The 127,218-nt window shown below is 51.1% G+C and overlaps 5 protein-coding genes across 12 annotated transcripts; 2 read left to right on the top strand and 3 right to left on the bottom strand.

The window, feature by feature from the left end:
• Positions 1 to 45,884: 45,884 nt before the first annotated feature.
• SNAI1 (snail family transcriptional repressor 1) lies at positions 45,885 to 49,718 on the bottom strand. Its single transcript, XM_032704973.1, has 3 exons — positions 49,640 to 49,718; positions 48,457 to 48,960; positions 45,885 to 47,269 (listed from the first exon to the last, which is right to left on the bottom strand). Exons 1-3 carry the CDS (start codon positions 49,716 to 49,718, stop codon positions 47,088 to 47,090), a joined length of 765 nt encoding a protein of 254 aa, XP_032560864.1. The 3' UTR covers positions 45,885 to 47,087.
• A 4,140-nt stretch (positions 49,719 to 53,858) lies between these two features.
• Positions 53,859 to 59,933, bottom strand: RNF114 (ring finger protein 114). Its single transcript, XM_032705233.1, has 6 exons — positions 59,767 to 59,933; positions 58,808 to 58,958; positions 57,596 to 57,702; positions 56,951 to 57,065; positions 56,060 to 56,167; positions 53,859 to 55,850 (listed from the first exon to the last, which is right to left on the bottom strand). The coding sequence occupies exons 1-6, from the start codon at positions 59,883 to 59,885 to the stop codon at positions 55,785 to 55,787; spliced, it is 666 nt and encodes a 221-aa protein (XP_032561124.1). The 5' UTR covers positions 59,886 to 59,933; the 3' UTR covers positions 53,859 to 55,784.
• A 158-nt stretch (positions 59,934 to 60,091) lies between these two features.
• On the top strand, positions 60,092 to 68,868 carry SPATA2 (spermatogenesis associated 2). Of its 3 annotated transcripts, none has more exons than XM_032705207.1 (3): positions 60,092 to 60,404; positions 62,985 to 63,422; positions 65,074 to 68,868. In XM_032705207.1, exons 2-3 carry the CDS (start codon positions 63,105 to 63,107, stop codon positions 66,325 to 66,327), a joined length of 1,572 nt encoding a protein of 523 aa, XP_032561098.1. In that variant the 5' UTR covers positions 60,092 to 60,404; positions 62,985 to 63,104; the 3' UTR covers positions 66,328 to 68,868. The 3 variants fall into 3 exon arrangements, with proteins under 3 accessions (XP_032561098.1, XP_032561100.1, XP_032561099.1); XM_032705209.1 differs by having other exon boundaries at positions 62,997 to 63,422; positions 65,074 to 66,327; XM_032705208.1 differs by lacking the exon at positions 60,092 to 60,404 and adding an exon at positions 60,673 to 60,731 and having other exon boundaries at positions 65,074 to 66,327.
• Positions 68,869 to 69,447: 579 nt separating this feature from the next.
• On the top strand, positions 69,448 to 94,336 carry LOC116795385 (opsin-5-like). 5 transcript variants are annotated; one of them, XM_032705067.1, is made up of 9 exons: positions 69,448 to 69,483; positions 77,235 to 77,382; positions 77,971 to 78,069; positions 79,974 to 80,062; positions 87,533 to 87,620; positions 89,229 to 89,391; positions 89,948 to 90,075; positions 91,660 to 91,988; positions 92,796 to 94,336. In XM_032705067.1, exons 4-9 carry the CDS (start codon positions 80,033 to 80,035, stop codon positions 93,348 to 93,350), a joined length of 1,293 nt encoding a protein of 430 aa, XP_032560958.1. In that variant the 5' UTR covers positions 69,448 to 69,483; positions 77,235 to 77,382; positions 77,971 to 78,069; positions 79,974 to 80,032; the 3' UTR covers positions 93,351 to 94,336. The 5 variants fall into 5 exon arrangements, with proteins under 5 accessions (XP_032560958.1, XP_032560957.1, XP_032560960.1 ...); XM_032705066.1 differs by lacking the exon at positions 77,971 to 78,069; XM_032705065.1 differs by lacking the exons at positions 69,448 to 69,483; positions 77,971 to 78,069 and adding an exon at positions 83,262 to 83,720 and having other exon boundaries at positions 77,373 to 77,382.
• Positions 94,337 to 98,292: 3,956 nt separating this feature from the next.
• On the bottom strand, positions 98,293 to 120,753 carry SLC9A8 (solute carrier family 9 member A8). 2 transcript variants are annotated; one of them, XM_032705064.1, is made up of 16 exons: positions 120,674 to 120,753; positions 120,014 to 120,192; positions 118,162 to 118,242; positions 113,309 to 113,367; positions 111,240 to 111,323; positions 110,600 to 110,701; positions 109,727 to 109,761; positions 109,019 to 109,162; positions 107,999 to 108,137; positions 106,727 to 106,832; positions 105,915 to 106,031; positions 104,742 to 104,824; positions 102,916 to 103,027; positions 102,258 to 102,478; positions 101,024 to 101,170; positions 98,303 to 99,780 (listed from the first exon to the last, which is right to left on the bottom strand). In XM_032705064.1, exons 1-16 carry the CDS (start codon positions 120,679 to 120,681, stop codon positions 99,649 to 99,651), a joined length of 1,749 nt encoding a protein of 582 aa, XP_032560955.1. In that variant the 5' UTR covers positions 120,682 to 120,753; the 3' UTR covers positions 98,303 to 99,648. The 2 variants fall into 2 exon arrangements, with proteins under 2 accessions (XP_032560953.1, XP_032560955.1); XM_032705062.1 differs by lacking the exons at positions 120,014 to 120,192; positions 120,674 to 120,753 and adding an exon at positions 119,362 to 119,964 and having other exon boundaries at positions 98,293 to 99,780.
• Positions 120,754 to 127,218: the final 6,465 nt, after the last annotated feature.

Here is a 127,218-nt window from a genome sequence, read left to right as displayed (position 1 = left end):
TGGTGACTGGTGCTGCTCACACGTGGGCTGGGGCAGGGCAGGGGTGCTTGGTTTGGTGAGCTGGTAACGAGCTGCTGTGACTCCCCTCGAGACAGGGGGAGCACACACAGTCCCACACCTTCAGGAGTGTTCCTGGCCATTAGGAGCAGTGTCTAATTGCAGCTTTGTGCAGTCATTTCAGATGCTGTAAGTGGGATCAGGGTGTACATCAGCTGTATGTGTCATCCCAGAGCAGTGAGTGGGACTTGAGGAACAGCCGCAGCAGAACAGAGACCTCGGGAAGGATCTGCCAAACTTCTGTCCCTCCGAAGAGACCTCTTAAATCCCTGGGCTACCAGATTAGATGCTGTCCAAGGTTAGCGGCCAGATGTTTCTCAGCTGTTTGGACTGGTTTCCAGCTGAGACCGAGTGAGTGGCTGTCCAACATGTACGTATGAATATAAACATTTTAGAGGCCTTGCCTTGAGTGAGCCATTAAAAACTTCCCACGATCTGTGAGCGCTGCTGGCTTCCTTGGAGAGCACCAGCATTTTGTACATCGCACTTGAGTATCCCGCGCGGGTCAGGCTCAGGCTGCCACCTGCTCACGCAGCACTGGGGCCGGGCCTCCCCCTTGTTTTAGTGGCGCCAGAGCAGTGTGGTCCCTGGAATTTGATTATTTGTGTTAGCAGATAATTTAGGCCAGAAGGCTGAGAGTGTTCGTTTCCTTCCCTGGATGTCGTCATGCTTCCCAGCAAAGCACAGTCCTGGGGCCTGTGTCCCTTCCCCTCCCCTTGCCCCACAAGTGCAACAAAAACTCTTTCAGTGTCCCTTCTTGTGAAGGGTCACTGTCCACTCGTTTTAAGCTTGGTTTTGGCTTGTGCAGGCCTGCCAGAAGGGGAGGATTTCATTAACTCTACCATGTAGAACCATGGTTTTAATTAATACTTGTATTAAAAAAAAAACAGTGAGTTTTTGATGTGTGGTTCTTCTCCTGAAATGTGGCTAATGCCACCCATGAGCTTTGGCGTTCGAACATGAGTGACGAGAAATGACCCCCTCTGGTCTCTCACTGCTGTGAAACAAGATCCTTCTAATGCTTTCCATCATTTTCATCAGGTTTTAGTGCTTTGGTTCTCTCAGACCTGGCTGTTTTAGCCCCAAACTGATTGTGTTTTACAGCACAGCCAGGTCCTGCTGGAGGTGCGGGATGGTTATTTACAGAGGCAGATGCTGTTCCTTGGATTAGAGTGTCTTGGGGCCAGATTCCAGGAGCTGAGTTCACACCCCAGGGCTGGTGCCTGCAGTGAGAGCAGCAGGTGAGCTCAGCCTCCTTCCTTTAGAGTGGCTGTATTAAAACCTGAGGAGATGTCCTGGGGCTGTGGGTCTCCTGTTACCCGGGATCCCTGGAGAGCTGCTCGGAGTGAGATGCAGAGGGGGAGTTCACCTTATGGAGGAGTTTTTTAGTATGAAAGGTTTGAAAGCCACAGGTGTTAAGGGCATGAGTAAAAAGGGAGGATTTAACAAAATAATCCAGGTGTTTAGGCTGGATTTAACAAAATGAATTTTGACATTTAGGCTGAAGGGGTGTAAGGTGGTGTCTTCATCCAGCACCTGGCAGCCTTACTGGGCACAGTCAGCCCAGCCAAACACTCTCTGAAATAGTGAACTGCTAAACACAGAACTTATTTATAGCTCTCCTTGAAAAACCCAGAAATACCACCGTGGCAGATGTTTGCTGTATTGGGTGCTGAACAGGAGGTCCTGAAATTGGGGCCATCATTTCATTTACTGACAGCCAGAAAATCCAAACCTGAGAAGGCCAGGGCGGATTTGTCCAAATCACCCCTGCTGCGGAGCAGGGAGGGAAAAGGGCCCTTAATTAAGGAACAGTGTTCCTAGGGGAAGGCAGGGCTCCCAGTGGCTGCTCTGCTCCCTGCCATCTGCTCCTGCCCATGGAGGCAGGTCCTGCCTCTGCCTGCCAGGTTTTGGGGTGTTTTGCAAAGCCTATGAGTGACCTGCAGGTCAAATCCATCCATCTGATGCCTCATGGTGTTCGACCTGGGGTGTAGCATTACCTGTAAAAATAATAAGAAAAGAAGTTTAGGAAATCAGATTTTTAAACCAGCTTGGCAGAATGAGGTGTTTTACTGTCACTTCACCTGCTGTGCTTTAGATCAGTTATCTCTGTTTACAAGCAATGAAATTTTCTAAGGCAGAAATGTGCAGCTATAACCTGTAAATTTGCAGGGTTTGAGCTGGAATGACTTTTGCTAAAGCCCCACGTGTGACTTTTATTGTACAATCCCCATCGCGCTGCTCCAAGTGAATCCAAGACCAGAGATGTCTGTCTCTACCCTGCACTTTTCCTGTCCCATTCCTGTGTTGTTCCTGACCTGCCTCCAGCCATCTCCTTTGTGCCATGGGACAGTGTGGGACAGCCCTGAGGCAGCATCGGGGGGATGAGGCGCAGGGTCGGGCTGGCACGTGGCTGAGGAACGGGCTGAGGAGAGATTGGTCCCACTGGACCTGCCTCCCTTGGCTGAGGGTGTCCATGTGCCTTGTCCTTCAGTCTGTCTGCTGGCAGCACCTCAGAGCTGGGGACACCCTCTGTCTGTCCAGCAGTGGTTCACCTCAAACGGGGATGGCCGGCGTGAGCAGAGCCCAGCGGTGCCTGTCTGAGGGCAGGATGAGTGAGTGCATTCAGCATGGATGCAAAGACCATCCCTGTTTTCTCCATGGAGATCACCTGAAGGACACACAATTCAAATTTGAATTTGCAGCTGCTTTTGAAAAGCTCCTGCACTCTCTTGGCAGCAGTGGTGCTCAGCGGGCAGAGCTGTGGCCCGGGCACTCAGTGCCTGCTGCCCCGTGTGCCCCAGCACCGACTGGTCCTGCCCTGGCATCAGTGAAAGCCAAACGTGTTTGATGGGCCTGGCAGGGAACAGCGTGGGGCTGGTGTGGGGCTGGAGGCAGGAGAGCAGCTGCACAGTCTGTCCATAGAGGGTGAGGCGGCTGCACGAACTGCCCTGGGTGTGGAAGGGGAAAATCTCCAAGTGATGTTTTTAATGAGATTATCGGATCAGCTGGAGAAGCAGCCGTGCTGACATGTGCCTTGGCTCGTGCCATTTCTTGCCTCAGAGTCTCAGCCACCAGCAAAGCCCTGGGACTGGCACTGACTGGGATGTCTTCCCATGCCAGAGCTGAGAGATCTTGCTTTTGGAAACTGTTCTAACTTCTAATGCCACAAGCACTGCTGTTAGTGTTGTGTACAATAACACCTATGTTTTTGATGTGTCCTGGTGTAAACAAGAGCAGGATGCAGCTTCTCTGCTCATTTGTTAATGCTTTAAAAGGAGTGCTGTGATGAAGTAGCTTTTCCCAACCATTCAGCCCCCAGGTGTGCCCAGCTGGACCCTCCCACAGTTCAATTACAATCACAGATTTTTAGGGTTTTGTTCTTGAATGCTGTTCCTTCTGCATCCTCTGTAATCCTGCATCCCAGTGTTGATCCCCTCTGTGCATCCTGGCTCTGCCTCCCGCTGGGAGAAGAACAGCCAGCACCTCAGGACCTGCTCCCAGGCTGCTCTGCTGGGGGCACAGAGGCACCCCCAGAGCCCTTCAAAGGGGACAGTGGGTTTCTGCTGATGTTCTCACCCAGCGTTTCTGGCTCGGCCCAGCTGGAGCTGCGGAGCTTCACCCGGCTCTGAGGAGCCGCTGGGGTTTGCAGACACCCTTGTGGGCACACGGAATGTCCTGGTGTGTCCTTGGTGGCCAGTTTGCAGTGGGTGATGTGCCTTGAGATGCCACACTCACATCCCTTGGTGGGAGCAAACGTGTGCCAGCACCGATCCCGGTCAGAGTCCAGGAGCGGTTGGATCCAGGACTGGGAGTTGGATCTGTTCCTCTTTCCATTCCCCTCAGCTTGGCTTCCCCAGCTGGGAAAGGGATGCAGTTTGGTTGAAAAGAAAAATGAGAAGTTATTTTCCCGCTCTCCAGCACAGAGGCATTCCTGCGAGTGGGAACTGTCAGCCCTGGATGCTGGGATGGGTGTTTTCAATCATTTCATTTCCTTGTATTTTTTGCTCATTTTTTACCGTTTGGATTTATTTTTAATGGCCCTGACACCCTTGTTTATAATAATAAATAGCAAACGTGTGGACACAATGAGTCTGTTTCAGGTTCAAGTGTTTTTAATAACCTTGCAGCGAGAAATAGACCCGAGCCCAAATCTGGAGAAACCCGATGAAGACTCTCTGCTGCTGCAGTGAAATACGATTTCGGAGTGGCTGCTGTGCAAACAGCCCGGACTGCGACCGCCGCGCCGCTTTGACTCCCGGCCAGGCCTTTCAGACAAGACTCCCCTTTGTATCGCTCCAAACCCTGACTCCCAAGCAGTGTTTTTGTCTTCCAGACATGACCTGATTTAAGCAAAGGAAAGACAAGGGGGTAGGTAGAGATTTTTTTTTATTATTATTATTATTATTATTTATCAGTAGCTCTGCAGCCGCTCTCAGTGCACTCCCTGTCCGGAGCAGGGCCGGGTAATTCCCATCTGGGATGTCACAGCCGTGCGAGGCGAAGGGAAAAAGTGACGACCAGCATTGTGAGGCCTCGAGCCATTTAATTAAGTAAAACCTTATTAGCTATTTTCAATGGTTTAACAACTTGGAGGGAGTTGTTGTTTGCCAAGAAAAATACCCACGGGGGTCTGCCGGTGGGCTAAGCCTGCCTCCAGTGCCCGGCAAAAATCTGGGCATGGCTGCTGAAGAAGTGCTGCACTGGCTGGGAGGTGGGGATTGGCCTTTTGGGAAAACAAGGGTTTGATTTTGGAGGACACAGGATGGTAACACTACCCCTGGGGAGGGCCCAGCCCCCGTGGCAGAGCTCTGAGGGGGTGGTCATGGGCTCACTGGGCAGCAGAGGAACTGAGCTGGGGGTCAGGTCCTGGGGCTGAGGGTCACACCAGGAGCCCTGGGGAGCTTGGACAGGTTGGACAGGTGTGCCACAGCCCAACATGGGGGCAGGAAGGAAAGGGGTATCCATGGAACCGGTGGCCCTGCTGTGCCAGGGATCCACCTATAAGTTATCACAGTCCTCATTAGCAGAGATGGAGTCCATCCAAGCACCCCTGTGCTGGAGCAGATCCTGCCTCAAGCAGCAACAGGGCGGCACCAGGGAGCAGCCCCTCGTGCATGCACCAAGCTGTGCATGTCCTCAGCTGGAGCTGGGAGCTGGGAAATGCTCTCCCTGCCCCTCTGCAGCCCTGTTCCAAGGCTGAGCCGGGCCATGCTCAGCCCTTTGTCTTTACAGGGTCTTCTGCCCTATTTATCTTCCCCAAATGTCACCTCCCCTCCCCAGTCCATGCAACACCCCCCGAAAAATAATAAACGGCGGCAGGCTCTGTAAACAGAGCCTATCTCAGAGCTGTTTGAAATGTAGACAGGCTCAAGTGAATTAGTTCAGCGAGGACTTAATTGCTGTCCTGTCTGTCAGCGTGCAGCACTGAGGGTTAGCAGGGGAGGCCGTGGCAGGGAGATGGATGGGGTCCTGTGCTGGGGTCACTGCTCCAGAAACCACGTCCCGGCGTGACCCCCGCCCAGATAAGCGGCCTCTGCGCCGTCCCCACCACTAGCTCATCCCACTGCTCTGACCCTCCCTGGCCTCCCCCAGAATCCAGCCTGGAATGAGAGCGCTGGGAGAAGAGCCTGGGTTGGCAAAAATGACCTGTTGTCCCTTCCCCATCCCAGTCTTTTTGGGGCTCACTGCTGCTGGTCCCCACAGGATTATGAGGGGAACAGGGGAGTGGTGGCTGCTGGTGGCAGTGTCATGTGTGCCCAGAATATGAGGTACTGCAGGGATATCTCCATCGCAGGCAGGAAAAATTCCTTCAGTCGTATGTGAGAGGAGCAGGATATTCATTCCCTGTCCCCTCCTGAGAAGCAGCAGACCTGTATCCCTCCTGCCTTGCCGAACAATCCCGACAGCCCCAGGCAGATCCCAGCCCCGCCGGAGCCGGCTGCATCCCTTTCACACGCTGCTCGAGTCAGCACAAGCACAGCTGGTGGGCAAAGACTGGGAAAAACATCAAGGATAACCATCACTTGTCACAGCACGAGGGTTTTTGGGGCAGGGAGGCAGGAGGCGGCCCAGGGAGGTGGATGGAGGCTTGGTGGGTGATGGGGGTGGGGGCAGCACCCCCGGGGTACGGTGCAAATGGGGTGTCAGTGCAGGGAGCTGGGTCTGGGCCCGGGGTCCAGGGAAGGCAGCCGTCAGCAGGGCGTCTGGCCGGGCTCTTCCCCACCTCCCCGTTAATTAACCGGCAGCCTCTGATGCTTGTGGAAAAGGAAGGAGAGAAAGAAAAAAAGATCAGCAAACCCAAGCCCTTAGATTACTGTTTACCCCCTCGAGGAGCACAGAAGTATATTGTCCATTTAATAGAAGCCTATAAATCACTGAAAAACATTTATAAAATAATTGAACGTAATGGGAACCATTTGTTTAAATAACATCACGTTCATGCCCCAGAGGTGCAATAAAAGTTAGATTAATTGATAGGATTTTATATCTCACTGTGAAAAACCGAGTCACATTCTAGACACCAACAGTTTGGGAAAGTTGCAAATTCATCAGGCACCCAGCTACTATCAAAATAGTCTCTTCCATGTGAAGAGGCACATTTATATGACCCTGAAGGGTTTTGGGATGAGAACTATTTACTTAAACTGTGAAGTGAACTAGCCAGTGTGAGATCCTGACCCAGATTGGGGTTTTTTCCTTCCTCTTCTATCTGCTGTTGCATTTTTTTCCCATTATGATAAAAGCAAATAAATATCTCTAAACCAGAGGCTCATTCCTAATCCAGGGCTATAGTGTCCTGCATCCGGCCGTGCCCATGGGAATGGCACCTCGGAGGCACCAAGTGAGGAGGCTGGGGCTGGAGCAGGGATGCAGGGCTGGGGAAGCCCTGCTGTGCCAGGGCCAGTCACCCCATCCTGGGCTGCTCCCCCAAAGCTTGTCAGGTGTGTGCCAGCCCCAGTGCCAGGGCAGGGTTTGCCCTGCTCAGGCTCCTCTCTGCTGCCAGCCCGGGCCAGCAGCGAGCTGTTCTCAGGCTGGGAACCATCCACACCCTCCCCTTTTCCCTGTAACTGTGTTTTGTGGTTTATCTGGTTGAAGGGCAGAGAAGTGGAACAGAGCAGGGTTTCAGCAGAAGGGCAGCTGTCAGGGTGCTGGGAGCTGCGGGTGGGCAGGGACTCCCCAGCCCTGCCACTGCTCTGCCTTCCCGGGGCTCCCTCGCTGCCCACGCTCTGCTCTGGTTTCGCCCGGGTTTTCCCCCAGTTCCATTTTCACTTCTTTCCCCTCCTTCCAGCCACTCTCTCGTGTGTCCAAGAGCAAGGCCACGGCAAGCTTGGGTTCTGCCAGGCGAGACCGTGGCACTGTCACCCCCAGGTGACTGTCACCCCCAGGTGACAGTCCTGCAGTGGTTCCTGCTGCCGGCAGCAAGGACACTGTGCTGCTCAAAACCCTTCAGGGCTCATCTCTTCAACATCTCAATCAACCCCGAGTGTGGAGGTGCACCCACAGCACAGGTGTCCCCAAACGCAGCCCCTCAGGGTGGGTGGCACAGTGGGGACCCCCCCAGGAAGCCCATCCCTGGGGAAGGAGCAGCTCCCAGCCGCCCTCTCCAGCCCGCGCTGCCGAGCCCGGGCTTCGCATCGGCTTTTGATAAAGGCGCCCTGTCAAACAAGGGCTGAATAAATCATGATGTGTTACCAAGACGCATTACAGCTTTTAAAACAACCACCATGGCATTCTACCCCACGGACTGATGAGTCTGGGGATGCCAGATCCCTGGCGCTCCGCAGCCTTGCTGGAGCCAGCTCACATCTGGAGTGCAGTAAACGTACCCAGAAGCAAGAAAGCAGCTCTGTAAGGGTCAGGAGTACAGAGAGCGGCTGCTGACTCCAGGCGCCACCCCAAAACCCACATGCATTTCCTTGTGTAAACACATGTGGCCAAAAGGCAGCCATGGTCACCTTTCTCCAACGTGAGCCCTATAAAACCGCCAGCAAAGTGAGGAACAATGTCACTATTATTGTTTTAGAGGAATTCCTCCGAAGCAGAAAAGCATAGCCGGGCTGCCGACAAGGGTGTCTTTAAAAGCAGGGCTGACAATTGACTCCAGAGCCGAGGGGAGGAAAAAATCCCCCTGGGGTTGATCATTTGCAGTTGCTGGGGGCTTCCAGAGCCACCCGTTAACCTGCTGGGTCCTGCTGCTGCAGAGGCACAGCTGGGCACAGCTGGGTGTGCAGAGCCCTGACGCTCATCACCCCAGTGGGGCCGGTGCCGAGGGATGGGGTGCTTTGGGGCCAGCCCGGGGGGAGGGTGTTGGATTTGGATGCTGGAGAAAAGCATCCCTGGAGCCCTTTCTATCTTAGGAGTGCACAGTGAATCAACTCACCGAGAGCCAAGAAACCACTCCCAAAGCTGTCCTGGGTTTATTGCCCCTGGAAGAGGATTTCTCCCCCCACCCAGTATCAGCTGCATCTGCAACCCTGCTGATGCAATCAGAGGTGGCATCCTTCAGGCTGAGAGTTCCCTGTACCCAGAAAAGAATACCACGAGTGCCTGTGCAAGGGGGCTGACCAGGGCAAATATTTGGGGTCTGGACCTGCTTTCTCTTGGGGGGTCCATGGATGGAGACCTTATAGCTGCTTCTCCTTGGGGATTTATTGCCTGGCTGCAAAACCAGACCTGGGCTGCCAGAAGCAGCAGGAGAGATAACCTGGGGCCAGATCCTGCCCATAAATGAGGAATCACAGCCTGGAGCTGCCCTGGCTGCAGCCTGTGGCCACTGAGCATGGACCCACCTCACACTGGGAGATGGTAGCAGGCACAGGGTTCCTGCCAGTGGGGATTTAATCCTCTATCCAGAGCCTCAGCTGGACAAGACTCCAGCACCACTGGGACTGGTAGAGTCCCCACGGGAGGCTGGGGCAGGAGGGTTTTGGGGACAGGACAGAGAAAGGGCTGTGAATATGTAGGGAGGCTAGAGGCATGCAGATAGGGTGAGTCTCCAGGCTTAACACCTGATTTGGGTGACCTTGCTCCTGGATCAGGGCTGTCCTCCAGTGGCCATAGATGAACATTTGAATTTCAGTGATAAGCCCATCAAATAGTTAAGTGTGTTAGAGGCTGTACAAATGTGCTGCAGAAAGTTTCTCCAGTGAGTCAGGGTCCCAAAACCTTTCTTTGGGGAGCTTATCTTATCAGACAGGGATGCAGTGCTCCCAAGGAAACAGGGCCAGCTCAGCCTGAGTAATGGCGCTCTGAGCAAGAGCATTGCAAAACTAAAGGTGCTTTTTTAAAAAGTCCTGACATGGTAGACAGAGGGGTGAGGAGAGAGGAAGAGGAGGCTTAGTCACACTGGCCATAACCCAACACCCCGGTGCTTCTCCCAGGGCAAGGTCTTTAATGTCCTTCCTAGGACATCTGCCTTCCCCCCTTTCCCTGTGAGAGAACCTGGGGGCTGTTCCCAGCCAAATCCGCTCCTTAATTCCCTCCATCAGAGGCTGGGGCCAGCGAGAGGGATTCTGCCAGCATCATCCCGGGGAGCCAGGAAGCCCCGTTCCCGTGCTGAGCAAGGGGTGCCTGTGGAGCTGGGGTGCCTGTGGAGCTGGGGTGCCTGTGGGGCCGGGGTGCCTGTGGGGCTGGGGTCCCTCAGCCCCCGGCCACAGCAGCGCTGGGCTCCCTGGGGACGCCCCAGCTGGGGCACAGCCTGTGCCCTCCCAGAGGCGGCCGTGGGAGGATGAGCTGTCGGGAGCCACTGAGACAAGCAGCGAGTTTGATTCTGAGTGAAAACAAACCAGCTGGCCAGCGAGCTCCCTCCCTCCCGCCGGAGCTGAGCCCAAGCCTGAGCCGAGCCCGAAAAACCCCTGCGGTCCTTCGGGTCCCCTTACCACCCGGAGCCAGGCAGATGGGGAGCCAAAAGCTGGTGTAAATAACATGCAAATACTGGCTAAAGTTTTAAAACAGCTAGAATTCCTGGGAAAGAGGAATATCAGTGTCCAGGGAATAAATACCCAAAACCATCCCCAAAAGGAGGAATATTAGTGCAGAGGGGCAATGCCTTCCCTGCTCCGCCTTTCTCCCTGTGCTGATGGAGATCATGAATTTCCCCCTACTTGGGAAATTCTTCCCAGGGTAAGTGCCAGTATTAAATTAAAACCGCCTTGGAGCCTTCCCCTAAAAGCCAGCGTGTCCCAGCCGGCATCCAAGCATGGCCATGTGCGGAGGGGCGCCTTTGGGAATGCCTCGTGTATGGTCCCTATAAGTGCATGTTGGACAGAATTCCTGGGTCTGGCGGGATGGGAAGCCTCCAGGCTGTGGGAAGCCTTTGGTTTCTGCCTGCCGTCTGCATAAATCCTTGAACACCCACATTCTGGAGATGGTGTGGAACTGAGGGAACAGCTCTGCCACTGTCAGAGCAGAGTGAACACGCTCTGGTCTTGAGCTGGGTGACCAGGACAGACCAGTCATGACATGTCCCTGGCGCTGAGCGAGGGGCTGGTGTGGGGACCCTGGTGCTCTCTCCCCTCGTGGGCATACAAGGGTTGAGGCACATGCACCTCTGGAGGCTTCGCAGGACACGTGTGATTATTATTGTCATTCCTTTCATTTTTTGGATTTCAGAAAAGTAGCTGCCCTTAGGACAGGGATCTAGAGGAGGCTATGGTGGAGCTGGTGGCATTTGCTGCTGGGCACTGTGAAGGTGGAAGACAAGGAACTTTTTAATGTGGATTTTTCATAGTTAATAAAAAAAAATAAGATGTGTCTCTTTTGCCACGGCAGAAGGAAGTGTCACTAGTGATTAATGGCACCGTGAGCTCCTTGTTGAAATATGGTCAAAGCCATTGTGTGGGAAATGTTTGGAGCCAGTTCTGCCACCTGCCCACTGGTTGCTGGGGCCCAGGGCTTGCACAGGGCTGCTGGGAGGTCACAGCCTCATCCCCAGGTGTCCACCAAGATTCCTCCTGCTTTTGTCAGCTAAGCATGGCAGGTTTGGCAGTCTCCTCAAGCCATCCATGTCCTACAGGTCCTGTACAGCTGCTATCCCAGTGCTGGGAGAGCTTGAACTGGAGCACCCGGTGCTGAGACCCAAGTCATGGTCTGCCCTACATAGGTGCAATTTTGGGAAGGTCACAGAGAGCCTTGCCAAGGGCACTGCCTTGTGCAACAGCACATCTCCTCTTCAGCATCCTGGGGAGAGCCAGGCAGCCTCAGACCCTCACCACAGTGGAAGACAAGTGCAGGAGACCTGAGGGCCAGCTCTGGGGGACAGACACCCATCAGCTGTGCAGGTCCTGTCCCAGCACTGGCCTGTCCACACACCACCAGGATCCCAGCCCGCCTCTCTTTGTAGTGCTATTTTTAAAACACCAAAGGAGAACTCCCACCTCTGTCTGCTGGAAACGTGGCGTGTCCCCCCGCAGCCAAGAGCCCTGCTCATTTTCAAACCTGCCGGAGTCAGCCTTAGATATAAAACCAAACAAGCAAACTGAAAGGGGCTTGTTGTGTAAAAAAGTTCCTCCGAATTAGTTATATCTGGCTTGTGATCCCTTTTTGATTGAATAGTTAATAGCAGCCAGGTGCAGGCAATACGGGCCGCCCGCCCGCGCCTCTGGAAGCAGCCTGGGAACGCCGGGCGGTGGGGCAGCCCACGGGTGGCTCGGTGTGTGGGCTGCTCCTGCCCTTCCTCTGCCTCTCCGCTTATCCACAGGGATCCCAGCCTTTGTTTCCTCGCCTCGGCGCTGAGGCAGTGCAGGAGATGCGCGCAGCACGTCTGTGTGTGTGTGTGTATCTCCACAGACAAGGACTCTGCGGGTCGGGTGTGTGCAGGAGTGTGGGCACGGGCACGGGCTGTGACTGCACGTGGGCATGTACGGTGTGTGTAGCACACGTGTGTGCGTGTCCATGTGTGTGTGTGAACATGTTCTCCCGGGCAGCTGGCACACGGTGCCCTCCCGGCGTGCCCGAGGGTGCCGGAGCCCTCCCGGTGCTCCCGGCGCTCCCACAGCAGGACGTTCACGTGGCGCTCGGAGACATTTTTCCATCCTGGCACTTCCAAACGCGTCTGCTGGTGTTTAAGCCCGTTTCCATCCTCCAGTACGTATGTGTGCAGTTTCAGTGCATTAATTTTAGAAACATACCGCCTGCACAGACGATAATAAAAAGTGGATGCCAGGGAGAGAGTCTGTCCAGAACCTACCAAGTTAAAGACATTGCTTTTCTGGAGCATGACATATCTCTGGAAGCAGAGGGCTCAGTCAGGAGTGCTCTGGAAGGCAGGAATATTAGCAGGATGTGCCCAGTTCTAGAGCAGGTCACAGCAGTGCCGTGGTCTCAGTGCCCTTGGTCCCATTCCCTGTGCCACACCGTGGGAGCAGCACTGCCAGGCAGCTGAAGATGCCCAAGCTTCTCCTGGCTTGCTGTGGCCTTGGGGTCTGTTTCTATCCAATGTCCCTATTGGAAATGCACTTTTTTTTTCCTTCCCTCTCTGCCCCCCCATTTCTTCTTCCCAAGTGATGCAGTTTCCACCCAATGCTGTTCTAGAGAAAGATCTACAGCACGTCTCTTCTAACTGTAACTCCTGTAGCCTGCCTGGTTACTGGGGTTACTGAACTCCCAGATTCTCCAAAGACACCCAATGATTTTATACAAACAATTTCCTTACTCTCAGAGCCGTCCATTTCCTCCATCACTGAAATATAACCCCAGTTTTCCACCTGCAAATGGGGTTGATAACACCTTTAAGCCATGTGATAACATTCAAGGGGGAAAGGCGCCGTGCCAGAGCCAAGCCATTCCTTATTATCCTAAGGTTTCAGGTGTGTGCAAAGGGCTGCAGAGAAAAATCAGCTAAAGGTCTGTTCCTTCTCCTGGAGGGGAAATGTTTGTAGGATTGGGGCATATTTAGACGTGGCAGAAATGGGATTCCTAAACAAAGGGCTGGGGGAGGAGAGCCCCTGCGCCACTGCCACCACTCCCACCCTGCAGAGGGTTTCCAGATTCGCTGCCTACCTGCCTGTGGGAGTAAAACTGTCCAGACCCACTGCCCGGCGCTCCAAACTTCCATTTTAGGAGCTGGTGGAAATGGGGTGAGGCCTTTCTAATCCCCTGCTTTCTTGCCAGAGCAGATCAGGCGGGCTGGGAGCCTGTGCTGCTGCTGCTGCTGCTGCTGTGCTGCTGCCGTGCCGCCGGCTCCAGTGGGCAGGACTCATCCTGGTCCACACTGGGAGCACATCCAGTGCCACACATGGGAATGAACCCGGTGCTGATTTCTGCTGATCTGGAGGAGCCCCCCACCTCGAGCACCATCACGACAGCCACACTGGCCAAAAATGCAGCACGTGCCCAAGCTGCGTCCCCTGCCTGGCTGGGTTTGTGCTGGGGCCCTTTGCCTGCCAGTGCTTTGTGTTGGTCATGGATGGAGCCTCTTCTCCATTAATAACCATGGAATAAATTGGACTTAAATGCTGAATTGAAGCACAGCGGGCCGTTTATACAGATTTACTTTGGGATTGTCCAATTAGCAGAGGGGGACATGCAATCCTTGGAGTCGGTGTGTAGGAGCAAATTCCTTCCTATGGAAGGAATCAGAGCAGTCTGAAGAAAGGTGTCAGTGCCAGCTGTCGAGCAGGGATGGGGCTGGGCCAATTAAGCTTTGGCCTGAGTTTAGGAAATAAAGATGTGTGATGCCAGATTGATGCTATGGAGCGAGGAGGGGACGCTGACGAGGATTTTGGATGCTGGAGGTGGAGAGAGAGAGCTGCACCACGAGGACAGAGGGGATGGTGAACCACCTCCTCTTGGAAACCTCCCTCTGAGCAGGGCCCTTGGATATCTCCCTCTTCCTCCCCGTTGTTCCGTGTGTGCTCAGCTCAGTCCCCCGGCACACGCACGGACGCCGCACGCGTGGGGCGAGGGCTCACAGATGCAGGAGGTTCATGTGCTGGGCTTGGCTTGCGGCACTGCTGCACATGCAACTTTTTTATTTACGCCCACAATGAGTTTACAACCTCTGGCCAAAACTTCATCTCCTGTATGGGAAGGTTTGGCCTGCAGAGAGGCGTTAGCACGAAGGCGAGTGGGAAATATGAAAGGGCTCTCTATGTGAGAGCAATTCCATTCGTCGCCAGTGCACAACCGTGGTTTTTCCATCTCTCTGGGTTTGGGCTCGGAGATGTCTCCGTGCTGTGAGCTCTGCCTGGGCTGCCACGAGCACTCCCTGTGGCTGGGCAGCCGTGGCCAGGCTCCCACCGGGGCTCTGATCCCTCACTGGGGGTGATGGTGTGGGAGGGACAGAGGGCATTGGAGCCACAGCTGCCACGGCTGTGCTCCTGTGCAAAGGCAAAGCTGGGAGCTGTGCTGTTTGGTTTTTCAGCCCTGGGGCTCTGAGCATCCATTTGGAAGCACTGCCACGTTCCTCAGCTGGAGGGGATGGAGCTGGCCCTGCTCTGAGCAGTCCTGGTGGATTGGCACAGTGTCAGGAAAGCACCAGATCCAGCAGCCTCAGTTGGACCTTGGTCCCCCAGGAAGCACCTTGGGATGCAGGGCTCCCTCCTGGCCCTGCAAATGTGGGGTGCAGGCATGTGCCACAATGCCTGGTTGGCACTGAATTTCCTTGGGAGTTAATGGAAAAGATTAAAAAAAAAGAGTCTTCTTGTAAAACTCAGAAGAATAAAGGAGGATGGGGGAATGAAAGAGCCTGGTGTGCAATTGATCTGCTGACTCAGGCACCCTTCAGGAGGATGGAGGAAAATCCTTTGGCTACAGAACCGTGGAGCGCTTGGAACACCAGGGGTGGCTCTGCTGGGGGTGAGCAGGATCCAGCCCAGCCCTGGCCCTGGCACTGCCCTGGCTTCACGAGCTGAGGCAGATGCTGCTCTCACACATGCAGTGAAGGTGTGGGGCCTCAGCTCACAGCTCAGTGCTGCTCCCACCCCTGCCCCAGCAAAACTTAATTGTTTTCTGCAAAGAAGAAAATCATTTGGGGAATAGATGGAAAAAGGAGATAGCGTCAGGCAGTCATGGCCTGTTCTCCACCTGTTGTTATTTTGGTCTGGCCCAATCAACCTGCTAGCCAGGCTGGAGCCAGAGACCATCTGGAAAAACTGCCGTGTTTATAAAACTGACATGGAGCAGCACCCCAGGGCCCTGACCTCCCACACAAATCTGGAAATGATTAAAATGGCCCTGGCTGCCTTCTCAGTGCAGAGCTGCCTGCGGAGAGCAGCCCACCGCCTGCATTTGGAGTTCTCATCAGCGGGGCTGGGAACGTGCGCCCTCCTCCCGGCGCCCTGCCCAGAGTCCCCACAGGCAGGCAGCTCAGGGATGCTCCAGGGAAATGTGCCCATGCAGCTCATCCTACAGCACCTCTCCCCTCTCTGAGTTGCCTTGCTTGCCGTAGGCATCAATCCCTCTCTCTGCAGTGGTCCTCTATTTTTATGGCTCACTGAAATGAGAAAGTGCAGTAGTATTGGTGACTCTGATTTCAGCAGGATGAGATTCAGTGCCAAAGGCAGTGAGTGTGAAACCCAGTGAACTGGCTGTGAGCTTTGGTGAGCTCCTTCTGTGGGCAATGCACAACTGCACGGCTCCAAGTCACTGTTGCAGGACTGGTGCCATGTCCAACCCTTCCCCAGGAGCAGAAAGACTCTGGCAGGGCTTCAGGTTGGGCTCCAGGTTTGGAAAAACCCTCCCAAAGGGCTGCTGCCCTTCCCTCTGTGCTGTTCTCACACCTCCCGCCTCCAGGACATTGTTTATCAAAGCAGCTTTGTGTCCTCCATGTAGCAAAGGGTGCCCAAATTCAAGCCACATTGGACCTTGCTGACCCGCTCTGGCCAGGGGACATGTGGCTGGTCTCAGCCTTGCCTCGCCTGCTGGGCAGCAGCCTAATTAGAGAGGTGTGAATAATGAATTATCCGTGACTCCAAGCCATCCATGGAAAATTCAAATCAACCTGCTTTTCAGTTACAAGACGTCAGCAAACTATCTGCCAAGAGAGAGCAGGGGGAGAAGGAAAAGCCAGCCTGTGTCCTGGTGGGGATGAAGGGCAGGTGGAGGTGATGCTGGGTCCCGCAGCCCTGAGTCCGCTGGGCTCAGTGGGAAAGGAATGCTCTGCCCCTTGACTTGTGAGCCAGGGCTGGAGCTGCCAGGCTGTGTGATGGATGCTCCCTGCTCCTACCTCATTCCCTCACGCCTGCTGGGTGGGCATGGCAGTGAGTGCAGCCGTGGCCAGCACCTGGAGGGGTAGGCAAGTCCTTCTACATGGGGTCCCACACCTGGTGTCCCCCCCCAGCTCCCACAGGAGCAGGTGAAGCACTGGTCTTGGCACAGAGATAAAGCTGGGGGTCCTGATGGGGTGGGGGGCAGCTGGCAAAGCTGGCACTTGGGTACAGAAGGGGAGCAGGGGCAGAGAGAGACCCATCCACAGCCTCATGGCACGTGTAGAGTGGACACAACTCCTTCTTGCAAACAGGGCTGTCTGGATTGATAGCGAGGGCTTTGGTAAACACTTGCTTCACCCCAGCCTGAGGGGACCTAATCCCTGGAAGGGCCCTGCCCTTGGGCCTGGAGGAGTCCTTTTGGCTGTGTTTATCTTCATCCCTCCCCTGCTCAGCCACCCTAAGCCCTGGCCCCGAGTTTGCTGCCACCGCTATTGTTCCCTGTGTTATCTGGGGAGGAGGATGGGGACAGGGATAGGAGCAGGAGAGGCTGTCCAGGCTGCAGAGCAGGGCTGGGGACAGCCAGGACCTTGAACTTGCTGCAGCCGCTGCTGGGCACAGCTGGGCAGGATGTTCTGGGCAAGGCTTGTCCTTCCTTCCAGGTGCAGCCCTGACCTGGCTTGGAGGGTGGCAGCTCCTTCCGTCCTCTCCAACCCACTCCTGGAGCTGCTCATCCTGCTCAGGCAGGGATGCTGGGAAAGGCACAGTTCCCACTCCCACTCCCAAAGCAGGGGTTTTGATGGAAAAACGTGTAAAAATGTTCAGTCTGAATTTCAGAGGTTTAATCAGTTGCTGATAACGAGGGGGAGCCCTGTGCTGCTGCCGGGGATCAAGGCTTTGAAACAGGCAGAAAATAGACCTGTCACGTCTTTTGTCCAGGGCCGGCTCTGCCCATTGATCTCTCTATCAGATGAGTAAACCGATATATATTAACCCAGAGCCAAAGCAAACATATTCTGGGTGCTGAAGAAGCTCAGGTAAGTCCTTTTCTCCCTGCAGGAAGCTGGAGCTGAAGGCCTGGCTGGGGGGAACCCAGACCAGCTCCTGGCACAGGCTCGTACGTGGCTGTGTGTGCCTCAGTTCCCCTGCCCTGGGGAGGGGATGGGACCCTCCACAGTGGGTCCATCCCGGGTGGTCCAGCCCCCACCCCAGAGCCCATCTGTTGGCCTTGCTCACCTGCCCCAGGGACATGTGTCCTGGGAACACACCAGCCCTCCCAACTCAGCCCCTTCCACTTGGGGAGATCATTAAATCCCCCTATGTGCAGAAGGCTGGGCTGCTGGCTGATAGTCTGTGTGAAAGAAAGGTGATAACAGCAGGAGAGAAACCCCCCTGCCAGCCCCAGAAGTGGTCAGGGGTCCCACGGCAGCCCCCGCACACACCCACCTGCAGGGACCACAAGGGACTAACAGCCCCTACTTCACTCTAACCTCTTATAAAATTATGATTGAAACCTATTACACAAATAGATTGTGGAAGTAAATTGTGCTGCAGGGAAGTTCAATACTGGGAGACCTGGGGCTGATTCAATCACTGGCCAGGGATGATAAGTGACAGCAGTGGGACTGACCTGGGTTTCTTCTCCCTTGGTACTAAATAAGCATCACCTGGGCTTTAAGGGGCAATTCTGGGTGCTGGCACCCACCTACCTGGGCAGTCAGAAGTGAAACACTTCACCAGGACATGAGCATTTTGGTACTTTTTCCCTAGGGGAAGAGCTGAAATGACTCATGCAGATGGGGGTTTTGGTACAACGATTTTTGCGCCTGATCTTTTTAATGAGTTTCAAAGTTTCATTTCCACATGATTGTTTTGGTTCATTTTGCTTCAATTTTTATGCTAAGAACTGTGCTAGATACTTCTGCTTCAAATTTTCTATTAAATGCTGTGCTAAATACAATATATCAAATCCAATTTGATATAAATTGCAGTCTAGGAGTGAGAAGGAGGGAGCATCCCTGTGGTGCCACATGGAGACCTCATCCCCTCCACCATTCCCAGCGCTGGCCAGCCCTGGTCCTGCTTCCCCCATCCTGGAGGCCAAAGGTGAATGGAGATGGTGTTTGTGGTGCTTCACTAAGGACAGAGGGGGGAGGAGAAGGGAAGTGACTTGTCTCTGTCACCGCCAGGCTCTGTGTCACCGGGGAAGCCGGGAGGCCCCCGTGTCCGGCCCGGTGAGCGGCCGGCGCTGCTCGGCCTGTCCGGCTGAACCTGACCCGGCACTCTGTCCGTGTCAAGCGAGTCAAACCAAGACACCCACAAGAGGAATAAACAGATATGGCTACTGAGGGTGGGTGTGACGCTCCTGGGCTGGGGCCGGTGAGCAGGACCACCGCTGGTGCCGGGTTTGGGCTGCACCTTGCAAAGGCCGGGCGGGAGCCGGAGGAAGCCGCGGTGGCTGCCGGCCATGCCGGGGGCGGAAACCGGGGCAGCCCCAGCGCCACGACCTTTCCTCCCTCTGGGAATGTGCTGCCTCAGCAGGAAACGCGTGGGGCTCTCCAGACGGGGGGCTGCTGCTCCCCATGAGCTGCCAGCTGCAGGAGCCCAGGGGGTCCCGGGAAGAGGCTGAGAGAAGCCCTGGCCAGGAGCATCCTCTGCAGGGGCTTCAGAGAGCAGGGCTGGCTCTGCTGCACGGCGGCTCACACCGAGCAGCCACGGCAACCACACACCCAGTCACTTGATTTCTCAGGTGGGTAAGAGAAAAGGGACCTGGAGTGCACTTGGGTGCAGGACAGCCCACCCCAGCTCAGACTGCTCTCACATTCCACTGCGGGGATTTCTGCTGTCTGAGTCCCCGGAATGAGCATTTAGCCTTTTTTAAGCGGTAAAGAACTTTTTTTGAAAATTAAGGTGGGAAAGGATGGGAAAAGCTGACATTCAATCCTGGTTTCTCCTCTCTAGCCACACTGTGATATGATTCTGGGGAAAAGCAGCATCTCGCTGAGGCCGTGGAGCTGCTGGTCCCACTGCAAGCAGCTGGGCAGCCCATGGGGCTGCTCTGTGTGCCCCAGCCCTTGCTGCTCCTGAGTTAGCCGTGGACATGGATTACAGGTTGCCAAAAGGACAGAGAGCCTGGCTGGGCTGACAGAGCTCAATGTGGGCAGGAGGAGGTCCTGGACTCAAATGCTGCAGCCCCAGCTGTGGGGGCACAGTGACTAGCAGGGATGGGATCCACACCGTAAAACCTGTGTGCTCCCCTCCAAATAAAACCCAAAATGCTTGCTCAAGGAAAAGCATGTGCTTGCTCAAAACTCAGCCCAGGTGAGTCCCTAATGGCATCCAGGTTTCCACTGAGCATAGTTGAGGGGTTCAGGTTTGTGATGAAATCCCTCAGGTCTGGGGGCCCTTCACAGTGACCAAGCACAGGGACTCCACCACAGCTGCCACCTTCACTTGCCTTCAGCCAAGGCTTTTGGAAAGGGCTTTTGTTGGTGTGGTCCTGGTGCCAGAGGCAGTTCCATGGCAGCAGGGTCAGTCCCTGTAGGTGAAACACCCGGAGGAGCACCAGCACGCACCCTGCATAGGAAACAGGGGCCCGTTCCGGTAAGGAAATGGTGCGAATGCTATTTATTTGCAGAGGTTTGTTTTCATTAACTCCAGCATGAGTCAAACCCTTCCTGCCAGCATTCCGCCCGGCACGGTGCCTCCGGCTGGCACTGCAGGCTGGAGCTGCGGCGGGGCGGGCGCAGGAAGGTGACGATGTGGCCCCGGGGCAGGTGCTGGCCGGCCCGAGTGTCGCTGGCAACTGTGCCGCCCGCCCAGATGTGTCCCTGAGCTGGTCCTCGGGGCTTTCCAGGGAGGCTCCATGAGCTGTGTGCATGAATCACTGGGAAGAGAGGAGAAAAGCAGCGATGATGGGGGGGAGACTGGGAGGTCGGGGAGGGCTGCAGCAGACCCCGGGCGGAGCTGGGGCTGTTCTGGAAACAACTGCCTGCGGGATGCAGTGCTAATTTTAGGGAGGACACCCCAGAGCCAAGCTCCTCACGCCTTCACTGCCGCGGCCGGTGTGGTGCGCTGAGCCGGAGCCACCCAGCCCGTATCCTGTCTCCTGCAGCCAGCCGGGATGGAGGCGAGGGGCGAGGGTAAGAATAGCACAGCCGTCCTTCCCGGCGCCCGGCCCCATGGCCAGGGATTTCCTGAGCAGGGCGGTGCCCCCGTGGCTGACGGTGGACGCGGCGCCGCGGCCGTGCCTGCCCATGCACCGGCCGGCTCCTGGTGCTCACACCATTCCGTGCAGCTCAGCGTCAGGGAATTGCTTCTCCTTCTGTCCCATCCAAAAGCAAGGGCTGGTGGTGACCGGCTGCAGGTGTTTCAGGTGTCAATGCCAGCCATTTGTGGGGTAGCCAGGGAGCACAACAGGAAAAGGGGATCCAGACTGAGCTGCCATGGGACCATTCTGGCTCAGAGAAGGGCCCCTTCTGGGTAAAGAAACAGGGACATTTAAAACCAGACTGGTGACAACCATCAGAACCACCCTGGCAGGAACATGTGATGGTTTCCCAGTCTGTTCACTTTTCCCCAGAGATGCTCCAGCATGGGTGAAAGCAAACCAAAGTTGCAAACGGCTTTTACTTCTCCAGCTGAGAGATACAGCCCCCCACGCCCTCACCATGCCCTTCCCCTGCAAGCGCTGGGACACCACAGCAGATATTCCATCCGTAGCCCTCTGTCATGAGCACCCGGCAGAGAGGAACAGCCCCTGCAAACCACACAGCCCTGCAGAGCAAAGGTCTTTGTGTGAGAAGGAGCCGGTTCCCCACCGCTTCCTCCGCCCTGCTGCCTGTGACCCACCGCGTCCTCCGAGCCCAGAGCTGGCCCAGGCAGGAAACAGGTGGGATAAATATTTGTGCAAACCAGAGCGAAGTTTCCCTTGAAGGCTGTGCAATGTGTTTCCCTCGCCGCAGTTGTGAATGGGAAGGTAACGGCCGGCACAGCAGCAGGTGCTGCCAGGGTGGTGTGGGACCGGTGCTGCCGCCTTCCCGGGGAAAGTGAACCCGATACTCTTACTTCACCCAGAAGACGGGCTCGGGAAGCTGCTGGGGGCTGCAGGAAAAGCAATCCTGGAAAAACATAGGCATTAATTGCTGCAGCTTAAACCTGAGGCCCATGGAAGCCCTGCAGGGTAGAGACAACACACGAGGATAGCCACGTGGAATGAGCACACCAGTTCCCATGCTCCTGGGACAGGGCAAAAGCTGTTACAGCCTCAGCACAACATTTACAAAGAGCTATGCCTTCCATTTGCAAGGCTGGTGAAGAAAAACCACCAAATGCCACATCCCCTGCAGGGCTGCAGGCACAGACAGTGCCCACTGCAAGGCAGGAGCAGTGGGACGTGGTGGCAGCACACCAGGGCAGTCATCACACAGGAGGTGCTGGCAATCTGGGACCAGATGTTACCCAGTTCCTGATGTGGGATGTTCCCCTGGGGGTGTACCCTGCCTGCTGGGAGAGGGCTGGGGTGTGAGAGAAGGGGCCTGGTGTGGGTCTGGTGGCTTCTGCAACCAAAGTGTTGCTGGAAACAATGTGCTAGTGGGGCTGGAGCAGATCCAGAAGCTCTTGCTCTCCCCTTGGAGAATGGTGGTCAGGATCTGACCCACTGAGCCCATCAGCATCAATGTGAAGGATGGAAAAATGGATAGGAAAGCCTCTGTGGTGGGAGTCTGCAGCAGAGGCACCCACCTCCAGTGGTGCAAGGGTAGATTCAAAGGCTATCTTCAACCAGAAACAAAACTGAACAAGTCTGAGATCTCAAACGGCTTCATCTGGTTCATTTCAGAGTCAGAGAGTGGGAAAGGAGTGGGAATTTTCTATCTAAATAAGTGGGCGAGGGGAGCCCAGGCAGCACAGGATACAGGCGCCTCTGAGCTAACACGCACTCATTACAGCCCCAACATCTGCTCTCTGACCTCTTGAGCTCCAATTGCCGGCAAACCTGCTGCGGCTGCCTTCCCCCTCTTGGATTTCCTCCTCCTCCTCCTGTCTGCAGAGACCACGAGCTCCCAGGTTGAGGGGCAGGTGGGAGCCGTGGGCTCCTGCTTCCCCCCACAGCGCTCTGGTAGCTGAGCCCTGTGATTTGGGGGCTAGAGGGTGGGGACGGATTCTGCAAACCAACAAGGTTTCACAATAGTTTGCTTAAGGGCTTGTGACTTACAGCTCGTGCTCAGGTGCTCCAGGCAGGCCGGGAGCAGCCCTGTCCTGGCTGCCCACAGGAGCCCAGCCCACTCTGCCCTGGGGGGGCCACAGCCCTGCACTCCTCTGGGGCACAGCTGCTCCAGGGATGCTGCAGGAGGGCTCGGGGAGCCCCCGCTGCCCCCTTGGCACCAGCTACTCACACACATCGAACCTGCCAGATCCAGACACAGCAAAGAGGTGCTCAGCATCCTGCAGGGCAGCTGCTCACATCACGGGGAGTTTGAGATCCACCCAGCAGAAATCAGCACAGCCAACACGATCCTTTCTACTCCTCTAGCTCTCCCCCTTTTTTCCTCCCTCTCCTTCCCCTTCCCCCAAAAGCTCTTTGTCTCCAGGCTCTGTGGAGGAAGCAGACCTTCTGAAAATAAACTCTTTCTGCTTTGATCTGGTTTATGGGCACGCACTGTTTATAGCTCCGTGTGTACGACTTGACACCTTCCCACCTGCGGCCCCAGCAACTGCTTCTTATCACAGCCACTTTGGATATTAACAGGGCAGCAGGGAGGGTGATCTGGAGGTCCCCAAGGCCCCTGCCCCCCCCCACTCCCACCCCACTGCCCTCCCCAGCCACTGCTGCTGCTGCCCCTCCCCAGGCAGGAGGGAAACAGGGCTGGTGTCCCCCTGCATGTGCTAATTGCATCAACCCATGTTTATTGGGATGTTTATCTCGACCAGCGATAATGGGAGTGTCCTCCTAGGTTGGATCCATCCCTTCCCTGCAGGAATTAGCTCATTTTGACCTGTGCTTTCAGCATAGCTTGGGACAGCATTGGATTCCCATGCCTGCCTTCTGACCTGGCGGATACAGGCATGTGGGAAGCAGGGGCAGGAAAGGCCTGCAAAGCTCCAAATCTGCTGAAGTGTATATTGAAGCAGGTGTCATCCACCTGGTCTGGGAACTGGAGTCCATGAAGGCACCACAGCCTGGCTGAGGTCAGCACCAGAGCACCCAGATTCCCAAGGGGGCCATCACTGAGTGAAGGGGTGCTGGGGGGCACAAGCTCTGTACCAGGGCATGGAGGGGCTTCGCTCCAGTGTCAGTCCTGTATGGGGGGGCTTTGCTCCAGGCTTTGCTGTGCAGTGTCAGTCCTGCTGTTGTGCTGTGGCACAACAGTGACATCAGGAACAGCTGGGCCAGCCCAGTCCCTGCTTCTCCAGCACCAGAGGGAGGGCAGGCACCGCTGCCTGCTCCAGAGCCTGTTTCACCAAGGTTTCTGCTGTCCTGGAAAGGGCCTCGAGATGTTGCAATAAAACGAGTCTGTTAATAAACAAAGCCAAGTCTGGGTTGTGGTTATAATCATGTTTTATCCAGGCTGGCCCTCAAAACGTCTGCCAGGGGGGCATCTCTGCTGGTAACACATGAGTCAGTGGCACAGACTCAACAGCAGGTCCCGGCAAGTACCTGCAATGCCCTGCACGGCTCCACCACCTCACCTGCACCAGCAGGGACCAGGGCATTGCACCCGCACGGCCTGGGCATCCTACTGCCCCATGGGACCCCAACATCCCCCTGCCTCCCACCCCCAGCTCCTCCACTGGCCCCAGGCAGCCACTGCCCCAACCCCAGTGCTGCAGAGGCAGCCCCAAGTGCCACATCTTGGCTCTGACCATGACACACCAGTCCCTGTCCCTCCATCTCTGCGTCTCATGGGTCTCTGACTGTGCCCACTCTGCTCAGCCTGAGCAGAAGTGACAGGAAACACCCACTGTGGTGCCCAGGTCGACTGGATACACAGAAGATCTGTTGAGGGTTTGGAAATTTCTCCTTCAAAAGGTGGGGAAAAATGAAATTTCAAGGCTCGTTCCCAAGTCTTGGATTAGATCAGCTTTGGTCAGTTCTTCCACCCTCATTCAGAAACTTCTGAAATACTTTGTTTTCACTTTGAACATACAGAATGTTTTTAAGTGCATTTAATTAGCTTATATTTCATGGGGGAAAAAAGAAATCATTTGGATTCGGAAAAAATTAGATATTTTGCAGAGCTCCAATGGTGGGAGCATATTTTCAAGCAGAGAAATGAATCAAAATCCACTTTTTTCCCACCATATTGATTGCAGCTCATTGATAGTTTTCAGTGAACAGCATTTCTTTAAAACATTCCCGTTGGCTCTGATAGCACTGCTGACTCCCAAGCTCCCGCCCCACAAGAGGAGATGGCAACACTCAAAACTCGCGTTGAAAGCCAGTACAGGGGTGCGGTGGGGGAGGAGGGCTCCTCGCTACAAGGTATTTCTGAGGTCAAGAGCGGCTGAGCAGCGAGCACAGCCCCACCGATGCCAGAGGCAGGTGATGCTCCACGGGCCTGGGACCCCCGGGGCCGTGCTGTGCTCAGGGGAAGTGACTCCAAGCCCCAGCCCCGGGGGAGCAGGAGCCCTGCCTGCGGGGCACAGGCTGTGCCGGAGCACCTGCTCCAAGGTCCCGGGGTTACCCAATCTCCAGGCGGGCTAATGCAAGCGCTGTCTTGCACAAGTGCCTGTTTATCAGCATATTTTGGGGCTGAGTGGCGGCGCAGCGAGGGCTGGGATGGGGATTGCTCTTGGCTGTTGAGCACTCGGGGCTGCAGCCAGGCGCCAAGGAACAGCCTGGGCTGTGGCGCTTCGAGCCAGCAGCTCCAGCGTACGGAAACACGTGGAAAGCAGCCCAGAAATCCCAAGGCTTGGCCTGGTGCGGGGAATGACTCTCCCTTGGCATTCTCCCCCAGCACATCACCGCCTTCCCAGCAGTCTGCCAGGGCAGGGGATCCCACCACCCTGCAGACCAGGATCCCCCAGTGTGACAGGACCTGCACCTGGAGCTGCCAGCTGGATGTGGGAATTGCTGTGTGAAACACCCAGGGGAAGGTCTGATCTGCCACACACCACATCTCACACAGGCTCTGCTCTGTGCATTTCTCACCCCTTGCTTTCCACCCCTCCTGGCTGTGATCCAAGCCCCAGGTGAGGGTTTGGGCTGAGCAGGGGTCCCTGCCACCTCCCCAGGGAGCACATTAAACACACCCCTGTCCAACCCAAACCCTCCCCTCAGAGGGAAACCCAGTCATCCTTTTAGGCAGACACTTGCTGAGGCAGCATCCCATAGGAAGGGTCTGGTTGTGTTTCAAGTATTTGGGGACATCCTCAGGGGCTGCCCCAGGCACAGAGTCAGCCCAGCCTTGCTTCTCAAAAGTGGTCAAGGTAAAGGGGACCTGGCAATCAGTAAGGCAGGGGGTAGTTTCTGAGCATTACCTGTGAAGCTAAACAACTACAAGAGCAAAGGAAGGTGAAGCAGCTCTTGTTATGGAGCCTCCTGAGGACACACTATCACAAGTAATGTAGTACCTGTATCCAGGGTTTCAGTGTTTCTCCCAGGCTCTGGAGCACACAGAGCAGGGCTGAGCAGCGTGCCCACCCAGCTCCCACAAGGTGTGCAGCGAGGAGAAGTCAGCCAGGACCTCAACTTCTGTTCGGCACAGAGGCACCTCTCCCTTCTCCTCCCCAGCCCCTTGTTTGGGTGGCGAGGGCCTGAGGAGCATTTCAGTGGCCACATGCCCAGCTGTGCACGGGGCGAGCCAGTCTTGGCCGTGCCCCCAGAGCCTCCATCCCCTCGTGCTGCCAGCACTGGCATCTTCATGGCCAGAAGCGGCGATGCCCGGCCAGCAGCTCACCCCACGCTATCAATCACCGTCCAGCCACACAGGGCCTCCCACCCCGAGAGCTCCTTGAAAGAAACTCCTGATTTTCAACACCTACTTAAGGCACTTGAGGCTGCGTCGCTGCCGGCAGACGTGAGCTCATGCTGGGGCTCGCAGGCATGTGCCACCCTGCTCCAGGGCTGACGCCCACAGCCAAACATCTCCCCCAGCTTCTGGCTGCACGGGCAGGCGCCAGGCGAGCACCATCTGAGGAACAAAAGGGGGGTCACAGGTGGACCCCCCCATGGCCTGCGTGGCTCCCAAGGCCTCAAGGTTTTAAATAGGAAAGTTTCAGAAGGACCTGCCTCCTCCTTTGTGCTCACTCGAGGGTACCTTCATAGTTCACTTGAAGATGTGGGTATTAGTGAGTGTCCCCTAACCACGGAGGCACAGGAGAGACCCCCTGTTTGCATCCCCTGCTGATACAGGGGATATAGTCCTTCAATATTCCTGAGTCTGTGACTCACCAGCACAGGGTTTGGGAGGGGGTTTCATACAGCATCTAGAGGTCCTGCTGCCCTGGGGCACCTGTGCCACAGAGATGGAGCACAGTCCTTGGGATAGTGGTCTGGTCTGCCCTTGGGGCAGTCAAGACCTTCCCTCTCCAGGTGATGCCTGAGTGTGGCAGAGCCAGAGGAAGGTCCTGTCTCAGTGGGAAACTAAAAGGCAGATGGCTTTCAGCTGCTTCTGTGCCAGGGTGTGAGCAATCAAGCCCTAGAACTCCTGCCAAAGGGTCACTGTGCCAAAAGGTCACTGTCATCCCCCAGAGGAACCATCAACCACAGGCAGCGAGACACCTGGAGTGCCACTGAGGGGGGGCCCCTCCAGGCATTCAGAAATCGGGTGGGTGGGATCCAAGGGGAGGCTCGACCCTGTCCCTGTTCCTGAGCCCATGTGTAGGCTGGACTTGTGTCTCTGCGGGTGCCCCCCATGGCTGGGCAGTCCCCTGGGATGAGCATGGTCAGGATGGACAGCTCTCTTGGTTTCTCACCAGCCCTTGGCTACCACAAATGTTTTCTTCTGGCTAACCACAGCCCCGGCCACGTGTGAAGGTCCCAAGCCCCAGGAGAGGAAAGCCTTTGGTGATTTCCCTCTGCTTCATGCAAACCAGGCTCCTGTGAACACCACATGAAAGAACTGGGTGGGGGAAATGTCACAGGAAAGGTTCCCAAGAAGAAAAAACTTCATGCCCTGTAAATGGACCATGTTGACAAGGCAAAATAAGGCTGAGAGGCCAGGTTGTCCTAAACCACCTGGACAAGAGAAGCCCTGTGTGCAGGGCCACCAAGCAGCCTCCATGCACTGACTTCCAAGGCATTTATGGTGTGTGAAACAGAAGAGGTGTCTGACAGCAAACACACATCTGGGGTGAGGTTCCTCATGGGGTGGCACCCTACAGAGGCAGGGTGTGCCTTATAGGACAGGCAGGAGCTGGGGGGGCTGCTCAGCATCCCAGGGCAGACTGAGGGTAGGTGGGGATAAAGGGGTTAAAAATCCAGGAAAAAGCTGCAAATGGATTTCACAGATGGCCCTTTAGCCACAACTGCAACCTCCACAGGTTGCACTCTGGTTGTGTGGGTCCCTGTGGGTGCTGGGGTTGGGGGGAGGGAGGGCAGGCTGCCACTTGGAGACCGCCCTCCCCTCTGGCAGCCCCAGGAGACGGCGTGGGGCAGAGGCTGGGACACAGCAGCGTGGCCTTGGTTTCAGCAGGAGGCATGGAAAATAAGAAAGATGAGGTCACTGCAAAGCAGTCGTGTAGGATGTGATATAGGAGAGGAGTGGGGCGTAAGGAGGAACAAGGAGCTATTGTAACCTTGCAGAGCAGGGAAAAAACAGCTGTGGGGATGGCAGGTCACCTCCTGCTCACGCCAGGCATTTGGGATTTAGCTTGTCTGAGGTCACACAAAACGGGTGTAGGAGAGGAGTGGGTGAAAGGAGGTGGTGGAGGCCAGGTGGGATGCTGCGGTGGAGGCACGGACAAGGCTTTTCTCTCCATTGCACCAGCTCTGCTGGGGGAAAGTACAGCAGGTACTGGCACAGCTATTTCAGCTACAGAGAAACAGCTGGAAAACACCTGGCGCAGTGCTAGGAATGCTCTGTGCACAGATCTGCCCCGTGTTCAACCCCATCGTACTGGTCCCCAGGGCATTCCCTGGGGACAGGCCGCGCTTTGGGGGTGCTCAGAGCCTGTGGAGCATCTCTGGATGGTGGCAGGGGCTGGAGTGGGCTCTTGGGGACAAAATCAAAAGCTTTTCCCTCATCCTACCACCCTTGGAGCCTCCCACTTTTTTTAGCTGCGCCATGCTCTGCCCAGTTGGCAGAGGGTAGCTCCATACTCCCTGGCACGGGGGATGCCAACGGGAGGCACAGGAGGTGCCCATTGCCCCGTCTGGGGCCGTGCGCTCACCTGAGGCTCCAGCCCTGGAGCGGCTCCCTTCCCTCCCTCTCCGCGGCACCGCCGCAGCCCCCCAAGCCTTCCGTGTCCCTCTCCCAGCCCTGGCCGGCCCCGCGGTGGCCGGGCGGCCGCGGAGCTCCAGACTTTCTGTCTGCACGGGGACTTCCCGTCCCCGCTCGGCGCTGCCGCCGCGAAACCAAAGAGCGGCTTGTTCGGCTGCCGGAGCCGCCTCCGCGCTGACTGCCCTTCTCTGTTCCCGCTAGGAATAATATACCCAGGGCTCTGCGCATAAATTGAGTTTCCCAGAGCCAGGCTGGTGGGGAGACTTTAATGGGAAGGAAAATAAACTGTGTACTCGGCACGCGGGGAGGTGTGGTGCTGGCAGAGGGGCGCCGCGAAAAGGCTCCTCTTGGCTTCTTTTTTTCCCCGACTTGTTTGCTGAGGGAGCACACGTATGCACGCCCGCCTGTGCAATGTGTTTGCTTCCCGGGATGCCAAGGAAAAGAGAGGCATTCTAAAGTAGCTGCTTGAGAGCTCTGAGGCCTCTGAGCTGCCGAATTGCATCGGTGACAGCAACCCAGCCTGGCCCTCGGAGGTGGCGTCTGCCTCAGGAGAAGCTGCTGCTTTCCTCCCCAAATCGCTCCCCTCAGGGCTCCGGGGAGGCTGTGGTGCTGCGGGCACGCAGGAGGGATGTTGCCGTGCCGGGACGGTGCCAGCGTGTTTGTGATTTCTCAGCACAATGCTGCGATTCAAGGCCTGGGGAAGAGCATGAGTCACACTGTGAACTTCCCCGGCCAGTCACCGCTGGGAAACACGCTCACATCTGCTCAGCCACCCTCACAGTGCCTCCTGCTCAGGAATAATCCCACCGCTTCTCCCTTCCCGCCTGCTCCCGGTGCCGGCTGGAGCTGCTCCGAGAATATCAGCAGCCCAGGGACGAGAGTGCAGGGGAAACAGTGCGAGAATCCAAGAGGGGGGGAAACAGCACCGAATCTGGATGCAGAAGAAAAGTATCCAATTGCTTTGCTGTGCACGGTGGACACCAGCCAGGACAACGCAGGGTGCTTTTGGGGCAGCTGGGACTTGCAGCCCCCATACCCGCCGCCCCCCCCCCCCCCCGGCAGAGGAGGCTCTGTTGACTTAACTCTGAGGTTGCACCTATTCGTGTTTGCGAAGCCTTTGAAGCCCTCAGGGAGAAGCGCAGGGCCGTCGGATGTGCCTGTGACTCAGGAGAATCCGCCCCCTCTATGACCAATAATTACCCCGAGCGGGAGGAGGGAGGCCGGGGGGTCAGCGGGCATCCCCCCACCTGCGGGCAGCCCCGGGCGCAGGAGGGACAGGACGGGCTTCCCCGAGGCCAAGCTGGGGCTGGGAAAAGTCCACGGGTTTGGGAAGCAGTGTTTGCCTTTGAACACGCTCACTGTCAGCTTTCACAAACGTCAGAAATACAAATGGGAAGTGAAATCCCACTTTTATAAAAATATTTGCTTTAAGCTGAACGAGGGCTGTTAAGGGAAAGGGTGGGTTTGAGTTTTTTTCAGTGCGATGCTCCTCTCATCCTGCTCCCCGGGAAGGCAGCCTCCCCCTGCCCCGATGGTCCCCGAACCTGTGTCCCCTCGCTTCTGCAAAATCTGCCTGAGCCGGGGGGGGGTCCCAGGGAGCAACCCTGACACAGCTCAGGGCAAGCAGTCCCTCAGGGGACTGCTTTTCTGCCCTGAATGGTGCTTTTCTGCCCTGAAGCCCAGCCGGCAGCTCGGGGGCGCGGGAGGTGCCCCCCATCCCACGTCCAGCTTCCTGCGAGGAGAGCCATCCCACGGCGCGCCGGTGCCTCCGTCTGTGCCGCATCCTGCTGAGTAACACCGGTCCACATCCATACATGGGGAAGAGCCGGGCGAGAGCCCTTCTCCTCTGTCAGACCTCTCCCTCGCTCAGTAAATAACATTCCTGCTAATGCTGGTATGTAGGAAACTTTCCAGCTCACGTCAGCGTCGCGGCTCCATCGCCTGCCCCCAGCAGCAGGTCTGTGTGGGGCAAGGACAAACCCCGGCCAGACTGGGGTGCAGAGGGGGTCCCTCCTCACCCACTGCTTCTGGTTCCACCTGTACTGGCAGCATTTTGTTTTGGGGAAAATACAAATCTCTCAGACGATTTGTAGCACCCTTTGCCCTCTCGGGGGTTGACAAAGGGGTGCCTGTGAAATGATGAGTTCTCCAAGTGACTAAGGCACCAGTGAAAAGCCTCGTTTTGCATTAGCCCAAACATCCTGACAGACCCCCACTCCTCTGCTCCTGCTGCAGCAGCTCCCAGGGCTGGGCATGGGGTGAGAAAGAGCCAGAGAGAAGAGGCAGCGGCTGCAGGAAGGAACCCAAGTGCCAGCACAGCAAGACACTCATGTCCCTGGCCATCCCTGCTTTGGACAGCCTGTGGGTGACTCAGGAATCATTCCCTTCTCCTGCTCAGCCAGAGCTCGGGCTCATTCATGAATCATCTCCTTTGTGTTCAGGCAGAGGGGTACATTGGGGAAGGCACTGGGGGCTTCCTCACAGGTCCAACATCATTCTGGGTTCCCCCTCGATGCTCTTTGCACCAAGCTGTGACACTGGGCTGGTGCTGAGGTGTACCTTTGTTTGCAAGTTAAAGCAGTAGTCTCTACATGCTTACAAAAAGAGGGTTTAGGGTTGTCCAAGAATTGCTTGGGATGGTTTAGCAGTGTTAATTCAAAGAGTTCTCCCAGGCTGTCTTGAGGACCTGACAGGACCTTGCTCAAGTCTGGCAGGCAGGGGTGCTTGGGGTCCCTCACCCTCTGCATCAAGTAACCAGGGTGGTGGAAGCTCAAAACTGACCCCAGGCCTGTGGGGGTGGTAAAGATGGTCTTGGCAGGTGGACCTGGGCTACGAGATCCATGCAGATCCAAGAGCATATTCAAAGCTTTTGCTGTTTGGTTCCAGGTTTACCCCACTTGGGATGCAAACATGCACAAAAGCAAAGCTTTGGGCTGTCTCCAAATACCCAGAGCTGAGCATCTGGGCTGGGCTGATCCCTGGAAACAGGTGCCAGAGCTTCTCTCCCTGCTGCTGGCAGACATGGCCAAAGTCTTCCCCAGCACCTTCTTGAGCTGCTGCCACACACTGGGGCCACCCCTTGCAGCCACCTGTTGGCTGCAGACCCAGTGCCCTCTGCAATTTGGGAAAGGCCCAGCCACGGGCACGGTGCCTCCTGTAGCTCTGTCTCACTCTGTGTGCACCCACACAGTGCTGCTTCCCGGTGCTGCTTCTCTCAGCACCAGGCCTCTGGGACCCAGAAGGGGAATTTTTGCTCTTGTTCCTCAGCAGCCAGGCGTTCTCCTGCAATGGCCCAGTGTGCCAGACACCCCCCTCACTCACCCACACCCTCCAGGGAAATCACACCCTCATCCCAATCTGATGCAGTCAGGCTCCAGACTCATTTTATGGCCTTAGAGGGAACTCTGTGGCTCAGGGATGAGCCCACATGTGTGGCTGTGTATCACAGCCCTGCAGCCTTGGGAGAGGGGCCTCTCTGGTTATTCCCACTGCAGATCCAGGTGGACACAGTAAAAAGGGTGCTGGTAGTGCCAGGAAACTGATGTGTTTCATGCATCACTGCAGGTCAAAGTGTGGCTCCCTGGTAGAAAATAGGAGTAGGAGCCACAGCTCTGGGACTCAGCATGGAGACAGCCTGCCATCCACTTGAGCCCTTCCTGGCCTCAGCAGAGGAAATGTGTGCTAAGCGCTGCTGGGGACAGGCTGTTTCCTCCCGTGGGCTTTTCCTTCTCTTCTTTGCCCTATTTAGGTATATAAGGATCAGTGGAGGAAAGCTTGGCTGGCATGGGGTGTGCAGAGCTGTGGGTCATGATGTGGGGCTGGCAGGTCTGTGCATCCTCCCTGGGATGGGGTTACCCTGCCCATCTCCTTCACTCTCCCTTTGGCCAAGGATGCTGTGATAAATCCCTGCAGCGGGTCCAACCCCACACCAGCCCTGGGGCCATGAAGTATCCCTGGCTTTGCATTTCCCATGAAGAGGCCGGATCCTGGTGCAGCAGTCGCGCTGCGCTACCTCCTGATACGCCTGTGTGAAGCCAGCAGTGGGATTTGGCCCTCTCTGTGCATCCCTGACAACCTCTCCATGAGTAATGACACAAACGTGCTTCTCGCCCTGTCCCCACGCTGGGCTGCTCACCGGGGCGTCCGCGGGCTCCGCTCGCGCTTCCGCGGCTCTGCTTTACATCAGAGCAGCTCCCGTCCGTCTGTCTGTCTCCTCTTCTCCCCTCGACGCAGCTTCCAGACAGTGTTAAATGCCCAAAAGGAGAAGCAAGCCAGGCAGCAGGCTGTAGGCAGACCCCGGGGTCAGGAAGCCTCCCCAGCACCACGCCCGAAGTGCCAGCCTGGCCCCTCGTCCCCACCGAGGTGACAATAAGGACATTTGCTCATTGGCAAGTGCTGAGAGCTAATCATGCCCCCGAGTGCCAGGAAACCACCTGGAGACTTGCCGAGGGGGTGAAAACTATCAATGGGCTTCCCTGGATGTGGTGGTACTGAGAGGAACCAGAGCAGCCTCTGCCTCAGTGGCCCCTGCTGTCACTTCCACTGCTGTTGGGGATCGGCTGTGCCAGTGTCCTGCCCTGGCTCTGCTCAGCCATCCTGACAGCTCAGCCCCACCGCGGAGCTGGTGCTGTAATATTGCCTGAAACTGGATGGAGGAAGGAAAGACATGGATGACGAAAAAGTTTCTCCCGGAGGATGAGGCTGCAGGCGAGATCTCCATGTGCTCCCGCCCCGCTGCCGGACATTAGAGGACAGATGTTACATCTGTAACAAACTTTGCACTGGCAGCCTAATTGCTCATTTGCTGTGGAGCTCCGCAGTGATGTGTTTGTCTTAAAAGCAGCCCCCTGTGGCTGTGGAGTTGTTCTGAGACACACAAGTGGCTGTTCATGCGTGAGGTGAGAGAAGTGCTGGGTTCCCATTGCCTCCAGCAATGGAATAATCCAGGCAGAGCAGTGCAGCTGGTGAGGGGTGGCCATGGGTGCTGCTGGACCCTGTGGGTGCTGCCAGACCCTGTGGGTGCTGCCGGACCCTGTGGGTGCTGCAGCAGCACGTGGGTGCTGCCAGAACTGCTGTGGCACTGCCCACGTGGGATGGCCATGGCTGGGAAGTGGGTTTGTGCCGAGCTGTAGTTACGATGAAGGGAAATGAAAATAAAAGCACGGTGTTTCCAGCTGTCTCCTAACATGCCCCCAGATGTGGTGGGATGGCTGTCTCAGTGCTGCTGCAGCCCAGCGACTGGGATGGGGACTGGGGGAAGACGTGGCCAGGGCCTGGCTGCAGTCCCTGCAGGAACCCGGAATGCCAGTGAGATAATGAGAGGGGATGTTAAACATTACTGCAGTCACAGGGCTATTTATCTGACACGAACAGAGGCAGCCGGGAATCCTCCAGGGTGCACAGCTCAACTTAGACCCCATTAAAGTTCCTTTTATTCCCTGTGTTTTGGCTGACATTGAAACAGTGCCTGAATTGCTCCTGCGGGAGGCGGTTCCACGCCTGGCGTCAGGTCTGCTCCCGCTCCGGCTAGCGGCCGGGCTCCGGCTGCCTCTGCTCCTCCATCCCCCTGCACCCCCAGACACCCACATGCCAGCCTGGAGGGGGCTGAGCAGGGCAGGGACAGGCAGCTCCAAAGGGCAGGGCACTGCAGGTGTGGGCAGAGCCACAGGAGAGGAGCTGAGGGTCCCCTTTGATTCCAGCCATCCCAGGACTCGGAGGGCTCCCATCTCTGGCCAGGCTCTGCAGGATGGGGACAAGAGGGAGAAACCAAAGGGGCCATTTTCTCAGAAGCCAGGCTTGTGCTGCTTGCCTGCAGCCATACTCCCGGCGCTGCTGCTGCCAGGAACTTATCTCCCTCTGCTCTGAGAGTTTCCTGGGGATTTTTTTTTTTTTTTGTTCTGAATTAGGAAAAAACCTGAAAAACCTCACAGAGATTGTGCTGTACCTGGGCAGGAGTGCAGCGGGCTGAGCAGAGCCTCCCTTTAAAGAGCTGAGGTTTCCAAACCAAGTCTGCTGTGAATTAGAAACGTGTTTAGTTTTTTGGGAGGACACACCAAAATGAGACAATTCAGAAAGTTCCCAAACATTTTTTGGACCTCTGAATTCCCGCCCCCCACCTCCCCACTAGCCACTCCTGGATGTGGCTTTAGGGCTACCAAAGGACCATGGTCAGGGCAGTGGTGATATGGAGCTGCTTTTTCAAGCCAAGCTTTGTATGGCCAAGCCGGATGCCACAGCACCAAGCCGAGGGGATGCCCAGTGAGTGCAGGTGCCATCACACCATCACCCACCCTGCCTGGTGTCTGCAGAGGTGAGCAGGAGCCAGGTGCTGCTCCCCAAGGCAGGGCAAGGCAGGAGCAGAGCAGGGCAGCCAGAGGATGGGGAATTCGGATCCAGAAGCGGAACAGACAATTTCCAAGTCGTCGTGACGGTGCGCGGTGATGAGCCGGGGCTGCTTCAAAGGGAACCAGCTTTAACTGGATCAAACCCCGAGCCAAAAGCATAAACACTAGGAGGAAGTTTGGCTAAAGTTAAATCATGTTTTATTTAAAAATCTCCCTCTCCCTGTTGTAAGATGGAAACTCTCCATCTGAAAAGTGAAACTAAGATTGGAAACAGTCTGCAGTCATTAAGCCTATGCTACTTTTTTTTTTCTCTCCAGCTTCTCAAGTAAAATATCAACTGGCTCCACTGTCAGGGACAGGAAACATTAGTAATAAGTTCATAGATTTACATTTTCTCCAGGGAAATACAGGAATATCAGAGATCAAAAGTTGGAGAAAGGAGTTATTTTTATACAGTGATTTGCAACCAGCATTCATTGAGGGGAGTAAATAAATTACAGGCCCTTCACTTTGGGGTTGTTTAAGTTCTTTTTCTTTAATGCTGTCCTTTTTAACTACTGTAGAGAGTCTGTCAGGCCTTACACAGAGCAGGGAGACTTTCCTGCCTGCCAAAGGGGCTGTTCTCCAGCAAATGTAGTTGGCCACTGCAGTTGGTTGTCACGTGTGAACATACATAGGGGCCCGTGGGCAGGTGGGCATTGGGGTGGCTCAGGGTAGGATGTAGGACAGGCCAGCCTGATGTGGGGGGAAAATATGGGGAGATGGCTCTGCTGGCCAAAAAGGTGCATTTGGGGGCTGTTAAACCCAGCCAGGTACCCGTGTGAGGCAACACTACTGCTGGAGCTGGGCAGCACTGGGGCTGTTGGGGCCCCAACTCTGCCTCCACTGCTGGCTCAGCCTGAGCAAGGCAGTGTCTGTGGGCACCCCGCTGTCCAGGCAGGCAGGGGTGGCCCCATGGGCTTCACTGCCACCCAAGGTGTCCTCCCCCACAGCAGGGGGCTTGTGGCACCCCTGGCTCCCCGGGCAGTCTCTGCCTGAGCTCGTGTCCCAGTGCCCTGGTACACCCAGTGCCCTGTGCTGGGTCTGCTGCCACAGCCCCTGCTACCCCACACCACAGGGGACCACAGCTCCCAGGGTCGTGTCCCCCTCATCTCCAGGTCACCCTCAGGGGCTGAACCCCGCTGGCAGGGTCAGGGGTGGCAGGGAGCCAGTCCCAGCCATGGTGGAGACACTGGAAACTTTGTCCAGGAATTTTGTCTGGTGTCATCAATTAAAGGTGAGGGACTCGCTGGCTGGGCAGGATAATGAATGATGGTTTTAAGTACAACTGGAAAAACAATAAAATACTCTATTAGGGTGACACAGCTGTGAACAATGAACATTAAACAACTTCACACTCGCAGAGCTGCTGCAGCAACACTTAGCCCTGGCGCTTGATGGATTCCTGTTTGGAGTGCGCCTCGCAAAGCCACTCTCCGTCCACCCCGGGCTGGGAACTGCTCTCTCCTTCTCCTGCTTAAAAATACATCCACATAAAACGTGCTTTAAGAATCCCTTAAGGTTCATTAATGTCACAGGCAGGGGAGGAGAAAAGAGTTGGAAGGCCTTGAAGTACATGTCGGAAACACTCCAGAGAAAACTGTAAATGCTGCTGGGATGAACTGCAGGCTCTGGAGGATCAGTCATGCTGCAAGACTATTTATTTTCCAGTCTATTTTAAACACTGGACTGTTTCAGATAAGAGTTGCCTGTGGTGGCAGACAGGATCGTGGGACTGGTGTGCAGGAACTCATGCCAGATTCATTTCTGGGGAGTATTTCCTCCCTGCCTTGATAAATCTGCCTTGTCTGCTGTACCAGGTTACTTCCTTTGGAGTTCTCACTCCTTATTATTACTTATTAAAATTGCCTGCAAATAGCACTTGGGCTTCGTGCAACATCCTGTATGACAATTCATCCTTCTCGTTATCTCAAAGCTGACAATTCCCACCAGGGCCAGAGAGGGTGGGTGGAAAAATGCCTTGAGAAGAAACAGAAATGGCCATCCCTTCTTTCAAGGCTGGAGAAACCACACAGGGGAGGTTGGAGAGAGCAGGAGATAAGTGGGGACTTCCCCCCTTCCGGGACAAAACCAAGAAAGGGAAGAAAAGAATCAAAGCCAGCAACACCTACGAGCACCCTCCTTCACCCGCTGGTGCTGGGGTCCTGGGCTGGTGTTCAGAGGGGTCAGTGAACCCCCTGCGACCTGACCTTGCAAACTGCCCCCCCCTTGCCTAGATGTTATCTAGGAAATGGTGCTCAGGTTACACAGCTTGGTCGTGCAGGGCTTTTGGCTGCAGAGAGTGAACCTACGTCTTCCCTCTGCACCTCCAGACACGGCCGTGCGGAGAGGCCCGGGCAGGGTCACTGGCCTCTGGACTTTGGAACTCTGCTGCATCCCTTGCTGTGGGGAAGAGATACGACATTTTGGTGACTGGGGCTGTGTGGAGGGGCAGGTCTGGGGAGTTGAGCTGCTGGTGGAGCCGGATGCTTGTTCCTATAAGAGGGCTGCAGATGGCATTGGGTGCAGATGCTGTGCTGGAGCTGCTCTGGGGACGACTCTCCTCACCTTCCTGTCCTCCAGGGCTTCATCCCCAGCAGTGTGAACCAATGGGTTGAAGCTCCTGGCCCTCATCAGTCCTCTCAGCCTGATGGAGTCGAAAAGTCCACTTTGACTCCTGCAAGTGTGGGGCATTGCCACTGGGGAGCTGCATTGGTTTGAGACCGCTTCCACCCTGAGCATCCCTCGTGGAGGCACAGCAACAGCTTCTTTGGCTCCATCCTGCCAGCCTTTCCCAACCCTAACCACGCTCCATCCAACTCCTCTGCCAGCTCCCAGTCTGAGCCATTCCTGCCCAAAGCAGCCTTTTCCTGGGCACGTGCTCTCTATCTCTGGCCTGGGCACCATGGCCCTGCTCAGGGATGGTGCTGCCCTGCACATGTGGGCTTAATCACAGAGCATCTGCTTCCCATTGCAGCCTCCCAGGGCAGGTTTCCCTGGCAGTCTCCTGCAAGGGTGCTAATTTTATGTACACAGGCTGCTTCAGCGAGGTATCAGGAGAGCTGGGCAGCAGCAGGGGGACAGGGGGCTCTGCCCTGGTCAGGGGTAGCAGGGAAGAGGGGAACCAAGGCAGCGCAGAGGGAGAGACGCTCCACTTCCCACTGGGGCCGTAGGGAAGTTGGAAGCAAGTCTCAGAGACACTTGGCCCGGCACAGCAGCATGGAGGGATGCCAGGGACTATTTTGGGAAAGCTTGCTCATGGTAACATCCCAAGCCCGGGGTAGCACTGACATGGTGTCGCTGGCACAGCCCGACCCACCCCAAAGCCAGCGGGTTTGTGAGACGGCTCCTCGTGTGCGGTGATGGGCAGCCCCAGCGCCAGGCAGGAATCTTAACTATCACTTCCCGGCCACAGGTCCTAGAAATGGCAAATGCTGCTGGTGCCAGACGATGCATGACTCCTCCAGACATTTTGGAGAAGCCTCTGGAAAACTGTCTCTTCAAGGGAGCTCAATTTTGGCTTTCTAAATTGAGGCTTCCCAAATTACTTTTGGAAGCATTAGCCATTATTATTTTCCTTCTTTCTGTCTCATCGCAGTATTTTCCCTGACACTTGGCGATAACAGTGTCCAAGCACTTCATGCTCCCCAGGAGGGGTCCCACGCCATAATACCCCCAGCTCCCACACTGTGACAGTCCCCACGCCATAACAGCCCCAGCTCCCACACTGTGACAGTTCCCACTGCTGTGCTGGGTGCTGCCATCACCCCCGTCCCCAGGCAAACAGGGGTGATGCTGAGCAAGAAATTCTCAAGTCTTTCCTTGGCAATGGGCAGGGAGCACTGTAAACCCCGGCTGTGCTGCAAACCCACCCAGCAGAGATCAGTGCCAGGGGTTGCCAAGGGTACCCAAGTGCCAGGATGAGGGGCGAGAAGGTGGCTGTGGTGGGGTAGGGCGGGGATAATCCCGGCATCCCTGTGGCCGGGGCTGCTGACAGCAGCATATCACCCTCTGAGAGACCTTCAGCTGCACAAGGAAAACCTCAGAGCGCTTTGATCTGTGCCGGGTCTCCTTGATGGAAAGCAGGGACCGGTGGCGGTGGCTGCAGGATGAGCCCTTCAGCTGCTGACTCTCCTGACTGTCCCGGAGGGACAGGGCTGGCTGCCCCTGCAGCACTGAGCAGTGCTGGCCTCACCAGTGGGGACTGAGGGGGCACCCGAAATGCATGTACACAAGCAGGCTTTTGGCTTGTCTGCTGGGTACACCAGCTCCCTGCCACGGGGCTCAGAGACCTCCTTACAGCTGCCGCTGTGGTATGATATTCCTCACTGTGCATGGAAAAGAGTGCATGTGGAGGTGATGTGCCCTGACCAAGGGTGCAGAGTCAGTATTGGAATGTGATACCTGCACCCACCCAGCTCTGCCAACCTGCCCTTGCTCGGTGCCACATGGTGGCTTTGCAGGTGTCCCCCATCCAAGGCTCCAGATGCTGTGGGGAACAGCTCCAGCGCCCAGGAGTCCAAGCCCAACCTTGGCAGGGGCTCCCTGTCCTGGCTGCTCTCAGCACACCCTGCCACACTAGGGAGGATGCTCATGGGAGGATGCTCAGAGGGTGAGGAGAGGAAGGCTGGGGGTGCCCCATGTGCAAGTGGCTCCTTGGCACACATCTGTGCCACGGACCCTCTCTGCCCCTCTGCTTGCTGATGTTATCCTCCAGCCAGGAGCTGGAGCATGCCGGGAAAAGCTTCCTGCATCTGCACTCACAGCCTCCCCCACGCTCCCTCCCACCACCCTTTATTTATGGGACAGCTATTTCCTTTCAGAGAGAAGTAGCCAGCAGTATGAAATGGCAAAAGGGTTTGAATGAAAACAAGGTGTTTGCTTAAATTGCGGAAGATTTGAAGTTTCCGATGGGTGATGGTGTGTGACACCCCAGCCTTCCCTTCCACCCCTGCAGCTGGCAAGGACTGCAGTCCCTGCCCCTCAGGCACGTGCCAGTTGCTGTGTTGGCTCCTGTGATGCTCTGAAGACCATTTGAAAGAAACCATTTGCCATCCACCACAGTGTCTGCATTCAAAAACTGGCCTTCAGGTCCTCACCTGAGTCACAAGTACCGACAACTATGATTTTTTCCAGCAAATGTGGGCCCCGTGTTGCTGCCCTCCAGCTCTCTATAAGGGATGATGGAAAGCTAGTGCTGTAAAGTGAGGTTTAGGGGGCAAAATTTGGATAATATTGATCACAGACAGCAGCTGCCATAACCAGGGCAGTAAACTTTCCTACTCCAGTACTTCTTTTGACCTAAAATAACTTCTGTCGGGGAGGTTGAGACCCCAAACTATAGGGCCATATCTGAGGATGCTCTGACCATTGTGGTGGAGGTATCTGGGGGACCAGGTCCCTGCAGCTGCACACAGGCTTTGAAGCCAACTGGATGGGTAGGACACAGGGAACACTTCCCAGCACTGTGGTGTTACCCTGGCTGGGCACCTCTGCGCTGGCTGGGAGCTCCCTGCACCTCTGCGTTTGTTCTGTCACCACCTCGAATGGCAGCAGATACCTTTATAGACAGAGGAAGGGCTCTGTCTGTTCCTGCCCCTCTCCTCAGTGAGTCGCAGCTCCAGTGCCAGCCGCTCGTCCTGTGGTCCTGGGGTGACATCCTCTCCTGACACACATCGGTTTCCTGCGCGCGGCTCTCGCGCCACTTCCTACCCCGCTTCGGTTTCCACCAAGCACTGCGTGTCACAGAGTGTGTGGGGGGAGGAAAGAAAAAAAGAAATAAGACGAGTAGCTTTTCTTTCTGTGGACTGCACAGGCTGGGCAGGCAGTGCCCGTCCCCACGGCCTGGATGCTCAGGAGCATCCCAGCACCAGCTCACCCATCGTATCCGGCTGGGTGAGGAGAGGTCATGTCCTGTGATCACCGATGCTTTGACACCAAAACTCACTTGTTCCTTTATTAACAGCCTGATTTCTGAGGTTGGTGAGAAGGGCAGGTGCTCTGCCCCTCCCTGGCATACCTGAGCTGCCGGGGCTGGGTGCTGACACCCCTGTCTTGATTTTAGGGCAGTGGGGGGCTGCCCTGTCCATTGCTCCCTCCCCTGCCCGCTGCAGGGCCACTCTCCAAACCCACTTTCTGCCTCATCAGGAAAGCGGGAAAAGCGATCAATGGCTCCAGCTCTGGCTTTAGAAAGTGGATTAGGGCCAGTGAATAGGAACTGTCTCTCTAATGAAGTGCTATTACCAACAGGCTAATTGAGTAATGACATAATGCAGGCCCTTGAAGCTCTTTATAACGGGCCATGACTCCGTGCGGTGACACGCCGCCACTTCCTCGCCTTGCCCTGCTCTGCCTCCAGCACATCGAGGCAAAGGAGGCTCAATGTGCAGCACCATCCTCCCGGAGCAGCCACAGACAAAGTGTCGCCAGCATAACCCTGCGTGGAAAATGCGGAGGTGGAGGGGAACCCGGACTAATTAGCTCGGGAGCCGCCAATCTCCTCCATGTGAAACGTGAGCCTTTTTATTGGGAAAAGTAAAACAGGCCTCGCATTGCTTTTAGGGAGCCCAGTAAAACAGAAGGTGATCCATAAATATGTATGTTATGCTGGATTTAAAATACTTTCTGATGATTTTCTAGGCAGATATCCAATAAGTTACAGCACAGCATTGCTCTTGTAGAGCGGTCGGTGCAGGCTGGTGGGGAGGACACAGGTCACTCCTGTGCATGCACCGGTGTCCCTTGTGCCAAAGTGTCCATCCTCAGGTAAAGAAATCGATTATATCACCCTTATGGCAGGTCACTGATGCTCTGCTGGTGCAGCCCTGTGGTGGGCATCACCCCTTGTCCCACTGGTTTGGGGGCAGGCAGCGAGGCAATCGCTGGCAGCGTGACCGTGCCCAGAAAGGCGAGTACAGGCAGTGTAAGACCACAGTGATCCCTCAACCCAGACCACCTCCATCCACAGGGAGACATCACCTTTATTTTAATCCTCCAGCCTTGTGTCCCTTCCCCAGGCCTACCTGGCTCTCTCTCTCTCTGCATTTGCTGTGCTTTGTCTCCATGGGAAGACTCGCACCTCCCCAGCCTCACGCTATCAGTTCATCATCCGATTAAAGATTAATTTGAGATTATTGCTCATGTCAATAGCCCAGAGCCAGAAAAACAATGGCTACACCTGCAGCTTGTTTGTGAGCCCAGTTCCTTATGGCGAGCTGTTAATGGATGGGGGCTTTCACCAGGACTGCCTGTTGACAGGGGCTCTCTGAGCCCTGCACCAGCACCTGCTGCCCTTGTCCAGCCAGGAATAACCTCACACACCTTCCGAGGCCTCCCACATCCCAGCTAACTCAAGTGGGAAACCCATGTTTCCTCTGCTGATCACCCCACGAGCCATCCCTGCCACAAAGCTCCGATCATTCCCTTCCCCAAATCAGAAACAGCCACCCAGTGATTGGCTTTAATAAGGGGCCTTTCCCTGGATTTTGCCTGGTTTCTGTTTGTTTGTTCAGCTTTTTCTAGGTAAGGTAAGAACCAAAAGAAGAATTAGGCTGCTACACTTTGCAGGGGCTGAGCTTTGGCTGCCATCTCTGGGGACTGCATGCTTTAATGCTGGAAATGCTCCTCTGTAGGCTGTGGGGGATCCAGGAGATCACAGAATCACAAGGAGAACATTTCTGTCAGACAGGACAAGAAAGTGGAAATTTTTTTCCTTTCTACTGCCCTGGAGGTGGGAGGAGGCATTCTGGGGACCCCAAAGCTGCTCTTCACCCTCACAACACAAGGACCAGGTGCACCTCGTGCCTGTCCGTGAGAGACATGGGGACAGAAAGGGGTAAAACAGGCAATTTTGGGAACTGCAGCCTCCAAATCACTGAGGAGATGAAGCTTAGCCTTTGCAAAGGTGGCTGTAATCCTCCCGCTTCCCTTGTCATCCCCTCTGGGATACTCCAGATGCTAACAGAGGCAGGACAGGACAGTTTCAAACAGTGTTATGGAAGCCTTAAAGCCCCTTTTTAACCCGGTATCTCTGCTCCAAGGGGGTCCCACGGCAGGGTGGGTTTCCCAACACCCTTAATTCTGCGTAGGGTCAGGGAGGGGGGAAAAACACTAGTCGTCTGTGGGAAGAAAAGGCACTTTGTGGTTTCCCTGGAGCCTTTGAAAGGGCTCCAGGAGCTGAGGGGACGTGCGTGCTCATTTAAAGGTCCTGTGGAGGTCCGTGGAAATGAAAGAGCGGAGTTCAAACGCTCGACGCCGCGGCCGTGCCACCGCCCGGGGAGCGCGGCAGCGCGGAGCCGGCACCGCCCGCACCCCGGCACCGCGGCACGGCCAGCGGGGCCCCGCTACCTGCCGGGCGCTTGATTGAATCCCGGCTTTTACGAGCGCTGACACCGTAATCTGTTACAGATGGTCACACAAGGTGGTCACCAAATGGTTCCTCCGTTAATCGCCGACTGTGTGTCCCCCCCCCCCCCCCCCCCGTCTTCACGGCTCCCACCCCCCAAAATGCAGCCTGTGCTACCTGGCTGAGACAGCCGGGCTGCGGCAGCGCCTTGACGGTGCGTTTAGTCCCTGCGGCACTAAAACCGAGAGGGGCGAAAAAACTCATGCTGAGTTTTCACCATGAACCCTTCAGCCTTCGTTGTGCAGCACGGGTTGCCTGGACAAGCGCAGGGGACCAAGGGCAGGGGACCATGGCACCGCTGCCAGGGATGCTGCTCGGCAGGTTTCCTTCAGAAAAGGAAATGAAAAAGCAATTGCAATTCATCCTCAAGCCCAGTCCCGGGTGCATTTCTCCATCACAGAGCCCCCAAGGTGTACGGGGGCAGAGAAAGGCCAGAGGGGATCACCCTTGTCTGCAGCAGGCTTGAGCTGCACCCAAAGGTGTCCCGGCCGTGGTCCCCAGCCCTCTGCTCACCCCAACAGCCCTCAGGTGGAAATAGGAAATACTTTTGCAGTAAGAAAATGAGCAGCTGGTCATAAGAGCAGAGATTTGGGCCACATCAATCCCCCTGCGACGGGACAGCAGCTGGTCCAGACCTGGGCATCATCTGGGGAGGTCCAAGGCACTGCTGAAGGGGCGGGACATCACCTGAGCAGCCGTGTCCCCAGGGCACAGGGTGCTGGGCAGGGCAGGGAGCAGATGCAGCAGAAACCCAAGTGCCAGTGGGCTGAGCTTTTGTGATTCAGAACAGGCAGCATTTCTTTTTTCCAGTGTTTTAAGGCTGCATTTGTGTTTGAATGCCAGCGGGATTTGTCAGTCGAGCCTGGGCTGTTCACCACCCGGTTTATACCTTCCCTCTAAAAGCCTGGCGTCCCAGCCAGGCGCTGGACAAAGCCAGGAACACAACTGAGAGCAGCAAAGCTTGCTAAGGAGGAGGTTTCTCACAGCTCTCACTGCCGGCCTGACCAATATTAGTTGAAGCCCATTGAGAGGGAGCTGGCAGGAGTCCCCGGTGTGTGCCACTGCGGGGATGAAGCAACAGCCTGAATGACACGGGAAAGGGTCAGGGTCCCCATCTGGTGACAGCCATGGCACACGTGGGCGGGGGGAAGGCACAGCCGGTGCGGTGCAGGGCCCTGGTGGGGCTCTCACATGTCAGAGCTGCAAAGCCAACCCCGGCCGGGGGCTGCTGCTGCTCCCAGCGTACCCACTCCTCGATCCTCCTTTCCAGCTTCTGCAGGTGGTCCGTACTCAAAATTGGTCTTTTTTTTTTTTTTTTAACTATTTAGCTGCTTTTGCGGCTCCAGGATTTTATGGATGGAAAGCTGAAAGTAATTAGTGCCCCTCCCCCGCTTCCTGTTGGGAAAAGGAAGAAAAAAGCACACACAAGAGCAAACCCAAAACTTCCTGCCCTGCTTAATAATCGAGTAATGAGTCCAACTCGGCTGGGAAAGTCAGTTTATACCGGGTGAGCTCTTAATTAAAGAAGGGCCAAGCAGCAGCTCTGCTGACTTTTACAGCCACACACATCTTCCTGCTCCGAACAGCCCCTGTGAGAGGCACTGGGAGCCGGACGCCCACGGGCTGGAGGGGGATCAGAGCTGGAGGGTGCCTGCTTTTATTCCCTGGTTGGAAGCAATGTCCGGGAGATAGCACTAAGGAAGTGAGGGGGGGAGAAGGACAAAATTGCATCCCCTGGGGGAGGCAGGCAGCAAGCCTGGCTGCACTGTCCCTGAAGCACCCCAGATTTGTAGGAGGCTGGGAAGTTGCAAGGCAGGTGCTTTGGGGCATTGGGAGTTTCACTATGGAAATCCTGGAGGCAGGTATGGGTGGGGTACCCCGGAGGACCCACCCCTTGGTGCCCCCCAGGTATGGAGGCACAGGGACAGCCCCACCTGTGCTGGCTGAAGAGCTCTTCGGTGACAACAGGATGGACACACCTCTGCTGCCACACCACCCACATCGGGTCACCCACCAGGAGGCTCAGCTCCCTGAGGCATCTGGTGCTGGAGCCATCTCTGGGGAGGCTCAGGATCCTGCCAGAGGCAGTCCCATCATCCCAGCAGGGGCACAGACCTGCTCCCCATGCTCGGAGAGTGCTGAGGGACACGGACAGGCTACAGGTGCTCCAGCAGTTCCGTAGGGAAGCCAGCACCCACCTGGGCAGGCTGGGAAGGACAAGGCAAGCCATTGTGCTTTCCCCACACAGAGCCTGGGAGATCCACTGCACCCCCAGCCCACATCACTGCACAGCTGCCCCAGCCCTTTGACAGGAACTGACTCAGCCTGACTTTTCCTCTCCAGAGAAGCAACTGCTTCACAGATCCCTGCCTGCAAATGGCACTTGCCAGTCACCTGCAGCCAAAGGCCAGGAGCACCAGGTAGAAGAAGAGCTGAGCCCAGCCCCCTGGTCCCCAGAGCACTGCCCCCTCACAACTGCACATTCGACCCAGGCACCCACAAAACCCTATTATAAATTAACCATTTTATTGAATATCAATAAACTGTATATAATTATATAAAAAGTTTCATCATTACAAAATTGTGGCACAAAAATATAAATACCAGTGTACCTTTGAAATGTAAACATCCTCTTTGTAATGATTCCATGAAAACAATGTCCAAAGAAAGATGCATTCAGGAGGCACCTGTCAATACCCATAAATAGGGCTTTTGGCACACACCTGTCGATGGGCAGCCTTGGGACAGGCCACCATTGTATCAGCTGACAAGTGCCTGCTATTAGTCACAGTTCTCTTGAAAAGCAGTTGTTAAGAGTCATATTAACAGGTGCTTGAGTGCATAGCTGCTCTGTAAACAGGGCTGGGGTTTGAAATGGCTACCCCTGCCTTTCATGGACACTGTTAATCTCGCAGGCATTGCAAATTGTCATTGTGCTGGGGAGAAGCAGCTGCTTCACAACTACTGGGATACTGTATTATTGCATAGTTACACCTTCTACAGGCAGTGTATATACACTCGGGGTGGGGAGGGAGGCAACGTTTTGTCCTTCATTAAAAAAATATTGGTTTTTAGAAGTTACCAAGTGGTTACGATGTTAAAAAAAAAAAAAACAAGACAACAAAACAAACAAAACCAAAAACCACCAACAGAAAAACCCCACCCCCCCAAGCTACATGGTTGCAGTGTTCGGTACCAGCGTGGGGCCAGGGTGCAGGTCCAGCCCTGAAAGGTGCCTCTGGCAGAGGGGGCACCTGCCGAGGGGCTGTGGCAGCAGCAGGGCAGGCTCAGGGCTGTGCCCCCCGAGTTTCACACACTTGATTTGCCACCCACACTTGCCACTGAGTCCAGTCCTGCACCCCCAGACGCCAGGATGGGAGAAGTGGTCAAAGCACCAAGCCTGTCTGAGTTCAAGAAGCATTTGGACAATTCTCTCAGGCACATGGTGCGTGATTATTGGGGTGTCCTGCGTGGGGCCACGAGCTGGACTCGATGATCCTGATGGGTCCTTTCCAACTCAGGTTATTCTATGATCAGGCTCTTGCATTGCACTGGAGGCACCGAGCGAGGAGTGTGAGGGTCTCAAGGGCCAGAGGAGCTGCGTTCAGCCCGGTGCACACTGCAACGGCAATGGAGGAATCTAACTCCTACAGAAACTAGTTATAATATAGGTATTTGTGATGCGAGAGGCCGGAGGAGTGGAGTCCAGTCCTCAGCGAGAGCCGGAGCAGCCTGTCTCCTCATGCTTGTGGAGCAGCGACATGCGGGAGAAAGTCCGGGAGCAGGTTTTGCACTGGTACTTCTTTACATCTGAATGGGTCTGCAGGTGGGCGCGGAGATTAGAGCGGTCAGCAAAGGCCCGATTGCAGTGTGTACAGGAAAAGGGCTTTTCACCTATGGGACAAAGAGAAACGCTCCCAATTAACCAGTGCATCAACACATGAGGAATATCAAAGAAGGAGCCATTCATTAGCCAAAGTTTGTGCAGAGCACAGTGAAAAGAAGTGCTGGCTGTTATTGTTCGGAGGGAAAGACGGGTATGTACAGCATTGCTCGGGGAAGAACCGCCGGCTTGGGAATTGCCTACTCCCAGAAAAATCTCTCCTATGAACCACGGAAAATTAATGCTGGAAACATCTGCAAGCAGCAAGGCTGCTGCACGTACAAACGAAGACACGATACTCGTCTCCTGCCCGGAGCCAAGCAAGGAGTTTGCAGCGAGGCAGGAAAGCCAAGCGCTGTGTGTTAATTATATCATAGCAGGCAGCGGCTGCGAGGCGCCAGCCCAGGGTGAGTGGAGCTATTTCCTCCGCGCTCCCCCTTCTCCTGCCCAGCTCGCATTGAAAAGCCTGGCCAGGGCGAATTCCTCCCAGAAAGACTCTTTTGGAGGAAACAAATGTGTATGCTCAATTTGGAAAGCACAATCAAGTCTACCCGGCTTCCTTCAGCCATCATCTTTAGCACGTTAAGAGGGTGTGAAATCAGTGCCAAGTCACAATTACACTGTCCCGCAGCCCCACAAAGGATGCTCGGGAGATGCATTGTCGGGGCAGCGGGGTGGGCTGCAGCTGCGGCACCCAGAGCCGCGCCAACAGGTGCCTCCAGCACCTGCCCACAGGCCTCACCCCAGCCTTGCACATCTCGGCAGCGGACGTGCTTGGAGCCGGGCTCAGCGCTGCCAGCGGTGGGCAGCCGGGACCGGGGCTCTGCCCTGGCCGGGAGCACTAGGTGGTGTGGGCAGAGGGATGATTTCGGCATGGCAGTGCCCAGGAGGGAGGGCTCCAAGCAGTCTCACAACTCGTTTACGAAATCATGGTGAAGCGTGTGCTGTCGCACTGCGGCCAATGGGTCAGCTCCGGGGAGGCACTGCAGCTGCACAGGTTTACAGGCTGGGCCTTGACCCTGCGCTCGGTTTCAGCCAAGAGGATATTTAAAGGACATTTTAGAGAGATGTGCCAAGGGGGTCTGGGAAGCCCTTATCTTCCCAGATAACAGCCGGCCCGCCGATTCGCTGGGGGCAGCGGAGCAGGGAAGCGGGAGGCGATAAGAGAGGGAGGGAGAGGGAGAAGAGGGGACCTTACCGGTGTGTGTCCGGATGTGGCCCTGCAGCAGCCAGGGCCGGGAGAAGGCCTTCCCGCACATCTTGCAGACGCAGGGCAGCGTGTGGCTCCGGATGTGCATCTTGAGAGCCCCCAGGCTCACATACTCCTTCTCGCAGTATTTGCAGCTGAAAGATTTCCTGGCCTGGGCGTCGCAGTGCAATTGCTTGTGCTTGGAGAGCCCGGCGAAAGTGGAGTACGCTTTGGCACACTGGGCGCAGCGGAAGCGCTCGGCAGCAGCGGGGGCCGAGGCCGGGCTGGGGGGCCCCGAGCTCTTGCCTTCATCCTCCTCGCTGGAGAGCGCCGTCAGGTCCAGGGCGGGGGTCGCGCCTCCCGCCGCCTCGCTGCCCGGGCCGCCCGGGAACAGGCTGGAGAGCAGCCCCGCATCCCACACCACCGGCGGGTAGTAGGCGCCGGGGCCGAGCACCTCGGGCGGGGGGATGACGGGCAGAGGGCACGTCTCGTACAGCAGCGGGGCGGCCAGCACTGCGGGAGGCGGCGGCGGTCAGTGGGGCCCGCTGCTCCCGTAGGAACGGCAGCGAGGGGCCCCGACCCACCGCCTCGGGCTCCACGCCCAGGGGCGCAGGGTGCCCAGCCCACCCGTGGGAGGCTCAGTGGGACCCGATCCCAGCCCATCCGTGAGAGACCCGCGCCGCACCCCGGAGTCAGAGGAGCAAAGGGACCCCAGACCGCCCCATGGAAGCCCAGAGCCCCTAGCCCGCCCCGAGGCAAAGAGGACCGACCTCACATCACGAGGGCCCGCGCCCCTGCCCGCCCAGCCGCGAGGGATGGGGCGAAGGGGACCCCATGCCCCTGCTCATTCCCGGCACGGGAAGCTCCCCACGCACCCATGCCCAACCCTCGAGGGAGTCCCCGGTGCCTCCGCCCAACCCAGGGTACCAGGAAGCGGCTCAGCATCCCGGGACAGCAGGAAGCGGCTCAGCATCCCGGGACACGGAGGATCCCGCGCCCAACCCCACGCGACGTGCACAAAATTGAAAAAAAACCCACAACAACACCCACCCCCCAAAGTCCCACAGCTCTGCAACCCTGCGAAAAGTCGGTCAATCCCAGCCCGTTCCCGTGTGGAGCCTTAGGAAGATTCCGCACAGGAGCCCCCACCCCACCCCGCGGAGCGCCCCACGTGCACGGCCCGTCCACGCACCGGCCTGGCTCTCCAGCTCGCTGTAGTTGGGCTTCTTGCTGGCCGAGAAGTGCTTCTTCACTAGGAAGGAGCGCGGCATCTTGCAGCCCCGGAGCCGGCGCCGCGGGGCCGCCGCGCTGCCGCGCCCGCTGATATGTGCGCGGGGCCGGGGGGGCGGCGCGGGGCGGGGAGGGCGGTGCGGGGCCGCCCCCGGGGGCCGCAGCCAATGGCCCGGGCGGGACGGGGCGGGCACCGGGCAGGTGTTGGTCCTGCCGCCGCCGGGGGCCGAGCCGAGCCTTGGGGAAGGACCCGGGGGCTGCTCCCGGGGGGCGGGCGGGTCGCCCGCCCGGTGCCGGAGTACGAGCGCTGGTGCTGATCCAGATGCGACGGGCCGTTCCCGGCTTCTCTCCGAAGTGTTTCCCCGTGCCACGCTCCCCGTGGGTCCGGCCGGTGCTCCGGAGGGAAGCGGGCAAAGAGCCGTGCGGGTGATCCACGGCCCATGCCCGGTCCGGGCGGACCGGACGCGGCGGGGCTGAGGAAGGCGCTGTGCCCAGGGGGGATTCCCGGGCCCCCCACGTTTGCCTGTCCTTCCTATGCCCCACGGCTGGGGACTGCGGTGCAGGTTGGGACGAGCCTCCGCCCTGCCCCGCTGGGACACAGTCCGGCAGAGAGCAGGCTTCGCCACAGGTTAATAAAGGTTAATAATCATCCGGGAAGAGGCAATGACTTGCAGAGGAGCAGGATGGATCCCGCACGGCCCTCGGTGACTCCCTCCCTCTGGCAGGGGTCAGGAGCACCTGTCCAGACATGCAGGGAAGGTTTTGAGCAGCAACTGCCCAGCAAGCTGCCCTCTGTTCTCTTCCCTCCTGCCTTCACCTGACTCCTTCCCACGGGCAGTGTGGGTCAAACAGCCCTGTTGAGGCACGCGCTCTGTTTGGCTTCCCCCTTCCCAGGGAACGTGTGCCCACGGGAAGGTGTCCAGGCCTTGCTAGCGGGTGCTGGGGCAGTGGTGAGCAGAGCTATACCAGTCCCCCAAGCCTGGCAGTTAGAAAGCTCAGCCCAGGCTTCCAGCTTATCCCATCCCTCTGGCTCACGTGGGGGTTTCCCTGCTGGAAGGGCTCAGGGCACGGGTCCAGCCACCTGCTGCAGGAGCAGCACTCAGGTCCGGGCCAAGACAGCTGCTGGCGGCAAGGCTGCAGGAGGAGGAGGAACAGGTCCTGCTGGGAATGCCTCCTCTGGCCCTGCCACTCGGAAAAGCACCGTGTGCTGGGCCACTTGTGACTCAACCCCTGCTGACCACGCGTTACTCTTCAGCCTCAACCACATGAAATGCAGAAGCAGGAGCAAAGCTTTCCACTGGCACGGCTGCAGCACTGAGCTCACTGTCAGCTTTTCCTCAGGGCAGGAACAGCTTGGAAAGCCTGTCCTGCCAGCCATGCGCATCCTGCCCAGACCAGACGCATTTGCAAACTCTTACCCTGCAGCCACGTGTTCTGGAGCTGGATCATCCCTCCTTGGCTGCGGAATTGCTCGTGGCTTTCAGCAGGTGTTTATCTGCAAAACTCATCCCTGGATCAGTCTGAAGTTCAGGGGAAAATGTGCCCCTGAAGGCCTTGGGGGATGCAAATCGCAGAGGCGAGGTCCCCTCCTTTTCTCTCGGGGGTCCAGAAGTGCAGCAGCCCCTGGGGCAGGGGGCAGCAGCCCGGGTGCTGTGCAGGTGCCTCCCCCAGCCCCTCAGCAGTGCCCCCCCCCCCATCCTCCACCTGCCACGGATGTGGTTACACTGGGGACACTCATACAAGGAACACGGTGAGGTGGTTTTCTTTCAAGAAGCAAACCCTGCTCCTCTGTTCTTTCTGAAATGGTAATAATCTGTTCCAATCACTGCATGTGGAAAAAACTTGCCTGTGCTAGGGGAAAAACTGAGACCAAGTGACCTGACCTGCCTGTGAGCCAGGATGCTACAGGACAGAGAGCAGGACACAGAGGGGAGGGGAAGCTCTGCAACGGTTCATGGGCTGGAAGTGGCAGTGGTTTCTCAGCTGTCCCACCCTGCACTGAAGTACTGGGTTCTGGCAGCAGCTGAGCCTTAGGGCAGTCAGAGTAGACTGGCCACCACCCTGTGGCACAGCTCCAATCCCAGACCCACATGAACTGGCCCAAGCAGCTCACACGTACACTCCAACCACCTCCAGAGCAACAGATCTGCTACAAATTCTTCCTATTACTTTCTTTGGCCCCATGGCTCTGTGAAGCATCTCGAATATCTGGCTGCAGAGCAGAGCACCTGGCACCAAGGGAGGCTGTGGTGGGGCGAAGGGAAGCTCTGACCGTGAGCTGTGGGGATGGGGTGTGAAACCTCACTGCAAGGCTGGAGAAGCTCCCTGGAACCCACCGCAGCCCCTGAGCCCGGTGGAGGAGGCCGGGGCTGAGCACAGGGCCGGGAGGAGGGAGCCTCGCTCTCTCCAAGATGCAAGACCTCCCTCTGCTGTCAGCGCTCGCCGAGCGGCCACCGCTGCAGCGGGGCGGGGGAGCTCATCCCCTGCACGGGGACGGGGGACGGACCGTCACTCTCTGCATGGGGGACTAAAGCAGCTCCCAGAAGCTCCACTGAATTCTTTGTTTAAACCAAAACGTCTGAGTACCGGGTAAAGACAGAACAAATGTGAGAAGAACTAGAAGAGAGACCCAAGTCTGTAGCAATGACACTAATTTTTCACTAGGTGCTAAGTATTTTCTGGAGTTTTGGGGGAGGAGTAGGGAAGGAAAAGCAAGGTTTCATAGTGATTTAAACAGTTCTGTAGAATAATGGAATTTGCCCATGAAACAGTGAGTTGGTTTTGATGAAGCACAGACCAATGCAACTGTGACATGAAGCTCTGCATTAGGAAAACAAATAAAACCCCAGCCCCAAAAGAGATAAATGCCCCATTATAATTTTTAGTATATCTAAAAAGAAAAAAAAAAAAGCTTTAGGACTATGAGCACATCCCTCATTTGCTTTTCCATGACTTAACACAGCCTTGGTTGATTAATCCTTCCTGCATTGGTCTCACCAGTATCTGTCCAGGATAGCTGGCCAAGGGCCTCAAAGGAAATTTGCTATTCTCTTGTCAATCAGGTGACATGAGGACCTGGAATATACCACCAATGCTTTATTATGGATAGGATCCTTGACAAGATCTCATCCCCACAGCATAAGGAGACCATGGGGATTTACCACTGTAATTCCAGATGAAGCAATGCCTGTGCTTTAGGCAATTAATGCCGACGACAATTTGTCAGACCTATTAAGGCCAGTCGTTAGCTGGAGAAAGATGCACTTAATAAAATAGCTCAACTGCTAGCCTGTCTCCTCCCATCCTGTCTCTCTGTGCTAATTGTCCTATTTAGGCTGACTCCTTGTGCCAGACTTGGGGAATTTCACAGCTCCGAGCTGGCCCGATTGCATTATCACCCACAATGGGCGCTCAGGGTTTGCGGCTGCACGATCAGGTGCTGACGAGGCGAGAGCAGCTCTGGCAGAAACACTTCACTCTTCCGCAGGGACACTCCAAGGGTTTCGAAGCCCAGACCGGCTTGTTCTATACCAACGATTTTTTAATGACCCAAATGAGCTGAACGGCTTTACATCAACCCACAGGTATCATCAGTAAGACGTACCCCAGCGGGTGCAAACGTGTCTGTGTGTGTTGATGGAGTCAGCAGCGGGGAGACACAAGGCTCCTCAGCAGCTGGGCTCGGTGGAACTCCGTGTGTATCTCAGGGCAGCCCGATGGGTGCTCAGCAGACGGGAAGCAGTGCTGTCCACGCTGCTGTTGCTCACTCCTCGCTCCTGGAACCGAACCTCAAGCACAACTAGCATGCATTTTCCAGCCAGTACTCTGCTGTGGCAGCTGTAGTGGTCTCCACAGAAAAGCCCTGCTGGACTCTTCGAGAGGTTGTTTCCATGGATTACAGGAGGATCCCACCCAAGGCTGCACCTGCAGTGCTCTGGCCAGCTCTAGCACAATTTTATCCACGCTCAATCTGAACTGTTTTTCAAAACCTCCATGGTCTGCTCTTTGTAAGACTAAATAAAGTTCCAACTAATCAGTACAAAATATTTAATGGAAGCCAAAAGTTAAAGTTCCTGCATTTCTCAACATCTACTGTGCTCTCTGCAGAGTTATGCAGCTGGCAAGAAGAGTTTTTCGGGAGGTCTTCCACAAGGAAGAAATGACAAGGGGTGACACAAAGATAGGATTTTATAAATTAAATGGCCTTTATTTGTAACTTTGTCTTCAAAAGTCAAAAACATGACAAAGTAATTGCTCGGAAGCTCTAACTGCTCCTTAAACATTTTACCAGAATTGCATGGAAGTGCACTTAGAACAGTAGCAGGAATCTGGATTCCTGGCAATGGGCATCACCAAACTGCACTCTAGCCAGAACCAGAGATCCCCATCCAACCCCCAATAAATTGTCATCTCTTTGCAGGTCAAGCATTAAAATAACCACCTTCAAACACAGTTCCTTTCCCACAGAACCATGAGATCCCACAATTCCCACCCTCCAGGACTGAGCTTCCAGTCCCCATGCAGGTACTTAGTGATAAGTCTGTAACAGCCCATACCAAGGGGAAAACACACTAAACCCAAGTTCAGCTGATGCATGTTAGAGGTCTGGCTGGACACAAAGTTTGATCAGAGGTTTTCGGTGGGGTGGTTTCATTATTTTCAGGGTAAGGCTACACTGCAGTCTGAAGAGCATGATGAGTAAGGTTACTGCTCAAATAAATTAATTAGTGCTCAGTTCTGGGGTGGTGCAGGTCCACTGCTCCAATTGCAATGCTTACATTAGACATCTCAACACTAAAGTGATTTACAAGTTCTGGTCGGGTGTCTTAGACTGTTAATCTCAACAGCTTGTCTATGAAGTTACTAAAAACATCAAATTACAACTAAGGAATCTCTGTGCTAAAACTGTAGGCTTGAAAACAGAGTATCCATTGACCACAGACTGGAATTGTCATCCTGCTTTCAGGGTTATATTTTAACTTTTCTTGAAAGCTACACCTGACTCCACACACCTACTGCTAGATGGAAAACCATCCAAATACAGCTTCAGCTGCTGTGGGAACGTTTAGATGAAGAACAGGAATTCAAAATACCTGATTAAATTTGTGATGCAAAAAGAAAGTGCTATGAACTACTGCTAAGTTTTGCCACCAGCTTGCCTTGAGAGATGGAAAAACCAGGAATATATATGAAAGTTTTAGTTTAAATAGAAAGCAGAGGTATTGAAAAAAACCTTCTGAATTCCCCTGTCAGGATAAGGCTTAAAATCACTAGAAAACCAGTTTCAAAGCCACCAATTTAATCATAAAGCCAGCAATTATGATTAATATTTGCTAATATAGTTAAAAATTATGTGTTTTAACTAAGACCAACAATTAAGTTAATTTTACAGGCTAGAAATTATAGTAAGAGTAGGGAGGAAAGTAATCATCATGCATAGAACTGAAGTATTTTGGACTAGTTGATTACACAGTGCAAAGATTTGCTAAGAAAGTTTACAGTTTGAAGACTCATACTGAGGATATGTTTTCCATATAGTTGGGAGGCTGCCTGTAAGGACTGAAACACTGGGAAACATTATGGAATCACAGGTATCAGAGGTCACTTTAAATGAGAGCTGGTCTGACAGTTACAGTTAGCACCTGGAAGTCTCACTAAAGGGAAACAGAGCTACAAATACACCTCACATACTATCACTTGGGATATGTAAATGAGACTGGGAAGAGATATTTACTAACTAGTTCAGGCCACTCCATTTGGAATGTTTCTGGTTTTAGACAGTCAAAGGAACACAACTGCCAAAGAAATCAAGAAATGGGCTCAGGGAAAGGAAGAAGATTTGGTTCCCACATGGTGATCTACAATTGAGCTTTGTGTGAAGCAAGTAGAAAAATGAGGCTGATAGGGCTGAATGGCAAGAGACCATGATACCAAAAGACTTGAGTGGTACAGAAATATCAAACCAGGATTTGAAACTGAGATAGGATTAAAGTCTTCCATATTTCTGGACGCCTGAGTTAATCTTGGGATGTGCAGGGAGAAGTGCAAGGATGCTGGGCATTTCCCCCTTGTGGAAGCTTGGTTTTACAGTTAATCTTCTAGCTGGATCATTTATCCCTCAAAGAACGCATCAAAACCTGTTCCATCATATCATCTTCATCAGCATCATAATCCTGTGAACAAAAGGGGACAGAAATTCTTTATTGCAACAGCCACGCTGGTTAATCCAACAAATAACAGCAGCAAAAGCTGTCCTTCCCTTTGACTCTCCAGTTCCTCCCAGGACACCATGTGCAGGGTGGGGTTTCACAGCAGTGGCCGTGTCACACAGCCCAGGTTTATGAGCCCTCAGGCTGCATTCCAAGGGGGAGGATACACATACCACAAAGGTGTCATAGGAGAAGCGATGTCTCCTCTGCAGATGCTCCATGAAGTTAGCACTCCTGTAATTTGGATCTCCCCATGGCATTGAGGCACAAATCGGGCAAACCTTCAAGAAAAACCCAAAAAAAGCCAATTAGGCCCCAATGGTTAAATCCTTTTACACTGGCAGTAGGGAGGGCAGGGCAGGGCCAGTGTGGAGGGCTGAAGTTCAAGGTTTGTGCTGCCACTATTCTGTGTGCAAAGTGCTGCCCAATACCTTGCTGGGACATTTGATACAAAAGCCTCAGGCAATTTTAATTGATGTCTTAGATCCCTGAAATGGAACAGCTTACTCTTCTCCCACATTCAGAAAATCAGAACTGACTACTCTCCAGGAGAATAAAGGAACTTTTTTTCCTGACTAATCTGGAATTTCAAAAAACTTCCCAGAAAACCGAAAGTTTCAAATTCAGTTCCATGTTTTGCAATTCCTCTTACATAAGAGGAAGCATCACAGAAAGACTACTAGAATGGCATACTATTTTTTGCAAGCATTTTCCCCAAAGGCTTGTAGTATCTTCTTGCTGAAAACAGCACAGAGGAAAGTTAAATGTACGACTTTTTTTTAAATTATATTTTATTAATTTGCTGTGTCCAATTAACTTTGAGTGTCTGCCATTTTTCAAATATGAAAAGAGGACGTGGCCCAGCTGCAGTCAGAGTAGAGACCAGTCACCTCCAGAGAATGCACTGAAAGCCAGCAGCAGAATTATGTGAGAGTTAAAGGCATGACCAGCAGAGCCACACTGGACTTAACAGGAATAATTATATGCACTTAGTTCAATTCACTATTTCAAAGGGCTTTAAGACTAGACTTCGTTGCAATTCTTGCACCAAGACTCTTTATTACCACTTGTTTTGCATCCATGCTGTGCAATGCTTTGCAGTGTTCAACCAGCCCTTCCTGATCAAAGTTTTTCTCGCTGCAATACGGACAAGGAAAGGTGAAGCGATTCGGGAAGTTCCTGGTTGAGGGGGGGGAAAAAAAGAGGTTATTTACACATACGAATTATTCAAAGCAATAACCTTACTTATTCAATTAGGACAAGCTAATTTTAACAATCAGTTTGTAAACTCCTAACAATAGCTTAAGGAACTCAACATTGTCCATATTTAGACTGATCTACAGTTCTTCTACAAATGTTCCAACTGCCATTTCTCTTTAAATGCACAGGGTACCACACACATGAGTGCACTGCAACCAATTCCTACTTCCCCTCATCATAAGTGAGTACAACTAAGAGACAAAAAGATAGAAGCTTCTTTTAAAAACCCAGCTACATTGTACAGAATACCCTGATCTTAAAGATGTCCCGTGCATGGACTAAGCAGAAGCAGCACAGCTTGCCTGGGCACAGTCAGCTGCAGGATCAAGGCTCAGTTTTTAACTATATAAAAATTAACACCCAAACCGAGCGAGGAGGTAAAGTCTGCTCGTACTTTAAAATTCCTTTTTGTGACAAAAAAGCCAAGCGCTTCAGAGCAGAGCTGTTACCTGGTGTTGTGGAGGGGCTCTTTAGTCACAGCTTTCACACCTTCCATGATGTAATTCTGGTACTTGGAGCACGAGGCCGCGTGGCTGCGCATCTTGGAGAGGTACATCTGTGCAGGCAACAATGGCACAGCACTTTAGCTCAAACTACCTGCACTTCCTGCTACACTTCTGAGCAGAAGCAGCGAACATGTAACCCAGAGCAGCTTTCTGTACAAGTGTTAAAGCAGAAAATCCAAATACTTCAGCTGGTGAGGCGGAAAACTTTTGAGATTACAGATTCGTTAACCTGTAACTTTGCTGCCTGTACTATGTTACACACACCCCTGCTCAGGACAGCTCACTTCTCTTGACCTACACTACATACTATTTTATATACCATACTATAGTAGATAAACAAAAGCTTCCTATAAAGCCAGTTCACCTGCTCACTGAGGACAACAGAGTGTATGGGAAATAACTTGGCTTTTAGGGCAGCTCTTGGGTTGATTGCTGATTGTTCAATCCCATTAATGAAAACTCAGATTTACAACAAGGGAAGCTGTAACTCAAGACACTGCAGTTTTATCTCAGCTGGAATGGAGACAGAATTAAGAAATGACCCAGAAATAAACAGTGAAACTAACTGAACCCTTACCCTCACCTTAGTTTGTCTAATTATCCTTTTCCTGTTGCTCTGTCATGTGCTACGACATTTTCTTATACATTCACTTAATGTATAAGGGGCTAAGCAGCTCAACTTCACCAAGGGAAAGGTAAGCCCAGGAAGGATGTCACACAGGTGTGCAACATGCAGGACACAACAACCAGTAAGTCCATGGAATACACCAGCCATGCAAGACAACTCTGACTCGTGACTATTGCAAAACAAGCAAATAAATTTCTGTTAAGAAGCCAGAGCTCACTCTCTAACCCTCACAGGCACTGTTTCATTACACTGTTTCATTCACAAGGACATTGCCACAGCAGTAATGTTTTACTGTAATTTTAAAATCAGTCTCTTTCATCTGAAAATCACTTCCTGAACAACAAAAAAACTGTGGAAAGAATGCCAACGTTTGGGCGCTGCCTTTATCAAATACCTTTAGAACATATCAGAATGAACATTTTGACCTGATTCTGCCGAAAGCTGAGGAGCAAGCACTTTTTTTTCCCCCTAAGCAGCGTGGCTGAGCAGGCACACCTCAGGCACTTAATTTCCAACCACCTTCATACCTTTTTGTTGCAGCCATTGCAAGTGGTCTCTGTGGTTTCAATCTGCTTTTCCAGGTCCAGAGCTCTGCTCCCAGGGGACAGGGTGCTGCGGCACACACCACACACTGGCTTTTTGGGCTTGAGACACTCCTGCAGGCACGGCGTGCAGAACCTGAGGTGGAGAAACACGGGTGGGCGGTGAGACAGCCCACCCCGGGCACCAGCACCACACCCACTGCCCTCCCTGCCCCCTGCCCGCAGGGATAACCGAGTCCTGAGACACGAGATCGAGGAAAGCAGCGGCCCGTTGGCACTCGGGCACCAAGCGAGGAGCAGGAGGATCCCAGGCCGTCCTGCCCAGCGTTATTTGCTGTTGGACAAGGCTCTGCGCCCTCGGTTTCCGCTGAGAATCATAAAGTGGTTTGGTTGGAAACGACCTTAAAGCTCATCTCGTTCCAACCCCTGCCATGGGGCAGGGACACTTTGCACCAGCCCAGGTTGCTTCAAGCTCCGTCCAGCCTGGCCTTGGACACTTCCAGGGATCCAGGGGCAGCCACAGCTTCTCTGGGTAACCTGTGCCAGTGCCTCACCACCCTCACAGGGAAGGATTTCTTCCCCAAATCCCATCTAACCCTGCCCTCTAGCAGCGGGAAGCCATTCCCCCTTGCCCCGGCGCTCCGTGCCCGCATCCCTCAGCAAGGTGAGGAACCGAAAGTGGAAGAATAGCGGCTTTATTTCTGCTTCTGCTTTTCTTTAATTCTCCCTTTCACGGACGCTCCAGGTCACCCCTCAGCCGCTGCCGAGTCGCGGAGCAGCCCGCGGAGCCCCTGCCCTCAGCCCCTGCCCTCACACCGCCGCCCCCCCGAGCCGCCCCTGCCCCCAGCCCCCCCCGCGCTGCGGCTCCTCCGGAGGCCCCGCAGCCCCCGCGGGCCCAGCCCCGACACCTTCCCCCCCCGCCCCGTCCGCCGGCGGGCGCTCACACGTGTCCGCAGGGGACGCGCATGGGGCTCTCGAACACCTCGAGGCACACGGGGCAGGTGAGGCGGGACAGCGGGTCCTGCCGCCGCTCCGGGACCCGCGACGAGCCGCCCGCCGCCATCTTCCGCCGCGCCGCCAGGGGGCGCACTGCGCACGCGCGGCCCCGCCCCGCCCCGGGGCGGGACCGGGCGTTTGTGGGCGTGGCCATGCAAATGAACGCGTCATGGCTGGTGGGAGAGGTCACACACAGTGGGCGTGGTCTCTGCGATAGGCGTGGCCCTGCGCGGGGGCGTGGCCCCGTATCCCTATTCCCGTTCCCGGCGGCGGCCGCGGGGCCGCGCTCGGGTCCCCAGCGCGGCGCGAACCTCGCTCCCGGCACCGCGCGAGCCCCACGGCCGGTCCCGTCACTGCCCCGCAGACATTCCACGGCCGCTCCATCCCCCGCAGCCCCCGGGGGCGCGGCCTTGAGGGCTCCGCCCCGTGACGTCCCGCGGCGGAAGCGCCGTCGCTGCCGTTCAGTTCCGGGTCGCCGCCGCCGCGGCCCTGCCCGAGCCGAGAGGGCGGGCGCTCCCTGTTCCCTGCGGGGCAGCGCGCCGGGGGCCGCGCACGGGGCACCGGGCACCGCCGAGGCAGCGGAGCGGTGAGTTTTGGGGCAGGCTGCGGAGCCGGGGCTGTGCGGGCCGGGCGGGCGGGCGCAGCGCGGGCTGTGCGGGGCGGGCGGGGGCGGCGGCGGCTCCCGGAGCCGGGGCTCGGCGGGTGCTGGGGAGGCCCCGGCGGTGCCCGTGGGCTCCTCACCCCGGCGCTGCAACAGGTGACCGGGCACCAACCGGCCCCGAGCGGGCCCCCGCCCGCCCCTCCGCCGGCGGACCGCGCTCGGCGGGGCTCGGGGGCCGTTGGGAGCCGTTGTGTCCGGGAGCCTTGTCAGGTGTTCGGCGACAGTTTGGCGTTCCTGGTGCCCTCGGCCACGGTAGGAGCAGTGTGTGTGTACCTCGGGAGGAGGGTGCACCTCAGTGCCCGTCCCCTCCTGCTCCCCTGCTGCTGTCAAGGTTTTTGTGCAGCCCAGTGATCCAGCGTGGTCGGACAGTTGGTTCCCTCGGGTGAGATTTTGGCCCTGGAGATGGGTAGGAACGTTCTCTTGTCCCACCGGCAGACACTGGACTTTACTGTTCTTGCATCTCCAGGAAATCTTGGGGTTTTCAGGCAATAATTTGCAGCAGAAAACAGCCTCGTTCCTCGCTGTGCTCTGTCACCAGTGCGCTGTTAAGCCTATATTTATCCGTGCCTGCTGCACCGCGCGGCTCCCGAGCCTGTAACCATGGCTGTGCTGCCGGGGGCTGGGACGGAGCCCGGGGGGTTTGGTCTGTCCTCGTTTGCAGTTCGACCCTGTGAGCCCTGACCTGTGTGCAGTCCCCGGGGCAGAGGCAGGGCTGGCAGGGGCTGCCGTCTGCAAGGCCTTGGTGAAGGACTTTTTATCTGGGAACTCTCCTGACCCTGACATCTCTCACGTGTAACCGAGTGCTTTGTTTGGTGGGTAGTGGCAGTGGGGGTGGTGGAACTCTTATTCTGACTCCGGTTCCTTGTCAGCACGGGATCATTCAGTGTCCTGGGGGTGTTTCTCTGACGTGCCAGACAAAGATCTCTGCAAGTCTCCAGTGTAGAGAGGCACTGCTGTCTTTGTCCACGCATCCATCCTGCACAACTTGGGGGAGGAACGTGGAGAGAGGGGGAAGCGCTCCTGGCCCTTATGCTGAGATGTTAACTTAGCACTCCACATTTCCTGTGATTCACAGCCTGTCTTTTGACACCAGCACCGTGTGCCTGGGAGCAGAAACCGAACTGCTACTTAACTTTCCCCCCGCGGGGCTGGCGCTGAGCATAGCCTTTCATCAGGGAGTGTTAACTGCTAGGCTGGTGGTTTTGTTTGTTTGTTTTCTAGGCCTCTTGGTTGTTGGTATTTTGTGTTTTGGCTCCTTTTGTTCATTTAATTTTGCTCTTAGCAGTGATTTTCACTGTAACAGAAGTGGGGGGAATTGATCGCTGTTCTAGCAACTATTAATACTGGGTGAAAAGTCTTCTCTGAAGTGCAGTTTCAGACTGACTACAGTTGAAACACTGCACTGATTTCTCCCACCTCCCATCAGTTCAAGGGCTGGGTTGTCTTTTTAGGTGAAGAACAAAGCCTATGGTCTGCTTTTTGATCACAAGTTCCTCGGGCATTCGAGATGGAGTCGCTTGGCCTGTTAATTACCTCGGTTTTGGTAAAGCGGCGTTTGGGAGCTTCTTTTGTCACCAGCTGCTTCAGTGCAGTGTGTGAGCTCAGCGAGGTGAAAATGTAGATCGGTGTGCCCATAAAAGCAACTATTCCTGCCAACAAAAGCACATGCTGGAAACACAGAAATGGGTTTTGCTCGATTTCAATGAAGCAGTTGAAGGTGCAGGTGTAGCTTTTTTGCCTAAAAGATGTCAGTTGTGTTTGCAGCTGCTAGCATTCAGCTGAAAACTTGGGCTGTGGTTTGCAGGGGAGAGTACCCTCTGGAGACGGCTGCAGAGCTGCCCCAGCACGGGGCTGGACTGGGAGTGCCAGCACAGGGAATGTCAGTGGCCATCAAAAGCCTAGAAAATGCTAGAAATTGAAAGGCAAAGTATATAAACCCTCTCGGTTTAGGGGCAGTCCTGTGCCACAAGAGGGGAAAAAAGTAGATGCTTTACCAAGATGAGCAAAGTGAAACTTCTTCGTGGAATTTTTTTAAACTTTGTATCACTGTGCATGGAAAGAAAAAAGGGACAAAAAACCCCCAGGGACTGTTTAAAACAATGTTTGTATAAGTTTTGTGAACCGAAGAGGAAAAATAAAATGGTGAGAAGAGACTAAAAATTCATCCTTCTCCTTGCAATTTTTTGCCGTGAGTTACTTCTCCCTGGGTTCCCAGAGCCAGGGAAGCCTCAGTGTGGGCTGGAGCCTGCCCAGCTCTGCTGAACCGAGCTCTCGGTGTTGCCTGGTGGTGCTGACTTGGGCAGGGACCTGGGAGAGGAGCAGGGAATGACAGTGAGAAGCAGGACAGCAGCATGTCTATGGCTGCTCATGCTGTTCTGGAGTCCTAGAGAGGCTGTTGTGGGAGCTGCTGCTCTGTGAGAGCAGGATTACAGAGCCCCGTGGGGCAGGGAGATGCTGTGGGCATCTGAGGTGTGGGCATCTGGGGTGACTTGTCTTTGTTTTCAGTTTCTGTTCCAGGAGAGTTGTCACTGCTGAAGATTCTTGATGCCAGACACTCAACCTGCTGCCAAATAGCCATGACAGAGACGAGGTAGCTGCCCCAGCGCGAGGGAAACACTGATTTCAATGGATACAAAATACAAAGACGATTTATTTCGGAAGTATGTACAGTTCCACGAGTGCAAACTGAATGCCTCTGACAACAAGCAGCGTCCTATTAACGATGAGTACTTGCGAGTGGCAGCAGCGGCCTTACTTTGCCTTCCCAAAATCGATCCCTTTTATAGATTCCGGTTGATTAAATTTTATGAGATGGCTGAAAACTCACTGAGATCTGTGAAATCCTCGAGTTTACATTGTCTCCACAATGCATTCAACATGCTCGAGACAGTTGGAATTAATCTCTTTCTGTACCCCTGGAAAAAGGAGTTCAAAAATATCAAGGTAAGATATTTTTTGTGTAGCCGTTGTGAGAACATGATTTGTTTTCCTTTCTGTTAACACATTTCATGCAGTTCCTTTAAAGCCTTCTTTTTTTTTTTTCTGTTTATTGGCATGATATATATGTTTGTCTATATACAGTTGGTAAACAGAAGCCATAGGAAAGTTTTTATGTAAAATAAGTGAACTTGTGCTGGTGAGAGTATCCCAAGAGCAGACGTACCTGAAGTTATAATGTATATAAAATAGAAAAAGAGCTTGTTTAAGGTTGTTGTTCAGTCTGCCCTGCTACACTGTTTTATTTCTACTTGGAGATGCTTTCACAAAGGTGAGCCCCTGAGTTGGATTTAATTTCACTCAGAGTTAGATTTCTGTCTTGCCACAGCTGTTACTGGACACAAGTACTAAGCCCAGTGCATGTGTTCAAGTGGATGCTTTGCTGAGCTTCACACAAATTGTATGATAATGGTGAAGGAACTTCTCCAAAAGAATTGCTTTTAGGATATCTTTTATCTGCTTGTCAGTTCTCAGTTCATGAAGTTTTGATTTTAATGTACTTTCAAATGTATCTTCTTATGCCAGGATCTCAGAGAGAGAAGAGGGAACTCACCCACTGCTGGGCTTGGGTGCTGGAAATCACATAGGGAGCTCTCTGCTGTTGAGTTTTTTGTTTTTTTTACCTGTTCTTAGATGCTTATTCAAAGCTGCTGCAATGTTTCAGTAATGAATGCTGCACCAGAATTACAAGAGCAGTTTTGAGACCTGAAAGCTGGATTCACAGACTGCTGGGATTGGTGTCTGCAGTCCTTGGCAGTTGTGTGCACTAGCAATGGGTATTTTGGTTTGTTTTTCTTGAAAAGATAGTTTCACTGTTTAGCAGAGAATTTGGACATTATTAGAACATTTGAGAGTTCTCTGTTTCCCCAAGGGGAAACTGCCTTTCTTCAGGATCTCTCTGTAAATCTTCATTATGATTAAGTTCTGGTACTGCTCCTGCCTACAGTCCAGAACAGGCTGAACTGGGTTAAGCATGTCCCTCAGGTGTGCCAGATGTTGAGGGTATTTCAACTTGCAGAAACTCGTGTCTTTGCTTTTGGGGCTCTTTTAGTGGAAGGTTTTTGAATTAATATTAAATTAAATAGAACTGATGTTTGAAACTGTTTAGTAACAGTACAGAAAAAAGTGTACACCTCAAGTCTATTTAAAGCTGAGCTGAAGAGAAGTTTGGCCCTCTTGCTGTAATTCTGGGTTCCTCTTGCCTCCAGCTTGCCCCTGGCTGGGGCAGTTCCCGAAATTCCAGCCTTTTTGCCTTTTATGGTAGACTTCCTGTAATGCAGACATGTCCGGTATGCATAAAAGTTAATGTCAGTGCATAGCAGAGTGATTTAAATCACCAGGGAGGACATTATGCTAATCAGGATTTTAATTTGAATGAAAGCTCTCCTACTTTGAGTTTGCCTCATGTGGAATTTCCATCTGCTGAACAGGAGGGCTGCAGAAATCGAGCTCATCTTGCCAAGGGAGTTGCATGTGTTCACAGTCGTTATTATTCTATTTAATTATAATGCTCTCTGTCACTGAATTATCTGAACATCTAGTCCACCACTGAATTTGTAACCTAGTTTTCCTTTTATTCCCCTCCCCTCCCCCTTAGACCTACACTGGACCCTTTGTTTATTATGTAAAGTCTGCTCTGACCGAAGATGATGTAAGGCAGATTCTGAACTACATGGGCTACGTCCCAGAACTGGGAACAACCTATAAGCTCAAAGAGCAGGTCGATGCCATCCAAGTGAAAATGATTTCATTTGAACTCTTTTTGGCCAAAGTGGAATGCGAGCAGCTTCTTGAAATTCACTTGCAAGTGAAGGACAAAGGCTATTCAGAGATCGATGTCATAAACGAGCGGAAGAACAGCAGCGAGGACGTGCGAGGCTGCTCCGAGGCCATGAAGCGGCGTGTGGAGTGCAAGGAGAACTTGAACACTTCCATGGCACGGATGGTGCTCCAGAAATCGGCCAGTGAACGGGCCTCTAAAGATTACTTCAAGCCAAAGGTGAGCAAGCCTTCCAAGTCGGTGGATACGTATGATAATTACTGGGAAAGTAAGAAACCGCCTTTGATGAGCTCCCTGAGCCTCAGGAAAGAGCCGATTTTGGTCGACGCGGAAGATGACATTAAAGATGAAATTATCCGCCCGTCGCCCTCTCTGCTGACCATGTCCAGCTCCCCACACGGGTGTTCAGACGAGTACTTGCCAACTTCATCTCATCACAATGGCATGCTAAGAACAAACGTCCCTTACAGCTCCTATTTTTCTGCTCAAGAGGACTTAGATTTATATACTGATCACGATTCTAGAGGTATGTTAAATTTTAAAAGGCAAGAATCTATTAAGCCTGATGTGTGGCTGTTAAGAAGCGATGCCAACCCCGTTTACCACAAACGCACCCACCTAGCCAAAGAGACAGCTTCCCCCAAGTGCCAGAACTGTGGTGTACCCTGCGGCACTTCTGTTTGCCAAAAGTGTGACAATCTGTTCGGCTCCAGGCAGGAATACCCAGCGGTGAAACAGAGCACCTACTCAATCAAACCACTCCCAAACGACAGCTTGTCACCTGCGTCTGCTCTGAGGGAGAAGTCACAGTACACATCACAGACTCAGAGCCAAGACAGAGCTGCTCAGTTCAGCTCCAAATCCAAGCCTTCGGGCACTTCTCGCTGTGGCTTCTGTAACCGCTCCGGAGCTGCGAACACTTGCACGTTCTGCTCAAAAGTCTCCTGTGACTCTTGCCTCAATGCTTACTATTATGACCCCTGCTGTAGGAAGAGCGAGCTCCACAGGTTCCTGCCTAACAACCAGTTAAACTATAAATCATCCCAGCTGTCCCACGTGGTCTATAGATAGACCCGATTAGTCTGTTTGGGAAGGAAAGGGGAAGGGGAAAGGGCTATCCTAACTAATGTTCTGACTCCACACTGACCTCTTACCAAAACCACACGTCCAAATATTTGGAACCATGGTTCGGTGATCAGGTGCCAGTTCTTGGTTTTTGTGGCTTCGTAGATGCTGCAGATCCATTAGATTTCATGCTGCTATAATTTAGGTAACTCCTAAATGATCATTGCTTTTCAATTTAAATGGGGGAGAGAGCACATTTTTCCTTAAAACTTGGCAGCTGTTGTATTTTTAAAAAGTGATATCACACTTTTCTATTACATCGCAGTCATCTCCTGGCCCAAACAAAGCCAGGCAGGGCTTGAAGATAAAGCCAGAGAATTAAGATTCTCGTTTTCTATGAGCGACAAAACTGCCGGTTTTTGATAAAGTATGACTTCAAAATGTGCAGGAAATATGTGAGTGGCTTGTTTTGCCAACAAGGACTATTTTTTGACATGTGTCTGCATTTCTTGATCTCCAAAATGCAAACACCACAGCGTCTCTTCCTTTTGTTTTCGTTTCCTCCTTCTCCCCTTCTCTCCCAGTTGTTTATCTCAAGCTTATGTATAATCTGAATCTGGGTAATACGTGCTTTATTTTCCGGTGTTGCCAATATCATCCTTCTGGATTTTACTGTATGGTATTTTAAAGAGGCGAACGTGTATCTGTGTCACTCAGATGATGCCTGGAGTGTTGTCCTCTCAGATGAGTATCCATCCTCTTTACTTTCTGTTGCACATGTATTAAGTACTGTTCTTTGTACTGTAAATAGGTGATTTGGAAACAGTTTATTTTTAATAAATATTTAATACGTTGAGTTCTTAAAAGTGGTAGAATCATTATAACTATGAAGTCTCTCTGGGTTATTTGTTCAGGTGTGACCTTTTGTTTTTCCTTGTACTTTATTTCATAGCTTATTATAGCCACTCTGGCAGACTGATGTTCTTGGCTCTGATCAGTTCTTGGTTTTAATCTGCCTTTTCTTTTTTTTTCCCCTCTGATAAGACTAGCACTAGTCTGAGTGGAGTCTTGTCTAAGAATTGCAGGATTTTGCTTCTCAGTGCACGCTTTTTCTTTGTGGTTATGGAAATTGTAAGTATTAATGTTATGCTTGCTTCCAAATTCATTGCCAAGTCCGTAGTGTAGAACAGCAAGTAAAGCACTGGCCTGGTTAAAAATCAGAGCTCATTTGTGACTCCTGTTCGAGTGAACCCATCAGTTATGGATGTGAATCAGATAATAACCCTTGTCTATTGCTATAGTACTTGGGAGCCCTGGCTGAGAATCAGGACTCCCTGGTGCTGGGCTCTGTACAGTTTGACCCCCAAACAACACCTGGTTATGAATAGACTTTAGTTTTTTATTAAAAGGAAACCCATAAGAATCCTAACTCCCTTATTCCAACTAGCTAGTTAGCACAAAGTATCAGGCAACCTAATCTGATGTGCAGAACTAAATGTGTTCAAAATATCTGTAAAGAACTCTAGCTGAGATGTAAACTATGTAGTCCACTTTGCACTGAACTTATTCACTTAGGGGTTTTTAACCACTGTTAGAGTCTAGGCTTCTCAATTCAGTGTCCATCAATCCCTGTGTGACACAAACATGCATGAATGATTGTTTGTCTTACTTTTTTTTTTTTTTGGGTGGGGGGAGGGCTTCAGGTAGGTAGAGGGGGAAATTATATAGGCTAACATTGTAAAATAGCTAAAATAATTTTAGCCGTAAATGGGTGTCAGAAGCGTAATGGAAATAAGATGGAACCTGGGTCTTACAGAGGGCTGAGAACAATAAGTTACTGTCCAGTTTGCACTAAGAAACAAAGTGAATGGTGTGTGTTTAACAATCAGGGACTGCAACTGAACATAATGTCAAGGTCAAGTACTGCCTTGCTGACCCTAAAGGTTGGGGTGAATGTTGTTTAGGTGAATGATTTTAAGGTTTTCAAAATCTTGTATGTTTTTTATAAATACATATATATATATATAAATATGACACAAATGTAGATACGTTATGTATATAGTGAAGAATTTAAAGAACAATTTTACTATTACAATGCAGTCTGAAGGTGGTTTTCCTTTCGGTGGTTATTTTGGTTTTGTTCACCTTCTGCAGTGTCATGCCTGTTTGGCTGCTCTACAGTGTATCTTCTAGTTCACAAGTTCAATTTCCATATGGCTACTCACACTACAGTGAATAACTAAAACTGTGATGCCACGTAATTTTTACGGTGACCAGAGCAGGGACTATACTTGCTCTGAAAAAGAAAAGTCCTCTGTATATATGTCATGGAATCCTGTAGTACAAGCCTGTGTTGAATTGAAGTGATACCATGCTCTATTTTTGTGTATCTTACTGTATGAGGTTGCTGTGATTGATACAGTAAAATATATGCTAATTGAAAATGCAGGTGTTTTGCATCTGATTTGTTTAAATTAATTTATGTTTTGGAGGAATTTAAAAAAAAATAAAGAGGCCTTTAAGAAAAGGCTTAACTCTTTTCTTAAAGTCGAGTGCATGTAGCTGTCTGTTCACCACTGTGTTTGCATGCAGCCATGATGAGTTGGTGCACAAAGGGGGTCTTGGGCAAACGGGCAACAGTGTCTGTATCGTGGGCCTCAGCCTCCCCAGGCTGGGTGTGCTGCTTGCAGAACGCAGAGCTTTTTAAAACCCGTTTATTTTCCAGCCTTAGCAGCATGACTCAGAGCGTTCCATGGAGCATGTGAGCCGGGATGTCAGCAGTCTGCAGCAGACTGAGGTGGGGTGGGAGCAGGATCTGTGTGCCATGTGGAGCTAACCTCCATGGATTCCCAGCCTTGGCTCTCCATGACACTTATCTAACTAGCTTCCTGATGGAAGCTGCATCTCCCAGAAGATGTGTGATACCACTGAGGTACATTTTGGCACTTGAATTAGGCCACCTGGCTCCTTTTGCATCCTGCTAGCTCCAGAGCAGGATAATTTCTCAAGTTCCAAACTAGATCATTCTTTTTGTTTGTTCCTTGTGTTAAAGCATGTCAGGTGAATGCTGAAATGCCTGAAGTGCCTTTTCTACAAGTCCTCTACTCAGATCTGCTGAGATTACTGGAGGTACCAGGGAGGATTATAAAAATCAGGCTCAAGGTAACTAAAATATTCTTGCAGGAAATCTTCCCTCATGCTGTGATGCTTCTCCTGCTGACGTGTTTCTGGTGCATATAAAACAAGCCTTGGTGCTGCCTTGCTGTCTGACTTTCTGATTACAGATCTATAAACTTGTTTTCTGCATCTTTTGCTCTCAACAGAAGCTTAAAGGTTCCATACACCGTTAAGTAGTTTAGGTTTGATGGTTTGAACCCACAGCTCCTTGAAGTTGTTTTTTCTGGAAGATGACTGTGGATTACAAGCGTTTAGTACTAATTATGTGTTTAGTGTTAATTATGCTGTAGACCCTCTTTAGGGAAAAAGATTCACCTTTCCAGTATTTGTTGAAACAGGAGCTAATCTGAGCGTGGTGATAAATGCTGCCAGAGTGACTGAGAGAAAAGCAGGAGGTGACTGCAAGTTAAGGTACATGTTGATGAACCTGGTTTGGCTCTCATTTAGTTGCTTCTCTTAATCAGTGAGAGTGAATTAGGCCTTTTAGCCTAATGTCTAAGTGTCTAAGCAGCAACCGAGTTGGGCTGCAAATGTCTCTGTCTGTTGTTTGTGAGGGGTGTTCCATGATTCCTTCTGAAAACCATGGAATGTAGTTGTGTTTACTGTAAGTATGTAAATGTCTTAGAGCTCTTGTGTAACATTAAGTAAAATTGAACGTTGCAGTTACTTTTAAGTACTTTTCTACAGTTGATTGTATTCCCCTAGAGAAGGTTTTCTGTAACTTGTCTTGCCAGTCTGAAAACGTAGGGGCAGGGAATCAGTAACTAAATAGGTTTGTGGTTTTGTACTCCTACATCCCTGCTGTGAAAACCAGACTCTGAGGGCAGCCTTGTGCACTGAGCCACCACATGAAAATGAACAGAGTGCAGCACATCTTCCACAGTGCCTGGAGGAAGGCAAAGGGTTAAAGCATGTGATGTGGCAGCAGCTCTTTTACCTCCCAAATCCTGCAGACATGCTACATAATTGAAGCTCCTCCGTCTGAGGAGAGGTGTAGGAGAGCCAGAGAGCAGCTGCTCAGTTTGACAGGCTTTCTGTGCAGATTTCAATGTGCTCCTGTGTGTGAAGCAGGGCTGGTCCTCGTGGCACCAGAGCTCGGCACTGAGGAGATCCCAGCATGGTTTGTTCTGTGTGGATCAGTTTGTGGATCGTGTTTGTTCCTTGGATCAGACGGGAATGTAGATCCCTGGATAAGGCAGATGAGGTGCTGGTGGGCAGCTGTGGGCAGCCAGCCCTGTGCCAGAATCGGGAAAGGCAATTCTGATCCCAGGCTGTCCTTGCAGAGCTGTGGGGATGACTGACCTGTAACCAGGGATTAACGGCACGTAGCACTGCCCAAAGTGGAGCAATCCAGATCATTATTTATTTTCCCCCTCCTGCACTGCTTTTGCTGCTTTCACAGTGTGGGACAGGCTATGGGAGCTCTGGCTTTGCGATGGGTTGTTGCCTTTTTGGAACCAGCTGCTTCGGTGCTCTGACCTCTGCAAAAGAAAGAGTCTGCCCTCCTTAGGAGTCCCTGAAGGGACAGCCAGTTGGTTCCATGGGACTCTGCCATTTGGTAAGGCAGAGTCGCTCCAGGGTTTTTCAAAGGCAGGCAGGATGTTTCTCCCATCTGGGCTGTGCTGCCTCAGATGCCTCTGGAGAGCCGGAGTTGCTGTTCCCTTACCCTGAGGAACAGCAGGGTCAGAGGCTTTAGTTACTGCTGGGCCACGGCTGCAGCCAGCCACCCCCGCTCCCCGTTCCCTTCCAGCTGGCAGCTGGAGAAAGCTCTGGCTTTCTGCTGCTGTGGCAGAGCAAAGGGGCCATGAAAATCATCTTGACACTCAGCAGCTTCCTGTGTCACCTGTGCTTAAAGCCAGGCATGGACTTGCACTGGACTTGGAAAGGCTTTGTGCAGAAAAGAGGTGGGCAGGTGGAAATGTTCCAGATAAAAATGAAACAACCTGCTCTGATTATTTTTTTTTTCCCTTAGCCTCAAGGAGAAATCTCTCTTTCAGCTTTCAGAGTCTGGGAGGCACTGAAGTCATATTGCAGGGAACTTCACACGAGGTTAGAGATTGTTTTAGTTACTGATATTTCTTACTGGTAGTTTCTTTTCTGAGTGCTGCAGATCCTGAGTGTGAGTGGTGGTGGTAGTTCTGTTGCTTCTGCTCAGACTGGGCTCTATCATAGGAGTTCCTACTTTGAGATAAGCATGTGAAATACTTTCTGACTTGGGTAATACCACTCATTTGGTTTTTCCTGTCGTATCTAGGCTTTGAGTTAATTCTGCATTGTGCAGTTTTCTGTATTGAAGAGAGTGTCAGAGCTCCAATAGCTTTAAGTAGTGCAGGACCAGACCTGCAGCGTGTGGCTGACAACTTGTGTGTGGCAGCTGCTTCTGCTGTTGTGGGTGTGGGGCTGTCATGCTTCCTGCTTTAGAAATCATTCTCATGATAGTCATACTGTTCTGAGATTTTTCATCATCAACCTGCTTTAAAAAAAGAAAAAAAAAATCAACCCACAACTGCTCATCAACTCCTTAGTGAAAAATGTTGCTTTCTCCCAAAGTAAGTAAAATCTGCTCTGTAGCTTTGTGTGCAATGTGCTCCAATTTAACTGCCTTACCTGAAGTCTTCACAGACCACCTTTTTAAAGCACGGCCAGTTCTGGTGAGCTGTCTCTGCCAAAGCAGAGAGCTCTGCATGACTCTCCATCATTGCACACATGTAAGCCCCGAGCACTAAGAAATGAACTGTCAATGAAAATAGGTGCTGTCATCCAAGCAAGTCTGAAAAGGAGCAGCCTGTTTACATGTCTCAGTGCACTTATGCTAACCAGTATGTTCATGGTGAACCTTCCCACAGGGCAGTCTGTGGTGGGGAGGAGGGGCTTCCTCCTCTCCCGTGTCCCTCGTGCCCCCGGGAGCTGTGGGGGGGTGTGTGGTCCCAGTGGGGCTGTGGCAGCCGATGGAGAACAAGGATCTGTGTGGTCCCTTGAAGGGTGCAGAAGAACCTGTTAGATACCCATGTTAGCACCGGGTCAGAGGATCTCCTGAAGACCTGGGTCCTGGCAGAGAGACCCTCTGTGTTCCTGGGTGGAGCATGGCTGGGTGGGAATGCTGAATGCAGCTCCTGCCAATAGAAGCCAGCAGACAGCTGACAGTGCTGTGCTGGCTTGGTTTGGGACGTAGGTGGGCTTGTCCTGCTCTGGAGTGATGGGGTCTGTTTGGCTGGGTGGTTTGGAGATGTTCTCCTGTACAGCCAAGCGTTGTAATTCCTGTAATTCCTCTCATGGAGAGGGTTGTGCTGTGACCCCAAGGGGTGGCCGAGGGGATCAGCTGAGTGCCACTGACAGCTCTCTCCGTGCCTGGCAGCAGCAGTTCCCAGATGTGCCCATGGAGGAGGGGGCTGTATGGATTTACTGGCTGTACCAGTGCCCAGGTGATCTCATGGAGGCGGGGGCTGTATGGATTTACTGGCTGCAGCTTGCACAGGCTGACTCAGTGGCAGAAGCAGACAAGGATAGCACCTGCCACATCACCTACTCCAAGCCTCTTTCCTCAGCTGCAGGGCCAGGGTTGGCCCCACAAGCCTTTCTGCCCAGAGGGGTCAGCTCAGCACCACTGTGAAACACCTCCCCAGGAACATGATTTCCCTTGGGTGGCCGGTTTCCCTGGTGGAGCTGGCTCATTTATTGGTCCTGGGATGTGCACTGAGGGGAGAATGCCATTTCCATCTCTTTATGCTTTATACTTGGTTTCTGACTCTAAAAATGCTAACATGCTCCAGCTTCATTTCACAGGTACCCAGCCTGGTTTTTACGCTGGCTTTGGGCCACCTCAGCAGAAATCAGTGGGCTGTGTGCATATGTTCTGCTTCTCCTTTTTTGGGGAGAGTGGGGGAGAGGGGTTTAATTCCCCACGCTCTGCCTCTCACTCCAGGAGAAGTAAAAGCCCTCTTAGGGCAGCTACTGTTGCATCTGCTGCTGTGACTAAATTCTCTTGTTCTTCAGACCTTAATGACAGAAGCTTTTCTGAGGGATATTCCCAATGCCAGGAGGGGAGATGAACGTGCCTGTGTGTTTTCTGCTGTGCTGTGAAGTCCTGTGAAATAGCCATAGATGGCACTCTGGGGCTGGTCGCTGCCTGTGCCCGGCTGGTTTGTGCTGGAGGACAGAGCACGGTGAGACTGTCCTGGGTGGGGGTAAGATGTGCTTGGCCAGCTTTTGAGAGGAGATTCATGTACAACTGCTGCAGGAAACATGGGGGGGGGGGTGAGCAAGGCCATAGGTAAAGGTAAGAAGGGTAGAAATTCGGTGTAAGGAATAAGGTGGAACCTAGTGGCAGAACAGCATCATGTTACAGGAATGCTGTTTCCTGCTAAGCAGATTTTTACAGAGGGTGCTTCCATGCAGATGATCTGGCAGTTTGGGTCTTGTGTTGATAAGGATCTAAGGGGACGTTATACCTCGTTTAAGGGCGTGTTTTGTTCAGTATCTGCCTGGGCAGATACTGTGTCTGCAAGGGTTTGGGTGTCCTGTGGCTGCTCCAGGACAGAACTGGAGAGGTGTTAGCTGAGCAGAGGATGCTGCTAGACTCTGTCTCCCACTCCTAGATCTCCAGTGGAGAATTTCACCTTGAGAACATAAAACCTCTTCACGTGAATCAGTAACAGAAAAAAGATTTAGAATGGGCGAGTACTTGAGGGTATAAGGGGGTGTTTGGTCTGTGTGTGGCCCTCATACATCCAGGGAGAACTTTGCATCTTCAGAGCTCAGACTTGAAAGGTCAGTCTCAGGGATCCTTTTCTTTCCCTTTCTTACTCCTGCATTTCAGTACTCAGGTGGAGAAGCACTGAGTCATTTGAAATGTGTTCTCCACTCCACACATCACTGCCAGGCTCTGGGAAGGGTTGCCATGTCTAGTCTTTCAAAAACATCCTTCGCTTGGACTCTTCTAGTGACTTCTGCCTCCTTCAGGAATCAAAGTCTGATTCAGTTTCCACTGTGACTTGTAAGGTCTTGGACTATTTAGAGGCATATCAAAAATTAAAATAATCTCTTCTGACAGCACCGAAGCCTGTGGTGCTTGAATCTTTGATATGAAGATTTCTCCTGCTTGGAGAATAGTTCATTTTTAATGCTGTGAAATAGAGCATGATAACTGTGCTGCTGTATATACTACAGTGAGCATTATGTGCTGCTTAATAAAATGATGCTTATGTCCAAGAGCTTCCTTTCACAACAGAGAAAGGTGCAGTATTCAGATGCTGGTAACTCACACTGAAAACTTTTGGCACAAATTTGTCTTCAGTGCAGATCTGCCTGCAGCTGGAGTTAAATTCTTTCTCCCTAGTTCAGTGCTCACAGCTTAAAATATGGCCTGTTAAATGTTGCAATGGTCTAGATACCTTTGGGACCTGGTGTCTGTCTGGTCTTGCTCTGCAGGGAGTTGAGACATGAAGATGTGGTGTGTAGCCATCATCCTACTTGGGCTTAGCTGCAGTACAATGAAAAACCAAGGACGAAAACAACCTGTTTTCTGTAAAATAATTTTTGGGATATGTTGAAGCACTGTGAGATCTATAAACATGATTTGGGGGAGAGAAAGTTGAGAGACCCCAGAAAGCATCACACAGCTGCAGAAGTGCAAAACGTACAGTGCTTTACCACCAAGAACTCTTCTTGCTAGGAACCATCAAACCGAAATGTTCCTGCTGTGGTACAAGGTATAATCACTGTATTTTTGCCTCTTGGCTGTTTCTGAGTATGTATCTCAGGCCCTGTTGTGGGCATTTTCTGGTATGTTTCAGTGTTTGATTTAAAAATCCTCTTTTTCCTTTCATTGTACTTCCTGCTTTTCAACAGGCTCAGAGCCTGTTGGCAAAATGACTTTTACTGAGCACAAGTAGGATGCTCACATGTCTTTGGAGTGAATGTGGATTTGACACTGATTTGATTCTGCTTTTTCTGCCTGCAGCTTATCACTCAGGCTCTCCAGTGAAGGACACTGTTTCCTCAGTCAGATGTTTTCCATATGACTAGATAATGGCTATGGGCTGTGATTTTTGTGTCAGTACTCGGCACTGTGGGTTTCTGTTCAGAAATTGTGTGGCCATGTGAGAAGGAGCCCTAAAAACAAGCACTGCATTGTTCAGAGTGACAGGATAGAATGAAGTGATGGGGTATTTTTGTTTCCCTGGCACTTAGTATTTGTCTTTTCCCCAACAAAGCTTGAAGAAGGTTCATTCATTGTCAGCAGGCACCTTCCCTGTCAAACTGAAAGTCATGTCCCAGATTCTCCATTTGTACTCCCTGGAACGTGGTGCTTGTGAAAAGCACCAACTCATCTGCAGGGGTCTTCAGATCTCCCCCTCCTCCCCAGGGGCTGTGGCTGAACAGTTTTCCCCAAACACTGACATCAGGACACCCAACAGCTTTGCCCCAGGAGCACCTTTGCGAAGGGGAGCCCCATTTCCAGTTGTGTTTGGTCAAGAGCTCTCCTGTTGCCAGCAAAGGGGTTTGCAAGTGGGTTTTCTGGTTAGGGAAAATGTTCAGCTAGAAATCTGATTGAGACCCCGAGCTGGTTATGCACCAGTCCCAGGGCAGTGTCTTTAGACCACGACTGACACAGTTTTATACCAAAAACAAAGGCTGGTACCATAATCTTTGTGCTGGTTTAGGCTGGGCAGGACCACTGATTGCAGTGTGGTTGAACCTGATCTGTGCAACAGGGAGAGGAACTGAGGGGATAGAATTAATGCTAGATAAAACCACAGGTGTGGAAGGCTCATTAAAAACTGTCAAACCACGAGTAAAGAAATGTGTGAAAGAAATTACACCCGTGCCAAGGAGTGGAATGAGTAGGAAGATAAGGGGAGAAAGTTATTGGCCTGACAGTCCTTCAGAGGGGAGGAGGGAAAATTGACTTAAAAATTGAGCCTGATAATGAAGTGGTGTCTGATTACTACATATAAAAGTGACTTTTCTTTGAAATACTGTTTTTATAGTCTAGTGCAGAAAATGTGGCAGCAAAGAAAGTTGATAGATTTCAAAGGGAATATTAATTAGGAACAATTTGAAAGTCCAGCTAAAGATCTATTTAAATTGATGCATTTTAATGGAAATTAGTCTGCCATGTGTTTTCCTGAAATAAAATAACTTGATAATATACTGCCTGTTTTCAAAGTAGACTTTGAACATTAGAATAGACCAAAAATTAAAGGAATTCACTCCAGAGTGTGAGGCGTGTGTTGGTCTGCCAGTGCTGGGTGAACTGGTTCCACTTTGCAGTGCACATGTGAGCTGGGGTGGATGTTAATGGATCTGCTTGTTCACTTGCAGAGATTTTGCAGAAAATTATATTTATTGGTCTAATGTGTCCAGTGTATGATGGGAGCCTAAAGGTGAGCCATTCTTTTTGGGTTTGTTGGGAAAATCAGGCATAAAAGAGACACCACAGTCGAAGGCTGTGCTGTGTTTGGCTACAACTGGCTGAACTAAAGTGCTGTTTGATCTCAGCACATCTGTTCCCTCTGAGATAACTTCAGGAAGCACGTGGACCCTTTGCAGTGTTCACACCACCCAGCCCTTATCATGGCTGTGGGAGAGCCATGAGCAGGAGGAGTTTTCCCTGTGGTGATGTTTAAAGGCAGGTATCCCACTGTGGCTGGGATAACTGCAGTCTCTGTGGGTGGTTCTCAGCTGTTCTGAGTGCAACCTGCTTCTATTTGGGGTTTATGCCCTCTGCTTTCCAGGTTTTTAGCCAGGCTTCCACCACGAGGCCAACCCTTGACTCTCAGCATCAGAGCCTGCTTGAGGACCATCAGCTTATTATTCCACGTTTCCCTGCTTCCATCTGCTTCAGTCTCTTCCCTGAACTTTGCTGTGAAACCATGGCAGGAGGTGAGATGCTCTTCATGGCAGGGGAGGGTGAAAAGGGAGCACCTTGGTTGCTGAGTGGCTGTTTCCTCCCAGTGTGCTGACCCTGGGTGGGATCCAGCCCCCACAGTGCTCCCAAGGGTACTTTGCAGTGTCCTGTCAGGCTGTGGAGCTGAGCAGGGCTGACTTGGAGAGGATCCTGAAAGTTAAGGGTTAAACTCTGGCCAGCTGGACTTTAAGTAAACAGGCAGCATTCAAAGCACAGTGGACAAGTGGGATGTGGGAAGCCAGATTATGCAGGCAATGGAAATTGTGGGTGGCACTGAAAAGCCAAATACAAGAACAGAAACATAGATTTTAATATATATTTCCATTACAGTCACAGGCACAAATTGTGAGGGGGGGAAATGCGTCTCAAGAGCAACATATGTGTTACCTCATGCCTCCACCTAAGTAGACAAGCATGGAATTAATGTCTATTGAACATAAAGCTGAAAGTTTGGTGTACAGATGGTAGGAAGTTGGGCAACAGCATGTGTAGCTTGTAGCTTAGATCTGCCTTACATGAATGCCATCACCTAGCGTTGTTTCTCACTAAATATTACCCTTCAGATCCATCCCTGACCCATTTGCAAAGATGCTGAGCCGCCTCTTCAGCACAGGAGTGCTCAGGAAATTATGTACCAGTGCGTGTGACCTCAGCTGGGCTAGGTGAGAATCTGGTGGTGATAAAATCAGAAGAGAGCATAAAGCAGTGGGAGAAATGTGAGTTGATAAAAATCAGCTAGTGGGGCTAAATCTTGTCAGACAAATGTGGTGGGGTTTCTCCCCTCCCTTTAAGGTCAGATGCAGGAAGCGATGGGCACAGACATGTGTGAGTCACTTGACAGGCACAACAGACTGATGGGTAGGATTAGTGGGTACAAAATGTGCCTGGGAGATATACCAAAGGAGAAAATGTGACTGGCATGCTGAAGAACTTGTTGTATGCAGATTTCAGAGCCGTGCACAGACAGGTAATGAGCAGAACCTCATACCACGCTGTGTGCAAGACAAATACACTAATGCTGTTTGCAGGTGAGAGACAGGGGCCCAGTGAGATGACATGATTTGTGAAAACGAGCACAACAGAACTGGAAGTGATGCTTTCCAGATTAATTTCATTAGTGTGATGTACTGTGACTGCTTTGGTACATCCCTGCTCCAGAGGGTAGTGAGAGAGGGGGGATGAGGCTTTACAGAGAACCTCACTCTACATTCAGGCAATTTTGTTTCAGAATTTTCTTCTGTGCCTATTTATGGTGATTTTTTTCTTTGTATGTGTGTGTGTTTATAAATCTGACCAAGCACATCTTTCAATCTGCTGTTGCTGGGGCCAGAAATATTAGGAGCATGCTTTTAGGGAAACATTTGTGACCTCACTGATTCTGTTGAGCTCTGTTTGTTCTAAAGCTTAGGATGCTGTCTGCTTTATGAATGCAATTGAAATCAGTGCTTTTAGTCTATGCTGTCTGTTTGCTCTCTAAAATTAAATGCTCTTGTGGCCTGAGTGGAAGCCAAGAGTGGTACTATGCAATGCTTTAGCTGCAGCTGGGCTGATTTGGAGACCTCTCAAACTGGTCTTCGCAAGTTTTCTGCCAAGTGGGGACAATAAGGCTTCACTAAGACACCCTGCTCATGCACGGCAGTGGAGCTGGGCTGTGACTTACAAAGTATCTGCTTTGTTTAGTCCGTCTGGACCTCTCTGTAAGGGCCATAAACCAGCCACTTGAGCAGCATCCAAAGCCCTCTCTTCAGTTCCACACTTTTGTGTTTGGTCAGTACAGAAATTCACTTCAGTTGCACCACAGGAACAGTCTGTGAGTAGGTGAATGATTGTTTAGGATGGTTTATTTGGTCTCACGTGGCCTTCTCTGCACATACAAAGTGCTGACAAAGGAATGAGTCCTAAGGATCCCACCCAGAGCCTCTGCGTTAGTTCCAGCAGGTTTGGGCTGTAGTTGTGCTGGTGGCCATGCAGGGAGAACATCAAATGAGCAGAAGTGCATCCCTAGCGAGGATGTGGTGCAAGATCCACCCTTTGGTTTGACTCTGGGCAGTGCTGTGCTGTGTTTGTGACTGGCCAGCTGGGTGAGCACTCTCACCTGCACATCGGGCCTTTCCACCCCACATGTGGCAATTTCGTTGCTGCCCATCATGTTTAAAATAGAGCTGTTTCTTAGGGATCTCCCCTCCCTCTGGCCACTAACACTGACCTGCAGGGTGGAGATAGTGTTTGCATCTGGCACTGAGCCTTTTGCTCCTGCAGATATCCTCAGTGCCAGACACAGCTGTGTGGACTGGTCTCTGAGTCATTAACCCAGGCGAGTATTGAGATTGCTTCCTCCCAGTTGTCTCTGTGCTCAGTGTGAATACATCCACGGGCTAATGTCTCATTTGGCTGAAGGCTGAGGCTCCTTTCAGCTCCTGGACAATGCTGGGCACAGCAGCCTTGGCTCAGGCAGTAGAGCTGGCTCATGTTCTGTGACCACCCAGTGCTGATGATGGGATGCTTTCATGGGGCTGGGCTATTCGTAGTCACACTCAGACTCATGACTCTGTCCCCTTTTGCACAGGAGCTTGAATTTCCATCTCCTGCTGACATGGCCTGCCAGGGCACTTCCTCTGGCTCCTCATGCTGCTCCCCGAGCCTCCTGCTTCCCAGGTGAGTGACTGTGGGGCATAACAGCTCTAATTCCTCCTCTCCATCCCATCACCCTGCTGCTCACCTGCCTGGGAGATGATGGTAAGGACATAGCTCTGAAGTACCATGAAGGACAAGGCTGTCCCCAGAGTCTGCATCCTCCCTGACCAGCACAAAGTGGTTATTAAAGTCTTTCTCTTTCATGAATAGTTTTGATAGCATGTCTTTTGAGCACAATATCCTCAGAGCTGTTTTGCCACTTGAGCCCTGGCACCTTGCTCGCTGTCACTTTATTTTTGCCTCTCCTGGCTTGATTATTGATGAGAGCAATTTGCAGTCCATATTGCTTTATGCATCAGGAACAAACCAGGGGTGCAAGAGAGAAAAGTATTCCCATCCTCTCTGTAGGAGATTGAGCAATGTGCTTCCAAATCTCTACACACCTGTGCTGTCACAGATCCGTGTTTCAGCTCTGTCATTTGCATACAAACGACTGTGGTCCTTCAGGCTGCAGCTGGGCTCCATGTTTGTGCTGTGGAACATGTTCCCAATCTGTGTCTGTCACTGCTCCTTAATGAAAAAGCTGAACATCTCTTCTCTTGAAAGCTCCTCTAATGGTTCAGTTTGCACTTGCGTGTTGCTGACTGATTTTCTGTTTAGACTATGATAAATAAAAATGAAGCGTTCAGAACAGATCTCTGCCTAGTGATGTCAACACATTTTGGAAATTTAAGTTGTGCCTCATAACATCCCAGCGATCTGCTTTCTCCTATGAGGGAAACTGAGGCAAGCAGAAGCAACCAAGGAAACTGAGAGTTCTAATGCTGAAAGCTTTAGAACTCTCAGGCTAGAGTTTTGTGTTATTGAGGAAATTAATGGCTAATTAAAGATTTTTTGTTTTTAGTTAGGTTAGTAGCAGACATTTCACAAAGCACTGCTATAAACATCTGTCCAGCTGCCTTAGTGAATCCAGTTGGATAATGCAGACTCATGCCTGTCTTCAGTTTGAGAAAATATGCTTGGCAAAGTTTTAATTTTTGGATGAAGTTTATGTAAATATTAAAAGACTTGTCAGATTAATAGTACTTCACAATAAGTCCAGAACTATTCTACTTCATGGATACAAGTACTGTCTTTGTATCTGCAGCAGCAGCCTCTGAAAACGGATGACAGCTCTCAGTGTGATTGTCAATTACATGTTTATGCTCTGTTTGACAGATAATTTTTTCATGGTGATTTGCTCTTCCTCATAATTAGATGTAGCAATTAGAATATCTTATATATTATGCTTGAATTTTCTTCTAATGCTGCTGTAGCTTGATGGTCTCTCAGACACCTGTTCCACAGCACAGTGAGCATGGGAATTAACTCTCCACCATGCCAATCTGCTTATTTCTTATTTCTTCCTTTTATTTTTTCCCCCTTTTGAATAATTCCAGTCTCCTGGTATTGGGGAACACCCAGTGTTTTCCCAGGATATTCCCTATCCCCAGTTGATACTTGCTTGTCTTATGAGTATCTAAGTTAAGTTCTTACAGATCTGATGAGCTGGTCTGCTCATCAGCATTGCCTCTCCTTTGTCTCAGAAAACAGGTGCTCTGCTGTGTCCCTTTGGTACCCCAGGAGTGCTTTTCATTTCACCAGAGGTGCAAAAAAGTGGCCAGAGATTGTCCTACCACCAGCTTTTTTACCTACTCACTGTCCCTGAGCACATGCTGCAGTGAGGGAAGAGTTCTCAGCAGACATCACTGCTGTTGGGGCTGGGGTGGGATACACAGGACAGAGGCATCACTGTGTGTCTACTTTCTGTGTGCAGTTACTACACACAGACATGAACTGCAAACACACGTCTCCACAAGCAGCACTTTTGTGTCAGTGCCCCTTGTGTGTGGAAAAGGTGGTGGTGTTTGCACATATGAGTTGGGTGCACAGTTATTCGAGTTGCTTACTGACTGCACTGAGGCACTTACAAATTCTTGCAGCCAGTGCCTTCCAGCACAGGGGCAGAACCACAAGGCAGGAGATCTAAAATCAGCCAGACTAGTGGTTCTCAAAGTCTCATCTCCTCGTTCTCTCTGACACTGCCAGAGCTGTGCTGCCAGCATTTTAGTGGCATGGTCCCAGGCAAGGGTCCTGGGTCTGGTGCTGAGCTGGTGGTTTCTCAAAGGCAGAGGGATATGAGTTTCAGGTTACTTCCCACCATCTGGAGTTCAGAAATGCTAAGCTGAGGGTGGGCAAGGACACTCCAAAGCACCTCTGACAGGGAGCAGCTGGGCTGCACTGTCCCTTCTTCACCTGGTGCTATAGTGATACCCACGTCCTCACAGAGCAGCTGGGGAACAGGAGAGCTGGCAGCGTGTGGAGGAAGCAGCCACTGCCCTGGGAGGGAAAGCCTGAGCATCCAGCACTGAATATAAGGTGCCATTGGTGCAGCTGCACAGCCAGGCAGCTCTCTGGGGCTTTGTCACTGTGCAGAGCTGGCTGAAGGCTTTAGGAGGGGAGCTGGGTTGCCTTTTGGCTATAACATGACTTGCCAGGTTCCTCGGAACAGGTTTGGTTTTCTGTCCCATCACCTCCATAGCCCCTGGCTCTTCCATCTCTTCTGAGAAATCTCTTGCAGACAAGAAGGGAGGCAGCAAACCCAGGTCTGTGCCTCCTCTGTGGCATCTCCACTGAGCTTTCTCACCTTCTCAGCCGGCTCCTTTGAGTCTTGCCTCACTGCACAAACCAAGTAGGAACCAAATTTTCTCAAAGATTTCAGTCCCTCTTCCAAACCTGGATGAGATTGGCTGACAAATGAAATGCTGTTGGGGAGGAGCAGTGTTGCTGAGGAAAGGAAGACTGACAGGGAGGTCAGTTTCCAGAGGAAACTATGCTAAAGAAATAATGCAATTGTGCAAACATGCCCACAAAGTTTAGTAACTGTTGGCAGCACAGTGTGGAGGGGAAAGTACTGCTGCTGCTCTTTGAGCTTGTGATGCTACTGAGGACTCTCTGTTCCTTGGGGTGTATGAACATCGACCCTCAGGTCCATTCCAGGTGAAAGAAGGAAAATGGGCACATTCCCTGATGGATGTTGGGCTTTTTGGGTTAACTCTGGCCATGTGGGGGGGCTGTACAACAGGGCCTCAAACTTGGCTGGGACCTTTTGTATTTCTGGAACACAAACAACAACTAACTTTCAGTTTATAATAATCTCAGTATGTATCTATTTACATAGCTGGTGAGTCCATAAATGATTCTCATGGAGCCTCTTTCCAAAGCACACAGAGGACACAAGGCTATTGCTGTGCATTTCTCCAGGTTTGGGGTTCCTTTCTGAAGTAAATTTAAACACCTGAATCCAATCTGACCGGCAGTCTTGACAGTATTTGGAGCTCTAAAAATGAATATTAGGATTTTGATGCCATTCCCATTTCTAACTGGCAACCAGGGGAAAGCTCCTGGTGTGGAGGGAATTAACAAAATGCTCACTTAAGTGATGGTCGTGGCTTGTGCTTTGCCAAGCAGAGACAGATAAAATGCTTTGGGTGGAAAGCAATACCCAACTCCAATGGCAACAGGCTCAGTGCAGTGATCCCCCTCTCCTTTTGCCCCCTTCACTCAGAGCATGTCCTTGGAGCACCACACAGGGCACCGTGGGGGCCTGTCTGGTGTCCAGGCAGATCTGCAAGGACAGGTGAGTGAGTTACCGGCCTGCCTCCCTCGGGGGGAGGAGAGGGGGCGGCCACGGGGAGGGAAAAGCGAGCCTGGATGTGCTGAGGCCGTGGAGTGCTACTTTAAACTACGCTCCCCGTGCCTCAGTTTCTCTCGCTGTGAAAGTCGCGGCTCCGAGGCCGGTGAGTGCGGGGGGAGCGGGCTGGGCTGGGCGCGGGTGGGAGGGGGTGCGGGAGAAGGGGGTGCCCGGGCTGAGCTGCAGCGCGGGGGTCCTCCCGGATGCGGGGAGGGTGTCCCTCAGTCTCCTCAGCGCTGCGGGCAGGGCGGGAGGGACAAAGCGCGGTGCGGGAAGGACAGAGCGAGGTGCGGGCGGAGCGCGGTGCGGGAGGGACAGAGAGAAGTGCGGGCGGAGCGCTGTGCGGGACAGAGAGCGGTGCGGGAGGGACAGAGTGCGGTGCGGGGGGGACAGAGCGCGGAGCTGTCCGTCCCGGCGGTGCTGAGCGCTGTGGCGGATCCCGCCCCGTCCCGGTAAGTTCCCGTCGGCGGTGAGCGGAGCGGGCGGCGCCGGAGGCTCCTCCAGGAGAGGTGAGGGGGGCCCGGCCGCGGGGGAGCCGCTGCCCTGGGGGACGCGGTGCCCCGAGCACCCCTGGGCGTGGGAAGGGCTCGTTCCCGCGGGTGCCCCGGGTGTCCCCGGCTGCAGCAGGGCGGGGAACGCGGGCCGTGGATGAGCCGGGGCTGCGGGGACACTCCCGGGGGTGCTGGAGCACAGCGTGGGCAGGGGATGTCCCGGGGACACGGGACCGGCAGTGACAGCCCGGGGTGTGAGCGCTGCTCCCCGCCGGGGCCACCACGGGCACGGTGCGTGAGTGAGAGACACGCTTGGGATGTGAGTGGGGTTGCACCCCCGCAAAGGAGCTTGCAAGAGTCCCGGGTGGGGAACTGAGGCAGAAAGCAGATTTTACTGTCTGTAGTCGGTGGGGATGGGCAGCCCTGGCAGAGGAGAACACCGTGATTTTGGGAAGGGGTCCGAGGGCTGCCTGTCCTTCAGATCCTGAGCAGTTCTCGTTTGTGCTCTTTTGCTCTTCTGTGACTTTTTAAGCCCTGCACTGTTCGCTAGGCTGGCAGCAATGTCTGAGCTTCCCTTGCGCTGGGAACTGCAGAAATCGATTCCTGCTCTTTACTATTGAAGGAGTCTGGAGGTCAGTGGAGTTTCCAGGCTTATCAGATTTCCTCCTCCTCTCCAAGGCAGACGTGGCTTTGTGGCATGTTGGCTGAAGAAAAGCAACTGCCCAAGTCTGAAGGGGAAATGGGCAAACCCAACAATCACATGAAATAAAATATATGATCTTTCACGTAGACAGAGTGACCAGGACAGCCTAGCCATGCCAGTGCCCTTGCAGGTGCCAGACATGGACGTGGGATGTAAGTCAAGGTTTAGGTTTGATTCTTCCTGTGAACACAAGAATAAGGGCTGGGATGCAGAATACAAGGGTTTCCTGGTAATGTACCTGTGGCAGCAGCTACTTGGAAAACTTCATCTCATTTTGAAGTCTGATTAAATTGAGGGGAAAGCAGCTTTCACAGTCTGTCTCTTCTCAGAACAGAGTCTGAGCAATGGAGCTTAAATCAAATTCAGCAGCAGCTCTGTATGCCCAGAGACTACGTGGCTGAGCAGTTTGATGTTGAAGGGCTGTGCTGTGCTGGCTGGCTACCCTGAGGAGACAGTCTCCACTGAATCCCCCCTGAGGAGCCACAGATCCAGTCTTCATTGAACACAGTCACGCGTTTGAAATGTTCCTGAGTTGGAAGAAAACTCCTGTAGCTGTTTCTGTCAGAAATTCTTGTGAATGTGTTTAATACCTGCACTGATATTTCTGCAGCTTGTTGCTCTCCATCCACTAAAGCTGACAGCAGAGAGGGAGGCCTGTGCAAGCTTCCCCCATCACACACTCACCTGAAGGAGAACCTTGGTGGGAGGGGGACCTTTGGGCAGGTTTTCAGCGGACAAGAAGAATCAGAACAGGTTTGTGAATTGCCAGGGAAGCAGACTACTCACTGTCTTGCTTCCACAAGGAAGAAGACCATGTAAGCACCTCCTGGGGCCAGGTGAGAAGAGGTCCCAGCACTCCCCCCCACAAAGGAGCTCAGACAAGAGCACCACCTCCTAATTTGTTGTGGGGGTGGGGAGGTGGGGGAAGGCTTTACAAGCCCCCAGTGAAAGCAGCAGGGGAAAGTCTGAGATTTTTCACTAGTTTCTGTGCTGATCTCAGCTGCACTTGCCTGTCTGCTGCACAGGCGAGGTTACAGGATCCAGTTTATGATTTACTTTCGGGCACAAAAGTGATAGCTCTCCATGTTTCTATAAAACTGATTTATTGTCTGTGTGTCAGTGACATCAGCGCATTGATCAGTGCAAGAGGTGCATTTTTATCAGTTCTGCCTTACAGGGAGTGATGTGTGCTTTACAAGTAGCTCAAGCACAATCATAAAAATAAGGCCTATCTCAAGTAATGTCAGAAATAGAAGTTCCTCTCCTGCAGATTATTGTCCCTTTTTGCCAGCTTGATCTCACAGGACACTTGCAGCTCCCCTGACGTATTGCAGGATGGAGACCTGCCAGGGATCTGAAGGAAATAAAGACCTACAAGCTTGGCCAGTTCTCTTCCTTTTTGCACGTGTGCCTGCATGCTGAGGAGCAGGAACAATTCCTTCCAGACTGTTCATGGTGGGCCTTGCCCTGTCTCGTCCCCAGTGCAGCTGTGTGACCACAGTCCCTTCTTTCCCCTTGGCTCCGTGTTTATAATGGATGCTTTGCTAAAGCTCTCAGAGAGATCGTGTGCATGTGCTGTGTGCAGCTCAGCTGCTTCTAAGGACTCTTGAGGAAGATGAAATATGGCCTAGGGGAGAACTGTGCATTATGAGAATTTCAGGAGTGATTTGCCCATCCCTAAATGAAGGTTGTTTCCGATTAGGTTAATGAAGGACGTTGTCCTCATGGCCAGAGTCACTTGGTCTGTAAAGGGAGGTATAAATCACCTGTCCCTGCATGTGGAAAATCTCTGCCCTCTGAACAGCACAGGAGAGGAAAGGAGGTTATTTCTGCTGGGCTGTGAAGCATTGAGCATCCAGGGTGCTCTGTGGAGGAGATGAACCCAGGAGCCCCCTTTCACCACTGGGACTGTGTCCTCCTGCCCTCATCATACATGGAGGGTGCAACCTCCAGCCCCTCCACCTCCTCCTCTCCTGCTGGACTCACTCTCCTCTGCACCACCCTTGCTCCCAGGGTGCATGGCTCCCAGTCCCATTCCCAGGGGCCACCCTGGAGTCTGGGACATCTCTGCAACCCTCTGACCCCTCAGCTGGGTCTCACCCAACTTGCACCATTGCAGGGCTCTCATCACCAGGACCTGCAGGTCCCTTCCTTGCAACCTTGCAACAGGGATGGGCAGAGCAACAAGTGGCTCAGTCTCCCAGACAGAGCTGTAACTGCCCAAATGTGTGTGTGTTTATCCCAAAAGCACGGGCTGGTATCTCAGTGCACACATCCAAAATGTGCCTGTGGGAGCTCTGCACCATTTTTATCTGTTTGTTGTTGAGGGGAAAGAAAGAGTCACTTTCTCAAAGAATTTTGAAGAGAAACTTAGAAGCTGATGAGTAAGTAGCAAAACCTCCTCCCTCCTTCCCTTTCCACATGGTTGGTGCCGCAGGCAGGCTTAGCTGGGGCTGGGGTTCCACACAGCTGACCAAGAGCTGTCCTCCCAGAAACCAAGGGAGCTGGGCATGCCTTCATTTGCCAAAATTCACTCTCACTTGTATGTGTATCTTGCTTTGCAGATGGGAAATGTATCCAACATCTCGTTGTTCACCTCCACCTTATCGGAGAGAGAAGACCTGATTTTTGGCACTCTCTATTTAGTCTTTGGTAAGGAAAGGCCTATTATCCCTGTGTCCCTGCTGCAGGCAGCCTGCCTGCCTTCCAGAGACGTCCAGGCCTTTTCAGCTGCTGATGCTTCCAGAAGTGTCCAGTCATTAGCAGAATAATTAAGCTGACCCTTCCCACATTACTCAAAATGATGACCTGGCCAAAGCTTGGTGACTGCATTCCCCTCTCAGGGGAACTGCAAGTGCTTGCTATGGTTTCAAATATTTGGAAAGTTGAAGAATAGCTTTTGAGGAATGTGCTGTAACTCCTACCACAGCCACTCAATCTGAGATGGGCAGGGTGGCTGTTGGCATCACCAGCTTCATGTTTGTTGAAGGGGATTGGGACCTCGAGCTGGCCCTTGCTCTCAGCAAAAGCTGCTGGTGAAGGTTCTGTGATCTGGAGTTAGTGGCACTGAAAAACCAGCAGGCAAAACTGAGGGGCTGGGCCTCACTCTGAGGTGGCCCAGACCTGGTTGGTGTGGGACAGAAGTGAATGATGGGCAAAGAAAAACCTCCCAAGTCTTCTGAGCCCTGAGCGAGTTGTCTCCCAAATGCTAGAAGAGGTTTTTACATCTGTGAGGATGAGGAACCCAAAGGGTTCACACCACTGGACTGACAGCAGTCCTGTAGGCACCTACAGCTGATAAAATGTGCTTACCACAGATGTGAGACTCACTCTGTGGGAAAAATGCCTTGTGAGGCTGGGAAGAAGGACAAACATCTCAGCATTATGCCCTCCAGCAAACTCCAAAGCCCCCAAAGCTCTGTGTTTGGCCAGGTCCCATGTCAGAATCCTGTTCCTGAGGGGAACTTTATTGTTGGCCATTCAGCAGCTTTGGAAGCTGGTTCTTAGCATGGGATTTAATTTACAGCCTAATCCATTAGGGAGAAACTCTTATCCTGCCCAACCTGCCTAAAGAGCAGCAAAGATTCCCCTTCTGAGGACACTGAAACCTCTTTTCCATGAAAGCACGATTACATAATAAAAAAGAGAAAGCCCTTGATATAAAACTTTAATCACCACTGTTGGTTTAAATACACTAATAGCAAACAGAGAGCCTTCTTTTGTTTAGTCTGGATTTCCCTTGATCTTCATAGTTCCTTTCTTCTTGTTTGTTTTGTTACCATGATATTGGACAGCACAGAGTCACAGCAGTGACATTGCCAGGAAGAAATTACAAAGGGGAAGGGGCCCAGCTCCTTGGCCTCACATCAGAGGACAATTGCACAAAGCCCCTATTATTTATCTAGCTGGAAGGAAGTGTCCCCCTTGCTCCTTCCAGCTGGAAGAAGTGACTTTGGCCAGATCCTGCACCCGGAACCCATTGCAGTCTCATCCCATCACTGCCCTCCTACCAAACGCCTCTGTAGGATCTCAGGAAGGGGAAGGGATCAGATCCAATGTAAAGCAGCTCCAGATGTGCTCACAGAGCTCTGCGGGTCCCATGGGCTCCCCTGCTCAGGCCAGGGTCCAGAAAGGGAAGCCTGGAGCCCTTTCCAGGCTCCATAAAACTTCTCTGGTATTTGCTTCCAAACATCTCAAGATGCTCCTTGTTCCCTTCCTGGCTCTGTTACACACAGCACTGTTCCTCTGCCTTCTCCACAGGCATCATGTCCTTCTCTGGGAACTCACTGCTGCTGCTGGTGGCCTATCAGAAGAGGTCCTTGCTGAAACCTGCTGAGTTCTTCATCGTCAACCTGGCCATCAGTGACCTGAGCATGACGGTGACGCTCTTCCCCTTGGCCACCTCCTCCTTCTTTGCACACAGGTACCTCATGGAAGTGGCAGGGAGCAGTTTGCAAACCGTGTCTGGAAATGGGGAGATCCCTTATAGGGGGTGCAGAGGGGCCCAGACCTCAGCCTGGTGGCACTGGGGCACTGTGTAAGCTCCAGAATATCCATCCCACCGCAGGTGCTTTGCTGCTCCCTGTCCCTCTGGTTCCTCACACAGACCTGCTGTAAAAGGGGGGTGGTGGATCTCCAAGCCAGCACCATGTGGCACAAGCACTGCAGTGGTGTGTGCCAGCATGGAGCAGGGCAGCTCCTGCACCTGTGGCTCCATCCGTGCTTGTCACTGGGGTGCTCAGAGAACAAATTAGCAGCGAGATCACACCCATATTTTCTCAGTCAGGTGCTGGTACCTGTGCAGCCCATTGGGGCCACCCCACATGTGCCCAGCTTTGCTGCTGGTGTGGGACCAGCAGCTGGGAAATTCCCAGCCTCCCTGCGGAGCAGGGACCATGGAGATGACTCCTGTGGCAGGGCTGTCATCCAGCTGCCCTGGGCAGGGGGAGGGGTGGGTTCACTCGCAGCTCTCCTCGCAGGTGGCTGTTTGACCGGGCGGTTTGCACCCTCTATGCCTTCTGCGGGGTCCTGTTCGGGCTGTGCAGCCTCGCCAGCCTGACGGTGCTCAGCACGGTTTGCTGCCTCAAGGTCTGTTACCCAGCATATGGTAAGTGCTGGGATGCGTTACCTGATCCATACCTACAGCCCTCTCTGTCAACAGAGCCCCCTTTTTTTTTTTTTTTTTGTAGTGAGTCAGATCCACCTCTTCTGGAAAAGTTTTGCCCAGAGGCAACCTATTCCCAGTCAATGCACTTAGAGTCTTAGAATCACAGAAGTAAGTTTAGGTCGGAAAAAGTCTTTAAGATCACAGAGTCCAGCTGTTACTCCAGCACTGCCAAGTCCACCACTAAACCATGCCACATCCACACAGCTGTACTAGGGCAGGTTGCAGATTTTTGAACAATCGTTCACAGACTTGAGCTTAGACAAGAGCAGACTGCGTCTGGGAAGCCACACTCTGGCAGAACAATAAGAGCTGCTTTCCCTGGTCCCTGGTGAGAGAGCCATAAGCCAAATGTATATAATTCAGGGAAATAATTAATACAGGAGAGCTGGGTTTGCAGTGTTGTAGCTCCTCTCTGTAGCCCTGTTTCTACCTGGATGTCCTCCACAGAGCTAAGGTGAATGTTTGCATTGCAGAGAGCACCTGAGGAAGCAAGGGGACCCAGGGGTGTTCCCTACTCATTCCCTACACAGCTCCTCCTCCAATTTGGAGTTCTTAATTTCCTCAGCTCAGCTGCTAATCCTCCTTCTAGCATGCATCTTCAGAATACACTTTGCATTAAAGACCAAAAACAGAAATAAAATGGGAAATCAGAGGTAATAGTTTGATTTGCAGCCCAGCACCCAGGGTCCATCCTCTCCCCTCTCTCCCAACTCACTGCCAATCTGCCCTGAGCCGGTGGCCACTGCTAGCCACCAGCATACTTTGTCCCCAGCAGGTTTCAGTGCCTTGAGGATGATGCTGGAGCAGAGTCACCTTGGTTATGTGCCAGCACAGCAGCTCAGGAGGTGACTAAAAAGGTGGGAGGAAAGATAAACGTGAAAGCTGGCTATTGAAAGGTAGCCCAGGTGCTGGTGGCTTTTCCCTGAGCATATTCTGCTCTCCGTTGGCCTGTGCTGGGCAGTCTGGCACGGGGGGCTTATCTACAGCCCAGCCCACCTTCTGTGAGGAAATGCATAATCAAAATGTGCTTCTAGTTGCTTAGTTCCGAAGAAAAATGTTACTTCTATGTATGGCTGAAGATTTAGCACTTTATAGTGAGTTTTAGAGGATCAGAGAGTTTGAGATTTGATGGGGGAGATGGGGGAACAAAAAGTTAAAAAAAACCACCTCTGCTAGAGTTTCAGTCTGCAGGGAGGGAAAGGTCCTTCCAGTGGCAGGGTCTGGGGTGGTCCTGAGCAGCCCCTGCCCCATGTCCCAGGCAGGGGCAGCTGCCCAGCCACCCTGCTGGCTGCCCATGGGCTGTGGGTGCAGTGTGTCCCCAGGTGTCATACACAGCCCCTTCCCAGCGATTCCCCGGAGGCCAAAGGGGTTGTGGCCAATCCTGCCGCTCTCTGCCAGGCTGGGGCCAACCCTGACATTTGTCTCTGCTCCTTGTGCCAGCGCCTGCAGGTGTGGGTGGCTCAGGGCTGCAGTCCCCTCTCTTCACCATGAGAAGCCACCCTCACCCCCGTCCCTCTGCCGCAGGGAACAGGTTCTCCCCGAGCCACGCCGCGGTGCTGCTGCTGTGTGTGTGGGCCTATGCCCTGACCTTCGCCACGGCCCCCTTGGCCGAGTGGGGCAGCTACGGCCCCGAGCCCTACGGGACAGCCTGCTGCATCACCTGGGAAACCTCGAGCAGGGAGGCCACGCTCTACATCCTCGCCCTCTTCATCTTCTGCTACCTCCTCCCCTGCCTCCTCATCCTCGCCTCCTACTCGCTGATCCTGTGGACGGTGTGGGTGTCCCGGAGAGCCGTCCAGCAGCACACGTCCCCCCAGCGCAGAGCCCGCAGCCTGCACAGCCTGCTCCTCAAGGTAGGGGGGATCAGGGGGCTGCAGAGCCTCGGGGTGCCCCAGCCCCCCCCCCCCCCGTGGGCAGGTGAATGCAGCAGGGCTCCTCCTGCTGGGTGTCTGCTGTTCCTGATGAATTCTCCAGGTGTTTGTGTCAGTGTGGGTAATAACATATTTCTCATTTAAAGCCATCAGGTGGGGGAGTTTTCATTTTAAATTACATTGGAAAAGATCAGAAAGGAGCTTGCATGAGTCATTGTTCCCCAGACTACAAGCTAATACTATAATTTACCAAGGATATGTCAAAAAAAAAGTGAATACCCTTTAAAAAAAAAACACAGCATGAAAGAAAACAGCTTGCAAACCTGGCAAGACTGGCAAGCCGTGTCCGATCAGGGGAGGGGGGCTGAGCACAGCCCCTTTCCAGGCATCCCAGTCAACCTACATGCCAGCACCACAGATTGCTGGAGGGATTTTCAGTGCTTCCAAAGGCTGTTGGGGTCCAACACTGACCTGGTCCCAGCAAGGTGTCTGGGTCCTTTGTACCCATCTTGCTGTGGAGCACTGAGGCAATTCTCAAGTTTCCCAGGTGGGACATGGTGTGAGTTGCCTGAAGTGAGAGCAGGTTTATGCATGGGGTGTGCTGAGTTGCTGCCCTGATGTCTGACATCACAGTGCTCCAGGGTGACAGGTGCAGAGGTCCTTTCCCTGGGGATGTGAGGAGTGTTCAGGGTCCAGCTGCACATGGCTGAGTTTTGGAAGGGGTGTCAGTGTCCCGTGTGTGCCACAGGAGGCTCCTGACACCACCACCTCCATCTCCTTCTCTTCCAGCTGAGCGTTGCCGTGTGCCTGGGGTTTCTGGCTGCCTGGACCCCCTATGCTGTGGTTGCCTTGTGGGCACTGCTCGGGGACACCAGCCAGGTGCCAGCGCTGGCCTTCGTGCTGTCAGCCGTCTTTGCCAAGTCCTCGACACTCTACAACCCGCTGGTGTACCTGCTCTTCAAGCCCAACTTCCACAAGTTCCTCTCCAAGGACAGGGTGCTCCTCCGGACCCTCCGCACCCTGCTCTGCTGTGGCTGCCCGAGCACAGCACTCCAGCCCTTCCCATCCCCGGGTGTCAGCGACCACGCCGGGGCTTGCAGAAACTGCAATGACGCTTTTGAGTGTTTCAGCAACTACCCCAAGTGCTACAACCCCCCCCAGGCGCCCAGCAGCTCCCCCCTGCACGGTCCCCTGGCCATCCTGGCCGATGGAGCTGCTTGCCAGCCGGGGTTGAAGAGGACAGTGCAGGTGATGGTGCTGGTCACACAGAAGAGGTCGGGCCTGGGCGCTGTGAATGTGGCGGGGGAAGCCCTGCCATCGGCCCTGGTGAAAGACCTGCTCTGAGCCTGGCTATGCCCAGCTCTGTCCTGCCAGCACACCGCAGGACAAACCTAAACACAACATTCCTCTCACCCACATACCCAGCGGGTCCCCAGATGTTCTGTAGGTGAAGTGATGTGAAAATGTAAGACCAGCCTTGCCTCCCGCTCTGGTTTGGCTCTTGCAACTCTGAGCCTGGTCTTTGCACTTGCAAAAACAAGAACAAAACCAGACCCTGAGTGCCTGAGGTCTGCCTAGAGTACAGACCAGGGTAGTCTCTCCTGTTGTTTGCTCTCTGGGCCCTTGGCCTTTAGTTTTCATCCTGGTGCTCTGATGACCAAGTAGGAACTTGGTTGTCTTAAAAACTGTACCTGGCAGGGCAGGCTAGGGGCCAGGAGGCCCTGAGGGGCATCTACCTTCAGTGTTGGCTCCTACAGCCCCCACAACCATGTCCTCTCCTGCTGGGGAGCAGGACCATGTCACACAGCTACCTCACTTGGGATTATGAAGCACCTCCCTATAGCTCTCAGGGACTGCTCTCTGTGCCAGCTGTGCTACCCCACTCCCTCCATTTCAATGAAATCCACCACTGTTGTGTGTTTAGAGCAAGGATTCGGGGTTACAATAATACTACAGTGACTCATGGCAGTCCCAGGTTGTGGTCTCCAGGCAGGGATTGACAAATCTGTGGCTGAGCAACATCCTGGAGATGGAGCTGTGGTCACAGGGTATCCCTGGCACAGGAACAGCAGGGCAGCAGCTGCCAGGGCAACAGCATCCTGCAGGATTGAGTCGGCCCTTGGAGGTCAGTGTGGGCAGCACACCCACGGGGAGGGGTTGGGACAAAAGGGACCAAGAAGCTGTGCCAAGGGCCTGATGGAAAGCCACCCCCACAAGAGCCCCCCCCAGCAGCTCCCCTGCCCCATCCCAGGCACTGTCACCGAGGGGATCCTGTGGTGTCCGTGCTGACCAGTCACCGTGTCCCAGAAGTTGTCCATTTCTAAAGTAAATTCACTCATGCAAAACTGGCATTTGGCTCTGTTCAGCTCTGTGTTGGCAGCCACGCTCTGGGATGGATGGGAACAGGGATGGAACAGGGATGAGGGCATTGCTGCCGTGGCAGCCGCAGAGAGTGGCCGGGACTGGACCGTGGGAGGGCTTGGGGCCACATGCGAGTGATCACAGGGACAGGACACGGGGACATGGGGCAAAGAAACCTCCCCCGCCCGTCAGCCGAGCCTTCCTCCTGCCGAGGGACACAGCGACGGCGTGTCCGGCAGCAGCAGGACCTGCTGCACCCCCGTGTGCCCGGACACCCGGGCTGGCTGTGCCCTCGGGCTGCCCGTCGGCCATCCCCGGCTGTACCTGCTGCTGCCCACCGAGAGGAGCCTCCAGAAAGGGACCGAGGGCTGATTTCCCATCGCAGGAAACGAGCACGAGGGGCTGCTGCCACCTCCTGGGGGCTGTCGGGGCATGGCCACCCGGGATGGACAGGGACCAAGGACTGACCCAGCCAGGCCGGGGACTGTGCTGGGCTCAGGGACACGGCGGGTCCAGCCACCTCTACTGGTTAAAAATACTGGGGTTCAGAGATCACCTAAAGGAGACAGGGAAAAAAAAATATCCTCAAATCCCTTCAGGTCCTTTATTACTCCCGGAAACCCCCAGATCAGTTTCTCCATGTGAGAACAATGCCCAACACTAAGAGCACTAATGATGGGAGTGTTTTAATCTCCATTCCCGAAAAGGGCAGAGGCGCTGCAGCCCTCCAGTAAACCCCAACCAGTTTAATGAACTCCCCGCGTTGTGGCCAGGACAAACAGCAGGTCCGGGTACTCCTCCCTGCCAGGCTGGACCCAACTCCCGGGGCACGGCACGGCTGTGGGTGTTTAACCAGCTGGGAATGGGGCCGACAGCTGCCACCAACTACTTACCTGAGGACTAGAGACAAGCCCCTCCCTGCCAGGGCAGCCCCTGTGGTGGCTGGTGGGGGGTGAGCCTGCGAGTAGGATGGAGGTTTCACCCTTGAGGCTGAGGTAGGATCTGCACCAGCTGCTGGGTTGGGCAGGGTTTGGGAGGGGGTTCCTGGTTGTGAGAACCAATTTCTTTGGAAATTTTTTTGCTGAAGTGGGTGAGAAGGGTGTTGGGGGTTGCAGTGCTGTGTTGCTGCTCGGTGAGAGCCTGGTTCTGGTGCAGAGGGGGTTTGGTGTGTGAGGGCTGCGCTATAGGCACTGTGTTTCCCACTCACTTGGGGGTCAGGGCACAGCAACACACTCCAAGGTGGCAGGGAAACAGTGTGCCCTAGAAAGGAAAGATGGGGAATAAGGTGACTGCCAAGGAAAGTCAGCAAAACTATAAAATGAACGTAAAAATCAGTGGTTGACCTAGCAGCTGAAATGTCTTCCAGTGGTTCTAAACCATGGACGCTAATGTGTAGTTTGAGGGAAACTGAAGTCTTAACTTTAAGTTGTGTAAATGTAGCGATGTTTTAGTGCAGTTGTTTTTTAAATAACTTCTCCCACCCCCCATTCCTCCAGCTTCTTTACCTCAGATGATTTAATTCCTTCTGGCTGTGGTGGTTAATTGAATGTATAAACCCCTCCAGCTGGGGCTCTTGTCTGTTATCTTGGTGTTGTCCAGGGGCAGGGCTGGGAAGAGGACCAGCCTCTCCAGCAGCTCAATGCTCCAGCAAGGCTTACAAAGCTCATCCATCTCCTGTTCAAATCTGAAGTGGGAGCCCCTGATGAAGGTCGTATCAGTACAAACCAGAGCTGCCCTCAATGATGCCCAGTGACCCCTTGCATCCAGACCCTTCTGTACCCCCAAAACTGGCTGTTGCACAAAGGCAATGGTGCACGTGCCCCTATGCTGTCACCCACTCTTCCCAAAGGCTGGGCAGCCTCAGCCTGTGCCACTGATCTTTACATGCAGCCCCACAGGTGAAAACCTCCTCTCGGGTGGGTGACCTCACCTGTGGGGCTGCACAGCCAGGGAGGAAAAGGTGAAGGGTGTTTAACCAGCACAGCCTGGAGCCCTGCTCTGGCTTCCCAAAGGCTGAGCTCCTAAAGAGCAGGTAAGGACTGTTGTTCATGGCAGCTTTAGGATTGAGCTCTAGAAACAGCCCACAGATGCTTTAGTGTTTAAAATAAATGAGCATCTCTTGGTGTGGTTAAGATAAAAATAACATCTTCACCGGGATGGAAGGGAGGCAGGAGAGCCGGCGGGTCTGCTCGCATTGGGTGGGTGAGTCATGAGCAGCAGGGCCAGGGCCCAGCTGGGCCATGGGGGAGGCTCAGGCCTGGGCAGGTGGAACATAAACCAGACCCTGTGACAATGCCCACTGTGACTGTCCCACAGCTGTCTCGGGGGGCAGGGTGCCCCCAGCCAGGCTCCTTGGATGGGACAGGAGGGGTGTTTGCAGGGGACACACAGGAGCCCATTGCAGGCCCTGCCTGCCTGTGTGAGCCCCGGGAGCTCTCCCTGGCCCAGCGTGGGCCAGCTGTGTGTGGCAGCTGGCACAGGGAAGGGGTTGGGTGTCCCCCTGATGGGGGACATGGAGTGGGGTAGGCAGGGGCACCCCTTCCCTGCCTGACAGAGGGGCTGCTGTCAGTCTGGCCAGTCTGATGTGGCTTTAGCAGCCCCCAAAATCAAGCTGGGTGGCTCTGCAAAGGGCATCTGGACTATGAGGAAACTGAGGCACAGAGCAGGCCTGCAAGCTGGCAGGGACCACACAGCAGTGGGTTTGCTGTTCTTTGGAACAGTGGAATGAGACCTATTGGTTTGGAGAATGGGATGGGCTGGATGAGGTGGAAGAGTAACTTCTGTGAGGTGATAGAAGCTGAGCTCTGGGTTCCCCTGCCCCTTCCAGGCATAGCTCCTGGGCCGGGAGGAGCAGCCAGAACTCACAGTCCAGCAGCACCCCAGGGCCCTGCATCACCAGTGTCTGTGTTCAGCTTTGGGGGGTTCCGTAGTTAAGGGCATTAAAAAAATCAAGTTTACTCTTGCACTGGTTTGCAGATGAAACAAAGCTGGATGGGGCAGTTACTGCTTGTACAAAGAGGATTACAGTTTTATATTGGTCTGATAAAACAGGAAATTATCCAAGGTAACTGCCAAGCAAGTCAACAGAGACATATAATTTTTCTTTTCTAAGCATATTAAGTGAAGAACTCCAACCTGTGAAATGACTGAGGGAAAAGCCAATGTATTGATAACTGAATATGAGAATGGGTCACTTAGGTAAAAACTTCTTTTTGTTCCAGAATAAGGAAGTCAGGCAGCTGCCTTCTCTCAGAATATGCACTTCACTCCAAGTTTTGACAAGTGCAATATTTTCTTAAATTTTGGAATAGCTGCTTTTAAATTAAGCCATCCAAAATGTCTTCACCCGAATTGCTTCAGAGCGATTCCCCCCCCCCCCCCCCCCGCTCCAGCTGCACCAGCTAATTGCTCCGATTCCCGATGGAATTCCCTTCCCGGGATGTCCCGAGGGGCCGGCGCGGTGCCGCCGGCGGCCGCCAGGGGGCAGCATCGCCCAGCGCACCTGTCGGCAGGTGCGGGGCCGGTCCCGCGGAACCCGCGCGATCCCAGCGGGAAAAACACTGCGAGCGGCGGGATTGGGGATTTCGGCGTGGCCCGGTCTCACAGCAGCTCCACCCATGTACCCCTGCCGGTGACAGGAGATGCTCCCAGGGCCCTTCCCACCAACTCCTGGGCTTAGGGGCTCAAGCTGAGAAACCCCCCAGGGCTGGTGGGTAACTGAAGGGTAACTCAGGCCACTGGGGTCTAGAAGGGTGACAAAAAAGCACGATTTTCACCCAGATTCTCCCAAGAATAAAGCAAGCCCCGAGTGCTTTCATGCCCTGCTCAGACCCACCTGTGCATGTTCCAGCTCTGGGATGAGTAGTGGGGCCCTTTGAACCGGCAGGGAAAGGGCAGCAGGAAAAACTGCTCAGACAACACAGGCTCAGGATTCCAAACACATTTCTTAACTTTTATTCTCCCAGCAGGTAAGCAGTGGTTAAAAAACCTCAGTAGCAAAACCAGATCGAAAGTGAGTCTCACACTTTCAGAAACAAACATGTGCATTTGCATGTCAGATTTGGGTGCTGAACTACAATTCACATCCCCACAGTGGATATGCAAATGACCAAGGAGGAATTTGGCAGTGAGAGCAAACTGCTGCATGTGTCACCATGGCAAATGCGCAACAAACACGTGTGTTCAAGTGTTGGCAATGCTGAGCAAACACTGGGCCGTGGAGAACCAATGCAATGACACCACAGATTCTGAGATGGTGTAGGTAGAAGAGAAAAATCTCCTTAACAAATGGGACAGCACAATGGAAGCTGTTTGGCACTTCCCGGCTGAGGCTGCTTCAGCCACGTGCAATATTAACCTTTCTGTACTGGGATTAGATTTTGTAGACTCTTCTCCCTCATGTACATGCTGCTTTTGCTTCCACAAAAGATTAAAAATTCCACTGGTGAATTCTGGGGTGTTAGGAACACTTCATGAATTAGGAAATATAAAAGCTGCTCTTTTTTAAGATTTGAAGCCAAAGTGCCAGCAAGGAGCAACTGCCAATTACAGAAATCCAACTGCAACTGGCTTTAGCCAAGGAAAAGAAACAACAATTTCAAACACAGTTCTGCACTGTGTCACAGTACCCACACCCCCTCAAACCATGCTATAATCAGCACTGTGGATTAGATCCCTCAGTATAAAAACAAGAAATCCCATAAAATAGAAATCAAGAATTTCTTAAGTGACAAAACTATGTTTTCAGAGGTGCTTCCTTGTATGTGCAACATCTGCTTTTGTCAAGGTATGCATCTTCTCTGGGTTTATAATGTGCAAATCCCATAAATTATAGATTTATTCCAGTCAGATTCCCTTACTAGTGCTGAAACAAATTCACAGTATAAACTGTCAAGACTCTCCATGCTGTGAAGGAACATATATATTTAAAAGGTAAAGTGCAATTTCTTCTGTTTTGCAGAGCCACTCAATGGCTTGGAGTGCAGCGTGTGGTCGCAGCAGGTTTTGGAATGGGAAGAAGCCCTTCCATTAACCAGTGTCATCATTTCATGGCAGATGGTTCAGCTTTTCAACAGGCTGCAGTAAAGTCTGAACGAAGGGTTCTTTGTGTCCGACACGTGTGGGTTTCCCTCCCTGACCAGTAACAGCAGAGCTGTGGTTTTTACCTAAACACGACAGACACAAGACGTGTCTGAAATCTGAAAATTCATCCTTCGCTTTCCAGCTTTTGTGCAGTTGGACTCTGGGCCCTGGACCCTCTCTGCAAGGCTCTGACACACCCTCACCGCACTCCTGCCCCGCTCTGCTGCAGCAGCTCTTGCTCGTCATCCTCTGACCCCGAGGGGCCCTGTCGTACCTCCTCATACCACTTGTTTGTCAGGGTTTTCATCTGGATGCGCCCATCGTGCAAGTCCTGAGGCAAAGGCAAACCAGAGCACTTTGTTATTTGGCTACACCGCCACTTGTGTGTTAGAGCAAAACAGAAAGACTCGTTGGACATATTCCTCAGGAAATAATCTGCTCCTGGTCTCCACACATGCAAAGCCATTCTGCTTCCTACCAGAAAATATTTATCAAGTGCTCAGTCAGTAATTATTGCCACAGATGATAGTTTTGATGAGGGGTATTTTTACCTGTGTTTTTAGACAGTCCTGCTCTTTGTGTTTCAACAATCCTAATGCTGTCTGGAGGACCTGGCTTTGACTCTCCTCCTTGTGTTCCCAGGCACACTGGGAAGCTTGTGGCCTACTGTGTTGATTCACATGCTTATTTTTCCAGCATTTGGTTGCCATCTGGATGGCAGCCTGTGCTTTTGGCTACCAACTACAAATCAGACGCTTACTCTGGTTTCTTGATTCCTCTTTGGTTTTGCAAAAAATGCCTTTAGTTTTTGTGGGAAAGTGCTGAAAGGGTACTTTTGAAAAGCAGGGTACAAAACAAGAGGAAAAATAGTACTTTTGAGAAGGCTAGGAAGATGAAATGTGCACACTTTGTGTAAAATTATCGACTCCACAGCCAAAACACTTAATGTTATGGCAAACTGGAAAATGGGTGAATTATGTGGCTAAGGAGTCTAAGGTTTCTGAGGCACGGGAGTGAAAATGACACAGCATTTACACCTTCAGAGCCACTCAGTGTTAAGTTACACTTTCAGTCAGGTGTCATCTTGCACTTACAGCCTCACAGCTCTGGTATCCCAGTGGAGCAGTCTGAAAAGTGAAGGTTGCAATGCTGGTGCATATTTCCAAGATAGAAACTGCACAGCCCCAGAAGTCACAGGACCATTGACAGTAAGAGGCAGGAACTATGTGTGACAGCACTTTAAAAACTCTGCCTGAGTGGCAGCAGGTTTTTCTAGCAGCAGCAGTACCCAGTAACTGCTGATACCCTTCCTGGTTCTCCACATGATTAAAGGCAAGCTCAACAAATCCATACACTGAGTTTAACTGGGGTAGCCCTGAGATGCTCATTTAATCCAACCTGTGCTTTTACAGTGCAGCTGTTCATTACAGCTGCTCTATCTAAGCATGAGCAATACACAGATGTCTCACTGTCCCTAATGTACAAGCTGTGTGGCTGCGCGACGAGCCCTGCGTGACACTGAGGGAAATAACCAACTCTAGTTTCTTTTCTTCAAGAAAATGAGAATCACTTACTTCTTGTGTGAGTCTTCTGGTGAAGAAAGGATTCAAATACTCAACATCAAGCCGCATAAACCCTTTGAGGTTCTGGCGTTTTATGTACTGGGCTTCATATTCCTCCTCTGTGAGCTCTGATAAATGTTCGGATTCTATGGTGTTTCCCTAGAAAAAACATGAATATTGGAATAACCCGAGGGAAGTGCCAGTCATCCCTCCAGCCTGCTTTAGTCCTTGCCCAGTGCTCTCCCTTCTCACAACCACTTCCCACTCTGGAACAATACAGAAATTATCACCCCAGCCTCCCAGGGCTTAGGGCTGTCTGAGCCTGTTCAGCTGCCGATTCCCAGAGCCCCTTGGCTTCCCTTTCCACACTGAAAGGGAAAAAGGCCTCAAATGTTCCATGTTTTGTATTGTCACTATTGCTGAGAACAGGTTTCCAGTGTGCAGGTTTTCTCTTGTGAGCTGCACAATGATTTTATCCAGCAAGCACCACTGCTGTCATTGTCCCACTGCAAACAAGCCGTGTCAAACACGGCCTGCCCCCGTGCTTTTCCCACGCACATCCCTGCGTGGACAGTGCAAGGTAATTCTGGAGACTGCAAGCAACCTCATGCCACGAGAAAAAACGAGTTCTGAAGATCCTACAGAACAATACTCTGCATATATTGCTCAATGGTTTGGGAAAAAACAGGTAAAAAATGCTCTGGGATACATTATTTTCTCCAATCTTTTGCACAAGACGTTCCAGAAACTGGCTGTTGGTTTTGTCAGTTCTGTTACTTTGCCAGAAATTGCTTTAAAATAAAGTCTAGTCAGAGGGGGGCTGCTGTACCACCTTCTCATGGCCTTTGCTTTGACTTTTTCAGAATAATTTCCATCTGCCTTTCATGATTAACTTGTGTCTCACACTGTACTAACTACTTTCTCGCTGTATATGACTCAATCCTCTATCATCTGCTTTATGCTTTTGCAGGGATTACTTTAATTTGTATGGATCAATTTATAATTGGATTCAGTTAAGAGACTATTTCTCCTCTCTTTGTCCAGACAGTTATTTTGTGTAAACATTAACCAAACTCTGTCTTTGGGATATTTTAAAATTATATTGCTTGGCTTTGTTCTACCACCTTGGCTTTTTCCTTCTACTTTCTTGTAAAAAATTATGTACTAGCCCTGAAAAATTATTAAACTGGGAAGAAAAAACCCAACAAAACCCAGTGATCCTCTCAGTAAAAGAGGAGGAACAAACCATCTTCTCTGTCTTGCTCAGATTAACGTCCTTCTTGTTCCTCTTGCGTGGTTTGGAGTCCTCAATGTCCACGAGCCTGATGAGGGGCATGGTGCCCCCTCCCAGCAGCAGGATGGTGAACAGCACGATGATGATGGTCGTGGTCCCGATGAGCTGCCGCTTCTCTATGGGCTCCAGGCCCAGGTGGAGGCTCAGGGCGTAGGGAATGGCACCACGTAAACCTTATTGGAGAGAGCAGCACATCAGTGGAGAGTGAATCATCAGCAGCACTCGTCCTGAGCACCCTGAGAACTCAACGGGAACTCCCCAGCTTTAAACGGATTTTTACAACCCTAGGGCGTGTGTTTGTCAATCACTTGGTTCCCACCCTATAAGGAGCCTAAGAACTTCAGGCACTGCTGTTCAAACTGTGAAGCTGTTAGGCCTAGAGAGATAAGCAGCCTCTTTGTAGAAAAGCTTTGGTGGGCTCACCACTGCATAGTCCTCCAGCACAAAGTGGAAAGAGGACATTTCTGTCCCATTTGGGTTTGAGAACAGTGCAAATGTTCAGTTGAATTCTTCTCAACTAATGGAAAACCAGTTCCTCTTAGAGTGGCCCAGACAATGAAAAAGATAGAACACTTTTTTCTGGTTCTCTACATTTTGAGCTTTAACTTACCACTAAACCACATGATGAACATCATTTTGGGGGTGATTTTATGATCACGGAAAAAGTTGAGTAGGTAGGAAAGTGGAAAAATATTCACTGCTCTACCAAACAGAACCAGCACCTGAAAAACAGAAATAAAAGCAAAAGACCATCGGATGTGTTACATGCATGAGGCCCCAGCTGCAGCTGCCTTTAAAGGAGAAGGTGAATATACTCTTTTTGCTCACAGGCAGGTGAGCTGCTCAATGAACACAGAGGAACTTCTCAGCATAGGGCATTGTGGAATTTAACTCTTGAAAAATCTTGTCTGCTTAACTGAAACCAACCCAGACCTGTCACTAATGGAGACCAGGCTGCTTTACTTACAATAACTAAATGGAACCCAAGAGGCATTCCAGGGACACTAAGAATTACTTTGAGTAAAAGTTCTCCTCAGTTCAGTCTGCTCAGCTCCTTTAATCATTCCCTTGGCACAGCAGCAAAGAGGAAATAAGATATTTCTATTCTCTCCCCGTGGACCAGTTCCTCAGAGAGAAAGGCCAGAAGCCAAACAAAAAGCACACATGCTGATTTCTCAACACTTTGCTGGGTATGGCTCTAATGCACACCACACACTGAAGTAACATTGTGAGAGGGGAAAAGAGAAAAAAAGGTACTATTGTTTTAATGGCAAACTATTAACACAGTGAAAACATTAACTCAGAAAAAGGCACAGTTTCCTCAATGCATTGCTTTTAAGCTCCACCACAAACAGACCTTGGTAAGGTAAATATCCCAGAATTAGTCAGCAGGATCCTTGAAGGGCTGTGCTGTTTTCCTTTATGAATCACCCCAAAATTACACAATTTGCATTATGCCTGAGGGGGCAATACTACACAGGAGGAAGTGTCACACCTTAGACACATATTAGATAGGGAAGTTGGGTGTAGTCCAGGGAGAACAGTTCCCTGTGCTGATATCCCTATCTGTAAGTTGTAGATAACAATTCTTCCCTTGAATCATGCACTAAAAAGGGCCAGTGTCTGTTGCTGTAAGCAACTGGAAATGGGTTCCCATTTCGTTCATTTGACTCTACTTTTCTTGCTGATATTAAACAATTATAATAGCAACAGATGTGGGGAACCCCCATGTGAAACATAATTCACTGTCACTCCACAAAGCTACAGTGAAATACATATTCGAAGACAAAGAATTAAGAAAGGAGTCCAAGATTGAACACACATTGGAGAAGGTCTGAGTAAGGACTTCCTCTGAAGAACTCAGAGGGAAGAAGTGATGCATGGACTAAATTAGTTTATGTAAACAAACTGCAATGATATATGAGAGAAAACTCAAAAGCTGCAATAGTGGGGAGATGAAAGGAGCAGAATTTGATACTGGTTTGTACTGGAGTTGCTATGAACTGTCTGTCACACAGATCGCTCATGGGAACATAGGTAAAAACTCAGGACTGTTCTGATAAAATGACCAGAATGGTTATGGATACTAATCTTAACATCTTTTGAGATTTAATTTAATAAATCTAATAGTGTCAAAACAAGCAAGGTTCTTTTCCTTGTTTTTACCAATCTTATACAGAAGGGCTTCAAAATAGGAGCTGAAGGGAATTCCTTAAAGACTGAAGTATTGTACACCAAAGTGCTGAGAACAAGAATAATAATTTCATGCTATTAGAGAGAGTAAACTTTGTGCAATATACAAAAATATAGAAGTATTTTTATAAAAACTTATAAATCATAACAATTATCTTAAAATCTTTTAACTGTAATGTCCCTTCCCCAGCAAGAAATACTGCAAAATGCATCTAAAAAGTATGGAAGAAAGTAAATACCTACTATGCACCAGATGACAAAGGACATTTCAAACTTGTGAGGAAAACTAAAAATTGACAGGCCAAGAAATGCAAAAACACACGTTTCTGAAAAAGAGAAATCACACCTTAAATAAACAATTCTAGAAAACCTTTTTTACTCCTATTATAAATTGCTACATACAGTACATAAAATGGTATTTCCTGACTTTTGAATGCAAGAAATAGGCCCAGATGTTGTGATGCAAAAGGCCAGACTCTTACTCTTGCTGGCAGAGGACAGCACTTAGTCCTGTGTGTAGGCTTTTTTCAGCTGTAAATTACCAAGGAGTGAGAACAAAGCCAGCAAAACCTCATTCTAAAGACTGAGGAACTTTTAAACTTGAGCAATATAGGACCTATGTTTTATGTATATATATAAAAATATTTATATAATTTATAAATTAAGCTGCTGACCAGGAGCTACAGAAGTTGCACAGTTATTCATAAATAATTCCTTTACAGTGACTTGACTGAATGCAGGCTTTTTTAGCTTTTGTAATAGATTCAGACCAAACTCTGAAGAGCTGCTGCTGCTCAGGGGAGTGGTTAAGTTCGGTTTGCAGCAAAGCCATTCCCTGACCACACTGAAACTGCATCCTCCAGCAAACAATATGGAATTCATTCATGGCATCCCCCCAAAACACAGGGATATGTTTGTAATACAGAAACATGTCGTTTCTTTAAAGGTTTTGCTTGTAGAAGGAACTGGAAAGGCTCTGGGACTGACCTGCTCGTACCACTACTTCCAAAAACTTCTCCATTTGTGAAGCTATTGGTTTTGCAAGTAGATTTTTATATACAAAACCATTAAAAAAATAGTACTCAACCCCCATCTCCTACAACTAAAAATAGACCAGAGGAGTACAGGAGTCAGAGATCTCTATTGGGTCATCAATCTTGTGGCAAATCTTAGCAGGAGCCTGCAGGATGGGAGAGAGAGATTTACTGCATGTTTTATCCAGTGTGGCAGGAAAGGTGACTTTCGAGTGCCTTCCAGCCTCCACTATCAGGAATTCTTCTCTTGAAGACAAGCTCCATGGACATACAAATGCCTAGAAGCAAATTCACACCTCTGCTGCTCCCAAGAGAATCACCACTTCATGTGAATAAGATTTTACACTATTAATACTAGATATTAATAGTAAGCAGCACCTACCACACATGAAAGCAACAGTTCTCAGTGTCTGCTGCATTAAAATCTGTGTGACTGGGGACAGGTTATGGTGTGTGTAGTGAGACATCACGATGCCAGAGAAGAGGATGGCCATGATACCTGTAGGCAAGAATGTGGCAGTAAACAGAAGAAATCAAAACTAAAATCAAAACCCAAGAGAAAAAAAATCAAACCAAGCAGAATCCCTAGCTATTAGAATTACACTGACTGTGGCATCCCTTCTCCCTTTCCTTCAGGAAACCAGACAGGAAGACCTTAAAACCCCCACTTAAATCAGCAAAGGTCAGAGACATTGGTCATCCAGCTCTTTGTACCTGGGAGAAGTTCACCTCTTCTCCTGGCCTTCAGCAAAACCTCTACCAAGTATTCAGAGACACACACAACACTCTGGTCTCAGCTGATTTCCCCAATGACACTGAGGACAGGCAGAAAACCACCACAGGGCAGCAGTCTGGGCATGATCTAAGTTTGCTGAGGTGGCTGAGATCTGCAGCATGCAGCTGAAACTTTAATTCTGTGTTGGGCAAAGGTAGCTGGGGACAATACCAGTATCTACAGTGGCTAACTAATGCTGATGAAAGCTGCAATTACCTCTTTTATCTTCTGTAATAGGAAGTAGAGAACAGTGTTTCTTTAAAGTAAGTCAAACTTAAAAGAACAAATTAAATGACAAAACACCCAAAAAACCCCCCAAAAAACCCCCCAAAAAAACCAAAAAACCAGGGGCCCTCTGAGACACAAATAATTCCTACTCCCTATCAAAGAAACTTGCATAGACTCATTTTGCCAGTCACCTGAGAGTGAGATCCCTTCTGCAAGTCCATAAGGAAGGTAAGCAAAGATAATCATCATCCCAAACTCCAGGGAGGGTGTCTTCCTTAAATCAATGTGCTTTAGCACGTACACAGGGAAATGTTATGGAAAAATGTAAATTAAAACAAACAAAAAATGAAAGACATATTTTCATCTGTGTCATTCCATCACAAAACAATGATTATGTACTTCTCTACTGAATAGCCAACAAAATTTACACATTGGCCTTCAACTCCAGTATGGAAGGATAAGTAATTCCTTATGAGGAAAGTTTGATATAGAAGCTACTGCTGGTAGAAGTCTGTCAGAATGGACAGAGATAGAGACAAGAAAGATTTGCTACTGATGTGCCTCTACAATACTGATAATAACTGATAAATCAAATATTTTGAGCCACAAATTACAGTAAAAGGGCAAACAAGCTGCTTTCTTGAACATCTGTCTCCCTCTTTTGTGGCGATATATGGAATAATTTAAATAATTTAAGTTTGTTGAATCAGGCTGCTGAACCAAGAGGGAAATTTCTACATTTAATCAAACATTCAGCTCTTGCTGTTTACAAAGTGCTTGCCAGTGTGTCCCAGCTGACATGAACAACTGTTGTACAAGCCCAGATCACCTGCAGTGAAGTCAGTGTTAACACTAAAGCCCTGAGAAGTAACAAAGGTGTCTGGACTACAGCAAACAGCCTTCCTGACCTCAGCAGAGAAGCTTCTGGGTTGTTTAGCAACCAACTCATGGAAGTGGAAGAGGCAAAATATAACCCAGTGTAAATCCAAACAGAACAGTGTCTGCATTCAGCTGCCTGCACATGATCCATAGGGACAAATGAGCTGGGCTGACTCAAAGGCCCTTGGGAAAAGGAGCTTTTTTTTCTTTTTAATTAACTGTTTTATGCATGTAAAAAAAAGAGCCATATGCTTGTAAAAATGGATTGGTATTGAAATGGAATTAATATATTTTGAATTTACAAAACAATTACCATATCTTATAACACTCCAATGCACAAAAGCTATTATGCAGCATTTCAGACCTTAATTATGTTCATAAAAATTTGATGTGACTTTTTAATACACATTCATGCACACTAACATAAAAATAAAATGAGCATGACAAATTCCTCAGCCAACAAAATAATGCCTCATAAGAAATATCCCCTAAGAAATGCTGCAGAAGACGGGAAAGAAAAATACTATTAGAATGTTGAAGTTCACCAATTTATACATATGTATCACCAAATGAAAAAAGGATATTAATGCAGAAATAAGACCAGTAAGTGTGCCAAGTGCTGCAGAGCCAAAGAACATTTTAAGAAAGTATCCCAGTGCCTGTAGGAAGGTTTGCCATCCACTTACATCTGACATATTTTCCCTTGTCAAACCTTCTGCTGTGCTAGATACAATTAAAAGAGAAATAAAAAGAAATGGTTATACATTCCAAGCCTGGATCCAAAAATATCAAACATCTTTTGAGCACAACAACAAAAAAGACTCCCATTTCTTTGTTGCTACCACTCTTAAAAGGCTTTTACTGTGATATATATAACAAGAGGAATGTCAAAAGACGTTAAATCAAGCCTCAGTGTAATCCCCAAAGGGAAACCTAATTCTGCTAAAAATCCAGCAATGCTCCTCTGAAGAATCCCAGAATGGCGTAAATAGGCTATGGTGATGCCCAGTATTTCAAAACAATGTTCCCAGTTTGAAAAGGGAAAGTAATAACACGAAGATTTATCCACCCATTTTTTACTCTTTCAGCCCCAAAGAATTATCGTGGGCAAAAGATAAGGATATCGGATGTCCTTCTTTCCTGTGCCAGCCCCAACATAAATATGAAACCATTGCATGGATGTGGATGTATTCCCCCCAGCTGCAGTGGGACTCTGGGCATAGGTCAGTGACAGAGATGCAGCAGCATATTTGGCAAGGGGAACATTTCTGTGCAAGCCTGAAAGGTGACGTGTTGGTTTGCTGTTGTCAGGAAAGCAGACAGACAGAGAGCTGACAAATGAATGGAATCAGATAGCAATCAACTATCTGGGATCAATGAGATAAGGCACTGAGGCAGTGGTAATAAGGCAGCCATTTACTGTCTTCTGCCTATGCAGTTCATGCTTTTAACAAAGAAGGCCCACACAAAATTCCGTTTCACACCAGAAACACGTGATTTGTTCTAAATGGAGGTGGCAGAATTACTGTATGTTTGAATAACTAATCAACAGAAAACAAAGTGGTTGCTGTTTCCATACACATGTGTAGTTCCAATGCACTCACTTGGTCAGGACAATCGAGACTGCATCATTGAGAATGCTTTCTCCAAAAACCAACATGTTAAGCACAGGATCCACGTTGAGGGCATTGAAAATGGCAATAGTAGCCACAGGGTCAACTGCAGATATTAAAGAGCCGAATGCAAAACTGGGAGAACACAAAACAAAAGAGAAAACTAGATGAAAGAAAAATACATACCTAGTAAGTTGTGTGAACAACACGTAACAAAGACCTTTTGTGTTACAGTTTCTACACAGTGGTAAGTAATGCTCTCTTTCCGTTCCTGAGAACTCGATCCTTTGCCAAGTTCTTGGAAAAAATCTATGTTGATAATGAAAACTCATTCTGTCTTTTAAGAGGAGATTTAGACAAGGAAGTTATGCCCTTATATTTATTAATAATACTAACTAATCAAAGTTTACAAATCTTAACTTTAAAGTTTGGTTAAAATACCCAGTATCTGTCTAGAAAAATCACTGAGCATAGAATAGAATAGAATAGAATAGAACAGAGTACAATACAATTGGGAAATAAGGGTGTAATAAATAGGGTACAAAAGTCTTTGATCTATTTATTGGTTTCATATACAATGTTGAACCTCAGCAATTTAAGCACCAATCAGAAGCTGGCCAACTGCAGTGCAGTTCCCGTTTATAGTTATCTGGAAGAAAGCTTAATTTCATATACTACACCATTTCCCCAAGAGCTTACCTGTCTGTCATGTTGAGTTTATAAATTACATCAGCCTGAAAGAATAGGTAAAACATAAAAATCACAATCAACTGTGGTTTTCTGCTGTTTTTAAAAATGAAACTATTCATCAAATCCCAAGTTCATTATCAAGAAAAAAAAAAAATCACAGTAGTGATGTTAACTCAGTTTAACATTGCCCTCCAACAGTGATTTACTGCTGCAATTCTGGTCAACCAAGATCAGGGAAGACCAGATGGAAGTGGACCAGATTCAGGTGAGTAGAGTAACTAAGGCCTTCAAAGTAATAGAAATCTGAGGGGCAAAGAGGAAAGTATGGAATGCTTTGCCTACCAGAATGAAGTTTGAGAGAAAAGATAAATATCTGTGTCTATATGTAATCAGTGGGAAACACCAAACCACAGAATCAAAAAAAAAATATAGAGAAGAACAAGTAAGTTTAATATTGGAAAGCAGAAGATGGCTCTAGAAAATACAGATTTTGGAACAGCCTTGTGATAGGAAGGCTGTGTAAGTTAAAAAAAGTAATTGCTTTCCACATGGAGCATGCTGTGCCACAGAATCACAGAGAGGTTCAGGTTGGAAGGGACCACTGGAGGTCACCTGGCCCACCCTTCTTGCTCTACAGGGTCCCCTGGAGCACATTACTCAGCATTGTGCCCAGACAGCTTTTGAGTATTTCCAGGGAAAAAGACTCCACAGCCTCCCCAGCAATATCCATGGACAGGGTTGTAAAACATTCCCTTCGTGAGAGCAGAGAATTGGACTTTGTGACTCAGGAATTCACTTCCACTATGTTTGTCTGCTCTTGAAAAATGGACTTTCAAATAACAAGCCAGATATACTGAAGTGCTTCAAAGCAGTAAGTCTTACCCGGCCCAGGAAATAGATTCCTCCACCTACAATGAAAGCTGATATTGCAGTGCCAAATACAGAGAACAGAATGATGGAACCAATGTTCTGAAAAAAATTACCCTGGAACATAATAACAAGTAAATTAGTGAAAATTGCCGGAGGGAAATCTCATGTTTGGGTTTGCATCTAAATTAGATTCTGATTCACAACTGGGTTTCCAATAATAGCCCCCTTGGCCAGGACTAGTGTTGTGAGACATGTCCATGGAAACACAGGTTCCCAGGCAAGGGGTGAGAACCCTTGGAAACCTTTTCCTCTCCTTTATCTGTGGAATGACGTCACCTTCCCCACTTCTGATCCTACTCCTTCCCAGTCTGGCTCCTTCACAGCAGCCCTTGTACAGCTCTGATGAGGTAAGAAACCTCTCCAGCCAAGGAAAAGCACAAACCCAACACCTTGCCAGCAGTCAGTTATCAGTAACAACCAATGTTCTCTGCACTCGGGGTTGAAGAGGCTTAAATTTTGCACTCTCAATTCCCTAATGGTTAATATAATGGAATTGAATGCAATTATCCTAAACTTCATGAAGATAACTAAAAGCAGAATGCGTTCTAAACAAAACCTCAGCATGCAAAATGAGTTTCTGGCAGGGGCTGACCTTGTGCAGTGAATATCCAGATTCAAATATAATAGGTGGAAGCAAAAGCAGAAAAAACATATTTGGACGAAACATTTCTTCTTCCTGAAAAACAAAAGTGAATCATAATTTCAATGATATCATCATCATTATTGAAATAACACCAAATCTTCCAAAAGGTAAATTATTAAAAAATACGTTGGAAAATGCAAATGGCATTAATCTTTCTCCCTTCCTATCACAAAGTAAAAGACTGAAGAACAGTAAGCTATTCCAGGGCTGCCACTTCTATTGTTGTTCTTTTTCAACCCAGTGACAGAAATCTAGGAGTTACTTATTTTAAATTACTGCCTCCAAATAAGCCTCAGAGAAAACAGGTTATTTATGGCAAAGTCTTTTTGTTTCCACAAAAAGTATTCCCATTTTATCTCACAGTCTTGAAATCTGTACAGACTGCCAAGGAACAGTGACTTCTTGGACACTGTTTGAACAGAACAGGTTAACTGGGACCAAGGGAAGCTCATCACACCATCACCTCAGGGCACCTGCAGGAGACCAGGCTCACACCACTGGGAGGAGTCTGAGGCTGGACTCTTCTCAGAAAACACAATTTCTGTCTGAAATTCAGTGGTGCTATTCTTGATGGTTCCTTTTTGCCATCACAGTGATATAAATGGCATCCAGGATGAGGCAAGATGCTATTTTTTGGTGCCCTCACTCTTTGTCACCTATTTCATTCCTTGGCTAATGCTGCTCATGGAGCTGTACCCCCAGCCTGGCACACTGGTTTTTCTGCAGGCAGACTAAGCAAAGAAGGCAAATTGTTCCCAGCTGAGTGGGCCTCTCTCTTTACCCACCTCTTGTCTCCCTCCTGGCCTCCCAGCAGAGCTTGTCACCTTTGCAAGCACCGATTAACTTGTTTAAATCCAGGTTAAACAGCTGATGGACTGTTCTGTTCAAACCCCAGCTTTCAAAACAGAGTTCCTCATCTCTTTAAAGTCTCGCTCCTGCCTGTACCACAGATAATCATCTTAAAGGATTTGGGGGGCTTAGAAAACAAAACTCATCCTTTAGACTGAGATGCTCTAGTCCCGGATTCTGCACGCACAGCTCCGTGCATGGATGGCTGACACTGCCTGGTTCTGTCAGCTCAGGAACTGCACTGGAACAAACTCTCACCCATCTGAGCAACTACACCTGAAACCAGAGCTGGACGAGGAGGCAAGAGCAATGGAAAGGAAGGACTGCATTTGTGGTGCATGGAAGCAGAGACCAGGAAAGTACAACACGAGGACTGTGATTATCAGCCGTGGTAGCCAAGAACCACCAGCAAACACAAGGTCTTAGTGATGAGGGAACACTGAGTAAGGCATGATCATCAGAAATTACACTACAAAGTTCCTAGGGCAGGGATATGATCCAAGTTTTGCCTTGTACAAGGACATAGCCAGCAGTTAAATATTCTATTTTTAACCATGTCCGATAAACAGAAAGTATCTAGTAAATTTACAACCATTTAATAAAGTTCATAATTATTATTGATTAGAACATTTCACATCTGAAATTATGGCAGCCTCTGTTAAAACCTAAACTTGATTACAGTGAAAGCAACTTAAATAAGCAAATAATAATGTGATATCTGTGACCTTTTACCTTGGCTGATAATGTGAGCAAACCAGACACAGCTCCCCAGTGCTTCCCAAAATGTGACCAACACTTCCCAGATAATCACCATGTAATTCATCAGCTGGGATCAGTATTTACCATGTTAACAGAATGAGTGCTCAAATCAGAGCCACATTTCGAGCTTTCTTCTTTTTTCCTACATACATGATCTCAGTCAGATTATTTTATTTAACAAATAAGAAAGTATTTTAAAATGCTGATTTTGTGGCTGTTTAACTGACAGTTCATTGCTTTGACAGTATGGATAAAATGTAGGAGGCAAAATCCTTGTTTCACTGTAGACTTCACCTCTTGGAGACATTTCTGCCAAGACTCTCTCTCTAAAAAATCCTACTATTACAAGTAGTCTTTTTAAAACGTTTAGGGACTGTTCTACAATTAAAAATTAATTGTTTCAATTATACCTTCCAGTTGGCCAGCTTTTGAGCCTCTATGATTTTTATAAAAGCTCCCATAAGGATACCTAGGAGAGAATGAGAAAACATTCTGAAATAGCCACAAAACACATCACTGTTTATCAGCTCTCTAAGTTTTAAAACTGCAAACAAGGCAAAACATAAAGCAGCAAGTCTTTAACTCCTAAATCACAAAACCACAAGGTTGTTTTGGTTTCCATATCCAAATACCCAGTTTTCAATACATTACATAATTCCAGATTTTTCCTGACACAACAGATAGTCTCTTGGGATATCCCAACCCAAACACTCATACTGAGAGTGTGATGCTTAGTGATGCAGAAAGACAACAGGCTTAACTATTCAAAACCACTTCTCATCTAAGCTGCATTCAAATAAAATTCCACCCTTCTTGCTGAAGAATCAGGAAGTTATGAGTTAGACATCTGTGCTTCATGTCACTTCAATGCTATTTGCAGTGTTAAAGTAGCTTAAATGACATCAGTCCTCTCCAAAGAAGTGAATTTTGCTTGAATGAAATCACAGCACTTTCTGGCAACAAATTCCAATCAGGGTGGAGACACTGTCAGAACTATTTCCCAAATGAATTACACATCTTTTAAGTCATGCAGAAACACTAATTTGAGTATAAAAGAATTTTATCAAGGCTGCTGCAAACTCAATGGTTAAAGGTTATCGTGCTCTTTCCTCCTATAAATCTTCAAACATGTAAGATGTAAGACAAAAGTCTCTTCTGGAAGTCAGGAAAATAACTCACAAACTGTTGTTAAAATGTTTTCAAGTAGTTACGAGGAATTTGTCTTTAGTCAGATTCCAGATCTGTGTTTCTGCATAGCTGTGTTTTATTATTTACAGAACGGAGACTTCACAGTCAAACACTGTGATGTAGAAGAGAAATACACAAAATGAAAGGTAAAAAGTGGCTGAGAAGCTCTAAGTACACTTTCCTGTACCTCAGGAGCCTTTATTCTCTCTATGCTGCAGCTAACAAAGGAGTCTTACAAATAGAATCACATGGATTACTCCTGATGGATGTGTCACACACACAAAGCCGTGAGGCCTAAGCCTTCTTTCATACAAACATCTGTGAAGGCATCAGTCCCTGAGGACAGAAATAATTGTTCCATGAAATTGTTTATATGGAAAGGAAGCGCAAAACATTAATGAAGGAACATCAGAGGTCTGCTGTTCCTTGAAGGACAGAACGCAGATACAGCCACTCACATGCCACACAAACACGGGTCTCAGCAATAAGTTAGGCCTCCCACCCTGGGATGGCAGCTGGGCCAGAAGCCAAGGCCTAGAACACTGCTCATTTTTGCAGAGCAACAACACCATCTTCAGCTGGTACAGTCAGTACTTGTATCACTTAACAAAAAGTCTGTGTGGGGAAAACCCAAATGACAAGACCCAGAGCCCACACACCTGAAGGCACGGATGTCAGGAAGCCTGTTACTTCCTGAACTGATGCTCACAGTGGTGGGATTCAGGATTGAGAGCCCTCACACAGAACTAGGTTTAGACAGGATTTAAAAGAGAATCCCTTAACTCACTTCTTCTGAAGTGGAAGGGCTCCAGCATGACTTTGGGTAACTGGAGCCCTGAGTAGGCCACCCATGGCCTGTGGGCTACAGGTTGAACATCCCTATCCTGAGCCTGAGGCTTCAGTTAAAGGTTGGCTTAGTCTCTTTTTTTTTCAAGGAAGAGTTAATCACAAGATGACTCTAACAGCATCACAGACAAAAAAGGTCCTTGCATGATATCAAAAATGAAATAACAACAATATCAAAGGAGGGCAATAGCAGAGTTAAGGGGACAGGACGGGCCTGAATTCAACTTACACCTTTACATAGCAGAAGTGACCTCTACCTGTGTATTACACACAGCACTACTAAGATTATGCCAAGCAAAGTCATGAGAGACCTGCACAAAATAATGCATCAACAAGAGGGTTTAACAGCAGCAGAATCAAAGTTTGATGCTGATTTTTAAAACCTGTCCCATACATCTTTACTATTCCTTTATTACTAGACGAATGAACACAGTTTTTGATCAGCTGGTTCTATTAAATCAGGCAGATCAGTTTTGTCAAGGAGCTAACTGGAAAGTTAAGTCTGTAAGAGTTAATCTAAGCCCCATTCTTTTAAAAATTTTACAGGAATTTTCTTATTACAACCAACCTTTATTTTTCCTGAGAACACGCTAAAACTCAGTAACAAATCAAAGAGAAAAAACTTTTCTGGCAACTACTTTTACCAATGAGATTCCATCAGCTTTTAAGGATGAAGATCAAAATCCAGCCTCAGAAAATGTGTTCCTGCCCTTTCCACCAGGAGAATCACACGCCCTAGAAACCAGAAACCAGAAACTTCCGAGCAGCTTAGACAATGGGAGGAAAAGCATTTGTGAAAATCATACCTATCTTCTCTGCTGTCACTTTTATTAGCCTTTAATAACTTCCTGAGAACATTTGCATAATTTACAAGCCAAAGCAGGACACACCTCACTTCTGGCACTGCTCACAAAACTGGATACTTGAAACTCAAGCTGTTTTCTTGCAGCTGTGCAGAGCATTCCCAGTCCCAGGGGGACACCGAGCAGCAATGAGCTGCAAATTCCAGTGATTATCCCGATGCCGTGTCCTGTCACCAGCACCGACAGTAGTTCAAGTGTGACTGAGTCTATAAACTAAATAAGGCTGAAATGACACAGGACATCTGGGCTGCTACTGGGTATAACACCCTGCTGACTTCCAGGAACTGCATGTGCTGGTGTCATCTCACCTGGCTGGGGGGACAGACTGCAGCTCTGCTGTGGTTCACCCCAAAACCCACACGGGCAAGTTCCTGCACGGCCTCTAGGTGAGAACGCAGCAGGTGCAGCTGCTGACTCAGCCTGAGCAGCAGCAACAACCCCGGCAAGAAACCTCCCTGTTTCATAAACAAGCTTTTGTTGGGACTGACAGGAGCACAGGACACACCAACACTTAAATCCAACAGCTAAAATCCTTCTCCTGCTTCTGAGGTGCCAAGAAGAAGAAAGAGGAGAACGTCTGTGCCTCTGCTGCTCTGCACAGCTCAGCAGGAGCAGGGACACAGGCTGGCCCAGCACCTCCACTCTGCACTGCCCAGGACGTGGCTTGTGGCAGGATATACAGAATGATAGCCAAGAAAATCCAAAACTATGCCAGCAAGAGCAATCAATACACTGCTGAATTTTATATTGGGGATTATGCTTAAATTTAGAATAGCTATTTAATAGCTGTGGTAACCAACCTGATTTGAAGCCAAATCGACACCTTTCACCTGGGTTTTTGGATACAAAGAGGAAGGATACTGAAGGGATAGCAGTGTCCTTTTGGAGCCTTTTAGGACACTGGGAGATACACTCACCAGATACCTCACCTGTCCATGGCAATAAAATAAGGAGGGAGGGAGAGAGAAGTGTGTCAATAGTGAATCAGGTGCTGGGCGGTTTCTGTGGGGATGACAACGTGAATCAGGGTGAGCTGCAGCAGCTCTGATCCATGTCATGGACAGAAGCATAAAAGCACAAAAGTCTGAGGGATGCTGCTGCTATAAAAACACCCAGGAAATCCACACCAGCATGAGGACAGGTTTCTTATAGGTCTGTTTGTTTTTCAGCTGCACAGAAACACTGGAACTCATATAGGGCCTTTCAAGTGAATGTCACTTGAATCTTCAAAACCTTCTACTATGTGAGTAACATGATGTGTTCTGCACCACACACAGTCATCTACAAATGCAGGGAGTTATGCTGCCAGAAAATATGCTTCTCTTTCTGCTGAGTAACACCTCCAAGATTTTCTCAATCTAGCACGCAAGATGCAAGAAGATCCCTTTTTCCCAGAAAGCATAAGTTACTGACAAGCACCAGAAAGCTCATTTCCTTCCACTGAGAACTTGTGTAAAAACACACTTAGGAAAATATGAGAGAAGACACCAGCCAAGCCCAGGAGAAAGTCAAAAATCTACCTGCTCAACTGGTTCTGTGCTCCTCTGAGCTACACTGGGATTATAACTAAGCATCTTTGTCTTCTTGTGGTATTTTTAGAACAGCTGTCAGTGAAAGTGTCACTAGCAATAGAAGCAAAAATATCACAGAATCTTGCAGACAAGTCAGAGACAGCTGAAAAACTGCTGCTGGGAATACTTAGAACAGGCTCTTCAAACATTAGACAGCACGTAGAGAAAATGGTAAATGTATATGGCCTGATTTGCTCCTCATTCACAAAACCAGGAGCATAGCATACAAATACATGAAATTACCCTAACATACAACTACAGGCTTAGGAATACTCCAAATTTAATCCAAACTAAATTAGCACCTAATCTCCATGAAAGGTGCCATTGTTATAGCTCAAGTCATAGGAAGAGCTCTTGCCATGGTACTGCTGGGATAGGTAAGGATCTGGCAGTTCAGGCAAGTTTTCAGGATAGTTGCAGTCCCCAGCTACATTAAAATCACACACAGAAACATAATTCTAACAACACTAACACAAACACACGTACCACTTCAAAGGGAAGGCTGAAGTCTCGTGGCCAGAGAGTGCTGCACATCTCCTACAGTAAGGATGCAAAATCAGAGGAAGATGCCAGGTAGTGACATCCCTGTGGGTGTCATTTTCCTGGGCCAGTCTCTGCCTGTATGCTCATTTATTTCTTCAGTGAATTCAACTCTATGAATTCATTGTTTTCTTCACTGCATGCAGTTTGCTGCATCTTTCTAGTGATGGTTAATACACAACAGAGCATTATCTCCACTACAGGCTACTGACAGTCCCAACACAAGTCCAGTATAAAAATGTCATGGTTACTCACCTAAAGACACAACAGCCACGCTCTCTGGTAAAAAATGAAGCCGGTATTCTATCAGTAAATGCACCAATATGATGCAAATAGCTATGAAGGGGGGGAAAAAAAAGTAGATTTAGATGTGTTAGAGGAGAATAAAATATACTTTTAAGTAGTATTTCCAAAATACACACAGCAAAACTTCTCCCAATGATTTAGTAGACTTTGCTTTGGCAGTAAACCAAAAAGCACCACAGTCTCAGCAGTAGCTCCCACCACCATAAATATTAAGGCAGCCTGGGATGTTCCTGAGCTGTTGGTCTCCATTCCTTGTGTTTGACTGCTCTGCTTGTGTCTGGCAGCACATCATCTGCTCCAGGCACCTGTCAGGGCTACAGTGACAGGCACAAGTGCTGTGCCAGGCTAAGGGACACCTGAGTGTCCCTCAAGGGAAAGTAAAAGCACCACAGCAGCAGGGAAGCCATGGATCACAGGAATGTGGCACAGCAGGGATGTGACACAAACAAGCCATAGAAACATGTGGTTGGAGATCAACTCAGGAACTTCAGGCACTTTTTACATCTGGGGCTTGGCTTTGACACAACACAGAACCAACCTGCTTCTGGGGCTGTCCCACTTCAGAACATTCCTAAAGGCCACTTTCCAGAGTGGGGCCCACACATTCATGTTCACCTTCCAACCCTCTTAAATGAGACATTATGAATGGGAATAATGATGAACAATAAGCTTTCATACTGGCTTTACTTTGTTCAGGGAGCCCCCAGTCCCCAGGGTGATGCTTTTAAGATCCATTACGTTATCAGACTGGCATACAGACTGGAACATTGCCAAAAAAAATCACAGCTTGTTTGGTAATTCCCAGGAATGCAATTTTACCATGAATGGTCCTTTTAAAATCCATGAGACACACATACTCAGAAATAGTGCATTTTGCTTTGGTCTTTCTTTTGTTCACATCCAGTATGTCAGTGAGCTCTGAGAACAGAGGAACCCTCTCTGAAGACAAACAGGTACCTCAGAAGTAAGCAGAAGCCTTAAATGACCTGCAGAAGTTGGCACACTGCTGCCAACTCTATACCTTTTATTTCCTATATTTGCTACTGGAAAAATCACCAGTCAGAAGATGGGGTGACCTGTCTGCCCCAGCAAAGTCTCTCAGTGCTTTGGAGGAACCAAGCACAAGCACAGAAAGGAAAACAGACAAACCTTTCACCCTCCTGAGAGTTCTGTTATTGGTACAGTTCTGGTTCCAGCAGAAGGTGAGACAATTATATTCTCTTGAAGAAAGACAACAGCCCAGACTTACAGAGAAGTCTGGTGAGCACATGCCACCCAAAATGCCTCTATCTGCACAAGTGTCAGTGATGACACTCTGCACATTGTCATCACATCCCTGCACAAGTGTGAGAAATTGAGGAGAGCCACAAAAACAGATATTGAAAGATATGGAGTACTTGTGCTTGTAAATCTGAGTGTCATCCACTGGCTCTGGGGGCTTCAGGAGGGTAGGAGTTGTTACATTGACACCTACCAGTGCACTGTTCTCAAACTCTGCCCAACACCATGGGCCATCCTGACAATGTCTGTTCCACACAGGAACAGTGCCAGGTGCTTGGTAAAGAAAGTAAAGACAATTAAAACATGTTTGCACTTTGAGACCATGGTGAGAATATTTGCACTGGTCCCCAGCCTTCCACAGGGTTGGGAAGGCCAGGCAGTTACACACCAAACTTCCCAAATCCCTGTGCAGTATCCCACAGCACAGAGAGAACCAAACTACTATGCCTGTGAGTTGGCCTCTGTCCTCAGGCACAGAACACATTAAGAGAGATTAACAGACTTTCAGTTCATCATTCACCTATAACAAGAAGACTAAAAAAAATTGTCATGCCACTAGACTGCTCCTCTTGCTGTGCTTGGACTCCAGTCTGGACTGGCAGGATGGGCTTGGGAGGTGTGGGTGCCACCAGCTTGGTCGTAGCAGCCAGCAGAGTGTGGAGGGTGGCGTTGATGACCTCATGGGTGACATTTGCAGACCTGTCAGGATAATACAAGACGGGATCATACTGGATGGGAGCAGCACGACAGAGACTCAGCCTACTGAGGACATGCACAGACCAACCAGCCACCAGATCACACCGAATCTGTGCTGCTGACCAATTCGCTGAAAGTTATTAAAATCAGTCTACGACCACAAATACTGCAAGGTCAGGTTAACGGAGCTGACTACTGCTGGGTTGCCTCGCGCACTGCAGACACCAAACCCTCGGCACCGCACCCGGGAGCGATGAAAGCTGACACAGGGCACGAACAGCCCGCCGTCAGACCGATCCCACCGCGGGGCCCGCGGGCCCGCACCCGCCAGCTCCTCCCGCCGCCCTGGAGCTCTCGGCGCCGCGCGGGGCCGCTCCGAGCCGCTCACTGCACCCCCGGAAGCTGCTGCTGAAGGAAAGGTCCCCCCGGCCGGCACGGCCCGGCCGTGCCTCGCAGCCCCGCGCTCGCTCAGTCCCGCACTCACTCCGCCATCTTGCCGGCCTCAACCTCCCGCCGCACCCCGCGCGCCGCCACTTCCGGCGCGCCCGCAGCCGCCGCTCTGGCGACCACCTCCGGCGAACTCTATGGTGGGTGCGGGAATAGCCGCGGGAGCGCGAAAGGAAGGGGGGGGAGTCACGTGACAGCGGGGCCGGCCCCGTCACGCGCCGGAGACGTCACGGTTCCCGCGCTGCGCGCGCGGGGGTGGGGGTGCGCGGGGCGCCCCCTCCCGGCGGGGGCGGAGACTGCAGCGCTCCCTCCCTCAGGGTCGCCATTGCTGCCACTGCTGCCATTGCTCCTTATCCCTCAGGGCCGCCATTGCTGCCACTGCTCCTCATCCCTCAGAGCTGCCAGGGCTGCCATTGCTGCCACTACTGCCACTGCTCCTTGTCCCTTGGTGCTGCCGTTGCTGCCAGTGCTCCTTATCCCTCAGAGCTGCCACTGCTGCCCCAGCTGCCATTGTTCCTTGTCCCTCAGGGCCGCCATTGCTGCCAGTGCTCCTTATCCCTCAGAGCTGCCAGGGCTGCCATTGCTGCCACTGCTGCCAGTGCTCCTTATCCCTCAGAGCTACCATCGCTGCCCCAGCTGCCATTTTTCCTTGTCCCTCAGGGCTGCCATTGCTGCCCTTGCTGTCCCTGCTGCCAGTGCTCCTCATCTCTCTGGGCTGCCATTGCCCCTTGTCCCTCAGCCATTGCCACCAGTCACCACGTCCCCCAGAACTGCCTCCCCCAGTGCACCTTGTCCCTCATTCGCCATGGCCCTGCACCTTGTCCTTCTGCTGCCGTTGTCTGCTGGCTCCTGCTTTCAGCCACCACCACCCAGCAGCATCTTTTGTCCCTCGGTGCCACCTCCCAAGCTCACCAGTCACCCCGTGTGTTTAAGGGCAGGCTGAGGTCGTGGTGGCACCAGCTCGTTTCAGAGGGTGCTCTGGAAACGGGTGTGATGCCTGCAAAGGTGTGCTGAAGCATCACACCAACACACTCTGTGGTGCCTAAAAGCAGGAAATGGGTCCTGATTTTTTAAATTAGACCTGTTAGATCTGTCCCCTCACCCTTTCCCACTGGCTGGGCAGACCTGGGTAAGGGCACAGCCGGTCCATGCACAGCTCTCACCACTCAGCCCCACTGGGAGCCTGGCCTTACAGCAGGGAGAAAGTGTCAAATGAGCCCAGGTACCATTGAGCTGAATCAGAAAGCATCGAAACTTTCATAAAAATGCTTTTGAATGAAAATATCAGGGAGTAATTAATTAGCGATTTTGATCAGTGAATTAAAATAAAGCTTAGACCACCTTTATCTGGTCTAAGTTCAAACGCCCTCCTGGCACGGGCTGCTGCGGTGCTTTGGGTCTCTAAGCTCTCCTGTGCACCAGTTTTTACCTGGGAAATGAGGCTAATTAGCACCTTCCAGCTTAGGAAGCCAGTCATGGGCATACATACATCCAGTCTGTGCCAGTTTGAGGAGCTGGGATGACAGGAACTATGGAAACATAGGGTATAACAGCATCACATGCATTTCTGTTTATTTCTCATTTGACTAGCTCAGAAAATAAAAGGGGGGTTGTACAAACAGACATATTGATTTGAATACCTCAGGTCGTTTTAAAGGCCCTCTAGAATATCAGCAATGAACTTAATGAAAATGAAATTTTAGACTTGTGGCAGATGCTGACACTCGTGATCCGTTTACTTAAAGTGAAAGCCACTTGAATAAGTGAGAACATGCCTGACTTTTAAAAAGCAGTGATTTGAGCAGCAGCTGTTTTTTTCTTTTTGTGTCACAGACAGGGCAGAGCTGGAGAGCGCCTCGTTTCCTGTCAACAGGCTGAACCTACACCTCCTTTGCTCTCATCATCTGATGTGGTTTTGTTGTGACCTACTTAGATAGTCTTACTACAGTTATGACCAAGAGGTTTTTTCCACACTAGCTAATTTCCAACAATCTGCAGTTTGCTAATCCCCAGCTGCTTTAACTCATTTTCTCCATCCCAGTAGTGTTTGGGGCAGAGTACATGGTTTCAGCTCATGGGGGGCACTTAGAGTTCACAGGTGCCAGTGAAAAGTGAGGCTGGACTTTGAAAGGTGGTGCATGCTGATTTCCAGAGTGATGTGCACATCTTTCTCCACAGGGAAACTGAGGGACTGCAAGCCTCCAACACATCAGAAACTCGGGCACTTCTGCTTTTTGATCTCAGTTTTCACGATATACTACAGCGGAGATTATGAACAACACTTCATCTGTAAATAATAAAGCTTGATCCAGAACTTAAACTGATGAAACACAGGAAATTTCCTTGTGAATACTCGCTTCCTTTTTTCTGTGAAACTTAAAATTCAGAGTTTGCCAAGGATGTCCGGAAGTAGATGGTCACTAAAAGGTGAATCATCAGTGTTTCCATTGAGAACATCTCTTAAAAGAAATCATACTTCTGCAAATTTGAGTGTTTTTAGCTCATAATAACTTTTGGCAGTTTTCCTTGCTTTTATGGGAAGCCCCACGAAAAAGCAATAAGTTATATTGAATGGGATTGAGGCAGAGTGGGTGGGAATGTGGCAGAGAAGGATGGGGAGGCCTCTCGGCTCTGTGCAGTATGGCTCGTGCTCTGGGTCACAGGACAGGAAAAAACTCCCCAGCTGTGCAGCCCAGTCCTTGACTGGCCCTTATCCTGCCCTCACAGGAATCAGGAAAAAAAAAATCATTGAAAGGCACCTCCGGAGAGCTCCAATCCAACCTCTGCTCCCAGCAGGGCCAGCTTGAAAGTCAGAGGAGGTTGCTCAGGGTCTTGTCCAGAGAAATTTTGAAAATCTCTGAGGATGGAGTGTCCCCACTCCATGGATGGAGCATGGATAGAGCTGCTCTGGGAGACCTGTCCTCATGCTGCACCACTCTCAGGGTAAAGAACTTTTCCCCTGTTGAGCAGCTGGAAGCCCCCTTGTTGCACTTCACAGTTGGTGCCTCTTTTGCTGCACAGCTCTTGCAGGAGCCGGCTCTTCCTCCCTGTAGCCCCTCTCCTCTGCCCCTTATAGCTGTGGCCATGCTGCTCTGAGTTAAAAGGAGTAGCTGCATCTATTCTTGATTTCTTAAAATCTGCTCAGGCAATGGTGGAAAAGCCATTGCAGCAGAGTCGGTCAGGAAAGGGCATGGCTGGAATCCCCTGTGAACTTCGCCTGTGGCAATGGGCTCCTGCCTTTGTCACCAGAGCATTGTTCAGTTCTGTACCAGGCTGGTGCAGAACAAGGAAAATCTTAAAACTCTCTTTCCTTTTCACTTGAGTTGTGCTTGGCATGAGGAGCAGGTCATCTGGTGTAAGAACAAAGGCCAAAAATTGTACTGGTTTGCCTTCTCTTTGCTTTTGTTTTGTTTCGAGGTTTTTTGGTTTTGGCCTTGGCCTCGACCTCATTTTTTGAGTTGTTTTTGTTCCTTAAATCTTTCAACTGGCATGATCAGGAAACTCCACACTTTTGTTTTACTGGCCTTGTAGCTGTCATGTGCTTTTAATCATGAGGGACGGAAAAGGGATGACTGCAGATGTAACTCTTCAGGATGTGAGCGACCTTCTCCTCTCTGTGCCTGCTGGCCCTGGCCAAAGGGGAACCACAGATGGATTTTGGGAGCCATGGGAAGGGTTCAGGAAGGGATGTGGAAGGAAGGAGACTTGAGCCAGGAAAGTAGAGGCCTGGGAATGCAGAGAAACACAACCCTGGGATCAAACCTCACAAAAAAAGCGCCAGGATCTGAAGGGAAAAAAAAAGAAAAGGAAAAGGGAAAAGACAGGAGAACCAGGGTCCCAGGGAGCCCTGTTGAAGGGGGGGGGAGCATCAGAGGCACCAAGGGCTGCTGAGTCAAGCGAGTGTGTGAGAATGGGAAGCCACAGGAACCAGGGGGTGCAGCTGGTCAGCTGCTGTGCACTGTGTCCTTCCCACTGAACTCAGTGCTGTCCCTCGGAGCAGCGCACTGGGGGAGAAGTAACCACAGGTGATATCAAATTATAATGTCTCAAACGTTCTGTGCAAAGAGATGGTGATTTTCATGTCTCATCTCTGACTCATCAGCAGGAAATACCACTGCTTGTTTGACCTGTTGGTGCCAGTGAGAAGGGGCAAGTCCATCTTACTGCCACTGAGGTAACCACTGAGCCAAGCACCGCTCTGGCATCGCAGTGCAGAGGGTTTTTCAAGGACTTGGTCACAACAGAAAGTAATAATTTTGGCAGGAGGCTGTTCAGGCTGCTTCTCACTTGTGGTTTTCTGATGCAGGGCTACTGAGCATCTGTTGATTAATGCATGCACTGAATGTTGCTTTTAATAGATCCCAGGAATTTCACAGTTGTTTAAGCTCATCTAAGATGATGTGGCTGTAGGTAACATAGTGTTTAGTTTTAATTCTTAAATTATACAGAGCAGCCTAAATAGATAGCTATGTAGAACACTGAGGGCAGGCACAGATGAGTAAGTGACCAGATGTAACCTTGTGCTGGAAATGTAGGGGAAGGTGCTAATTTACAGCCCAGGACTTGGTTCTCGCTTAGGAGTGGAGGCTGTCAGCTCTAAAGAGCAAGGGCATGCCAGATTTTCTCTAGGGAGTTGGTTTAGCTGTTATGACAATCTTTGGCCTTGGAGACATTTGGGTTTGCCTTTTAGATTATCTACAAACACAGTGATCTCAGGCAGGTTGAAGTCACCCTTGAGTCAGTTCTGTCTGAAACACTGAACTGCCTACTGCAGCAAGGCGCAGTGGACAGTGGGAGGAGGCTGGAAGCTGGAAGTGCTTCACCTAGATTTACTGTAGAAATACCCTACAAGTGTTTAAATACATCAATCACCTTTATAGCTTGGGTTTATAGTAAAATAAAATATTTCACAGGGCGTGGAGAAGGTTTCAGCTCTAACTCACCTGAAGCCAGACCCTGATTCTGGCATGGAATATGATACAGGCCATAAGTAAGGGGTTTCAAAGACAAAATCAGCACTATTAAGACCACCAAAATCAGCGCTGGCCTTAAAATGGCAGTATCTGTGACCTGCATGTGAGAAGGAAATGCCTATGGCTGCAGCACCAAAGTGCCAATAGGACAGTTATTGCTTACAAAAGACCTGCCTTCTGGGGACTTCATCATCCCCCAAGATTGGTCCCATCACAGCGTCTGAAGATCTTGGCAGGCTGGGATGTGAGTGCTGCATTGGCCTGAGAACAATTTATGTGCAAAAGGATCATCTTCTCCCTCTCTCTTCTCTCAGTATGAGACTGAGACAGAGAGAACTGATGGCAATGTCACAGGAAGGATGAATGACCTTTGTTATCAAGCTCAGGACATTTCTGTATTACAGAGGCGAAGGTTCAGCTGCCACTAAGAAGGCAGGGAAAGCATCAGCATGTAATTTGCTTGCTTTATTTCTTGAGGGCAGATGGGAAGGATTCTCTTAGACTGACTGATGAAATGCTGAAAACTCTTTTTAAACCCTTCACTGTATAGATTTGTTTTTCTATCTTCTTAATGTGCCTTAGTATATATAGCATTTTATTCTCTTGTTCTCTAGCTACGTGCAGTAGGCATATGCCTGGGTACATATATATACACACGCTTGCATGTACAAATATAAACAAGTAGATGGGCAGGCAAATTCCAGGCACTAATTCTCAGCAGATAATGTCTCTCCTGTTGCTTTGGTATCTTCTGTTTGAAACTATTGGATGCTTGGTTTGTTTGCTTTTCATTGCGTGTTTAGTCTGGTTTTGACATGCTCAATCTGGAGTTTATCCAGGAGGAAGCAGTGACAGAGGAAATCACATTGTGTGCCCAGCAGGATGTGCCACTGTAGCCAGGCACCAAAGGTTGTGATTCACCTGCCATGCAAATGGGATCAGCCCTTGGAAACAGGGACCCAAAGGGTACTGGGAGGGAGTGTTCCCAAGGACACTGTCATGTCACTGCTAGTGAGTGGTGGGACTGAGCTCCTCCCTTGCCTTGGACGTGGGGATGGGGTGAGGAGGACCTTGTTGAGAAGCGACAGCCAACTTCTCTGCCCCTGTTTGCTTTTCAGGGAAATGCAGCTCTCCTGACCCCAACCCCATGTCCTCATTTTTGGCACCGGATGCTTGTTCGTGCTGGCTTGTGCCCTGCCACGCACCAGCAGCTGCTCTGCCGGGTAGGCAGACACACGGGGCTGTCCCCATCCACAGAGCTCACTGGCTTCCCAGCAGACAGGCTCTGCTGGATGCATAGTTCAGACACTGACAGGTGGGGCCAGGAGGTGCTACCCCAGAGACAGGACATAGAGGAATTGTCCTCTCTTGTTTTTGGTTTTAAACAGTGAATTTTTTTGACTGCGAATTCAGGCATTTCATGAATTTCAGAGCTGGTGCTGTGCCGTGACTCATCGAGTCCCCTCTCACAGCAGTGTGTGATGGGCCTTCTGTCTCACAACGTGACTCTCCCAGCACAAATGGGCTATGTTTAGTGACAGGCTTCGGCAGGAGGCAGTTGCTATTTTACAAATGCCTAAACTGAGGAAGAGAGAGGCTGGAGAAATGG

The sequence above is a fragment of the Chiroxiphia lanceolata genome, chromosome 17 (genome assembly GCF_009829145.1).
Source record: "Chiroxiphia lanceolata isolate bChiLan1 chromosome 17, bChiLan1.pri, whole genome shotgun sequence".
NCBI classification, from domain to species: Eukaryota; Metazoa; Chordata; class Aves; order Passeriformes; family Pipridae; genus Chiroxiphia; species Chiroxiphia lanceolata.
The sequence above is the reverse complement of the archived record's forward strand: the minus strand, read 5'-3'. Positions and strand labels throughout refer to the sequence as shown.

Excerpts from the sequence above, each read along its gene's own strand:
- RNF114 (XM_032705233.1), bottom strand. The coding sequence starts at position 59,885 with ATGGCGGCGGGCGGCTCGTCGCGGGTCCCGGAGCGGCGGCAGGACCCG. Across the intron at positions 58,959-59,766 it reads CGCGTCCCCTGCGGACACGT|GTTCTGCACGCCGTGCCTGC; the intron begins GTGAGCGCCCGC and ends TCTCCACCTCAG. Across the intron at positions 57,703-58,807 it reads GCAATGGCTGCAACAAAAAG|ATGTACCTCTCCAAGATGCG; the intron begins GTATGAAGGTGG and ends TTGCCTGCACAG.
- SPATA2 (XM_032705207.1), top strand. The coding sequence starts at position 63,105 with ATGGATACAAAATACAAAGACGATTTATTTCGGAAGTATGTACAGTTC. Across the intron at positions 63,423-65,073 it reads AGGAGTTCAAAAATATCAAG|ACCTACACTGGACCCTTTGT; the intron begins GTAAGATATTTT and ends CCTCCCCCTTAG.
- SLC9A8 (XM_032705064.1), bottom strand. Across the intron at positions 109,163-109,726 it reads AAACTCAACATGACAGACAG|TTTTGCATTCGGCTCTTTAA; the intron begins GTAAGCTCTTGG and ends GTGTTCTCCCAG. Across the intron at positions 101,171-102,257 it reads TGAGCAAGACAGAGAAGATG|GGAAACACCATAGAATCCGA; the intron begins GTTTGTTCCTCC and ends TGTTTTTTCTAG.
- SNAI1 (XM_032704973.1), bottom strand. The coding sequence starts at position 49,718 with ATGCCGCGCTCCTTCCTAGTGAAGAAGCACTTCTCGGCCAGCAAGAAG. Across the intron at positions 48,961-49,639 it reads CGAGCTGGAGAGCCAGGCCG|TGCTGGCCGCCCCGCTGCTG; the intron begins GTGCGTGGACGG and ends CGCCTCCCGCAG. Across the intron at positions 47,270-48,456 it reads CCACATCCGGACACACACCG|GTGAAAAGCCCTTTTCCTGT; the intron begins GTAAGGTCCCCT and ends TTTGTCCCATAG.
- LOC116795385 (XM_032705065.1), top strand. The coding sequence starts at position 83,652 with ATGTCCTTGGAGCACCACACAGGGCACCGTGGGGGCCTGTCTGGTGTC. Across the intron at positions 83,721-87,532 it reads AGGCAGATCTGCAAGGACAG|ATGGGAAATGTATCCAACAT; the intron begins GTGAGTGAGTTA and ends CTTGCTTTGCAG. Across the intron at positions 90,076-91,659 it reads GGTCTGTTACCCAGCATATG|GGAACAGGTTCTCCCCGAGC; the intron begins GTAAGTGCTGGG and ends CCTCTGCCGCAG.